The following is a 123,540-nucleotide window of genomic DNA, read 5'->3' on the forward strand; positions in this document are numbered from 1 at the left end:
TGGCAGAGGGGACACCGCGCCTCAGGGGGCGGCTGTGGGCACGGGGCCCTGCGGGGGCAGCAGCAGCCGGGGGCTCGCCTCGACAGCAGCCCCGGGACGGGGCGAGGAATCCCGGCCCCGCTTAGGCGCTGAGGAGGACGCGGGAGGGCAGGGCCGGTGCCCCGGGGCTGAGGGCAGCCCAGGCCGTGGCCGCGGGGTTAGGTCAGGTGGCGCCGCCCCTTCCCGGTGACGGCAGAAGCGGAGCCCCGAGAGGCGCCGCGGGAGCAGCGGGACGGCAGCGCTGGCACTGCCCCGGCACTGCCCCGCCGCCGCACGGAGCCCCGGCGCCGCGCAGGTGAGGGCGGCCCGGCGGAGCAGCAGCAGCAGCAGCAGCAGGTGCCGCGGGGCTGGGGCGGGGCGGCCCCGGCCAGAGGGAGACTCTGGGGAGGGCGGGCGGGGGATGCGCGGGGTCGGTGCAGCGGAGGGTGAGGGATGGTCGTGCCAGAGGGCGGCGGGCACTTGGGCTGGAGGGGACAAGGGAGTCTGGGGGCTCCCTGAGGTGGCCCTGCCGCCCTGCACCTTCTATCTGGCCGGGCCCCGCCGCAGCCCAGGCTGGCGGAGAAGAAGGAAGGAAAGCTTGGCAATGCCTGACAGCAGCCCAGCCGTGCGCGGCCCGGCCCGGGCTGAGGGCCCGGCTTGCCCGGGCAGGTGGGCACCGTCTTGCGGCCATTCCGCTCCCCTGCTCGCTCCGCCGGGCAGCAGCTGCATCGCAAGGGCCGTGCATCGATAGTTATTGATTGTTACTGCTGTGCTACTGCGCTGGTGTCACTGGTGCGGATCCATCTGGCGAGGTGATGTCCTCAATCCAAAGGCAGAGCTCCGGGCAGAGAATGCAACAAACTTTTTGCAATGCCCAGAGCACATGGGAAAATTTAGAAATTAACCAGAGACAAACTTTGGACTGCACTTCTTGGTTAACTTTCTGTGTCTGGAAAGCACCTGCTGTGTCATGTGGGTGAAATTATAACAGACTATGGATCCATCAGTGGTTATCTGAGCTATTCTTTGCTAGCTGGTGTGTTTACAGCTTGCCTTTTCTATTTTTTCCTCTCTGTGTTATCACAACGAGAGTTACGAGCTACATACCAATCTTCTGCTAAGAAGGGTTGGTTTGTTAAAGTCTGAAGTAAAACTAAGTGGACAGAATAGATTAAATAGAATTTGGATTTTTTTTTTAATGTCCATGTTCACTTGGTTACTTGCAGTGTGTCTTTTAGACTTTTTAGTCCAGATCAGTTAGTCTTTTCAATTAAAACCTATCAGAACAGGTCTTGCACAAACAGTAACCAAGTAACACAAACATATCCAAGTTTTGCATATTGTACAGGACACCTTCAAAATTAGCTCCTGTAATTCCTACAGTCAAAGGGAAAGAGTCGTGTCTGTGTCTAAGCTGGAGTTTGTGGCATGTTTTGATGATTATTAACTCGCTGAGTCCTAGAAGTGGTGCTGGATCTTTCTAACTGAGGCTTAAATAACTTTTCAGCAGAAGAACAGTTATGCTTCTGTTACACACAGCATCTTGTAGTTCACACTCTGCTGAGTTGGAGGCATGCAGGTAATGGGCTGATGAAGGTCATCACAGAATTCTACTGCATGAATGGGTAGAAAGATTGTTAATTCAAGTTGTGCAGTGGTGGGTGTCAGGAAGGCTGAGGGGCATCTGTGTAAGACAATTCCTGATATTTGAAGGTCTTATCAAAGGACTTCTGTTAGTTCTTTTACTTTTAGGCAGCTTTCTGTGATGTTACTCCTAAAGTGGAGCAGGTAGCTAGAACAGTCTAGGAGTGGTCAGTTAGGTTGATCAAATATTGCAATATTCTTTCCACCTTAAGTCAAAAGATTGGCTTGTGACTTAGGAGTTAAGTTAGATTAAATCCACTGTTCTCTCTGGTTTCAGGAGAAAGAGCTCCTTTAAAAGGGGAAGTACAGTATATTATATTCAACAGAAACTGTTTAAGAGGCCACCTCTGAGAGGCAGTTCTTTTGTACTAAGGGAGTTACCTCTCAAAAAACCTACTGCATTGCCCTTTATTAAATAGCTGTATTTAGAAACTTCTTTTCTTGTTTTCCTAATTGTATTTCATTTAACAACTATACCTTGTGCTGTAAAAGGCAGAGCTGATGTATGTTTTTTATCATCTCTTGAAAAACTATACTCATTTATTAGTTCAGGGTTTTTTTATTCACTGTAGTGTTGCTCAAATGCTTAATCCTTGTCCAGATCACAGCTTTTTTGTTTTATTATGATTCTTAATGAAAAGAGCAAAGTGAGAAGACAGGGTTTCTATTTTTCTATTAGGAAACAGACACTGTTCAAAGATTTTAATTTAATTGTTTATATTTCCCTCCTTTCATTTCTTATTTTAACAAATCATTGTAGCAAGATGACCATGGCTGTCTTTTTAGGTTGAGGGCTGTCATAATTTAAATGATTATTTGATTATCTTCAGGTAGTGTAAAAGGATCAGTTACATTATGGCTAAAAGAAAAGAATAAATCTGCTGTTGCTTACAGTATTTCAAAGTTGTTCACTCCCTCCCAGCTGTAGGATTGGGATACATAAATTTTTTCAGTAGTATAATGAAAGAATACTCCATTTTTTTATTAATGTAACAAGGCAATATAAACCACTAAATGATATCTGTGTTTTGCAAACCATGCTCTACATCCTGCTGTAGAGCACTTCAAGCTCACGGTTGGCAGTGTAAGGTAAGAAGGGACTCCTGTGGCTTCTCTGTTAACTTGCAAAAAAAAAAAAAAAAAAAAAAAAGTGTTTATTGAAGTGGTAGAATTCAAAAAGGGATGGAAAGATTGCACCGGGCAACTTCAAAGTCAGGGAGATGGCTCCTAAAGCAGCTGGTGACACGATGGTAAAAGGCAATTGAGTGCTGTTATTGAGAGGGAGCAGCAAAGAGCAGTCAGGAGACAGCGACACGGGGTGAGGGGGCGAGGGCTGGCAGAAGTCACGAAGGGGAAGCGAGAAGTGCCACGGTCGAATTAGCCATGAACACGGAAACTGAAACTGCTTGTGATGGAGAGCAGTGGCCTGAGCAGAGAGGAAGAGAAGCAGAGGAGAGCCGAGGCTGGTGGCTGCATGCACAGAGCTGCTTGAAACCTGTCCTGCTCGGGGATTGGGTTAAGGAGGATGGCTGGGAGCTGTGTGGCAGCGACCCCTGCGACTTGTGTGACAATGCTACTCGTTCATGGGTGACAGAGCAGCTTGCCGACCATCCTGTTTGTAAATAATCTCACTGAGGAGAAATCAGGGTTGTAATTAGCTGTTTGATGCAGTGATGTGGGAGACCAGAGAGCACAGCAACTTGCTAGTGTTTGTGAGATCTGCTCTGTACATGTCCCTCTTTTGGCTGTTCTGTGCCAAGATGTGTCCCAAGTATGTGCACACAAATATCTGCCACCCAACGTGTGGGTAAGAAAAGGCAGACTGTGTAGGAGAAACAGAGCCATGAAGTTTTAAAAGTGCAAAACCTGATGTTTAGATGTTTCCTGCACTTAGTGTTTGTATTACTCATGTTTTCCCTTCACTCCAGGACTCAAAAGGACAGTCACCTGCTTTACATTCTCATGTAGGTCTCATCTAATTCTTTTAGAGTGCAAGAATTGACACGTGGATGTTGGTGGAACTGCCCTCTGTGAGGGCTGTTTGTACCTCCTTTCAGGATAAACCAGCAACAGTTAATGTTGGCCATGTACCTGCCTTGCATTTGCATGGGCAGGAGTCTGTGTTAGGTATCTACATAAATGTGATCTTTAAAGAAATGAAAATGCTGTTTTAAATATTGAATTTTCTTCCTTATATTTTCTCTCTTCAGGACACTGAATACCATAAAAGTTTGATTAAAAAGAAAAAATGCCCAGAAAGACTATAGACTATGGAGTGATGCCTGAGTATGAGAAAAGCCAGATCAAAAGGACCTTGGAATTGGGAACTGTTATGACAATATTCAGTCTTAAGAAGAGCAGCCCAGAAAGGAGGACTGTTCAAGTCATAATGGAAACCAGGCAGGTAGCATGGAGCAAGACAGCTGACAAGATTGAAGGTTTCTGTGAGTATTTGCAATGTGCACCTGAACTTGGAGTTACTAATAAATTGATGTACTTGTCAAATATTAATTTAACAAGCCTTTTGTTAACATTTTGAAGATTTTGGCTGAAAGACTTTAGTAATTTGCTGACAATATTTTGAATTCTTTTAATGTAGACGAAGAATCTCCTGCAGCTCATTATTTAGGTATCTAACACTACTTAAATGTGATTAACATGCTTTTATCCTTAGCCTTGTTCTTAAAGTTTTCATCTTTGAATATGATGCTGTTTGTGTTCTCTGAATTGACAGACTGTTTTCCATTATTGTGTCTTATAAATTCAAGTGAGTAATTATTCTTTACCACTGCTTTAAAAAAAAAAAAAATAAGAACCAACCAAATGCCTTCAAATACAAGGAAACTGAATTCATTCACATTTTGGTATTCTTGGGCAATTTGCTGTCTCAGGATGGAAGTCATTATTTAGGACCACTATTGCATTATGGAAAGTACCAATGGCTTTGGAGGATGAAACTGTGAGACATGAGGTGGTTTCAAGGCCCTGAGCTGGTGTTGTCTCTTTAGTTGATATTGGAACTGACTAAACCCATTATTTATAACAAGGTCAGGAAATAGAAGGGGAGTGTAAGGCTAGATAGGGCTGCAAAAACTAGAATAGAAGAATAAAGTGAGACTAATCCTCAGTTCTTAAGACCACAACTGATGCTAAGAAAGCTCAGCCTGGGCTTTCTGTGATTTGTGCACCTCAGGGTGGTGTAATGTAATTACAGTGCTTGCCTAGGAATATATGGTAACTTTTTAAAATTATTGTGAGCGTGATTTTACTCTACAGCTGCTAAGTAGTATCTGTCCTCAATAAAAGGATTGAATAGTTTGTCTGAAATACCAGAATCATTTACTGGTCTGTTGAGGTGTGGGGTTTTAGAAGGTTTTGGATTTTGGTGAATACACAGTTGGTTAAAAATCCTTTGTCTGTAAGGTTGCAAAGACAGGCACTGAGAGTTTGCATGATTTTAGGATTGTCTGAGCAGTTTCTCTTGATGCTCCTGACTTAAAAGTATTAAATGTCTGCTACTGTTTCTATTGATTCCTGTCTCATTCCTTGTCGAGACTGGACCTGCAACTGGAAATGTGATGTAGTGGAAGTAAAAGACTGGCTGTCTGGGAGGATGTTTTTATAATTGGTGGTGAAAATATGGTCATATTCAGTATTCTGGGAAAAGCAAACAGGTCTGGACACCCAATTAACAGGTACTCTGGATCATAATCTTTCATTGCCCCAGTTTCTTACTTGACAAATGAGGGTAATTATCCTTTCTATAACGATGTGTCTGAATGCAAGTACAAGTGTATTGCTGGTACTGTGCCAAAAAAGTCCTGCGAGGGCATGTAGAATTCAGTTATGAGAGCAGTGCTTGAATATTGTTTAGCAAATAAAGCCTGGGGTTTACACACAGAACAATAAACACAGCAGAAAATGACCACTCAGTGAGGGAAGGAGACCTCAGAGTCCTCTGGCCAAACCAATTTCTGACCGTGTGTTGAAGTCTTGCTGTAGCCATTTGCACAGAGGGGGCAAATTTAAAACTGAACGGACTCTGCTTTCCAGATGTTGGGGTCAACTTTTTCAGTCCTGTCTTGTAATCCCCTTTTAGCAAAGCTTTCTGTGGCTGGTTTGTGTTTGTGTAATAATAAATAATAAATTAACTCGTTTGCTCTGTGCATGGATTTTAATGCTCTAAAAGAAGGTGAGTATTGTAATTTGACTCTTAAACCTAGGTGATCCAGCAGGGTAATGCCTTGCTTCCAGATCCAGGCTAGAACAGGGACTATTGCTCCTGATCTGTGACTTATCCAAAAGCCATCTGCCTCTCCACAAAAACTGTAGTGCTGTAGCAGTTTTTTAAATTGAGCAACACTTCAGTGACGTGTATAACGCTGGGAACTTTAGGTCTGAAAATATGTCCTAGTCTAAAGCATGGATATGCAAAATACTCTTTTATTGGCTTGAAAAGCAGTGAATCTGCCCCAACAAGCTGTATTTGTTAGGTATTGTTCCAGAATATGGTATGAACAGTTGTTCCAACTCACCATGAACTGTATCTGGTCTACTAGAAATGAAAGTCACTGCAGTTTGAGCTTGCTGACAGTGTTTTTGCTGAAGAGGAAGGAAGTATTTTATTTAGTTAGTTAGTTATTTGTATGTTGCTGTTGCTTTTTTGACTGAGACTCAGGCTTTCTTTTTGCTTGAAAAGTGGAAAAATGATGGATTTGAAGCTTTGCTATTTGAGAATTGAATGGAATAGCCTCTTGAATATGCATGTATATATGAATGAGCACAAATATATGCTGGTAGATTGTATTGACTTTGTGACAAATAAAACCCACATTTTTGTTTCTTGATTTTTTTTTCAAGTGGTTGAGGGCAGAGAATTATCATCTCAAGTAATATAATATATTTATATACTTACGCTGTACAAAATCTAATATTCATTATATGATCTTAATGGTTGCTGTTTGCATGTGTGTCACTCCAAAAACAATTAATATTCAGTATGAGTGGGAAAGTTAAGATGGTTTCCTGTTCTGTGTGTGCTATTTTAACTCAAGTTTGGCAACTGCTCTCTACAGAAGGCAGAAAACTCAATGTTAGCATCTGCTATGGGTTTGTGTTTCTAAATCTGAGAGTGAGGAGAGTTCTTTAACTTTGGGATACCAAAATAGGCTGCTAATAGATGGCAAAGACCGAGTCCAACTCCCCAACTGCCCTGTGTAGTGTTGTGAATTTTGGATGTCATAGTGCTGATTTTCTTGCTGATGGACTGTAAATGTTTGAAGAACACTCAAACTCCTCTAAGCCAGAGTTTGATTATAATTATTACAATGACCTTTTCCCAGTTTGGTTAATATTATTTTGGAAATGATCTAAGTTAAGTCTCACAATAACAAAAAGGCAGCTACTCTTATTCTGGAATAAATTGACCGGAGCAGGGGAGAGATGCAGGATTAGCTATGCTTATATAAATATTTACACAACCCCATGAGCCCAAAAGTGGCACTACTGTGTATTTTAAATTGCATTGCTCGTAAAAGGCTCCTTTTGTTGAAAACCTGCCAGTGTATCTGTTTAGAATAGAGTGAAAAAGTTGCTAAAATTAAGGCTGTTTCCTGCTCAGTGCACATGTGTGTCTCTGGATGAGAAACTTCAGAAAACTCTTCCTAGATCCAGGTCTTTGGTGTGGTAAGAAGTGAGGATTTACAAAGGCTAGGAACTCTGGTATAAACAATCCTAGTCTTGTGTGGTTCAGATCACAGAGTGTCCAAGTACTGGAGATTTTACATTGACCTTTTGAGAGGCTTGAGTTGCCATATACAAAAGGAATTTCTAACAGAAAGGAACTGGGGAGAAACCTGTGTTTTCCCCTAAATGAAAGAACAGAGGTTGGTTGTGTCCTATTTCAACAGTAGATCAAGAGGCACTGTATTTCTGACTGTGCACAACATAATTTTGAGGTGATGTTTTCACAGCCCAGTATTAAGCAGTTAAATTCCAAGTTAAATTCCATCACCTGTCTACCCAGATAGGTATTTGAGACAATAAATTATTTTTGCTTGAGAGAAGGACAGTTTGGTTTCCTTGTACAGAGGGATTTGATTTGCTTGTTTAATTTGTAATGGACCCTTTTCCAGCAAAACTAATCCCTGCATTCTGGGTGGGTAACTGTGAAGCTGCCAGCCTGGTCTATTGCAGCCTGTTGCCTCCTGATGGTTCTGCTGTGTGGTTTTATTGTGTGTTTAACCTTTACAACTGTGTGTGGGTCTGGATGAGTGCCCTGGGTCACACACACCTGGAGGTGGTTCTGCCCACCTCAGACTGTCCCAGGGGGTGTTGTGCACACTGGGACAGCAGTGACAGGCAGAGGGGAAGGGAGAGGTGGCCAAGGGAGGGCAGGGTTTGCCAGGACCCTGCTGAGACACTCGGCCGTGGGGCTGTCACCTGGGGTTTGCTGTCTGAGAGGACATTCCAGAACTCCCAAATTGTGGTGTAGCATTTATATGCACATGAATAAATTAAACCCCAAAGTTATGATATTTAAGCTTGTGGAGCAAGCAGGTGGTGAGGTGTAAATCTCACTACAGGAAGCTGATCTGTTATGGGTACTCCATTCTTTCTCAGATGCAAAGTGCTTTCAGGACAATTATTAAGGGAAAGCTCTCGGTGACTAGAGTTGGATTAGTCACTGGAAAATGTGTGAGTTTCTGCATATTCTTCCAAGAATCCCTTGAGTGAAGGGATGATTCACAGCCAGGAGAATTTATACTCTCAGAAATCTGTGGTGCCATCCTTGAATGTGCAGTGTGTGATTCTCTGTAATACAAGCATGCTCATTTCAAGTAAGATTCAATTTGAGGACAGAAGATGATTTCTTGGTTTTTGAATACCTAGGAATTTTTTTTTCATGTGAAGAGGTGACCTGCTTTTGTAAAATTATATAAACCATATTTTAATTCCTTATTTTTTAGAAAGGAAAGATCATCTTTTCGTGTTTGTTTTTCATATTCTTTATTTATTACAAAAGATTCCATAATAAAAATATCTAGTGACAATTTAGTTCTGTAAGCTCATAACAAGAAATAGGTTTAAAGCATCAGAGGGCCATATTTAGAAAAAGTTATATATCAGCTGTGAAACTGCTCTTTCTGTATGCAGAGAGAATGGTCAGGGTGTAGATAAGGTGGGAAGAGAAATGTTAGTATTATTTTATTCTGAAAACTTTCTCAGAGGATGAAGTACCTAGACTGGGGAGTGGCAGAGATGCAGACGTCATGTCAATATAATTGTAGAATTATGAAGCAGGGGAATAAGGGCTATACTTAAATTGAAGCTTTTGATGCTCGTGACACACCACAGTACAACAATAGCAGCCCTTTCTATTTTCTGCAGCCCAGACCTTTATTAATGCAATAGGACTATCTTGTTGTCTTTTTTTCAGTTATAACAAAAACCTGTGTTTGACAATGCATAACATGTTATTTTAGAATTTATGTGAACTGCTCATTTCACATTGTCTCACTGCTCTAGTTTCATGTGTAATAATATTTTCCCGGAGTTTGTATAAAAAAAAAGCCCATTTAAAAATAAATTTGCCATCTCAGTGTCATTTGGCATTACCAATTTTTCATTTAAACTACAGAAAAATGTTATCAAGTGTTAAGTTCACTTGAGATTTTCTTCCCTGCTGAAAAGGGGAGATTTTACAGAATTTGTCCTTTAGAACATGATTAAAAAACCCAGACATAAAATGAACTTGAATTTTCATGTTCCAGAGGTAAAGGGAGTGTGAAAAATCAGACTTAGTAAATTCATGTTAAAAGTAGAATTAGAACCTGTGGGAGCTGCTCTGCTTTTTCTCAGTCTGTAAGATTGTCCTGTGCTTTCAGACTTTGTTATGCTGCCAAGCAGGAATCACAAATTTCTGCCAAATATTGCACCTGGATATTTAATGATCAAAGCTCATTATAGGAGCTGTGCATCTGTAATAGAATCATGTAGATACCAGCACCAGGTCAGGCCACATTTAACTGACAGGGTGAGGGGAAAAGCAGGAATCTGGAGTTTAGTTTAATGGCAGCCTTCTGTGTGTTGCCACAGGCAGTGCTGTTCTACCTAACAAAGATTAGGGTTTTTTAATCTTTATTTTGTGAATTTTATCCAGCAGCATCTTTGCCTTGAAATTAAATTTTGATAATGTTGTTTTTAAAATCTTTGCTAAAATGACTGCCAAAGAGAGCAAATTTTTATGCTGTGCATTCTTTTGGCTGTCAGATACATCTGAGAACTTCAAAAACTAACACCTAAGAGAGTGTGCATGCATGTAGCTCTCATTCTTAAGCATTGATTTTTTTCTATGTGTTAATCAGCTGAGTCATTTGTTTAGTAGAATTTTTAATATCAATGTAAATTTCTTATGTGGTGGAAAACTTTTTTTTCCCCCATTGGAGAAGTTGTTATAGATATTTACAGATCTGTACCTCTTTGGGAGAAGGGATGAGCATCTATATATTCTGGTGAGGAGTATGAATGAGTGCCTAATTTGGCTGGAATACTGGACTTGATCTTGCTGATTTCTAGTAGGGACCTTTGTTTTCCTTACTCCTTGCAGAATTTTTTTCTGAATTTCCTTACTGTTTCAGACTTAAAATAATAAACTTAACTCAAATTGAAAATCCCGAGTCTCTATTTTGTCATTTGCTTTCTGTATTCTGAATACTGTTAAAGAACAACATGTCATTGCAGAGTGAATTCACTTCTTGCTCTTTTTGGAGTAGCTTCACAAAGGAACATTAAAATTTACCTTTTTTTGGTGTGTTTTGAAATGGCTGTGTTTCAGTTGTTAGCCAGGGGATCTTTGTGTAAGTCTTCAGCTGAGTACATGGAGCTTGGTTTCTGTGGTCAAATGAAAAAATGAACATGTGTAGCCTCTAGCTCCTTTCAAATAATGTCTTCCCTTTAGCAGCTCAGTTCTGCAATGTCTGATGCTAACTTACAACAACCAGACTTCCTGTCATAGCCAGCCAGCAAAATGGGGATGGAATGATCTGCACAGACCTCAGCCCCACTATGCTGCTTGATCAAAGTGAGTGTGAGATGTAGGTACTCCATCCTTTTCCCAGTCAGGTTTATATGCCAACATTTTTGTTTTGTTTTGTTGCATGGAGCAGAATGTAAACTTTTATGAGCACATATAAAAATTTTACCCTATTCTTATGCCATTTTGTGGAGATGCCCTTTAATTTTTAATAGGAAAACAGCAGGCAGGTGTACAGCCCCTTGAATTCAGAGCTCAAACTGGGAAGCACTGTAACATGGTGCTGTACTGTGAGAAGTTATGAATTTAGTAGTAATTTGTTGTTACTGTACATGCCAGCTCTGTGTGACCTGATTACGTGAAACACTGTGGGTTTAAAAGGTGCACTTCTCTAAACCTGATGTCAGTCACTCAGCTAAATCCCCAGAGGACCCCCTGGAAAGGTACTCACGGGTGCTTTCTCAAGGTGCACCACACTGTCTCTCTGGTTTCATCCTTGTAACTGTGTTTTCAGAAGTTTTGTGGCTGATCTCTAATGACTTCCTTGGGCTGCTGAATGTCTCAGTAAACGTCTCTCTTTCTGTGAGCTGAATTACTTTCCCTGCCACATCTGGGCTGCCATGCTGCAGGACATTTCTGCTTTCTTGTGACTTTGTCCTCCAAGAGAAGCCTCGCCTTGTTCCCTCTAGAGTCACAGACAATTTGTGTTTCATTGCTGCTCTGAAAAAAAGAAGCTGTTAAAGCACATCTTGGGTAGTTAATATTTAATTCTGCAGAAGTGAGAGCAGAGCCATTGCCCTCACTAACCACCATGAAGTACATTTGCAAAAGGCTACTAAAGGCTTTCTTCATTCACTGGGCACTCATTTGCACGCAGTCTTTGTTGCAGTGGGCAATTTCTCCCTTTCTAAAATGAAACCTACCTTGGAATGTTTTGTAATGCAAATTTTTGATAAAAAAAGATTTGGTTCTGAATGTGGAGTATTACTATACACATGAAAATGCAATTATATTCATAGAGAGAATGGCCAGCTCATGTCTTGGTGCACCCACCTTGGATGATTAGAGTCCCTTATTTTCTTCTTCAAAACATTGCCTGTAGTTTCCCTTAAGTCTTCTTGAGACTTACTGAAATAATGCTCACATCATGATTTCTGACTCTGTAAGCCTACTCTGAAACTCTCTGTAGGCTTTTCCTTTTCCTTCATTAAGTACATGGCTGAGTTTTGAGCTGAGCACCATTTGTGGCCACAGCCACTGAAGGACTCCTGAGGAATCTGAGCTTTGAATCAGGAATGTTATCTTGCAGAACTCTGTGGTCCATAATGGCAGATTCAGGTAAACTTTTACACTGTTAATGTAGACTTTTCTGTCAAGGGTACCTCGATGAGTTGACAGCCTCTAAAGTTTTTTGACCCATGCATTTATATGCAATCAGCCTGATGGTCCAGCCTAACATTAGCTGACTTGACCAAAGGCGTTCTTGCAAACTCACCTTCCTCCAGTGAACTTAGATGGACACCTCCAGCTCACAGAAGGTGCTCTGCTGGTGGCACTGGCTGGTTTTCAGCAGGGTCTGTTCCCCAACCCACCTGTCTGTTCAGGTGCTGGATGGTTGTGTTTCCACCCAGAGGTGGCTGGTGGGTGACCATTGTGGCAGACAGAGCCAGAACTTCTCTCTTTAAATAGCAGTGCAGCACAGTGATGTGGGTTTTTTTTTTCACAGTTCTCCTCTTGACATTGTTTTCTACCTTTGGATATCTTGTATCATGTCTTCCCCTCAGCTTGCACAGCACCTGCTGTAGAGAAATGCAGGTTCTGTTTTACCATCTACCTCCAAGTGTGACTGCAGGAAATATAACAGGAATTTGTACCTGCAAGTGTGCGACTGAACATCATTGCTGCTGCTGCTGGGTTATTTGCATGGAGATCAGTGGAGATGTTGAGGATCAAAAGTTTATTGTTAAGTTCATGGCAGTCAAGAGCTCTGTCAGGTGCCCTGGAAGGCACTGAGCAATTCATCTGTGCAGTATTGGGAAAGTGTCTATGTAGTAGTGTAAGGATCCATTGAATTCACTGATTTGCCAAACAACACAGCAGCAGGAGCTGAAGTTCAGCAGGCTCTGAACTGCCTCGATTGCACATCCAGATCAGGGCTGAGACAGTGTGGTAATTGAAGGTGCCTTGGAGTCTGGTCTCCTTAAAGAGCCTCTTGAGGGAGTTGTCAGAATCAATCCATGACTGGTGAGGCTGCTAAGGAGATACCTTCAACCTGGTAAAATAGTCACATAAAGAAATGGATGAACTAATTGTGGGTTTTAGAGTGGCACTAGACTTTTATAAACTGTTTGGCTGGGGGAGTGCTCTCCTTGTCTTGCTGGATGTGAGTCAGTTTCCCTACAGGGCATACTTTGATTCATGTTTCCTTAGGGAATGTTTTAATCTTCTTTCATCTTTCTTGAGGAAATTACACCTGCAAGTGTATTGGATTTGATTTGACTCTGCAAGGTGCATCTGTCCAGGTCTGTGCTTTTTTTGTGTGTATCAGGCCCCAGAAATGTGTGTCTGTGAAGCCAGGGCAGGATATGGCTCTGCAATTTGCATGTGGGATTGAGAAGGAGGAATGCTCCAGTACTTCAAGGCAGTACAAAGATAGAGTGTCTGAAGTGCTGTGCCTGCAGTTCTGGCATAGGTATGAAATTACATTTTAATTGTTCAGTGACAGATTGTGCTGTTAAAAAAGTTCACAGTAACTGCGTAACAACTACGTTGGTACAGTTGATTTACTAATCTCAGTCTGAAACATGTTGCAGCTTTTCCTGGCCTGCTCCTTTCTTGGTATAGTTGGAATCAGCCATTCTGGAGTTACTGGGCATCACGTGGAGGATGCAGAGCTTAGTGCAAGACCACAATTAATGTCTGGTGTTCATATTTCTCTTTTCTCCCTTTGATGCTCTACATTGGCTTTTCTTTCAATAATGTAGAGTAATACATCCTAACCAACACTATGAAATGTCATTAAAATTCATACAGGTAGTTTCTATTAAATTTTTTAAACTGTAATGTGCATTACATCTTTATTTCTGTAAAAATCTAAAGAATGTTTAATAAAACTTGTGTTTTGTACCTGTTTAATTTATTTTCTAAGGAAATCTTGCCCAAATTTTGTAGGATATATAGAATATGTTGCCTGAAAATAATAGCAATGTTAAATTTTGAATTTTAGTTTTTTAATATAAATATTTCTTTCTCTTCTCTTTCACCCTGTTCTCTTGCTGAACCATTCCTCTATTTACTGAATGTTTAAAAATTAGGGTATAGTGAAACCTTTTCTGAAAAAACAGTTGGAGAAGCAATAACATGTCTGTGCCTACAAAAAGCCTTGTGCCACTCTGTATATACACATAGGTTCATGCAGGAGAAGGGGATGGTGGGATTGAAAGGCTGTAGTGCAAGGAGAAGGACTGTAGTGAGTGTGTAACTGAGGGGTGACATTGGGTAAATTTGTGTGTTTATTTCAGAGGTCAGTGTGAGGTAAGAGCCCCTGGAAATGACAACAGCAGTGCAGGTTGTGAAATCTCTTTTATCACTGCTTCTAGTTTGTACTTGAAGAGGGCCTTTTGTTGTGTTTTTCATGTGTGTGGATTTAAAGGAGTCTGAAAGGAAAGGTATGATTCACTTTGAAGCTAAAACTGTGTTTTTCGGCAGGGATTTGTTGGGTGAAGGGAAAGCAGAAGAGGTGACAGGGCTTGCACTTGCCAATGATTGGAATGAGGCAGCCTGGTGTGCAGTCCTGTGCCATTTACTGCAGCCGTGCAACCTCCTCCCCTCTCCATCTGGGTATTTCTGGCTCTGCATTCTGATTCTTCTCTCTTGATATTAATGTAAATTCGAGGTGTAAGATCAGCTTTTTTAGATGGTGACATTTAGGAGGGTAATTTGGATACATCTTTAGGGATCCAAGTGAGACTCTGAATGGTAAGGGGATCAGAGTTATCATTAGGAGCTTTTGGTTCCTGATCATTTATAGGCACAGTGTGAATTATTTTGGAAACATATAAATTTAGGCATCTTCACCAATCAGATAGGCAGATCTTAGGAGATATTTTCGAACTGAGACATTAAAACCTCTACCTTGAATAATGATGCTTGGAAAAATTCATTTAAGAAAGATGATTGTATCCTATGATTAGTTCAGGTTAACCTTTGAGGTCTCATTTTCACAGTGTAAGTAATGACTGTGAGAAAGGAGGAAGAAGTTTGGCCTGGGATACTTTGCAGAGAATAAGAAGTTCCAAGATGAATTAATGTTTCATTATCAGGATTTTGTTGATGAACTTCCTTGCTTGTCTGTCCACGTTGGCATCATAGAAATGCAGCATTACACAGGTGGAAGCTTTGCTATTGTTCAGCTCACCTGTGTCTGGCAGCAGAGCTGCTGTTTCATCATGTTTTTAAAGGTCTTCTGTTACTGAAGAGGTGCTCATTTAAAACAGGGGGTTTATATTGTGCTGTTCTTAAATGCATGGACAGAAACCCTCAGCTGTTTTCCTTGGATCTTGCTAGGTCTGATAAACACATTTCGAGAGCAGCCATGAAATGTTTTTCCTCACACTTTGTCCTGTAGCTCATAAGTCAAGACTGTCCAGAAGTGGAAAGAGCTGTTTATTTCTCTGGTCCACAGGCAGAGCAAAACCACTTCCTCAGTTTTCTAATAAGTATCTTATCTTGAGAGCACACATATTTCTATTTCAGTGCTGTCTCCCTCCTGTTCTGCAGGCCCTGTAGCAAGGGTTTGAAAAGAGAGCTGACTTGGGAGAGAGTGTGCTCGTGCAGGGTTCCCATTCTGCTGTGCTCCAGTGCATACCTGTGCTCTCTGGAGAGCTGAGAGGTGAAAGTGATACAACAGGTTATGTTAAACAACACAGATCTCTCTGGAGCTGGCCATCAGAAAACTCACAAGCATTTTAATTATTAAGCTTGATTTTTTCTTTTATATTACTACTTCAAATATTTTTCTTGAAAGTACCAGTGACTGTACTAGCTGACAAGGTTAGCTGGCTATGTGGATGGTTTAGGTGGGTAAGGTAGAATTGTATTTTTTTCTTTTTTGTTGCTGAACAGTTTTCACGGCAATTGGAAAATTACTTGCTTAGAGTTAATGCCATTTATGAAATCACGTTTTCTGTGACCCAAAGGGCCATGTGTATGCACCTTGTCCATGGAAAATCAGTGATAGCAAAATAATAAAAATATGACAGGTTATTTTTCTTCTTCTGGTTCTTTTCTACTATTGTCTGTTACTATTTATTTGTGCATTTATGGATTAAAAGCTGGTACAATTTGCATTTCTTGTCCAATACAGATCTGCATTTTTATATATATAGCTGCTTGTATATGTGTGCATACTTTGAGTTATCCATCCTACCATTTCAGGCCCTGCAGTTGTACTGACTGAATGTTGTTTCCTTTTAGTGGATCTGATGGAAATAAAAGAAATTCGCCCAGGAAAGAATTCAAAGGACTTTGAACGTTGCAAAGCAAGGCACAGAGAAGAACATTGCTTTACTGTTTTTTATGGAACCCAGTTTGTCCTCAACACCTTAAGTTTAGCAGGTACTTTTATCTTTTTTCTTTCTTCTTTAGGGTTTTTGATTGAACAAGTCAAACGCATTGATGGAACAGGAATGCACAGAATACTGTGGTTTTAACTTCTGCAGTTCAGGAGTGCACCAGATGCTTAAAATCTGGAGCCAGACCTTTTACTCAGCCCTTCTGTCTGTGACCTGCTGCGTTTGGAATGTTTCACTTCCCAGTGGCGCGTTGTGCGAGTGTCGTTTCTCATTTTTCTAGCAAGGTAAAATAACTCCAGTAAGGTTTGCAGCACTGCAGAGCAGAGGTAACATTGCCCTCTTTAAGGACAGCTATTCAGTGTGGCCAGAATATTGTCCTAACACTTTTAGTCTGGCCAAAATGATTTTGGAAGTAATAGCCATAAAAGTTGCAGCTGTATCACAGAAATTTTCCTGTTGCCTATGAGCAATTGCAAACTAATTTGGAAAAATGAAGTTTTAGTTTGGGCTATTTGTATGCATGTCACCTGATAATATAAACCTCTTCTAAATAAGTACTAGGGGACCATAAATAAAATTGGAAAGTGATTAATTTAAAAGGAAGAGATCTGTATGAAACAAAGGGAATTTGTACCTTGTATCTATAGAAAGGGTTGGAATACTTTTTATTAAAGGCAAGATTATCCAGGGTCACAAACCCAAAGATTTTGAAATGAAAGAGATATAAGATTTTACAGTACAGGCTGAATACAGTTTCTAACTAGTGAAATTTACAAAGAGATTTCTTTTCGACAAAGTTTGTAATGGGTTGTTGTTTTAGAACCATACAGACAATTTATTGGGAGTTGTAATTCTCTCTGTCCTGAGCATGAACATGCTTACATATTTAAATCTTTAACTTAATTGCAAAATCTTAATGTGAGAAAAGGGAAATGCTTTGTAAGTATTTAAATACTGACAGCTTTTATTTATTATTATTATTTTTATTATTTTATTTTTTATTATGGGATTAATTTCTTATAGATTGCAGTATTAGAATACAAGTTTTTTGCAGTCAGATGCCTTTGAAATGAAAGACTAATCCTTTCTTAGAGGTTTTTAAATAAGTTTTACCATTGTTGACTGAAGCCTGTGAAAATTTTGAGTAAATGGCTGTGCTGACGTGCAGCTGTACCAGGGACTTCAGCTTGATTTCCTCTGACAGCCCCTCCAGTCCCTCCCCCATGGCAGTTCTCAAACCAGGCCTCTGCCAATGCTTTGAAATCACTTGGTACCATGAGCTGTTGCTGTAATGCTGAACTGCAGAACAACATGCTATAACTTTCAGCTCAGGGGGAAATCCTTTTCCTTGCTGAAGGGCTTTGTCGTGGTTCTTAAAACAATATAAAAGAATTGTTCCTTGAAGGGAATGGTAGCTGTCATAAGGGGCAGAATTGTCTTGGGAGAAGAATTGATTTGGCAGTGGTAGTGGGTGTTCTTTCCAAAATTGTAACTAATTGAAAAACATTTCAATGGGGAGCTGAGGCTGGGCTCCAGCTTCATCCTTGGGGGATAAAGCATTGTTTGAAAGTTTGTTTAAATAAAATGTAATCTTCACCTTTTGAGAAACTTGTTTGCTTTGAAGGCTGATAAAAGATTTCAGCTCCTGAGTGAAAATTATTTTTCAGAGCTGGTTTAATTGAAGAATGCCTTTGTGCAATTTCAGAGCCAGCCTGCTAAATCAAATGGACTTTGCCCAGCTGAGGCTGTAAAGATCACATCTCATGCAAGGTTATTGTAACTTAACTGGTATTTCCTAGGGAAAGCTGTGCCCAGCAAGCAGTTCCTCATCTTCTGTTGGGCTGAAGAATTCTCAAATGCAATCACGATAAATGGTGAAGACTCTTCTGGTTTGGGAAATGGAAAGGCAAACTAAATTTTAAACAAAACAAAGCAGTGGTATACTAATTTGCAGGGCAGGGAGGAAGATGTACCTGGCTTCTAGCTAGGCCACATAAGGAATTTTAGACCTTTTTTGACTTGTATTAAAATGTTTTATATATGCTACACCAATTTTGTACGTTGCTCCCTTTCTGTTTGCCTTGCCAAAATTTAGTCTGGGACAATCTGTTTTGAGAGGCGTGGCTAAGATAAATAGAAGGTGATGATGTCAAAAGCCAGTATATTGCAATTTTGTTGTAGGTTGCTGGGAATATAATGAACCAGCTTTATGCCATAGCAGCACTGAGTTCTTTTGCCTGTGTCCTTCAAGTTGCTCTGATCTGGGTCCTGGGCTTTTGCCACTTTGGAGACAGAAGATAAGAAAATGAATTTTGATTGTGTTACCACAGGAGCTCAGCAGTAGTTTTATAGTGTTTTTGCTGAAATATTGAAACTTTCCTACTCTGATAAAAGTCTTCTAAAAGCAGGTATTTTTTGTCAGAGCTTACCTATCCCCAAATGTATGCTGTTTTTATTAGCTTTATTAGTAGCAACATGAAGCGGTGCAATGAGATTTATCAAAGAAGAAGGTTATCAGCAGCTTTTTATACTACGGATTATCTAAACAAGTTATGTCTTGGTTTTGTGTTGGTTTTGTTTTGATGTTTACCATAGCATATTATTTTTTTCAGCTGACTCTAAAGATGATACTGATAAATGGTTGTGTGGCTTGAATATCTTGTATCAAGAGGTCATGAGTGCTCCCACGCCTGCAATCACAGAGAGGTACGTGGGCATATTTTCACTTTGTGAAACTGGGAATTGAAAGAGGAAAATCTGAAGGAAATTTTTAAAGTGCAACAAGTGGTGCTTGCCAATTACACTAAGAACACTTTCCAGTTAGTGTAGGACACTGAAACCTCATATGGAAATTCTCAATATCTGTTTTGCTACATAGGTGCTCTGGAGTCACCCTCTGCTTCATACACTAATGTGAACTTGCAATTCACCTTGTTCTGTGCACTCAAAACAAAATCTCTTCATGAGGTCACAAGAGCAGCTGGTGTTTGTGTGCTGGCTTCTTGGAAAATTCAAAAGTCAGCCATATGAAGGTGAAACTGCACCTTTGTCCTTTAGAGGATGTTGTGTATGAAGCTGCTCAGGCTCAGATTGCCAGTTCTGTGGACAAGGTTTCAGTATTTCAGTATTTTCAGTATGTCTCCTTACCCCATTGCTTTCTATCACTGCTGGCATTTTTGTTTGGGGCCAGTGCTGTTAGTGAGGATATGCTCTGCCCTCACTTGCTCCCTGATCAAATTGTGCCTTTGACACTGGTGTTGTCAAACAAGAGTAATTCCTGTTGAGGCTCTAGATCAGCTTAGAAGTGCATTCCTTTTTTAGATGAAAATTGTATATGTATTTATTTACTATTGGTGCAACTAGAAGTATTTTACTGTGCATCTAAAACTGACATGCACTGTAATGAGGATTTTCTTTAAAATTCCTTAAAACCCTCTCCCTTCCCTCTAGTTTTTAATTTTTATGCTTCCAACAGATATTTGAGCCAACAGCTCAAAGATAAATCTGGCAGAAATCATTGACTTTATGGAGTTACTCCAGTTTAGATTAGCTGAAGTTTTGGCTCACTTTATACTCTTACTTTTTTACAGCTTCTGGTTACTCATTTTTTCTGTCCTGCCCACCCTTCCCCTTCCTGTGTTGTTTATGTGACTTTGAAATACAGCAAAGTACATATTTACAAATGTGGTTAAAAAAACTGGCTGGATCATTGAATGCTGCACTGGTAATGTTTTTGCTTTGCTAAAAGAGATGAATCTTAAGACCTTTAAGTATTTCTATTGAGTTTTGTCTATAGATTTAGAAATTTCATTGGCTGCATATTCTTTATAATTCTTAGATTTATTTTTTTTCTCCCTCTTCTACAAGCTGGCTGAGAAAGCAGATCTATTCTGTTGATCAAACTAGAAAAAATAGGTAAGAAGTTCTATCTTTTTTCAGATTTTTGAGTGAATTTTTGTTGCAGATTCTAACATGGAATGAAAAGAAATAAAGAATTCATTGTCCAAAATGTGGAGCATGAGATCCCTGAAAATGGCATTTGCCCTTGCTTTAGCAACTTGAGTTTTGCCTTTTGCTAAATACAATGTGTTCATAGCATTCCCTCAGGTTTATATACATGGTATAATGAGGAAACAAATGATTGACAACTAAGTATTTTAAATTTTAACCTAGAATTACTTTGCCAGAATGAGCAAGATGTTATTTTAGAGATTGAGCTTGGCTGGCAACTGCCTGGCCATGGGCTTGTCTCTGCCTTGTATTTGAATAGACCAAAGCCAAAGATTCACCTCTGACCTGGTGCTTCTCATGTGAAAGAAGTCCCAGGGGTTCTAGCTCCCAGTGTGATGTGTGGCTTCATGTGTTTGGGTTTCAGTAGCTCCTTTCAGGTCCATGTGTGATGTGGCTTTGTAGCTTCTACACGCAAAGGAGACTTTTTAAAAAAATGAATTTAGCTGCACAGCTCTCCTTAGAGTTGCCAGAAATTGTTACACTGAGAAGAATGTTAACTTTTCCTCCCTTCTGTGTTATCATTTCACCATGATTTTTCTCTTTGTCTGGAACATGCATTTTATTATTAGGTACAAATCAGTGTAGAAAACTTATGCTTTTCCTGTTGTGTACACCTTTTCCCAAAAGCAAACTGCAGTGAGGTGTTTCACTGTGTGGCTGAGGCTGTGGTATTGCAGGAAATCACACCTTTGTGCAAGACAGCCTGTGGCACTGTGCAGGCTGAGCTGAGATCCCGTTTCAGAGCTGTGTTTCCCCAACTGGCCACAGTCCCATCCTGTACTGGACATTGTTTTGTACCCCCTGATGCATTTTCAGAACTAACTCTGCAATGGGGGTGTGGTGTTGGGGTTCACAAAGCAAAAGCAAATGTTATGATGGAGCAGCTGTGGCTGACAGTAGGTGACTGCTGAAGAGGTTTCGTTTGTTGCTTTAGGACTGTTTTATTGCTACAAGGCAGCTTGGTTGGGACCAAGGAGACTTGCACTGTGGAGAGGGCAGTTTTTCCTTCTCTTCCTAGATGATTCATGCTTTTAGAAAAATTCAGGATAGGAGTTAGGACTGAGGTCTGTTGTGTTCAGAGTTGTGTTTTTTAGGGAGGTTAATTGTAAAGGTTAGGCTACCAGGCAAGTCCTGTTCCACAGGTTGAATTTTTTTTCCAGTGGTAATGAAGTCCCAGCTCTTTGTTTTCTCTTGCCCTTGTTTGGCCAGAGGAAATTGCTTGTGCTTGGTGTTTAGTGTGCAAATGGAGTGCTCCTTCTTGCTCCTAATAGTGTTTTTTTCCAGAGGTCTGGCGACTAGGCGGAAAGCCAGGAATTTCCTGAGTTCTAATCTGGCTTGGGCATGGACTTTGGCTTAGTTCCTTCTTGCTTTGCCTCTTTCCCTCTTGCACAATGGAGATGAGAATATCTCACAGGGTAGCTGCTGGCATGGATAATGTAGAGTGGAAGTGTTACTTTCATCTACGTGCTGATTGGTTTTGTTGCTTTCAGGCAACTCTGTTCTGACCTTGTGTTTGCAGAGGTTTGATGGCTTCTGAGTTGTCCTGTAGGCCAAGGCAGAGTCCCTCAGTCTTGTTTTGTTGGGTGCTGTTGGTATTACTTTAATATTTTGTGGGCTTCAGCAATAGGACCCACAGGTCTTGTACCTGTGCTCCCTTGACTTGCTGCCTTGCTGTTATCTAGAAAACTTTGGTTTTTGAAGTGTTGCAAGGATATCATTGGGCATTCTGAAACTCTGAAAAGAATCAGCTGGTCTGTGTAAATGGAATTGGAAGAGAAGACTTGGTGGGGAGAGGAGAATGAGATCATGCTCAGATGTTGCAGAAGGGAAGAGTCTTGCTGCTGCAAGTCATCGTTACCAGACTGAATAACAGCCTAAGAAAAAATGGTATTGAGAACTGGGCCTTTTTATTTTCTGTTTGTGCTCATCTGTTCAGTACAGCCTTTGCATGATGTCTTCTGTGTCTGTAGTCCAGTTTCAGTGGAAGAAAGGCTGCAGTTCATCTGACCGTGTGTAAACATCTACATTTGAGCTGATTATCTAGATCTGATTATTGCTGAGAGAAATACATATCTATGCAACATGGTTATTTTAATTCCAAATTACTTGAAATGCCTGTTTCTCCATGTCCAGCTTGCTTCCATGTAGCTGTTAAGTTTATATAAGTTTACAGGTATGTGAGATGAACGCCACACAAAATGTTTCAATAGTCATATTTTTGTGTTGATAGAAAATATAAGTACCTGACTAGACACAATACATCTATTGTGATTTTGCTATCCTTTTTTTTCTCTTTTTTTCCCCTCAGTATCAGTCTTAGAGAGCTGAAAACTGTCCTTCCCCAAGTAAACTTCAAAGTGAGCAGCATGAAGTACTTGAAGGATAAATTTGCGGTAATTACCTGATTACTCAAATGTCTTTGGTATTATCTGATAAGTGTTGATGTTTCTTTTTAGGACACTTCCTTTTTTTTTGATTTGCATCATGTATGGTTAAATAAATGATACTGATTAATCTGTCAGCTTGACTTTGCCTATATCTGAGGGTATAGAAAATACAGACATAAATGTTCCTTCTTTTCACTGTGTGGGTGACCAAAGCCAACATTGGGTTTTGAGCTCCAGTACTGAGCAAGTACATACAAAAGTATTTTATCTTTCTTTTTCTTCTATATAAATTTCATCTTATATTTTTTCAATATGATCAAATAATAACCTCTCCAGCTAATGCCAATATTAATAACTTTTGAAGGTCATTCCATTCCTACAGGAACCTTGAATATCCCCACCCTTTCCTGCTTTCCACCTCTCCACCCTTAAAGCAGACATTCTTGCTTCTGCTGGCCCAGCTAACAATGACTAAATGATGCTCCACTTCTCTCTTGGTCATGGAAGTGGAGTGAGGGTGCAAAATGCAAGGCCAAAGATGGGGGCTAGGAGCACTATGTCATAAACCAACATCTGTTTTCTTGTTTATATTCTTAAAAGCATAAATAAATTTAAAAATCCAAGTGGGTTAAAAATAAATAAAGTTGGAATAGAACAGAATGTAAGAGAGAATGCCAACTGGAGTAAGAGTTACCCGTTCACTGCAAGGGCAGTTCAAGGAGTTCTAAATTCACTGTGTGCTACTTTGTGTTGTAGGAAATAGGTGCTCACAAGGAAGAGCTTACTTTTGAACAATTTCATTTGTTCTACAAGAAAATCATGTTTGAACAACAGAAATTGGTAAGCTTTTCATAAATTGTCTTCATACTGTTCAATCGCTGCATCAGAGTAGTCAGAGCTGGTTCTTTTTGTTTGTTACTGATTTTGTTTTTTCCTCATTCTTGTACCAGAAAAAGAGTGAGTGCTGTACTTGATGTGTAGATAACAGTCACTGTCAGCAATTGGCCTAAGGAGATGAACAAGTCATTCATGTTGCTTCTTGTGTGTTGGTAGTAGAGATAGGCGCAGACATTAGTGGGTTTTTTTGGAGGAGTTCTTTTTGTGAGTTTGTTCAGGATGCTGAATGTCTTTTCATTAGGTTTGGCTGGTATTTTTTACTGGTAGAAGCAATTCCATATTACCAGCAGCAAGTCCATTACAGGACATGCATGAGACAGTCCTTGGGAGGCATAAATGCTGTGGAATTACATTTTAGCTAATTTAAGTGGGCAACTGCCTGACTGTTTCTTTGTATTTGCTGTACAGATTCATGAAGCTGGTAGAGACTGCATACTTTTAGTGACTCTGAAAGTTAGGAACCCTTTAAAACTGTGTGAAAACACATAATTTGAAATTACTTGCATGAATATCTTTCTTCACTATGTGTTTATTGTGTATTCAATTTTAATTTTGCAGATGCTAAAGTAGAAGCTTGGATAATCAAAGTCAATGCTGATTTTCTGGCAATACAGCTTGTGCTGTTTAAAAGTGATGCTAAAATCATGGTGAAGTGATAAAAAACCTAGATTAACTGGCAGGATTTTAGTTTTGGCCATGAAAGTCCTGTTAATTAGCCTGAGCAGAAAGCTGAAGAGTAAAACACACAGCAAGGAGCCTCTCTGACTTCTTTAAGCTCCTGTTATTGCCCTGTGTGAATCACTGCAAAGAAATTTCTCAATTTGCTTACAAGTGCTTTGGGTCACTTGATAAGTTTCCTGCAATCTCTAACGATGCTGTGCCAAGTTAGAAACAATTTAGGTTTTATATTCACTTGAATAAATGTGATGGGTGATACTTAATTCCAGTTTTTCTGGGATATCAAACAGTAAAAGCTCCCCAGAAATTTGACTGCTTGTATAAGGTGCTTTATCAAAGCAAGTATTTTGTCTGAGAATTGTGTTCACATTGAAAGGCCTGAAGTGCAGCTGCCAGCCTTGGCAGTATGCTTTTTCTTATGCATTTAATTAAAAATGTGTCTTGCCAACTTGTGTGCAACTTCTCTAGAGCAGACAGGCATTTAGTTCCCCTTTCCAAACCAATGAATATTCTTAGATGGACTTAGATAGAAAATTGGATATTATTTTATTATTTATGCTTTTTTCCTTTTTATGTTTCTTTTTTGTTTGTTTGTTGTTTGTTTTAAGATTCTTGATGAATTCAAAAAGGATTCCTCTGTTTTCATTCTTGGGTGAGACTCTTCATTGGTATTATTTTTCTGAATTTTCATATGGTTGTAGTGTTGCAGGTTTGTTTTTATATTACTTCACTTTTTGAAAAAAAAAATTTTTTGTTCTAATTTTCTAGTAAGTGAAAAGAAATCATGACTATTTTTGCATTCAGAAAGGTGAACTTACATTGGGAGTAAGTCCTGGTGATTGCTTTTTGCTTTCTGACTATAAAAATTGTATGGACTGAAGTTGCCTGTCCTCTGATTTTATAAAGAGCTGAATAGAGCTATAGAAGGATAATTTGATGCAGAAATTTTTGCTTCAGTCTGGAGAGTGGTGTGGTACACAGGCTTTGCCTAGACCAGAGCTGAATGCTGATAGTAATGGTTTCTGCATCTTCCACTTGATGGACTTGAAAGTTTAAGTAAGATGTGTACAGCATGGAGAAAGTGCCAGGCGTTGCTAACCCACTGATTGTGGATTAAACTGGTTTATCTTAGTTTTGAATATGTCACTAACAGATTAAGGAAGTAACTGTGAAATTTGCTCTGAGTATACTGAGTATTTCCTTAGCTCTGGGTCATGTAATAATTAAACTGTGAGGCTGCTTAAAAGAACAGATTTGTGAGCACCTTCCTGGTACCAGATGCTGCTGTGGTTGTGACTTACAGAAGGCACATCAGTGATATTGCTTTTCCTTGGTGCCACTGCACCTTCCCCCTCCTTTTCATAAGATTTTGGTCTATCACAGTAGTTAATCAAAATATTACATAGAAGGAGTTACTTGTGAAGTGTAGCTCTGTGATAATTTAAAAGAAGCTTTTCTATGTGCCTCAACTAATCTTACCAAAACCCTGGTCAAGTTAATGCAGCTCATTTGCTACGAAGCAATGACTACAGATTTGGTGATTTTCTCAATGAATCCCTCTCAGAAGTACATCAGGAATCCAGGAGGCTCAAAATACAGTAATTGGATAATACAAGCCTACTCTAAATCCCATTGAAATTATAAAAAGTCTCTTGCTGGTGGCAGCACCTTTATACTGTAAATCCAAGATACAAACCCATGTCATCTTCTGCTGTAACATCTGATTAACCTCTCTTATTTCTTTAGCTTCACTTTCCCTTTCTTTTTTTAAAGAAATACTGACCGTCCAGATGCTTCAGCAGTTCACCTCCATGACTTCCAGAGATTCCTGCTACATGAGCAGCAGGTGGGAAGGTCACAGAAATACTGAACTCTTTTTCTTGGGGTTGTATCACAGAATTGTGTGCTCATTAAAAAGAAATGTGGAGAGTCATAGAATATGATTGCTGCCACTGCAATACTGGGCCTTGGAAAGATTTCTCCTTTGTTGCCATTGAAGTCCACAAGTACTATTATTTTTCATTTATATAAAGCTTCTGAAAGTGCACCAGAGGACAAGAGGGAGGACAAAGAAAATAAGATTTTAACAAGCCTCTACTTAGTCATGTAGATAAAGAGACAAGATTAGAAATAAATGCTGTGTGCAGTCAGAGATGAATTCCTGGTCTGGTCAGTGCTGTCACCAGAGGGGCACTGGGGTAATGCCTTGGCCATGGCCCCATTTTTGCAGCTCTCACATTGCTGCCTGCCTGCATTGCAGTCAGAGGTAATTTCCTGTTGAATGGAGCCAGTTAGATGTCCCGTGCCAGCAAGCAGATAAGGATGAAGGTGGGGATTGGAAATTTGTCTTCATGGATTTCTATAATGTTACTTAGCACAGACTCCATGTGAAAAAATGGTAGAGTATTTGCTGAGCTCCAGGTTTGCAAATGTGATTGAAAAGTGAGACTTACACTTCCTGTGTAAGTTTGCTACTTTCTTTTTCTCCCAATTTCACTGTTTTCAAAGGATGTTTTCTAGGGCACTTAGAAATTAGAGAGATTATAGTTAAGGCATGTCCAAGGAGGCCAGCTTTTTTTCCCTGTCAATGCACATATGTACTTACATAGAGTCTCTCTCTGTAGATCTCTCTGTTCCTTGTTTGGTTTTTGTATTGAATAACACCACTTATAAAGTTGTTTTTTTTTTACTGCATTGCAATTATCTGAAGGAATCTTGGGCACAGGATCTCAGTAAAGTCCGAGAACGAATGACAAAGTTTGTTGATGACACTATGAGAGAAACTGCTGAACCTTTCCTCTTTGTTGATGAGGTGAGATAATGGTGCTTTGTAGTAGTTCTCATAGACTTCTTTCACAGAATTTTCACTGGGTGGCAGGACCTCTAGTTGCCTCTTGCTGCATTGCTGGGTTTCTTTTATTCTCAGAGGGTAAAAATGTTTAAATTCAGTCTTTTTGTATTGTAGTTCCTCGCTTACCTATTTGCAAAAGAAAACAGTATTTGGGATGAGAAATATGATTCAATAGATGTGCAGGACATGAATAATCCTTTGTCCCACTACTGGATTTCCTCCTCTCATAACACGTAAGTTACCAAAAGTCCCATTGTCTATCCCAGTTCAAACAAATGTAGGAATGTGAGAGAGACAGTAAATTATGCCAGAAATGTGCTCTGTGGATGTGTGAAACATTCCTACAGTGTGGTCTAAATGTGACAAATGGAGTTTCTGTGACTCTTTTTTCCCCTTCTCATAAGATCTTAAAGCTTTTGAGATAGAACTCGGCTGCCAGAAAACCCAAGTCCTGGTAAAAAATAGAAAGTATTTTATTGGTAATATAAAGTAAAAAATATGAAGTATTGAGTTGAAACTGTTTTGAAAGCCTTTCTGCTTTCAAAAATTTAAGTTACCTGAAGGGGCTTCCTTTTTTTCCAAGCACCAACAGCCTCACTGAGCTCATGTCAGTCAGAATTCATTAACTGAACAAAGCATGTGATGATGAGTTTGAGCTGTCTTCAAATGAAGGGGATTTGCTTATCTGGCACTGTAGTGGAAAACAAGGTGTAAAGGGAGGGAGGAGAGATGAACAAATAAAATAATGCAGGGAATGCAATAAAGTGAATATGGATATAGTATACAGGTGTATTTTGAAGGGTGATATTACTCTAAATATCTTCCACATGCTCATGCATGAGCATAATGAGGTTTAGGTAGGTTTCAAAGCTCATGATTTGCTCTCTAGAAGGATGTCAGGTTGGTTGCTATTTAGATTGAGTCTTTTACCTCCTGTAATTTGGTCCATTCAAAAGCCTGATAGCATTAGGTTCAGCAAAGTCTGGTTCTTCCATCAGAATTTAAAAAACCAAAACAAACCAACAACAAAAAGACAACCAAAAAAGTCAACATACATTGTCCATAACAGGGGGCAAAATGTCACTTAGTGAGTGAGTTAGAACTGGTCGAAATTGGCTGCCTCTCTTTTTTAACATTTCCTTTTGCTCCTTAGATACCTGACAGGAGACCAGCTTCGCAGTGAATCTTCCACAGAAGCTTACATCAGGTGCCTCAGGATGGGGTGTCGATGTATTGAGTGTGAGTAAAGAGCTTGTGGAGTGGTTTGGAACATTTGGTCTGTACAAGTAGTTTCCCCTGTTTACCAAGAAAGAAAAAAGAACTGAAATCAAGAACTGTTTGCTTTCTGAATTTGAAGTTAGTCATATAAAAATCACTGATTCCTAAATTGTTTTTCTTATGTCTCACCAATGCCTCATTCACTTCCTCTGATTCTTGTTCCCAGGCAGTTTTAAGAGAGTCTTCCTAAATCTCCTCTCACTTTACACCAAAAATTCAATCCTGAATACTCCAGCTTAACTCCTAAGCTTTCATATGTATAGCATAGATAGTTTATTTACCTTCATTGTAATACAGACGAGCCTAAGGCACAGAGATTTTTCTGATGTTGTGCCTTTTGTCATCCTGTTTAACTTGCTTGTAAATCAGTTAATGTCTTTGTTCTCTAGCAATTGTGTATGTGTCTGCAGCTCTGTACTTGTGTTCCTTATTGAGAATTTTCACTTCAATTTCATGTTGTTTATTTGACTAATGCAAAATGTATCTCAAATTAGAGTTTCAGGGTTGAAATAAACAAAAGACAGAAGCTCTCAGCTTGTCGTTCGTTGGAGTGTATTTATCCCTGGAAAATTACTGTAAACTAGTAGATTGACACCATAGTTGCCTGAATCTCTTATTTCCAGATTCCCACACAATAATGCTTTGGGAACATTTTGTAATGTATTTTATTTTTCTTGCTCTTACTTAAGTAAACTCAGTTTCGTCTGTAAGAGAATAAATTCATCTGATGGAATGTTTTTTTAGAATATTGAGGTCTGTGAATCAGTTATAGAACACTGAAGTTTTGGATGTGTTCTTACCAGAGTCATTTAAGGAGCTACCTGGTCTCTTACTTTTCCCACTGCTTGTGTTTCCTAGTGGATTGCTGGGATGGTCCTGATGGGAAACCCATCATTTACCATGGATGGACACGGACAACAAAGATCAAATTCGATGACGTAGTGCAGGCAATCAAAGACCATGCCTTTGTTACATCTGAGTAAGCTTTATTTTCCTTCAGCCTGTTTCCATATGCTTAGACCTTTCTGAACTGAATTTCTCTGTAATTTAGAGCAAAAAGTAATCAGAGAAGTATGGATTCTAGTGGCCTTTACAATTGCCAAATGTGAGTGTTTAATAGGTGCTTTTTAGAGGAAGAGTCCCAGTGCATAACCATTTGTTGCTAAGGAAGATAGTGAATGCCCTAAAGTAGTTTCCAGCTCCACTTTTGAGTCTTCTTTTATTAAGTTGCAAGTGAAACTTCAAATGCTTAATAGTATGTCTTAAATCTTACAAAAAATTAACAAAATGGTACAATTGACAAATAATAGTCTGTCACGTGGTGTTTCTGTTGTAGGAAGGGTCTTAGCTGAGAAGACACACAACTCATAGCATGTCTCCTGAACTGGTAACATCAGTTCAGAGCTGCATCTCTGCCCTTCTTTAACTTGTGCTGAGATGTCCTTAACATGAAAAATATTACCCAATAATTGGGGAAGAAATCAAGCTGTCGGTGTCCTGTCTTGCCATGTTACCACTTGGACACAGAGAGGCAATATTTTCCTCTGTGGCTCAGTGTCTGCACAGGAACTTTGTGTTAGTGGCAACCATTACATAGGATGCATTATGGTTTCAGACTCTTCTCAGAGTACATGTGAAGGAAAACAGAATTATAATTTTGAGGAGAGGAGAAACAAATTTTCACATGATGATGCTTTAGTAGTGAAACTGTGCCCAAAGAGCTCGGAGGGAATCTTTGTCTTGCAGATATTCAAATCTTCGCTGGATAAAGTTCTGAACAACTTGATCTAATCTAGGAATTGGGCCTTCTCAAAGAAGGGGTTTGAATTAGATGGGCCTTCACAGGTTGCTTCTGACCTTGGCAACTCTGTGATTGCAGATCTGTTATTATTTGTTGTGTCTATATCTTCCTTTTGTTTTCTTGTTTCCTTTAAATATTTTTCTCTCATCTGGGGGCTGAGGGAGGGTGTTGTCTTCCTTGCCTTGCCAGCTGTAGCAATAAGAAATGATCTACATTGACCTTGGTTTTGTCCACCAAAGATACCCAGTGATTCTGTCAATTGAAGAGCACTGCAGTGTGGAGCAGCAGCGACACATGGCCAAAGTGTTCAAGGAGGTGTTTGGGGATCAGCTCTTGATGAAGCCTGTTGAAGCCAGTGCAGATCAGCTCCCATCACCAACCCAGCTGAAAGAAAAAATCATCATCAAGGTAGGCTTGCTTTGTGTGCTGGGAGATAAAGTAGGAAAACAGGAGCAGGAGCCTGACTTCACATATTAGTTTCAAGAAACCCCTTGCTTGAAGTGTTTACTGGTTACATTTGCCAGTAACGTACAGTGTTCTGTAAAACTCTGTATTAAAGTGCTTCCTCTTGGTTTCCTTTGCAGTAAGTGTTGGCAGTTCAAGTGCCAGATCAAACGTCAGCTCTTTTCTAAAGGTCTTCTACCTCCTGAAATGTCACTGCTAAATTTCAGCGAGGGTTCACTGCTGCAGATGTTCATCACAGACGTTTTACACCATGCGGCCTGCTTAAAAATGATAGAAGTATGTTCTTGAATAGGAAGATAGATCAGTATTACTATTTTTTTTTTCAAAGACTGCCCTTCATTCAAGTGAAACCCAAAGCTCTTGCGGCTGCACACTGAAGTTGTAAGGATTTCACAAATTGATGAGTGTTTAAGTCAGTGTGATTTAAATATGCAGTTTAGTGAGCCACTTGTGAAGCACAGAGGCACTGCTCTGACAAGGCTCCCTGTTAGTGTTGGACCTTGTGGGCAGTGCAGGTGTTTTATGAGCTCTGTTGTGCAACAACAAAACAACCAAAAGATTTCTCAGATTGAAACTGTGGTAGAACTTTTCGAACGGCAAAATTTGGTGAAGACTCTCAGGGCTGCTTGTGATCTCTGTAGTAAAATAATAATTACTTTTGTCTGTGCTTCTGTTTTCGTGCTCTTCTAACAGTGTTGCATCCTATGTGTTAGAAATCTGAATGGAAGAAATAAGGGTAGATGGGTATTAGAATATGCTCTTGAATGTAAGATTGGAAAAACCCCACTATAAGGCGGAAAACTTCTGTGCTTAAGTTTTTGGGTATTTTTTTGTTCTCTCCACACTGTCTGTTGTTTCCGTGCAGAGCAGAGAGGGGATTTGCAATAGGCACGTGATTAATAATAATGTGACAGATCTGGTTTAAAGGGAATTACAAACTATAACGGGTGTGCACAAGAGAACATCCATATCACTCTGTGCTGTCTAAAAGAGCAGTGACGAGTCTTTAAATAGATCAGCACCTGCCAGTGAGCCGATTGTGTTGTTTGGCTTTTGTTTGGAAAATGTTGTCAGTAAACAGTCAGAGGCAACACCTACTTCACTGGCCTGTGAGATTTTTCAGGTAGGCCTGTCAAAATGAAATCAGCCAAGAGTAGGCTGTGCAGAACTGAACGTGGTTGAGGTCTGATAGGAGGTGATTAATCCCATCATTAACTGCAGTTAGGTAATTGATGTTGCCTCTGGCCCCTTGAGACACTTTTGTGCACACTCTGAAGAAAGTAGAACTTGACCCCTTTTTTCATAAGGGATTTCCCCTGTACTCATTTTTCTTATAAAAGGGTGAATTCCTCATTCATTTTAATTCCTTATCTTTTCCTTTTGTTTTGAGTTTTGTTCCTTATGTGCTACTTTCTGCAGAAGGATTCCTGTTTATCCTTATTTCTTGGTAGGTGTCACTTCATGTTTTCTGTTCTCCAAAGAATAAGGAGATTGTATCAAACTACTTTTTTCCTCACTGTTTCAATGATACCTCTGCTAGTTTTTTTAACTTTTATTAATGGGATCTAAATTTTAAAGAACCAAATTCCAGCCCTGTTATTCCTTGTGGAACAGCTGCTGTTATGATAATGACAGAAGGTGGCTGTGCAATAGAGGGAGATACTTCCAGTAACTCTGAATGTGCTGAAAGACTATGACTGGTTTTATGTGTGATTATCTCTGAGTGTGTGAATGTTTATTTTTTTCTGGTTTTTAAGCACAAAAAACTGGGGCCAAAGGGAGACATTGATGTGAATTTGGAAGAAAAGAAAGAAGAAAAGAAGCAACAAGGAGAACTTTACATGTGGGACACAATAGAGCAGGTATTATTTCTATGACATCTGCTGCAGGTTGTTAATCAGTTCTGTAATACTGAAAATTTACATGAATTTCCTTAATATTTCTGCAAGTAATATTTTCAGCTGAACAGGTATGGATGAGGGGAAGAAATTATTTTTTTTTATTGTTGCAGCCTGTTTTGAGATTGTGGTTGAGAGTGTTTAGTGAGTTTCCCTTTGTAATGGTTTTAATATCTCCTACCTTTCAGAAATGGACTCGGCACTACTGTGCTATTGCTGATGAGAAGCTTTCATTCAGTGATGATATAGAACAGAGTGCTGATGAAGATTCATCCAAGGTGATGACTGTGTTTTATTGTTAAAGCATGTTCCTTTTATTATTTCAGATTATTTCAATGTCTACAGATGTGTATTTTTTATTTTTAGTTTTAGACAGTCTGTATTAGATAACAAGTGTGGGGATAAAAAAAAACTATAAAAGGGTCTTTGCCAAGGTCAACTCTAGTTAACCTTATTTTTAATAAAATAACTTTTTCCCTTGGTTAGTGGGGGACTTGCAAGGAGGAGTACAAGGACAGTGAAATATAACTTCAGTACTTCTGTGCTAATGCTGATGTGTGCACTAAGTCTTTAAAGTGTTACTGCTCTTCTCAAACTAAGCAGAATGGACTAATGTGTGTTGTGTCATTAACGGGTTACTTGGCTGATGTGGATGGTAAAGCAGGCTAATTATAATGGTGATTGGCTGGAGAGCTCAGGCCTAGGAAGAACTGAAATCCTGAAATAGTAGATATATATAACCAATAACAAGTACTTAGTTTCAAAGTCATAAAAATAGAAATGCGGTATAAAAAATTCTTATTTTCTGGTCTAGGAGGTGAAACGAACTGAACTGCACTTAAAAGAGAAATGGTTCCATGGGAAAATGAAAGGGGGGAGAGCAACTGCTGAGAAACTGCTGCAGGAATATTGTGCTGAAATGGGTGGCAAGGATGGGACATTCCTGGTTAGGGAAAGTGAAGCTTTCCCTGATGACTACACCTTATCATTCTGGTATGGTCACTGTCATACAATTGTAAATGGGGGATTTGTTTGTCTGGGTTTGGTGTTTTCTTTTTTTCTTCTGGTTGGAACATTATAAGGAATAGTGTCAGATGGATTTCTGAGCCAGAGAGCTATCAGACCAAATTTTGCAGAATAAGTTTATGCCAGATTTTAAGTGACTGTCAGTTGAAAATTACTGGTTTTGGTCCTGTAACCTCCCTTGTCAGAATGTTTGTTGTTTATTACTTTGGCTGTTTTATGAGGTGACACAGATTTCTTGCCTCTTCACAAGTTCCCCAAGTAATTGACCAGGAATGGGTGGGGAAATGTTTCAAAAAAAGAAAATCTGTTACAAGCCCTGTATTTCCCTTATGCCCCCTCTACTCCTTCAGGAGATCAGGCAGAGTCCAGCACTGCCGGATCCGTTCCACCAGCGATGGGGACACTGTGAAATACTACCTGACAGACAACCTCACCTTTGACAGCATCTATGATCTCATCCAACACTACAAGGAGGCCCACCTGCGATGTGCTGAGTTTGAGCTGCGCCTCACTGATGCTGTGCCCAACTCCAGCCCTCACGAGACCAAAGAGTGCGTATAGAATCCGAGCACTGCTCTCGTGTCAGTGTCCTAGCCTTGCTTTAGGTGGGTTTTTGCATAGAAGATTCCCTGGATTCAGGAGCACATTTCAGTGTTGCTTGTCTGTGGAAGTTTGAGGAATAGGCTTCCTGAAAGATGCTGAGGGAGAATGATGACTTTGTGAGAAACTGGTACAACAAAGAGTGGTGACTGGAAAGCAAATTTCCTAGCAGCAATGGGAAGATCAGTGAGAACTGTAGTGCTGTGGAAATGTGCCAATCCTTCTTTTGTCTGTGCTGTGTTTTACAACACCCAGTGGGTTGGGTTGGATGTTTAGTAGTTGGCTGTGGTTTGGCAACTAAGTGGTCATGGCCTGTGCCATCTGGAAGCTCTGTTCCTGGGGCAGTGAGCCCAAATAGCTACATTTGCTAACCCCACCCTCCACCTCGCCCTGTCAGAGCTGGTTAGGCTGACTTCACCCTGTGTGATAGGAACTAAGCATGGTGTTTATTTCCAGCTGGTAATTGTCTGCATAGATCCTGGGCAGAGCTTGCTCTTGTTTTTTGTGCAGAGCATTGTTATCGCTGTTATCGTTTTGTTTTCTTTGCAGCGGGCAAAAGTAAATCTTCACATGTAAAATACTAATCAGTGACTTTAAAATTCTTTTTTTTTTTTTTTTTTTGCCCCCCTGGGATCTGGGAGTCACTGACCACCCATAGATGACTTTAGAGGCCAGTGACATGGGAAGGAGAATTTAAGGGTTAGACTTTCTTGCCTTTCTGCATAAGCTGGAGATAGACTGCCACTCTAAGTGGCCACAGCTTCACTGAAGGCACATTGGATCCAAGACAGGTCCATCCCTATGGTGAAAGATAAAATCAAGGTTTGAATAAAAATACAAAACCCTGGTGTCTTTCTTTTGTCTGTCTTTATCTTAAATTACTCTGTCAAAATGGAATAAATACTGAAAACTGAATGGCAGACTAAAAGCAGGATGCAGTGCCTTTGTTTCAGGAACAAATGCAGATTTATGTTTTATGATTTCAGACAGACAAGGTGTTCTGATATATTCTTGATGCTTTCATCCAAAATAAACTGCTGTCTTACAATGTTTTGTAATAAACTGCTGTCATAGGTGCCAAGGTGGGGAAAATCTAATGCATAATTTTTCTTAGAATGTTTGAAACTCTGTTGTTAATAACGCTGTCTGTTATTTTCTAAAAACGACATTTGACAAGCCTTGTAATGTTTTGCCCATCCTGGTTTTTCATTGCTGCAGTTGGTACTATAACAACTTGAGTCGGGGTGAGGCAGAAGACATGCTCATGCGAATTCCTCGCGATGGAGCCTTTCTCATTAGAAAGAGAGATGAACCTGATTCTTTTGCCATGACTTTCAGGTAAGAAAAGACAGATAGGACTACCTTGCCTAGCAGCCCAACAATATTCTGTTTTTTCTTTTTAAAAAATTGATGGTCTTTTTAGAGTCATGCTTTTCTTGCTTTCAAACTTTGAATAATTAGCATGGTTGATTCATGCAGCGGGTCCAGAGTGTATGCAAGAGGTAATTTGTGACTGGCCTGAACCTTTGTGCTTTTATAAAGATTGTTTGTATAAATCCCATTCTTCCCTTAGAGAGCTATGGGTGACCCTTCTTTCATTCCCTGACACTCCTTGCTAGACAGTGTTATTTTGAAGTTTCCTTCAAAACTGCAGTGCAGGTGCGGGTTCATCAATGATTCTATGTCCTTATCCCCTAGAAATCCTGGCCTGTCATAAAACTGAAATGTCAAAGTGAAATTGTTGGCTCCTCTTGCCAGGGCAAATAGTTTTAAACAGTTTTGTGGTTCTTGTAAAAGCATTAATGAAATATATAGAACTGTGATGTTCTGCATCATGCCTTCAGATCAAACTGTGTTTCTCTGAAAATGTATAGTTTAGCAAAAGATAAAGTTTCTTACTTACCTGCCTTATTGTGTATTGAAGTTGTCCAAAATTCCCCAGTCTCCTGTATACTTCAGGGTGAAGTTTTCTGCTGTTACCAAGCTGGACATTGAAGTAACTGGAGCTGCAGCATCTCAATAAAACCATTTCACACCAGGAAAAACAAGAAGTACCAAAACTTCAGCAGCTTGAAAAGGGCGTAGGGGTCTTTTTGGATGGGATGATGGTCAATGGATGGTTTTACTGCATTTATCAATGCAAACTCAAACCTTGTGTTCAAGCACAAGTGATATTTATTTTTCTTTAAAAATTGATTTCTGTAACTACCTAAATAATTATAATAACCACAATAATTGAATAAAAGAGGCTTTGTTAGGGAAGTCATTTCACACGACGAAGATGCACAAAGCAGCTGTGGTGCAGTTCAGAGCCCTGGTGCTCTGTCTGTGAGCACTGACACTTTTCCCAGCTGTGCCCTTGTTCCACAGGGCAGAGGGGAAGGTGAAGCACTTACGAATCCAGCAGGAGGGGAGACACTTCGTGCTGGGCACCTCGGCCTACTTTGAGAGCTTGGTGGAGCTGGTGACCTACTACGAGAAGCACCCGCTGTACAGGAAGATGAAACTGCGCTACCCTGTGACAGAGGAGCTGCTGGAGCGCTACAGCATGGTGCTGGGATAGACTGGGATGGGCTGGGAGGGACTGGGATGGGCTGGGATGGGCTCTGGCTCTGGTACGGGATCTCTGGGAGAGGTGAAGCAGGTCATTTCTATGAAATTGAGATTGCTGTACTGACTTTTCTCACAAAGGTGTGAAGAACAGCTTCATCTTTGATTAAAAGCCAACTCTTGTCTTCCCCATGATTTTATTAGAGAAGCCTCACTGTGTACTAGGGGTCGTTGCACTACTAAAATGGGTTTTTGATAATAGCCTTGCCTACAGTTGGCCCTGTCTTCTATTGCTGAAGTGGGCATTGATCTTAAAATGTTCATGCAGATGCCAATTGCTAAGTGTTTCAGAAAAAATGAAATATTCTGCTGTGCCTCTCACTCTGGACATTTCAGGGACGGTGTCCCACTGCCTTCTGTGGTAAAAGGTACTTCTGAAAGCTTACTGTGAGATAAGCATGAGGAAATCTCCCCCGGAGACTTGTCTCTAGCCATTGACTAAACAAGGAGCCTGGATAATTAACTGAGGATAAAGGGCTATTTTCTGGATGGATGTGTTTCATTTTGAGGGAGCTTTGCTTTGGAAAGCCTGAGGTGCTGTCTTCACTTTTCAAGTATATGTCTTTTTGAAGCTGTAGGAAACTACATCTGGCAGATCTGCAGAAATCAAAACCTGGGGATTTTGTTTTTTTCTGAGGAGACTAAAAGAGACTAAAAAGATTTTAGACCTCAGGATTTTTTATAATGTTGCCTATAGCAAAGATTCTGTATCTTAGGACTGGGTTCAGATGAAATCACAAGGAGAGGATAAAATGAAAAAAATGACTCTGTATATTGTTGTAGAGTTATCTAATAATGAAACCAATACTGGTACTGAAGTACTGTAACACAGAAAGTTACAGAAGTGCAGTTATTTCTTTCCTGGTTGCACATAGAAGAGTACTCACAATCAAAAAACCTTTTGACTGATTAAGAGATTCCTTTATGAGGTATTGCTCTTTCACTGTTCATTAAACTGAGGCATAGACAGATTAAATAACACACTCATCTTCAGTTATGTTCAACTGCAGAAGTGAGCAAAACAGATGTGACTGGCTTCCCTCCTCTTCTGTTGGCCTGTGTGCTGTCAAAAAGGGGATTTCAGAAAGAAAGGCTCAATAAACATGAAGTTATTTTATAACTTCTCGATTCCTGAAACTTGATTATTTTTTCTTCCTTGTTTTTAGGAAAAAGATATTAATTCCCTCTATGAAGTCAAGATGTATGTGGAGCCCAGTGAAATCACCCCCACAGTGGTATGCTTTAAGAGTGATATTCACACTTACTGTAGACTTCTGAAAATTAGACTTGCTGGTTTCCTGTTGGCAGAAATAAAAAGAATTGAAAGCATCAGGCTGCTTGGTTTAGGGGGGACTGGACAAGAGAAATTTAAAGGGTGTGACTTTTTTCTAGCTTCTTATTAAAATTTGCACCTACACATTTTCTTGTGTGCAAATCCTGTAGTGATTCACTCAGACTGGGAATTTGGGCACTTTCTGCTCTTGGGTCTGTGGAGGTGATTTGGTTTGTAGGCCTCCAAATTAAATACCTGTGAGAAGATTTGAGAAGGCCAAATCTTCATGGAAAGAAAGGACAACATGAACATTTCTGTGTTTGTGGGTGTCTGTGCACTCTTGTTCCATTAGCAAAGATCTTCTGCATGCACAAATAAGTGCAGAGTTTATTCACATACTTTCTATAAAATTTTGGTGCTTTTGGTGTATTAATGAGTTATTAGAGTTTTTATCCTTTATATACTGTTTTAAAAACAGATGTCCCAACAAACATCACTTATCTGTAATTCTTGCTAGTGCTTGCCTACTTGTAAATTCTCGTGAAAATCACCTGCTTGTAAATTTTGTGACTAATTTTTTTAGTCTTTTTTGCCAGTGAATTTGCATTGCTGCTGAAGTATTTCAGTAGGGGTAAATTCAAGATGAAGGTTTAGCTCATCCTGCTGAAACTTCGTCTTCCTAAAGGAAGTGTGACCAGCAGGATTGCTGATGGGGTTTTGAAGTGGAGGTTTTGTAGGCACCTAAGCCTGAAAACTCCAACGTGTTATAAAAATAGCAGATTTATATTTCTCTTTGGTTTTTAAAAAAATTTTGGGTTTATGTTTTCTACCTTAATTATGTTGCAGCACCCAAGAAAGATTTTTTTTTTTTTTTCTTTTTCTTTTTTTTCCAAGTAGCATCACTTACTTCCACCAATAGATGTCACTCAGGAACTTCAGTATTTTGTTTTCTAAGCTTCATAACAACAGCGAAAAAATCCAATCTGCCCTATTGTTTTTGTTTTAAGATTGCATTATTGATTATTTTATGACCTGTCCCCTCAGATGACCCCTTTGCTCTGTTTCTCTTAAAGCCTCAGAGAACAGTGAAAGCCTTGTATGACTACAGAGCCAAAAGGAGTGATGAATTGAGCTTCTCTCGAGGAGCTTTAATTCATAATGTCACAAAGGAAACTGGAGGCTGGTAAGGACAGAGATTCTTCCTGGGAGGACTTCTGGTGGCTTACTAGGTGGAGGAAAAAATGAGCTTTGAGTAATAGTTTTTAAAAACTGCCTGTTTGATTGCTGTTTATTAACTGTGCCCTTATAAATCTTTATGCCAGTGTATTAAAAAAAAAACAAAACCCAAACACAAAATCCCCTCATCTTCAATTCTCCTTTCATTTCTTTTTCATTTTTCTATCCCACAGCAATAAACTCAGCCTGCAGAACCTCCATAGTCTGGTATAACCCTATTTTTCCCATAACACATCCATCCTTCCTGAACATTTGTGTGTTCTGGGAAGTCATTGCAATCATTGCTCTTCTTCTGTCCTTGCTCTGCTAAGCATTTCTCAGGAATCAAACCCACCTTTTTTAGTGCTCTGTACAGTCTCCTTTCATAACAGGTTTTCTTTTTTAGCTGGCTTGTAAATTGCTTGGAAAGCTTGGGAATCTAATGTTTCCCTGTAGTTTCTACAGGGTAATCAACCACATAATAGTATTTTTAGTACTGGAGGGGGAAAAAGCCTCTTAAGTCATTAATTGCAGTTTACAGTAACTGTAATCCCTCTGAAATCATCTGTTACTACAGTTAATGATTGCTTTGTTAGGGCTCTTAGCTACTTCATCATTTATATTTTTGGTGGTAGGCAGCTAGACAATCTAGTATGGGGTATTAATGACCAATTTCTTAGGGATTATTGCTTCATTAATGGCCTTTTGAAGCACTTTAACTTTTTTTTTCATTCTCTCTACTTGTCTGTTTAAATTCAGGTGGAAGGGGGATTATGGAGAAAAAGTCCAACATTATTTTCCCTCTAATTATGTTGAAGATCTGTCATCTGATAACTCTGCTGTGCTTGAAAATCAGGTGAGGGTTATGGTTTGCTGCATTTCCTTGGCTACCTACCGAAGTGGAAGTCTGGTTTATACACTCACAATTCCATGTGCTGTGTTTGAGGGAGCACAACAGAGGGATAAATGCATTCTTCATTGTTCTCTGCTGCTGAATATTTTTGTCGGGACATCTCTTGCTGAAAGCTATTTAAGGAGATAGAATATCTTGAGTTGGAAGGGACTCCCACATATCTATGGTCTTATGATAGCTGAATTGGTGAGGCCTTAGGGGATTCTGGTGGTTTCCTGCTAATAAAAATCATGAACAGTTTAATTTTTTCATAGGTTGGCTAAACAATAAGATTTAAAAGGTGAAACTTAACTAGTTTTCCTTTATAATCACTGTCTTAATATTTACAAATAAGAAAATTATATGTCCTAACACACCTTGAGTGATTTTACTCTCCATTATCAAGTTTTTATGCATAATCCAATCCTGTTTGTCAAAAGAATCTCGAAAATCTGGTCCCCTGTCTTGGACAAAGAGCTCTTGAACAAAAGAAAACAGAACTGAACAGTAATAAGTTTTGACATCTTTGAATTTCAAAAATAAAACATTGAATTCTTATGCTCTTCTGAAGCACTGCAAATGATTTTCCAGAGGTCTTTGGAGAAAACCACAAGTGTTACATTTTCTCCCCCCTGGTTATTGTAACCTTAAGCAGAGTTGAAAAAGGAGCAGTTATGTCAGGACAGAAGCTACTACAAAGTAGTCTTGTTTTGTCTTCTCTCACTGAAGAGACTCTTGTGTGTTTTTTAGCTATGAAAACAAGCTTTCAAACATTACAGTGAGCATGCTGTCAGTAAAGCTGAGATTAGATTTAATGGTGCACATTTATTATTTGTTAATGTCCTGTGTGAGTTCACCCAAGAGATTTAGGGTCAGATTTTACTCATGTTTTTCAGATCATTGAGGACAACCCGCTGGGCTCTCTGTGTCGTGGCATCCTGGTGCTCAATACATACAACGTTGGTGTGTATTTTCTCATGCTTATATATGGACTCCTGACCTTTCTCTATTGAGTAGACTCTTTTATCTTAAGCAGGAGAGATTTTAGAAAAACCAAACTCCTCAAACACCTACTTGTATTAATATAGCCAGCAGAATTAATATGTTGAAACTTGATAATAGTAAATGCTGCAATAAATCAACCATGACAACTTAGAAAAAGAGCTGTTGGATTTCAGTATAAATTTCTTATAAATTTCTTGCTATGGTATTACCTAACAGTGAAAATGCCACAAGGAAAACACAAAAAGCCTTTTGTCTTCATTCTGGAACCTAAGAATCCAGAAGATCCATGTGTTGAGTTTGCAACTGATAAAGTAGAAGAACTCTTTGAATGGTACCAAAGTATCCGGGAGATCACCTGGAAAACAGCAGAAGAGGTATTGCTGCAAAATTTATCTGTTGTTGTTTTAATAATGTACTGCTGTAAATTTACAATAGCTTTTGTCTTTAGCTGCCCTGTAGTGCTAAATGCTGCTCTCACATGGTCCTTCACCCTCTTGTATATTGCTGTTGTCTGCTCATTTTATTGATGCTGTGCATCTTGTTCCATAACCTCTCTGGGGAATAGTATATGAATTAGCATTTGATGTAAATTGATGTTCACAGGAGTTTTCCAGCAGAGTACTGTCAGTATTGCACCCTGCCCCTCAGTGAAGTGTGCTTGCTAGGCCAGAGTGGATACCACTACAATTTTCCATCTGGTCACACTGGTTCATCCCAGTGTTGAGCAGAAGCTCTGCTCTTTTCAGAGCTGTGAATCCACCAGTGAGGGTGTGTGAAATCTGTGCTGCCATTCCCTAAACTCTTCTTATCCTCTTTGCTAACTCTGTTTTCCAGTGAATGCAGTGGCACTGATAGAGGATTGCTTGGCTAATACTTTATTTGTAACTAATTACCACATTCTGGATTTCCCAGTTCTTCTAATTTCTAGGCAAGTATTTCCAAATACTTGCCTAGAGATTCAAGGATTCTGCCTAAGTTAGCTTCTATGTCCTTCTACTGCCACTTAAAGATATTCTCTAGGACTTGCTGTTCCTGTTCTGATGTACTAATTTACCTCCTTGTAATCTTCTCTAGTATTTAAGAAGTCTCTCTCTTGACCAAAAAGTCCTTACTTTGCCTGTGCTTAAGGATACTCTTTTTTTTTTTTTTTTGTTGCTTTTATTCATCTTTTATTAAGTAGGTGATATGGTTGATAGAAAAAATGTTTCAGTGTTTCAGGCTCGTGGTGTTTATCTGTCATATGGAGTGGAAGTGCTCTGAGGGTTGTCCTGGTCCTATTTATAGCAGACAAGTTGATATCTCAAGCAGAGGACTGTAAATACAGCAAGGGGAGAAGCAACAAGAGCTGTTGACCTATTGTTGGGGGAGGAGAGATGCAGTTCTTGTGCCAGGCTTTAATTTAAAAGTTAAAATGAGAAAAAGAGAGACACGACCTAAAAGAAGTGCCTCCAAATTGAATGTTTTTTATGCTACAACAATGGCTCTTCAGGAGCCTGGCAGCTTTTTCTCTCTCGTACAGTTGGAGCAGTCTGTGTTCAAAGATGCTTTAAAACTCATTTCTGTCAGCTGGGAGACTTTTCTCACAGCGTGGCCTCTACAAAGTTCACATGACAGACTGACTGCTGCAAGGGGAGGGGATGAAGATGAGGAAAGGCCCTTGTTGCCAGTATAGTTAAGAGGCTGAATTTTGGGGACGGAAAAAGCACAGTGAGTTAAGACTGTGCTGCAATGTGATACAGGGGGAATTTTAAATGAGTTTGGTTTTGGACACTGTCTGTTATGCATAAAAAATAAAACTAAGCTTCATGTCTCTTGTAATCCTTGCTCAGTACTGACACTTGCCATGCTCCCTGGGGTGGCTGTTCCTTGCTCTCCTACTTGGTTATATCCAGGGGGTTCTGGCTAGAAATGAGCCCATGGCACCAAAAAGTGACCTTTTGCTGCTCAGAGCTCTGAGAGCTCTGGTTACTGTTGAGCAATATCTGGGAACTGTGGTGGATCACCAAGTACACTGAGGTTTGTACAGCTTTCCCCAAGGTTATTTCCAAGTCTAAACATTGTATTCCTATTTGTTTTTTTCGACTTCAACGTATAATCTCTGGTTCAGTGAGATATCCTGGAAACCTGTGGCTCCCTGGTTCTGATTTTCATTCTTTTTATGTTTGCCGTGTTGAGGGAATTCTTTTGGAAGGCTTCCTGATTGCTGCTGCCTCGTGATCTTTTGTGCCAAAACTAATCACTGTTCAGTATGGGACTCTAACATGTTTTATCCTGTAGCTGCTTCTTATGCCTGAAAAGCCTCCAGCTCAAATGTCTCCACTCAGGACATGTCTTGCTGCTTTTTAGCAGTTCCCAGTCTCTGCTGGCAGGGAACACTGCTCAGCTCCCACAGAGCAGGTGCTTGCAAACGTGGAAGTAGAGAGAGCAGGTTTGGTACTGGGGATTTAACAAGCTTCACATGATTTTCCATACAGAACATGATGGGTTTGGTGCACAAATAGAAAACGACATAGGAATGATGCTCAGAGGGTTTGGATTTCACTGTTTGGGAGTTACTAACAAGACTCAAGTTCTGCCAAGGATTATAAATAGATACAGAAACACTTTACTACCCTTTGCATTTTTTCTGCATACATTTGCATTTATATGAGGTATAGGGTTAAGAATGTAACTAAAATTGAGTTGCATAGAGCCACATTAAAAGAAAAAACATGTTGCCAGGATTCCAAACATGACTGATCAGAGAAGGACTGAAACCCTTGCTTACAAAACGGCCCCTTTGTCCCCACCAAAAAAAACCCCTGTAAGTACACCCCAACTAAACCTCAGCATTTGGTTATTACCTGTTCTCTGAGCTGGGTCTGAAAGTGCATTACATCTGTGCAAGTGTCTAAGGTATCAGATAGGAATCTGGGCACCAAAGAAGGCATTCATTAGAGTGCACCCTGGAGCTACTGTGCCATAATACTTAGTGTTCCTAGAATCTAAAACTTTGTTATGTTTTCCAGGAGAACAGGAGGAAATACTGGGAAAAGAATCAGTTAATTGCTATTGAATTATCTGATCTAGTAATCTACTGCAAGCCAACAAGCAAAACCAAGGATAATTTAGGTATTGCCTTTAATATTACATTTGATTTTCACCCTTTCTTCTATCTTTACAGATGTTAGTTGGAATTTTAGGTCTGAGGATAAAATCTGTCCTACTGGAAAACAAAGCTCTGCTTCACCCAGGCAGTTTTCAATAGCACTTTGAAATTGTACACCAGGGAACTTGGTGCTGTTCATCTATCACAAAAAAGCTGTCACAAATTTTAATTAGTTAACTAGAGACACCCTCTCAGATGTATATTCCATGGGGAAGCTAACTAGTTATGTGTCAATTGACTTTTTTGAGATTAAAAACTCTGGCTGAACACTTGTGATTTGTTTGTAAAAAACCTTCATAAATAGGTTTACTGTGCATTTTTTAATTTTACTGTAAGAACATGTTTGCCAGGACTAAGCTGTTGAAATGATGTATGGCTTCATAACATAACTGGGCCTGTGTAAGTGCAGCTGTGGATTCTGACACTGAAATATGTACTTTTAATTCCAGCTTTTTGTCATTGATGCTGGAGAAGCCAGTAAATGTGTCCTTTTTCTTTTAGTTTCTTTGTAGATGTTTTTAATAAGCTGTCACTGCATTTAAGACATTATAATTATAGTCATTTTTTGAGGGATTGGCTAACCCTGGCTCACCCTTTCTTCTCCCTGTTTAGACCCAGGAAAAGAGGTCTCATTTAAATCTGTGTTATAGTGATCAGAAGTACATTATTAGCAATGATGAGATGAGAACATGACTGCAGGCTCTTATCTGTCCTTCTGTAAAGCATGTGGCAGGAAGGCAATTTTAACTTTCAGGCTTGATTTTCAATCACTTTGCCGTGACTGCCTGAAAACAGTGCCAATTATTGCATTAAAGGAAAAGGCAAAACAAAGTAAAACAAAGTCTTGGTGAAAATACAGTATAAATGTCAGCTTCTTTCTTCCTTTGCTAACCACTTTTCTTCCTCTTACCCCTGTGTAGACAATCCTGATTTCAGAGAAATCCGTTCTTTTGTGGAAACCAAGGCAGAGAGCATCGTTAAGCAAAAGCCACTGGAGTTGTTGAAGTACAACCTGAAGGGCCTGACTCGTGTCTACCCCAAAGGACAGAGGGTTGACTCATCCAACTATGACCCATTTCGCCTCTGGCTTTGTGGTTCCCAGATGGTGGCTCTGAACTTCCAAACTCCAGGTAATTTTCGCTTTGAAAAAGAATCTAATCCACCTTCTGTTTCACTGTAAATGAGCCCCTTTATGGCCCTTCTGCCCTTCTAATCACCATCCTAATTATTTGAAATTCTCTGCAAGAAGTGGTGTTGGAAGTTTGTTTTTTCATGTGTGAGTTGCCATCCAGAGCTGGGCCCCAGAAATAGGTCTCCAAAAGCCCTGTCTCTGAGCCTAACTGCCCCCAAGCCCTAAAAGATTTATTTCACTTTCCTCTCTTGGTAGGAAGCAAGCAGATATATTTAAAGTGAGTTTCAGATGGATGGATACAGCCACAGGGAAGGCTGTATTCCACTTCATGGTGAGGGCCAGCTAGTTTGTGGTACACTGATAGGAAGCTAACTGGGGATGGAGATGGGTGTTTTTGGGATTAGAATTGGTGGAAAATGGCCTGTCAGATTCAGTTACTGAAGGAACCGAGTCTCCCACCTTTCCAGCTCATTCTGATAAAGTGGTGACCAGAAAGAATTGTAGAGAGGAGCCATTAATCTGGTATTTCCTTAGCTTTATTCCAGGGGATCTTGTGCTGTGACTGTTTAACTCTCTCCCCAGATAAATACATGCAATTGAACCATGCCTTGTTTTCCCTGAATGGACGCACTGGCTACGTGCTGCAGCCAGAGAGCATGAGAAATGAGGAGTATGACCCAATGCCAAATGACTCCAAGAGGAAATTGCAGATGATTATGACAGTTAGGGTAAATCTCTTTTGTAAATGATGTTTTTTTACAAGTCATAAATCTCTATAAAACTAAAAATAAAGCTATTATGTTTCAGAGCAAGATCTGACAGATTGTCAAAATACTGTTTTTAAATGTCAGTGTGTGTGAGAATAAAACTAACTTCACTGGTTTCTGAAAAGAAATACATGTCTTTATCATGCTAATGAAGAACATGCTATAGGACTGAAAACACAGTCCTGGGATGATTTTGTGTAATTGCTAATAAATACATCAAAGGAACTAACTTGAATTTCCAATCAAATGAATTCTTAGTAGAAGAGTCCTGTTGGAGATTGATTAGCAGCAGACTAACTAGTTCAGGGATTTTGAGTGTGAAAGAAAGATAGTTATAATGAAATATAGAAACTGAACCTAATAAGCTGATCCCCCACTTTGTATTTAATACACTATGACTTAAGCTGAATGTCATCCTCATTTTTCTTCAAGAGATGAGTTTATCATTGGAAAATGTTGCCATCTTGACTTGGTGCCAAACAGGGTTGAACTTGTTTCTATTCTCAGTTGCTATGCAGTAAGACAGGTTCTTCAAAAGTATGTTTTCTGAGAAAGAAGAAACGCATTAATTACTCTTCACTACAGTTTAAAGGTGAGGTAAACAGGGCCTGTGAAAGCAAAGCAGAAATGTCTTGAAATGGGTATGTAATCAACACAGAAGAAAGATAACAAAACTTGTGCTCCAGGCCTGGCCTTGGGCTGCACACTGTGTAATGAATGTCAGCTACATTGTCTTTTTTTTGGTTTTTTCCTTACAATGAAAATCATTGACTTACCCAGACTACTGGAGGTATTGTTATTGTTGGCACAGATAATAAATGCAAACATATTCAAGAGAGAGAATGTGTGCTTTTCCATGTTCTGGATTTCCCCCCCCTCTAGTTCTGTAGGCTACCTTCTGTTAGCAAAATGATGCCAAGTTTCCTTGGGAGGTGGTTCTAATTTACAGTTGCTTTTTGCAGGTTTTAGGTGCTCGTCATCTCCCTAAACTTGGTAGAAGCATTGCCTGTCCCTTTGTAGAGGTTGAAATTTGTGGGGCTGAATATGACAGCAGCAAATTCAAGACAACAGTTGTGAGTGAGTATCTGTGAGTTTCTGTGTTGCTGGGATATGGTTCTACTTCTAGGGTACTTAAATAAAGTGAGCAGAAGATGAACATTATAGGGGGATTAAGTTAACTGTAGCTCTAGACTGATGAGTCACAAACTCTTGTTCTTTTGCTTGTCTCGGGGTCTGTTAATTTGAGAAACTTCAATGTATATCAGATTTAGAAAAAAACAGTACTATTGCAGTTTGGGGAAAAAAGGCCCATTCTATTATGTTGTTGCCCATGCATAAGTTTGTGTATTTGCATATTTTAAAAAATTACTGTCTTGAGAGTGCCTCCAACAGTGCTAGTCAGCTCCCAAAAGTCTGGCCCAAATGGGGAGTTACTGCTGTGAGCTCCAGACTGTGTTTATTTAAACTGAGGTTCGAAGACTGGCATCCCCTTGGAGGCAGCTTGGGCTGTAAAATGGTTTAACTGGAAATGCATTAGAAGTTTGATCAAAGCTTAGTCCTGGGGAGTTCTGGATAAGGAATGGTAAAAAACAAGCTTTGGTTCTGATTATCCAAACCAGTGATACCAGTGGAAAATAAATACAGCATCAGGAGCAGAATGTGCATTGTGGCTCCTCAGTACTTCAGAGAAGATGATTATGATTTAAACTTTCTGTGGGAAGTGACCAAGACTTTAGAGAGCAAACTTCCTGGCTGTGTCACATAGACCAAATCTTGGTGTTCTGTACATAACTACAAAAATTGGACCAAGGTACATGAGTCTTCCTAGATCTTTTCCTGCTTTCTCTTGGATATGGAACATGAGGCTTATGAGTGTGAGAAATTAATTAGCTTTTTCTCTTATTTATACATACATGTCCTAGGAGGTTTTATATGTTTGAATACAAATAATAAGTTTTCTTCATGGATTTTCATCCCTGCCAAGTTTTCTCCCACTTCCACCACCAAGTAAACAAATACAAACTTTCTGAAGCAAGGTTACAACATGAGACAGATGGCAAATAGGAATTTTGGGCTTCTGTATCCCTAGAAAATTTCCTGGGATATATACTCATATGTGAATGAAGTGAAATTATTGCTTCATACTGCAAGTGTTTCCTTTTCATTACAGATGACAATGGCCTTAATCCAATTTGGGCACCTTATGCAGAGCAAGTGAGATTTGAAATTTATGACCCAAATCTGGCATTCCTGCGCTTTGTTGTTTATGAGGAGGATATGTTCAGTGATCCCAACTTCTTAGCACATGCCACTTTTCCCATCAAAGGAATCAAATCAGGTGAGATCAGCAGCTATAATGAGGTGCTGTTGAGCATTACTGAGCTGTGCCTTCCTCTCTGATGCAAGACTCCATCCTGCCTCAATGAAGCTCCTTCCTCTGGCTTTACTTTTCAAGAGCATGTGAAATCAGGTGTTTCTCAATTTTGCCAGTCTTGCCTTTTGCTCCTCTGCAATTGCCATAGTAGAGCCTGCTCTCAGCAGAGGAGCATTTGAGCACTGAAGAATGTTGAAAGTATGCACCATGTCTGTGACTGCAAATTCTCCCTTGATGGATTCTATAATTCTCCTTTGTTTTCCTTCCCCCTGCCTCAGGTTTTAGGTCAGTTCCCCTCAAGAATGGCTACAGTGAAGATATAGAGCTGGCCTCGCTGCTGGTGCACTGTGAGATGCAGCAAGTTCTGGTGAGAAGCACTGGGTTTGTTGTGTGCACTTAGGGTGTCTGTTACCAGTTCTTTGTGGGAACCATGAACTGAGGATTCAGTTTCCTGTTCTGTGTCTGATGTGCTGTTGTCAGGCATTCCTTCTGCAGGTACTGGGGAAGACAAATAGCACAAATTGAGTTACTCTCCCTCTGGGTGGACAGATTACACGGTTGTTAAAAGAAATAAGGCACAAACAAAGCCTCATTACCTCCAATAGTTTTTGCTGTAACAGCATGGTCGTTGTCTTTCCTTGTTAACTGACTGATGCCATGCAAAGCTAGCTAAAAACAGCTTTGGCTTCATAGATTAATCTTTTTTTTAAGGTCTTACATAAAAAGAAATCACTTCAGCAATAGAAGATAGTAATTTCTCCCAGTATTTCATTAAAATAAACAACCCATCAAGTAGAAGAGATATCTGGTTCTTAAAGAACTGCTAATCTCCTTCTTTTAAGCCTCTTTAAACACCTACTTGAAATAGTAGTATTTTAAAACACATAGGGGAAAAATAATGATGCTCATGAATTCAGGCATTAAAGCAGCTGATCTGTGAACAGTATTTGTTGGTGTTCCAAGGGTGCTGCTGTATTTGTTGATTTGTAGAATGTTTCTCAGACTCTTTCTCAATAATATATTACATAATTTAAATACACTTGTGATATGATGAAAGTTTAAAGCTGCTGCTGGGAAGGGGCTATTTCAGGGTGCTTTCCAACACCCTTCTGATTCAGGGAAAAAGAAATTTCCAGTTCTTATTTTTAGTCTGTCAAACCATTCAGGCCCACGCTGCACTTCACACTAGTGACATTATTTTCCTGATTGAAACATCAGCTTCTGTGAACTCTAAGTCATTATGTCTCTGGAGGGATTTGTGCCTACAGTTGCATACACTGAACTGGAAATTTCTGAATTCAGTCACATTGTTCTTCCCAAAGAAGGGGAAGCCTTTTTCAAACATCCTTTGTGGAGGTTTTTATGAAGCCACCTTATAGCACCTGATGTAAAATGACAGTGTGTGCAATGACAGTGTTTGAAAGCTGTGGTAGGTTCCTCTGGCTGTGGGCCAGCCAAGGGTTCTGAGAGCAGGAGAGGATCAGAAGCTGAGACCAGGGATGTGTGTGTGAAGAGGAGACCTGTATCCTTTCAAGATGATACTTAAATTGCTCATATTTCATGGACTCAAGTCTCATAGGGAGGCCTGATAAACTGCTGGTTCTGGGCTTGCTCCCTTAGAGAAAACTGACAAAGTCACCATTGCCTAATGCTGAGCATGGCCATCACTTGTGGATGCATTGCAAACCCCTCCTGCCGTGGTTTCTCTTCAGGAATCCAGATCATTATTGCCTGGGGCAGGAGCAGCTCTCAAATGTTGTTCATAGCAGCAGTCTGTCCCCCAATCTGTCAGCACTGACTCCTTTGACAGTAGCACATTTCACACTCTAGAATCCCCTTCTGCTTGTCAAGCCAAATGAAGATGCAGCTCAACTCGGTGTTTTTACAATGCCTGGTGGCAATGCAGTGCAGGACAACTTCCAAAAACTTCCTTTTGTTTGGCAGCCTGCAACAAACCCAGACTCATCACAGTTGTCAACTCTAGAACTTTTGCCAGGTCATTCAAGAAGCATCAGAAAAGATCAGGGCTGCCTCTGTTCCTCTGCTTCTTTTTAAAAAAAGTGGCCTTCCATAAAATAATGCCATTTAATAACAGGTCTGTTTATATACAGAGCCCATCTGCGTGTGCTTGGAGATGAAATACAAAATTGTGATGAGGAATTAGAGATGGCTGTGGAGTTTATCAGGAATAGTAAAGTGACAACATTGTAGACACAAGCATACACATTTGTGAATTATTATGTGAGGCCTTGGTAGTTCCTGTACAGCTTGAACAGGTTTTTTGATATTGTAGGAATCATATTATACTGAGGTGGTTGTTGCACCTAAAGGCATGTCTTATTTGCTTGAAAATTGATTTACTTCCTTCAGAAAGTGCATGTATTTCTTCAGCATTTTCTGACTACAGTCAGCCTCAATGCTGTATATGTTCTTGACTTAAAGATTGAAGTGGACATCTTAAAATGCAGTTTAAGCTGTATCTTTGTGGATACATTTATTTCTAAGAACTAACAGTGTACATATGCATCTTGATGATTACACCTGCAAATTGGTAATTAGCAACCTGTATTTCTTTTGTGATTTGGGAATACAAAGCTTCCTACCCCTTTACAAACAAAAATTAAATAAATTACTCTTAAAGTCTTAATCAGCAATATAGCAGTGAGGCTGTTTCAATTGTTCCAGCCCATGCCTGCATAGGAATGTGTTTCAGGAGGAAAAAAGGGTTTAGGAAAGGATTTGTTGCTATAACTGAAACCTCTTGGGTATGTTGCTAAGCTATCAATTTTCCTGGATCTGGACTGAATGCAGAAAGAGGCATTCTTATTAGTATGCTGCCTCTGAAAATGTTTGGATTTATTACATTTATTGATTGCATGTCATTTCTTGTAGAAGGAGTATCTTGTTTTGCTGCTGATGTGAAAATTAAGACTTCAGTCCTGCCAGTTCTATTCCCCACTAGTAACTCTATAAAGAGGCAGCTTTTGCATCCAAAGTTTTGAAGTATTGAAATAATTTGAAGTCCTAAAGGGAATCATGATGATTGCTTATGATTGTGGAATATTTTGAGACCTTCTTCTGTGAGCCACAATTGAAACTCAGACCTACTCAGTTCCTTTACTGAATTGCCATAGTTACATAGAAATACAGGATCTGTCCTTCTTTCTTGGTACATCTGACTATTTGCTGCTGTATGGGGTCCTATTTACCAGTCAGTATTTTGACCTTTAGTCTACATTTAAATAGAAAATCCCCAGGATTGTCACTTTGTCACACTATACACAAATATGATGGAAGAGCCAAAACCTAAACATTTAAAATATGTATTTTTAATATTATTATAATCTGATAAGTGTATCATAATCATGATACACTGTCTTCTGTTCTTTCCTCAACAGACTAGCATGGTCTGTTAGGGAAAAATATTCCAATAGAAATGTTTAGATACACAATATTTGCAGCTTGTGCTAGAATGTCCCTGATGCCCGTCAGAGGGTGTGGTGGTCTGTGGGGCTGAGGATTTTTTGTTTAGTGCTTTCTAAGTTAGTTTGTTTTCAGAAACATTCCAGAAACATCCTATCAAACTAATTTTATAAAATGCTCTCTGCAGTTATTAAAATGTGGTTAGGAAAACAGACTCCTCCCCCAAACTCTGCTGATTCTGTGTCATTTTGGGAACGTGTTTTACAACATCACCTTGATTTCCAATATCCCTTTGAAGGCAAGTGAAGAGGAGCTTTATTCCTCCTGTCGGCAACTTCGGAAACGCCAGGAGGAGCTGAACACGCAGCTGTTCCTCTATGACAGCCACATGAACCTGAGGAATCCCAACAGGGATGCTATCCTGAAAGAATTCAACGTCAATGAGCACAAACTACAGATTTATCAAGAGACTTGCAGCCGCAGGTGGGTTGATGATCATTCTCCCTTCCAAGGCAGCTCTGTCTAGACAGGATTTATGGTAAAGAGACCTCAGCCATATCAAAGGGAGCATCTAAAGAGTGGTGAGGGTAGAATGAGCTCATCTGGAACGAGGAAGGGCTGTAGAGAAGCCAGGCTGGGCCTCAAGCCACTAGAGGCCAGCAGAAGCTGAGGAATGTGTGCAGTGGAATCTCAGTCGCAGCGATCACAGTGACACTTGTAATCCTGTCAGGTTTTATATCCCTCTCTGCTGCTCTCTGGGAGGAAAGCCTGGAACTATATACAGACAAATAAATAAACCTCTTCACTCTTGCTACACTATCAGAGTTATGTCCCTGGAAATGTCATGCACATATGAGATATGTGGGAACAGATACACAAACCACAAAAGATAAAACCAGGATTGAGTTGTAACACCACAGCATTGTCAGTTCAGTGTCAGTGCATTATCCAGAGCTTAGGGGAAGGTTCCTTCTCCTTTGCTGCCACCTTTGGGCTGGGTGTGAGGGAGATAGAGGGAGGGTTCATGTACCAAGAGGAAGTTTTGAGTAGATCTCAAGACTTTAAATATTATTCCTCTTTTTTGTGGGTGCTGAACAGCTGTGTGAATCACTTGTTTGCTCCCATTATTGGAGAAAATATTGCAGGGCTCATTGCTGATACATTACTTGCCACTGGTATCCAAGTACATTGAATTTGGTAGACTGTTTTCCTCTGAGAAAGTCCTATTAGGCTTGACTTTTTCCTTTTCTTTTCCCTTAAGATTAAAGGAGAAGAAAGTCAGTAACAGCAAATTCTACTCTTAGAGCCCATCATTCTTTGATGTGTGCTTTATGGTGCAATTCAGGAAGAGATGAATTAATCCTGATCATCCAACTCAGTGACGGTCCCATCCGACAGAATGACTGGAAGAAGAGAAGGAAGAGGAAATATGAATTTCCTTTATAATTTTTCTTCTAAGAAAAACTGTTTTAATACCTAATAATTTATATTCTGTACAAAGCATACCCTCTGTGTAGGCCAGAACTTCTGTGTGTTCAAGATTTTTAAAACCTGAGGATGTGTAGTTGGATGGACCTCACGTCTCATTATCAATACCTGAAGTACAAATCATCTCCTCTGTGTGTGTACACAGATAAGACAGTCACAACAATTTGCATGCATGGAATCACACCACTTTAACAACCTGGCTCCTCAAGACTAACTAGCAGTGAGTTTTTAATTTATTAAATGCTGTAAAAGCACTTCTACACGAGCATTGTCATGTCATGTATGTTACAGTCCTCAAGACAGCAGATTGTGCTGCTGATACTGTATAAAATATTTTGGGCAGCTATTGTCTCTTATTAAAAAATTTCTGTTACATTTTCAAGAGCAAGATAATATGTTAATTTTGTTGAAGGCAAATATCCTCTGTTACTGTAGCTGTGTTTTTCCTGTTGAACTCTCTTTAAAGGTTCAAGAAAGGAGCAATGTGTGAACCTCTATTCATAGCCCCTGTGAACTTCTGTTCACAGCCTCGAGGCACTGGAAGGAAAAGTTTTAAGATATGCAGTAAGAGATATCTGTTTCTTTGCAGAAAGGGAAGGTATTTAAGATTCTGAGGAGCACTTACTTTTGTACAGTATCATTTCTGCAAATCCTTTCAGCAGCTAATGTGCTTAGAAATGAATTTTTAAATGAACTGTCAATTTTTAATCTTGCAATCCTACATAGACGATAGTCAAATGATAGTGTTCTGTAAATGTAGACTGTTTTCCCAAAATGTAACTAATCCAAGAATGATAGTGTGCACAAATATAGAGGTACATCCTTCTAGTGCCTTTAATCAAATCAAGAACATGAAGCTGCAGATGAGAATACTGGTTAGATTAGCAAGTGTATTTTCCTGCCAGAGCAGAACTAAAGGCCTTCAATGGAATATTTAACAGCAGTTGTCATCATTTGTGTATGTGTTGTTCCTTTGTGCTAGTGCTGTATTGTTACCATCAAATTCCTGGTTGTTGTATCTTGACATGGGATGAGTTTTGCTCTCTATATTCCCAATTTCAGTGTTCAAATGTGTGCAGAGGAGTTTAGTTTTGGAGTGACTGCCTGAGGCATAAAATGCTGCTTCCACAGAGCTGTACTTCTGATCACAGAGGACTTGCATGGATTTGGGATTCATGGCCTGATGCAGCTGCCTCAGCAATTTTCAATTTCTCTTGCTCCCCACGCTGTGAGTTCTGTTGTTTCAAGAGGCATGTAATTGATGCCATTGTGCATTCACAGATGATGGTTTGAGGAACCCCCTTGAGGTTTTAGCTATTCTGTAAAGATAGTCTTGTCTCAGAGATGAAAGCGTTATAATAGTGTATCCCACAATGGGGTGGCTTCTGTAAATTTTTTATTATAAAGAAATTAATTACTAATCACCCAACTGAAAACAGAGAAAAGTTAAAGACAATTCTCTCCTTTTCATCCTCCTTCCTGAATCTCTTCAGTACCCAGCTGTGATTGACCTGTTCAAGGATTAGATGGGTCTAAACCCTGCTCAAACATAGAAAAAGAAAATCACATCAACTGTGGATTTGGGAGGTGGAGCTGTAAACTAGACTGCTGTATAGAGCTGGTTTTATCTTCATTATCCAGGTGTGGATTGTTCTGCCCGTCAGAATTCTTTTTAAGCTCAGTTCTAGAGCAGACCCAACCAAACTGTCCATTTGTCCTGGCTTCCTCCACTGGTGTGTGTATTCCTGACACAGCACAGCCACTGTGTGATGGACACAGGAGCGAGTCCCTCGTGCTGCTCTTGTGCAAATATTTAAGAATTAGCTCATTTTGTAGTCCTTTGAAAAGTGCTGTGCACATTCTCCTCTCATGCATAATGTCAGGGGTTATAAGAGGCACTCCATCAGTATTTATGCAAATGCATTTTGTTTTACAGTAAAACTTTTTCCCAGAATGTGGTGTTACACTGTGTGCAGAATGAAAATACTGCAGTGACTCTTCTGCTGACGTGCAAGTGGTGGGCAAAGCTATTTTCTGTCTTTTGGTTCTTGCATTCTGTTTTATCTCCAAGACCTCACCTCTCAGTTCTTCCTTGGGGCAGGCTCTGTAGCAACTTTATCACAGTTGCAGCTCTTTGAGTATGAAAGTAGGTTTGAATGTGTGTGTGCTAATTTTTTTAATCCAGGAGGGAAAACATTTATACATTTTTGAAGTTAACAATGGTTAAATTGTTATATTCTTATAGAAATGGTTTTAAATCATTGAAATAACTTATTTTAATAAATAATTGTTGATATCTCACATTGATGAGAATGATGCCAGGTGCTTTTTTGTTTAAGCATTCTTTGTTGAATTTCATGACTTTTGCCAGTCATTTGAAGCAGTGAGTTCTTACTGAGAAGTGATCTGCTGGTGTGGTATGGTGTGCTCTGCTAGAGGTTGGAAGAAGGGCATTTCTGTGTTTTTAAGATGAACTGACTTAAAGATTGTTTCAGTAGACATGGTTATCATTGCACTTCCTCTGGCTCCAAACACACGAGGCAGGAGGAAAAGGTCAAAGATCGAGTTTAACTTGTGACTCCAAACCAACCTTTTTCAGTGAGAGGCAGATACAAACTCCAGCTCTAGTGAGAGTCAGATTTTTATGAGCTTGAACAATAAAATCTGAGCAAGGCAAAGATTAAATTTGTGGTAATCTGGAAGGACAGTAATATTGATGTTTACCAAAAAATTTTATCAGAACATTTTCTGCCTGTGAGGTTGCAGGGAGAACTGCTGCTGGATGGGTGCACTCTGTCTTTATGTGGTGATTTTTTAAATTGTTGGGAGTCTTGGGAACAGATTTTATCTCATCTTTTGATCAGAATTACATGCTTATTGAACATGAATCCGTATGAGGTGTCTGCAGCCTAATTCTTCTGGAAGGTCATTAAATCTGACAAAGAATCTTTATCACCTTAGTGAGTATTGGTATGCATAAGTTCTGGAGTCCAAAACATTACTACATTTAGGTGTTTTGTTGCATGTATTTTCACTTTTTTTCCACCCCAACAGATCTGTTGAAAGCGTTTTGTTAGTTTTGCATTCTTTAACCTCAGAGATGGTGAGAAGGGGTGAGCTGTGTACCAGCCATTATCTTTGAATTCTGCAAACCAGTTGGAAAAATCTGAATGTGGTGTGGAAGCTGAATTGCAGTGGTTGAGGTCTGCTACAGTCATGTGTCAGCATTTTTAACTGCAGTCCAACAAGCTGGCTTTGTTCCAGACTGAAATTCCCTTTATAGCATGAGAAATAGAAGTTAAATATAATGAAAATTAACTTTCAGAATCAGTTCAGAGATGAATTTATCTTCTGATCCATAGCAATATTTATAAACATGCTATTAGTTTTAAAAGAATTTAAATTAAATTAAAAGCAGTTGAATTCATTGCTAGTCTACATTTTTAGCTGTTACTCCAGCAAAACAGGGAATTGTGAGCTTGACAAAAGTAAAGCAGTAGTTCCCCCAACACTTTTGTACTCCTGAATTACAGTTCAATCCCCACATTCTTTACAATATGTGTAAATTATCAGCCTTCAGGACCCTTTTCTCTGAAGAGCACATAGTAATTATTACACATGCCACTATACTTTGTAAAGTTTGTGGAAATCAGTAATAAATGGAAACAAAGGAACATTTTGGTTGGGTCCCTTAGGAGAAGGACCTAGAAAAATCTGGTTTGATTAAGCATCTAAAATAAATATATTTAAATATATGTGAGAAGTATAAGTTTTCATGTATATCTTGCAAATTTGTACCTTGAAATGCTGTGTCTGAGGTTAAGTAGCTGACCAAGTATTCTTAAACAATTCACTTTAAACATCAGCATCATCCTTTATAGTGAGGCACCTATCAGTTGTTCAGTAATTTTGAGGACTAGGAAAAATTGAATCTGAGCTGTATTTTCATTCTGCTCTTCCAATTTTCAAGTGCATTTCTGGTAATTCAGTTTCAGGAAAACAGGTAAGATGAAAATTTGAAAAGGGACGCAACACTTGAATTAATTACCCTAATTTACCCATCTATTCTTGTACGAGGAGTAATGACAAAAAAAAAAAACAGGAAAAGGGAGAGAGAATTCTCATTGTAAAATACTTCAAATAAAGCAGCTGTGACTGTCTTTACAGGGATGGAATTTTCAAGCAATTTTTGAGTATCTCTTTAAGCCACAGACTGCCTGTTTTCCTTTTGGAAAGAGTAAGTGCATCCTTCACCTCTGCTGTGGTCAGCACTTTGGTTTTTTTAATAGATGGAGCTAATTGATGGGGAATTAATCAGTGCACTGGTGATGGCTCTGGGGTGTGTCCCCACATTAATCCTGTGTGCTGGAGCACACTCTTGGACCATTAGGACAAAACAATTCCTCCTGCTCTGTTATCAGAGAGTTCTGGCCTTGACTCCAGGCAGATGAAAAGCTTCACGTGTTGAGCTCAGCTCCTTCAGGACTTCTGGTATTTGGGGTTTTGTGGGGCTATTTTTGTCTTGTCAAGAGCTGCTGCTGCCATACCTCAAACCTGACCAGGGCCTGAACCTCAGCTGGTATTGACAGTGTGGATTTAGGATTCTTTGCTTAAGGACCCTTCCATAGGTGATTTCCATAACCCCACCACTGAGATAAATAGCAGTAGCTGAGTTTTGCTAAAAGATTACAAATAGCAGAGAAAATTCCTCTGGGGCACAGGAGTTCAGTTCCCTACATTAAAAACAATTTTTTTACAAGACTTGGCATGAAATACCAATGCTGTTTCCGTGCGACAGGCTTGTGCAATTTCTTCTCCATTTTGGTTTTGTCTTCTGCTGGCATTAGAATTTTGTAATCTATTTCTGATAACATTGTGTCAAAGCCAGAGAACTTAAAGGGGAAAAGAACAAAGTGGTTTCCACTTGAAAAAACAGAGCTGTTGGAAAGAGAGCATCAGCCCAGTGCTTTCATGAGGTCATGGATGTCTTTTTTCTGTTTTATTAAAAAGATTTCTTCTTTCTGCAGATGATGTTGTATATTAATGACTCCTGGAGAGTGGCCCTTGTGCCATCAGTGCTCAGTTGGAGACACATAAGCTCTTTATAAGAGAGTGCAACACTCCTGCTACAGAAACAGCTTATTTGCTATCAGAGAGGGGAAAAAAATGACTTCTCTCTTGAGCTGTCCCTCAAGCTAAATATTAAATTTAGTTTCTTTCATGGTGTACTTACTGGTAGGGGACTGAGGGAGAAAAGTCAGATTTGAAGCATAAAAATACAAAAAGTTATCAATAGTGTGGGCTGGTTTTTTTTTTTTTTTTAAGGTAAACTTATCAGGAAGAGAACAGTCAAAAAATAATGCTATCTTTAGTCACCATGAGCTGTAAAAATCTGAATCTTCTAAGCAGGGGTGGCTGTGGATTTCTAGCTTGGTTCCTCTCTTTAGGCCTCTTGTTCTCTGAGGATCCTTTAACAGTGCAATGGAACTGCTCTGCTTCTTATTCTTTACTTCCCCATTTCAGTTGCAGCAGAGTGGAACAGAAGTATCTGGAAGCTACTATTAATCTAAGATCAGTGTAGCTTCAGCCATTAAAATGGAAAGACTAAAGTTTAAAGAGAAGTTTTAAATTCCTGAAGGATTCTGCCTTTATCAAGGGGTACAGAAGCTGCAATGCTGATGAGTTAAGGGAAAAAAAACTTTCTGTTTAAAATTTGAGGTGAAGTTTCTCAGTTTATGTATTAGATTGACAGATGGAATTGCATGGGACAGCTGTGACCTGTATTTTTAGTCTTATCTTCTAATCCTAAAATTCCACAAAATTATGAGTTTCCTTGTAGCAAGTGTTTATCTTCCTATCACAAAGCTGAAATTCTATTTAGATGGTGTCAGGTGTTAAAGAAATATTATTAAAGGCTAAAAGTGTTTTATAAATAGTGGAACGTGAATGCAATCACTCACCAAATGTCTTTGATGAATTATTTGTTTAACCATTCAATAATGCTGGAAAAAAATCATAGGTTTTATTTATAAATGCACTTTCAGCTGGCTCATTCATTTTAAACAGGCATATTTTACTGTTAGAAAAATCTACAAATCTGTGGTGCTTCAAGCACTTTGCTGTAATTTAGATTAAGCATGGTGCATGTTCCAGAAATAGATAGATTGTCATTAGATATCAGAGTTAACTCAGGAAAGCATACCAGAATGTATTCATGTAAAAACCTCATTTATTTATTGTCTAGAAGTTTATCAGTTAATCTTGGTTAGGCATATAGACATCCAAGCTGGGAAGCAGAACTGGGGTTTGGAATGTGATCAAAGAATAAATTTATTCTCCTCTGGATCATGTAACACAAACTCTTTAGGAATAAAGGGCAGGGATCAGGAGTAAAATCCCATCAGGGAGGAAGAGTCAGCCTAAGGACATTTGTTCCATTCACTGTATTGTGCTGTTGTACCTGAGAATAAAATGCTGTTTGCAGTAATACTGAGCTTCATCTTGTTAGTGATCTGATCAATTTTATTTTGAAGAGAATGAATATATAAAAAATTGCACCTTTTTACTCAGCAGTTCCGTTCCTTGGGGATAAAGCTGTTATTTACCTCAATCACACAAGAATGTATTTTTAAAAAAATCTTTTATTAACTGTCTCTCAAAACCAAGAGTAAGCAGAGAATGTAACTAAATTCTGTCCTCAGCATTTCATCTTTCAGAGTGAAAATGTCACCACAGATGGAAACCAGGAGACCAGCACAGCAATCAGCAGCACAAGCAGGCCTCCATCCCTAACCAGGTGCATGATGGTGTAATTTCTTGGCTTTGGTCCACATCCTTGGGATCTAAACCACTCCACCACTTCATCCAGGCTGTACTGCTGGGGCTCATAGCCCAGCTCCTTCCTGGCCTTCCCCATGCTGAAGTAGTGTGTGACACCAGTTTTGTAAACTTCCGTGCGAGTGAGGAGGGGCTGGAAGTTATAAATGTGCCCCACAAGAAAATGAACTATTTCAGTAAGGAATGCAAAAAAATAGACAAGGGAGAGGGGAAGGCGCAGGGTTGGGAACTTGTAACCCAAACCTTCCACTAGCGGTCGAAAAAATTCAAAGTTGTTGACGGGCCTGCCATCAGAAATAAAATAGGCCTGGCCTGCAGCAATGTGCTGCTTGCTGGCTCTGAGAGCCTCGGAGGCAAGGACATGGGCCTGGACCAGGTTGTCCACGTGTACAAACTCTACCAGACTCAGAGGGTCTCCATAGACAAATTTAAACAGTCCCCTTTCAATGTAGCTGACTATTCTTGGCAGGTGTCTCTGCTCCCCAGGCCCGTAGATCCCTGCTGGCCGGAGAGCACAGGTCCTCAGCACACCTCTCCCATTTCCCAGCTCGGCACCGTTTGCCTCCAGCACCTTCATTTCGGCTAAAGATTTCGTTCTGGAGTAGTGATCAGGGTGAAGGTGCAGAGGTAGGTAAGGCAGAGACTCGTCCCCATTTTCTATAATCTGGCCTCCAAATATCACGTTGTAGGTACTTGTATAAACCAGGCTGGACACTCCCCTGCTCTTGCAGGCCTGGATGACATTTTCTGTTCCCTTCACGTTAACATCTTCTATAAGTTTTCGGTTCAGCTGCTCCCTGCCAGACATTCCATAGGAAGCGATATGGAACACGCAGATTACATCTCTGAGAGCTTCTTCCACTTCAGACAGGCAACAGATATCCCCCTGCAGGAACTTTATTCCCTCTGGCATGGTTTGAAGTGGCTTCACCACATCAAAGAGGATCACATCGACTCCCTTTTGATATATGGCACAACCTAAACTGAAATGTGACAGAAACCATGAGTTAGGATACGGCACCATGGTGCATGACACATCTCACCTGGAAGGGAGAGAAGACTATTAACTGTTTTTATGCTGATTATTTTTCTGATGGGAGTCTTTTAAATGCTCAGCCCTCCACTATAGGGAAGATTCAGCTGTGATAGTTTAGGTACTGAACTGATTTCTCACATTCCATCAACACTTGGAGAAAAAAATAAAAGAAAAAAGAGGCAGAACTACTATAAATGAAAATTCTGAAGAGAAATAACTGAAGTTCTGTCCCCTTCAGATCAGCAACAGCAATTTTCAGACGTGCAACTATTGTCAAATATTTTTTCTTTAAAAAAGCTTTACTTGTTTTATCTTACTGCTTTTGTGCCATCCCACTTCTGGCAAAACAACAGGTTGGTCTTCACCATTGTGTTCGAAATTTGTGGAGGAGTGGGAGAGATGTTTCTAAGCTGCTATGAATGCTTTGCCACATGTCTACATTTTACTGCAAGTGACAGGTATTGACACAAAGTGTAACTCTGGTGTTTCTCTTCCCCTTTCTTACATTTTTGTATGTCTATTGTGCTTTAAGGGCATGAGAATGGAGGGAAAAGCCAAGCAGAAGTCAGATAGGCATCTCCTGAGATTTTTTTTCCTTCCCCTGACTTGAAATTTACTTTACTTTCTGGTCCTGACTGTGATCTCTCTCTCCTATGGGAGCAGTTATTGTCTAGGGCTCAAAATAGGATTTTTTCTTTACATGGCCTGCAGAGCTAGCTACAGCAAGGGAAAATGGATTCCACCTTATTAACAACCCTAATCTTAAACCATCACTGGTTTAAGAAAATAATATATTCTTAAGAGTTCAGCTGGAGCTGTTAACCTATAGAGCTAAGCATACGTGTAACTATTTGCAGGTCAAAAGAAAACAAGTGTAGGCTTGTCCTTCAGAGCGGGCTGACGATGGTGATCCCACCCCTCTACAGAGGTGAGCACACAGGTAAATGTCTGACATCTGGAAACGGGATAACAGCGTTACTGAGGCTGTAACAGAGGCTATAGCCTCTGGAAACAGAGTAACCGAGGTTGTTTAATACAGACCCCAGGCGAACCAGAAGATGGGAACACCTGGATCAGGTGTCTCAGGCCCACAGGTCTCCCTGCTACAGATGGATTTTGCTGCCTCCCCAGTAGCAACCTCTTACATTCACTCCTGTATGTAATAACTATTTAATGCACTAACCGGAAGCCAAAATAACCCCCTCCTCCCGTAATGAGGACTCTTTCCTTGGCAGAGTTTCCTTCTTCCATCCTCTTTCCTTCCACGCCGTGTGCTGGAACTGACCTAGAAAACACGCCGCAAACACACCCCTTAAAACCAGTCCGCGTTTTACCATGGCCGCACCCTCCCGTCCTTATTCCCTGCTCTCTCTACGCCTTAATTCCGGCCCTTCACTTCCCCGGCCGCCGGGGAGCAGGAGGCGATGCAGGGCCGGGGTGGCTCCAAAGGGAGGGAAGCTGTTCCCGATGAGGGAGCGCTGCGCTGGGGCCGTGCCAGCCCCGAGCCCCCGTACCTGCGGCGCTGCCGGCCCGGCCCGGCCCTGCGGATTCCCGGGGCGGTGCCGATCCCGGGAAATGGAGCCGGGCGGGGCGGGGGCGGCCCGAGATGGCGGCGGGAGCTGGGCCTGTGCCCGTGCTGGTGTGGATTTCTGTGCCGGGCCGGAGAGGCTGCTGCCCTGCCCGCGCAGCCTGAGGCGCTCTGGGATGGGGGCTCGCGGCTCGGGGCTGAAATCGGAGCCTGTCCCGGCCCGGTGTTTGTACCGCAGCTCCCGGGATCGATCCGGGTCGGGGCAGCCCCCGGCATCGATCCGGGCTGGAGCAGCCGTGGGAGAAGAGCTCGGGGATGTTGGTGGCTGGGAGCTGGACCTGCCCCGGCCCTGATCCCCCATTCCCTGGGCTGAACCCCCGTGCCCTGGCCCTGATCCGCCGTGCAGATTCCCCAGCATGGGCAGCAGGGAAGGGGGGAATTGTACCCCACCTGCAGAGCTGCCTCCAGCTGGGAGAACTGGGATTGTTCATCCTGCAAAAGAGAAGGCTCCAGAGTGATCGAGTTGTGGTCTTCCAGTAGCTGAAGGGAGCCCAAAGGAAGGATGGGGCAAGACTGTTTGCAATACATGTAGTGACAGGACAAGGAGGAATGGCTTCAGACTGAAAGAGGAGGGTTAGATCAGATGTTAGGAAGAAATTCTTCCCTCTGAGGGTGGTGAGGTCCTGGCATAGCGTGCCCAGAGAAGCTGTGCCTGCCCCAACCCTGGCCTTGGAGCAACCGGGTCTAGTGGAAGGTGTCCCTACCCATGGCAGGGGGCTGGAGCTATGTGATCCCCTTCCAACCCAAACCATCCTGTGATTCCCTCAGGAGGTGCCTGCAAGTGTCATCCCAGGGTGTGAAGCTCTGCAGAGGTCTGGGACACTTAAGAGGGGTTGAGGTGCCCTTGACTCTGGGTAATTTGGGTGGACACAGGAGTTTCTGGACTTGCTGCTGAACATTTCTTTAGGGGAAGGGTTGTCAGGCATTGGAATGGGCTGCCCAGGGAAGTGCTGGAGTCACCAGCCCTGGAGGTGTTCCAGAAAGCACTGGACATGGCAGTGCTGTGGTTTAGTTGTTGAGGTGGTGTTGGGTCAAAGGTTGGACTTGATGATCCTGGAGGTCATTTCCAGCCTTAATAAGTCTGTGATTCCCTGGTGCTGTGGAGGTACCACAGCTGAATGTCCCACCATTCCCTCACAGCATCTCCCTGGATCAAAGTGGCTGTCCCACATCCTTCTGCGTTTGTCGTGAGCCTGAGCCATGGAGCACACCCACAGGACTCTGCTGTGCCCTGTGCAGAGGCTGAGATGTTTTTGGCAGTGGGGAGACCCTGCACAGCACTGCCTGGCTGCAGCAGAACTGCTTCTGAGTTCACATCAGCAGTCCCAGCTGTCTGTGAGAGAGAGCTGTAATAGGAAAACAATGAAGAATTACGCGATCAAAGTCTGGCTTGTGGTGTATTCCATTTTTCATTTGCAGAACTGAGCCACTTGGGGAATGCCAGAGAGTGGATTCAGTGTCAAAGCTACTTAAAACTCTGCAAAACTCCTTTATGTTTTGCAAAACCTTGACAGAAGTAGATGCAGTAGGCTCTGTTGTATTTTTGATGGATGGCTGGCAAGAGTTAGAACTAAGCAGATTCTAAGAATTCTGCAAGTACTAAATATTTTTTTCTTTAGCAATGATTTCTTGGTGGTGAACCTTTGGGACTCTTAAATAGAAATTTCAAGATGGAGCTGGTGCTGTACCTGGTTATACAGAGCTGCTGCACCTGTGGAGGAGATGTGCAGAGTGTCTGGTGTGGAGGGCATCCCTCAGTCACAGCTATTTCCCTGTCTCCTGTCTATAGCAGGAGAGTGGGTTTGAAACAGCCTTGAGGCATCCCCTAAGATACCATCCAGACACATAATCAATGGTGTCTTCACAGAAGTATAACAATTCTAGCTCACAAGCAGAAAAATCCCTTACTTATTCCTAAATACTAAATAGAAGGATTCTGTATGGCTGCACATGCCTTCAAGATTTATGCATAATCTTGATGAGGGTTTTGAGAATATTTTCTCAAGTGTTTAAGCACCTGCAAAGTCCAAAAGAGTCCTGAACTTTCCCCGAGATCTGTGAACACAATGGGTTTTTTACCTTTGAGGAGTTTTACTGAGATTAGGGCACTTGATGCCTTTCTTTTGATCAAAGAAATTGTGTTTGAATGGAATACTGAAGGATCACAGAATATCTGAGGCTGGAAGGATATTGCCCTGTTGAACCCCTGCACAAAGCAGGTCCAGCCAGAGGGGTTCCATGGGTTTGTGTTGGCATTGAATATCTCCAAGGATGGAAAGTCCATGTTCAGCCACTTCCTCCTCATAAGTCCCAGAGCTTTGTGCTCTCTGAGCAGTGGCCTCACCCTCTGTGTTTGTGAGTAAATCCCTCTGTTTGAACAGGCAGCTGTTCACCTCAGGATGACGTCTGTCCCTGGACTTTGTGGTGTGTCCATCCAGGACAGTTTGCAGGACTGAGACCCCTCTGTACTTTCTCTCTGTATGTCATCTACAGAGAGTGAATTGAGACAGGTTATCTCAGAATTATGGATATTGTGACTATAATAAGGCTGGGGTTTAGATACTGTAATGATGTTGTTCTTAAGCCACTATCAGTTATATTTCTTATTGTAGTGAGCTGTCCTTTTTTGGCTTCAGAGACTAGTGAGGAAGATTCATTCCTTCAAAGTGGTGATGTCTGTGAAAGCTGTGGGTAAATATTGTCCTCCTTTGACATTGACAGATCTGGTGTTAAGACATGACACTCTCAGATCTCAGTTCTGCACAACCCATTTGTTACTGGTTTTTCATTTCCTGTGAGACTCTGCTTTTCCTAAGGTTTTATGGACTTTCTGAACGTATCATAAGTTCTGTTTTACCATCAAATGAACAGACTTCCAGTTTTATTTTATACATAATAGAATGTTAGGCCTGAGATTGGGTCCTTCTTTAAAAAAAACTTGTAAACCCTACTTTCCCCTTTAAAGATCCAGGCTTTTGGAGCATGCCTTGCATGTATCTCAGCATGCAGGGAATGAGACTACTTGAAGAGATTGCATTGATACTTTGAATTGCAGGTTAGGGCAAGATGTGTCAGGATAGAAGGATTTGCAGTGTAACTGGGAATTATCTGCACTGAACCTGAAATGGGCTGCAAAGGAATCCTTAAATCAGCTAAATAAGCACCTGCTGTAAACAGTGCAAGTTAGAAATAATAAGCAATGAAATAATTAATTATTCTTTCATAGTTCATCTGGTTCCCTCTGCAATTTAAAATACTTTGCTAGTAAAATTATTTTTGTCATCAAAATACAAAGCGTACCAACAGTACTATTTCAGGAAGCAGGGCAATATTTCATCTGGGGAAATAAACCTTAGCTTACTGTTTTCTTACTATTTGATTGATTTCTTTTAGGTATTACTTAATTGTGATTTTTTTTTTTTTTAATTGAACAATGCAATGAGAGAAGAGAACAAGATTTAAAACTAGCTAGAACCAGCCAAGTTTATGGCCTTATTTAAACATATAAAACCAATTGGTTAAAATAGTACTGAAGGGGTGAAAGAGGTGAAAACAAAACATACATTGTGAGGGAAATTAGAATTGTAATGTTCAAAATTAGAGTCAAACATTCAGTCGAGATGAGACTGGAATATGTTTCAAGGGGGAAAGTGTTATGGGTAAAAATGCTAGTCTGAGTTTTCATCTTGGCTCTGGCAGAGGTTTCCTCAGTGACCTTCACAGTATTGATTTGTGTTCTGTGACAAAGGTGTCACTGAACTTTCTCTCTGCCTGAGGTTATGGTTGTGCTGGTTTCGTTTGTGTTTCTGATGCTCTGGTGGGAGCTGCTGTAAAAATAAACCAGGAAATCAGATTTATGGAGCTCAGAGAGCTCAGAGAAGTGTGCAAGTTACACCCTTTGAAAATGTTAGCACTGACTTCTTGGGGCAGCTGTTGACTGTACAGTGTTGCTTGTGGAAGTGTCATACATCTGGTGATGTGGGGATGACCATCCAAAGTGTTTCTAGTTGATTTTACCTGTGAGTTCTAGGAATGGAAAAACTATTTTTTCCACACTGAGAAAGGAAAAAGATTTCAGGATTAATTGTATTTTCTGCTTAGTGAACACCATTCACTGAATTGCTCATCCAAGCAGTTGCTTTATATCATTTTCCTAATTAATTCTGCTGTGGTCTCTCACTTTAGGAGATATGACTTCATAAACATTTTAGTCCTGACTAGAAGGAGGTGCAGGGAGTAGTAGATTCCTTATCAAAGTGGGAATTCACAAAATGGAAAGAATCCTCTACTCGACAGTCTTGGAAAGGGTCAGACTGTTTGCAGAGTATTTTGAGGTCCTTGGATGAAGGAAGACTTTTATGTTTGTTATGTAATTCTTTCCAGACTGTCAAAAAATAAACAACCATTTTATTGGAGTTTTGGGATCATCTTGAGTGTGGATGTGGATTTTGGGGTGAATGTTCACCTTTAGCTAACAAGTTCCTCTTCATACATGTCCAGAAGCAAGATTCAGTGAAGAACCGTGGAGGGAGGAGGATGTGATGCTGTCCCTGCTCTCAGGGTTCTGTCCCTGCTCATTTGCTTAAAGCAGCTCTGCTCAAGGCTGTGCAGGAGGGAACCTTCCCTCCCGCCCTTGCCCAGGAGCAGCTGGGAGTGGGGGTGTAGGAGGGTGCAGTCAACTTTCAGAAGGGACAAACTGCTGACTTCAGCTTCTTCACCCCAAAAGAGCAGGTTGGGCAGAAATACCAGTCAAACCAACTACTTTAAGTGTCTGGATGCTTCCTCCTGCAGTTCCATACTCAGATAACACCCGTGCCCTGGGAGAGGGTGCTGTGGTAGCACTGACAGCATTAATGTCACTGTTGTTGATGTCAGGGCTTAGTTCCAGTGAGGTATTTCCCACAAGACATGTGCACTGTGTGGTGTAAGCAACAGGATGGCACAGGGCAGCCTTCCTTCACAGGGCACCACAGTTTAGGCTCAGTAGTCACACCTTGGCTAACTTGGATTTTTGGGTAGGTTGCACTGTGGTTATCCTCACTGAGTTAGTTATGAAAAAGTCATTATTATAAAAGACACTGAAAATGCTTTGAATTCTCTTGGTGAAGATTCTTAGGGAACAAGCTTGATCCTGAAGTGTCCATTCAAGGGATGCATACATTCTGTGGAGCCATGAGAAATTAACTTCTTTTCCATTCTGTAATTCTTAAAAAAATGTAGATTATCCCATTTCCAAAAGTAGCAATTATTTATCCCAAAGGGAAGGGAAGAAAGCTTGCATATTTTGGGATAAGTGAATGGCTGAGCATAGGATTGTGTTCTCCCTTTTCACTTGGATGACAAGTTTCTGTTTGTGGTCTCTGTCTCTCTTTGAGTACCCTGCAGGGCCCATCAATAACCCAGTTCTTAGAATGACTATATATTAATCTTCATAACCTCCATGGAGCTGAACAGACTCTGCAGGGACTCACCCACTGCTGAGCACTTCAGTCCAGGTGTCTGAAGTCAGTGTTTCCTCCTGTGATATTGATCTTAAGCTCCCTTAAGCCTCATGTGTTTTTTTAAGTGGTAATTTGACCTGATGTGTTACCTGATGTCCTGAGGTGTTGATATCTGTTTGTATAACATGTTGCACTCATATTAGTCCTTTGCAGTACAAGGTGATGCTATCCAATGTAATTGCAGCACCTTGGAAGTAAAAGACAAATTTTTAGCTCATCCTGTACCCTCATTAATAATTTCAATATTGCACACAGGACTGCAAGGGCTCAAGGGTTGAGCTTCTTTGTACCTGAAAGGACTACATACTTTAAAAGTTAGTATGTTAAGAAATGTCTTATGGAAAGACTAGTAAAATATTATTGCAAATACTCTCGCAGATGTTTTTGCTCCCAGAGTAGGGGAGGACAGGTTTTGGAATGCAGTGCTGAATGTCTTTGATTCTGTTACTTAAAGCAAGTCTTCTATATTCTCAATAGGAGGCTATTTCAGAAGGTAATTATACACTTACATTTCAGTAATTGTCTGATTCAGTTTCAGGTGTGATTGATGTGCATCCAGATGCCCTTATTTACCACACTAATAACAAGGAAAGGCTTCTTGTTGAAGTGATTTATAATTTAATTCAGCTATCCGTGGCTTTACAGAAATCTCACCCTCCAGCAAAAGCAAGATGAGGTCAGTCTGTTATGAATCATTGACACTAATAATTGAACAACCAGCTGATGGTACTGCTTTGATCTTTTGGAAGGATCTAAGGCATCTTTCAGCTTCACAGGCAGCTAATCATGTGCTGTAGATACCATATGTAGAACAAACTCAAGGCAAAATGTGTTCATTATTCCGAATCTTGTACTGTGCTCATTTTCTGTGTGTGTGTAGGAAGTCTGCAGACCCTGGTGGTGAGGATGAGATGTGTCAGCAGGAGCACAGGGCCTGAATTTGTTGTAGCATTTCTGTGGGTTTCTCAGTGGAAAATGCACTTGATGAGGGGGAAAGGAAGTGTATTTGCTGAAGAAATATTTTCTGTCTTCACACTCCTGGTGCTTTCGTATTCTTGGTTTTGTGTTCAAGGTCTAGGCAGTGGTCTCCCATTTCCAGGCACTTGGAGCTGCATGAAATCAGGACACTGACTTAAAAAATGTTACTGCCATTTAGTTCTGTGATGACCCTGAAAACATTCCAAAAATTGCATAATTTTGCAGATGAAAGATTAGGTAAGAGTAGGGTAACTAGGGGAAAACAAACTCAAGAGAAGACAAAATCTCTTGCTTCAGCTGTGCTTGAGCAAGATAACCTCCATAAGGCTTCCTTAATGGCATCTTGGTGTTTGCAAGAGCACCACACTCTTGTGTATCTTTGATACTGATTTATTCTGTTCCACAAAACAAATGATTGCAGAGTTCAGAAGCATTTTATCATGGCCTGATGTGTGACTCTATTCTGAGCTATTTCAAGATAAGAGATTCTGACACAAGCCTGAGTTTTCCTTTAAAAGGGATTTGTTCAGAACCAAAAATTTTGAAGGTTCAAAGCACTTAGTCAAAACAAAATAAATCCAATAACTCTAAAATGGGGAAAAATTACTGATGTTACAAAGATGAGATAGTTATAACATGCATTTTTCTTCTGTTCAAAACCCTTATTTGGACATGTTTTATCCTGGAATGATAACACAAAGAAGGTGGGATCTATTCTACTGGAAGTGTGCTGTAATTTACAGTAATTTACTGCAAGTTATTCTTGCTCCTAATTTTCACTCCTTGTGGCAGAAATTGTGGGTGCAGCATCTGGTTATAACTAATTTTGATTTTTTTGCATCTTTTGAAGGAGAAGCAAGATCTGAATAACGAGGGAATTGAAATATCTGATATTTTCTTTGATTCTTATGGTAAAACAGTTCTGAAGGAGCTTTGCATTTGAAGTGCTGCTTCAATGTCTTTCAGAGAGTATCCAGCCCATAGAAACAGAATTTGTGCCAGTGGAAAACACTGGATTAATTCCAGTCATACATCAGCTTAATTCTTCATTCATCATAGGATCATGGAAGAATCAAACATCAAACACATTATGGACGAACTGCATGAGCTGAAATGTTCTTCTAGATGACTGAGAGGAACAACATGTTCTAGTAATTGGCTTTCTTGTATAATGAAGGTTTCTCAAGTTGAATATGTAATCTTCAAGTTACCAAAAAAGAATAATAAAAAAAAAAAGGAGCAAAGAAGGCCTGGTTTAGCAGTCGTTGTTTTAACACTTTCCAAGAGAAAACATCTAGTGCAGTTCTTTCCCCAGGTGTTTGACTTTACATTGCCTGAGCTCCTTTGCCCTTCTAAAGATTGCTCTGGGAAAGCCTGTGAAAGCAGTTTGAGTGGCCACTGAGAATCCCTTCAGTGCCACATTGTTAGTGGCAAAGCCAGCAGGTTTCACCATTTGTGTTTTCTGTGTAGTTTTGGTCCTGGCTCCTTTCCCTTCTGCTATAAATAAAGGTGATCTGTGCTAGGAACAGGCATCAACTCAAGCAGGCATCACCTCAACAGCATGCACATTATTAGCTTATCAGGCAGAACCAGCCCACCTCCCATCATGTTTTATCTGTTTATGAAGAAAATGCCTTCCATAATTGTAAAGCCAAAATGACTCAGAGTTTGGAGGTGTCAGTAAGAATACACTGTGCAGCCAAACTCCCTGTGTCTTGTGTGCAAATTCTTTTGCCATGTCAGCAAGGGTTTTGTTCATGATGGGCTTCCCCTGGTGTCCTGAAGTTTATTAGCTTGATGAGAATTTCAAATGTGGGATGTCCCTAGTGAGAACAGTCATTCTTCCCATTTTGGAAACTCCCTCATTATCTCTGGTACCAAAAGAAGCAGTCCAAGCAGGCCTGAAGGAGGAGGCAGGGCTCCATCTCCTGTGGATTACACCTTAAAAAGGGGTCTCAGTTAACATCTGCTGCCACCAAATCCAGTTTCCCCAGGTAGTCTTGGTGCAATATTTCATCATTATTGAGTTCCATATTTCAGACCTCTTCGAGTTAGAATTATTAGATTATTTGGGTTACTGAATTTCTTGAACAAGTTGACTGCCTGGTACTTCTGGCCATAACAGCTGAATTGATTATCAGCACTGGCATCTTGGGGTGAAGTGCTGTATGTTACAAACTTTTAATTTACTTTCTTCCTTTATGGAATAAAATAGAGAAATATTTAGTGTATAAATTAAGGCTAAATTAAACATGTATGTGAGTACTACAGAGCATAGTTCACATGAAGTAGCTGGAGCTTGTTTTGTGCTTCATGATGAAGGCTTCACAAGAGCACTCTAAGAAAAGTTGTCAGAGTAATTTTTCCCCCTTTGGTGCCTATGTTCTGTGGCTGCATCTGCAGCCTTTGAGTTATGACTGTTGTATGTCAGCAGCACTCTCTGAAGTCTCTGGGTGATGGAGCTGTCCAATTTTGACTCTTTTAGTAGTTGAACTGTTCTCTTGCAGGTGAGGTATCAAATGTAAACCTTTAACACCATTCATCTAAGTCTTCAAGATCCTTTACTGTAAATACTGATTTTATAAAAGCTTTCTGTGCTCTCTGGCATTTTAGAGATTTTAGAGATTACAAAAAGACATATCTATAGCAGCACAAACCCAAGTATGTGATGGCATTCAGAAGAATGGATGAAAATAATTGTTGCCACTTCTCCCCTTTTCATTAGAAGTCTTTGTATTTCCCTCTTTATTTTTTGTCTTGCATTACTGTAAATGGAACTTTTCCATTCATGGATAATTTGTTGAATGCATTCCTGTTTGTGCAGGTGTGTACAAGGCTGGATTGTGCTTTAGCCTTGTGAGGTTGCAGTAGCTGCTCAACATGCTCACAAGATTTCACAGAGTGTAAAATTCCAGTTTTAAAGGCTCCAGTGTTACCAATTTCTGTCATGAATCCAATGATCCTAGGGGGTCTTTTCCAACCTAAATGATTCTATGGTTCTTAGCCCTTAAAAATACTCATCTGAGTATTTCTGAGACTCAGGTTTGTACTTTTTCCATCTGTGAAGTATCTCCACTCTGACCTCTGTTGGTTAAATCCAGAGTTTTTTATGGAACTTCTGTTCTCAGAAGGGACAAGTGGGTGGCTCCTTCCAGCTAGACTTGGAGCAAGGAAGATGTGTGAAAGATGATAGAAGAGGTAAGAGTGGGGTACAAAGAATCCTCCCAGAATTGAGAAACCCAGGCAGTGTTCAGGACAGAACCTGTAGCAATTCTGCAGAACAGCACTCTGCAGGAGCCTTGCCTGGATTAGCATCTCACTGCTGCTTTGTCCATAAATTCCAGCTCAATGTGCCTCTGCTGCAATGCAGGTACAGTTTGTGCCTCACTGAAGATCTTGGATTTGACACTTGTTTTGTTGGCAAGTTGGTTCAAGTTTGAACGATCTGTGCCTTCAAAAGAGTAGGAAGAGCCTCACCTTCAGCATTTTAAAACTCCTGTCATTTTTAAAATTTAGTTTATTTATCTTCAGTAATTGTACTTGGATTTATCAATGCTGAAATTTTGTTTCTGATAATAGACATGAACAGACAGTGAAGATGATAACATCAGTTAAGAAGATAGAAGAGGATTATCTTGTGTGTAAGAAACCCTTTGTGAGTTACAACACTGAGGCCAGGTGTGTCATAGTTACAATTGGCCATAGGCAAAATCTTCATACAATAACATTTTTATTCGTGCTTTTGGCATGATTCCCATGGATTAATAATGTTTTCTTTCCTTGTCTTTCTGTGTAAAAGCACCTTTATCTGCCCATTTACATATGTACATATGTAGACATTTCTTCCACTTCTCTCTGATTCAGAGAGATGCTGACACCTTTGTGATGAGCCCTTCCAGTCTCCACTGCCCACTGGATTTTCTCAGCTGGCCATCTTCTTACTTTTTCTCGTTCTCCAGAAAAATTCTGTATCAGCATCTCCAACACAACTGTCAGCTGACCTTTGTTGTGATGTCTGTGAAGTGTTTTTTGATGGGGTGCAGCCTGTGTGTGCTCCAAGAGCCCTTCCCATCAGGATGATCCCTGAGGGTTTGAGCACAGCACTGAGAGCCACGATCCAGGAGTTCTCAGCTGGGATTTTTCACTAAAAATCAGATGATCTCTCTGCTTCAGTTCATTGATGTGTTCTGTGGGAATGGTATTCACATCTTGGAGCATTTATGACAGCTACGTGGTTAAATATTCTAGTGGAAAGAAGCGCCATTGAAAGAGAGATTGTGCCAGCAGAGTTTTGCTTCAAAATACTTCTTTCTTCTCTGTTTCCTGCTGTAGAGTCTGGTATCTAGAGGTACTTCATTCTCTCCCACTTTTCCACATGTAGTTGGGTGCCTCATTTCCATTTGCCGTGTTCAATGTAAGTGTGGGGACAGAAGACTGAGGATGAATCAGTTATCAGCAGCTGAACATGTGAAGGGAAAATTATACTCCTAAGGATACAAACATACTCCATATAAATGTTTTGATTTAGTTTGAATTTTACTAGTTAAGTTTGATCAATATGTACTGGTTTGCCTCAGTACTTCCTGTGGTGCAGTTTTAATGGCTGCTTGGAAAACCTCCCCACCTGGCTCTGCTTCAGTCATTGAGTGGCTTTCTCTGGGGCCATCTCTCAATATTTGGCACATCTCATTTTCAAGCTGCATTATTTTATCAAATGTAATGGTCACTGGTTCTTTGTGACCAGTTATAATGGTAAGAACTTTGAAACTTTGAACCTTTAAATGACATTGAAATTCTTATTTTATCAGCACAAAGATGTGTTTGATGGGATCTTTTACTTTCTTAAAAAATCCAGTTTGAAGGAAGCAAAAATTACTCCTAGGGTCTTTTAAATCCTAGCTTCAGTCCATAAATTTGACTGTAGACTTAAATTGAAAAAACATAATATTTAACAGGTAACATAAAATCCTTAAGAATTGGATATGTTCTCTGCTTTAAAATATTAGAACTCAGAAAAAGGGAATGAAACCCACATAAGAGCTCATTGTTAAAAGTAATTGAAGAGCTCATTGTTAAAAGTAATTGAGAACTAAAAGCCTCCTTGGATATTTGTGTGTATCCTTTTAAAGTTGATAGAAATTGTCTGAGAACTTTCCTGAAAGCACGTGCCTGGAATAGCTCTTAGACATGAGCTATTTAATGCTATACCAGCCTGTTAGAATGGAACTGCTGTAAGCTGGAACACCTTTATGTTGTTTCAGAACACTCTCAATGTGTTTACAGAATTTTTTGCCCCTCAGTTAAAAGTGTGGTGCAGTGGTGAGCAAAAGTATTTCCCTTCTGGTGCCCATTTGCATCCCATGTTTCAGCTCAGTTCCTGGAGACATTTGCTCACCTATCCTGACTTGCATCCCTAACAGAGAGAGGAAAACTCTACCACATTATAGAGAATGGGTTAAGAATTATAAAGAGTTATTAATTTTAATAACTGTGTTCTGAATCTGCCCATATATTTAGATATAAATATAAAAATCCCAGAAATCCCAGGGACAAGACACAGAACCTGTCTGCCATCTGACATTTTTGACAAGCTCTCCAGAATTAATCTGTCTAGGAGCTACAATGCTCAACTTAATTATGGAAAGGCTGCATCTGTGTTCAAAGCTGTTGAGAGAGAAAGAAGAAAGTAAAAATGTCCACTAGGTTTGATTTACTGCTTTCAGCCTGATGAATAAAGACAGATGGTTACTAGTTATTTTTCCTTAATGGATTTTGGAGCTCCATTTGGTGGGTGAATTAATGTTATAGGTCCCAAATCTGCCTTTGAAGCTACGCCTGCCTAACCCTTAGTGATTCCAGCAGAGTCTGCATGCCTCCAAGAGAGACGTTTGCCCTCAGGCTGTCGTATATATTGTTAAAAACAGTTTTGAAATTAAAAAATAAAAGTGAAGCGATAATTTACACTATTAATAAAACAAGTTACGAGCTCTGCACAGCTCAGGCAGGGATCTCTTACAAGAGCTGATCATTTTGAAGGGTCTGTGCAGATTTATCCCCGTTGAATCTGTGCCTGTTTGGGAATGACCTCCACCTGGAGCCTGACAATATTTTAATACCAACTTTAAAAGTTGGAGAAGGTAATTTTAAAGTTGCACTTGCTAGTTGTGTCATCTGGAAAGTAGAAATAAATAGTTTTATGGTGTAGGTTCATTTGCATGAATTGGTTATCATATCTCAAATCCAGGTGGGGAAGGTTTTTTAAGCAGGCTCTAATTCTGCAGGTGTGCATGTTTAAAAACATAGCTGTGAATATTTCTGTCTTTGCTTGTGTGTAAATATCTGTGTTGATTTTTAAGAATGTGCATAAGTGTCTGTGAGTTTGGGCTCTTGGGGGACATTTAGGCCTAATGAGTCTCAGGACTGTCATTCAGCAACCTGTTAAATCATTTGTATAGTTTTATGAGTGGATAGTCATGGTGATTTTAATGGGATTAAATTTGCTTACATCTGAATAGTTTTTGAGTCAGGGTAAAGGTTACTGCATGATAAAAAAAGTTTAAGATGGACAATATAATAAAGGGAAGCAAGCCAACAAAAAATTACATTGAATATACAGATTTCCCATAGTCAGTGGATTGCCCAGAGGAAAAACACCATTTAACTAAAATGCTGCCTGCCACAGAACCATCAACCCCCCCAGATCCTGAAAGGGACCTTGAAGGGTCCTTGCTCCTCTTGCTCCATGGCAGGATCATCTGTCACCGAGTCATTCCTGACAACGTTTGAACAAAATTGCAGCACAAAACTGGCTGAAAAACGCCAGGAATGGGAACGTCCTTCAGATCTCAGCACTGAAGGGAAAATCAGGGACATGCAGTACATAGCATTCAATCACAGCAATATTGTGAGCCATTGCTTACACACAGAGTGAGGTCACCATTCCTCAACAGGAAAAATACATGGCTGCAGCCTTTGGAAGTGAGGGGCTTGTCCTTCAAGTGACAGCAAACAGAGAGCGCTGGGGGCCGGTGACACTTTGTCATGGCTGATTGCTTAATGCTTTTTGAATCATGGCTCGTTTTTCATTTCAAAGGCTGGCTGATGTAACTCTGAGGAAAATCTAAAAATAAGCAAATTCCACTGCTGAGAGGAGGAGATGTTTTTAAGAGTTTGCAGGTGGAGGGAAGACACGTGGCAGATGTGCTGAGTTAATAACCCCAACAACAACGGGGAGATGCTGCCACCCATTTTCTTTCATCCCTTTTGCAGAGTCAAAGCTCAGATATGTTCTGGGTCTCTCAGTTGTGTGTGATTCATTTTAAATGTTGTCACTATCTACAGTGAATGACAAGTTATGCTGGTGATGTTGTAAATCCCCCCCACTTCAAAAGGACTCTTTGAGAGAGTGTCTCTGTTTGTCCACACCTGATTTGATCAGACTTTTGATTACCATGCTTGCTTGATTTTCTGGGTTTACCTCTATATTTACATTGCTATTTATGTATTTAACTGCACCAAAATTATGTGACTTTTGCATAGATAATACCTAAATGTTTGAACACATTTTGTGGTCTGATATTAAGATGTAATGGAAAGGGCTGGATGTAAACCAGATGTGTCTCCAACCTGCCAAGGTTTGAAGGCATGCAGGAGGAGCAGTTACAGAAAGATGATGCAAAGTGTGGTTTGTATCTGATGTAGATATGGTTGGTATGACTCGTGGTTAGGGCAGAGCATCAGAAGTAAGGCAGGCAAAACTGCATTTGCTTTTCAGGAAGCACCTGCAAAGAAATGATCAGGCTGTGGGCTGTGAAAATGTGGAAATCCTTTGTGTTCTAAGCACAGAGATGCTGAGATGCTGCCATTACCTTCAGAGAGGCAAGGCTGCAGAGAAGGGAAGGGAATAGGCAGATATAATGAAAATCTAGCTGGAAAACCAAACTAAACTTCCTGTTGAGAGTACAGCTTATGTCTTTATTTCTCATTTCTTGAGGCAGCACTGTGCTGTGCTTTGTCCTAGGCAGGGCTGGGATGTTCCTCTGAATATACCAGAGAAGATTTTAGGGAGCAGTCTGTGCTGTCAGAGAAGTGCACTACAGTAAAGTGGTATCTTTTCTTCTCTCACTGCTGGTTTTCTGAAAATGGTTTCATGTTACTGGATGACAGAAAAAAGGCAAGCAAGTGTAATTTCTCATGAGGATAACCTGGAGATGATTCTTGGCTAACATCCTAAAGAGTGCCTAATTGCCTTTAGGTTTTCTGATTCTGTCCTCTTCTTGGAAAATATTCACAATTGGGTTGATAAAAATGACTTATTTTGGAAAGAGTGCAATCCCCTTTTAGCTCTTCCTGAAAGCCCAGAGATACAGGGATGTCTGGAGAGTTCAGGGGGAAAACCTCCCTTGCAAATACAAACGAGTGCTCATAATTTTAATGATTTCTCTGATGTTTTGTCTATTGCAGGAAATTAACAAAGGGTGATTAGAGTTCTTGTAAATACTGAGGCAGAACTTACAGCCCTTGGCTTAATATACAGGTCCAAATTTGCCATCAGTACAGACATTCCTCACTCTGAGGTTCTTTTTTCCATTTGAGAAAATAATGGGAGTTTTAGCTGAGGAAATTGTTGTTACTGTTGCTGTTGTTATTATTATTGTCTTTTGTTGGTATTGAATTTTGAGGAATGATGTGCTGCAGTTTTTTGTTCACTGCCAAGGGATGATCTTCAGGATCTATTGTCTATCTCTGAATTTACAATATTTACCATTATTATATTTCTAAAAACAAAATCTCCCAGCAGCTTAGAGGTAAAAGATATTTCTTACTTTTCTTTAATAGGTACACACTTTATTTGACAGGAATTATTTTCCCTAAGGGTCTATTAAATAAACAGTTTGAAGACAAAGGAGAGGTTGCACAGCTTTATTTTCACTTGCACGTAATCCTTTTTTGCTTTAATTCAGTTTATGCCTGTGAGTTCAGACGTCTTAATTCACCAAGGTACTTGGCTGCATTTCTAGCTTTAGGCAGAGTAATGGTTTTGTTGTCTTTACTGGGACAATTCTCGTGCTTCAAGTTGAGTGCATGAAGAGAGAACAGGCTGAAAGAAGAGGATTATCTTGACCTTTGTACAGGAGCTCTGCAGAATTCATAAGAGGAAAATCTGTTTGCCCAAATGAATATTGTTTAAGGAGGTTCAACACTTTCTGCACCCACAAGTGTTCATGTAACCATTAAGTCCACCAAAATCCAAATGTATGAATGTGTTTATGTTCTCTCAGAAGCTGCAGCAATAAAAGTATTTTTTTCTCTACAGGTCCTATATGTGCTTAATCACTAGAATACTCTTTCTGTCTTGCTTAATGACTCATTTGTTGAAACAGATTCCAACCTGTTTTATGCTGAAATTATTTTCCAGGAAAAACCTCGTACACCAGAACCTCCCTACAGAACCTGAAACACAGAGCCCTGACCCAAGCCACAAAAGAACAAGAAGCACAGGGAGCAGGAGCTCTCAGGAGCCACAGCTGAAAAAGCCTGAATCAGCAGGCTAAACAAAACAGTAAATTGAAGAGTTCTGTGGGAAATTATAACCTGAAATGAAAAACAAATCTGTGACCAGCAGAGAAAGCTGGAACAGAGATTGGAAGCGTAGAAAAAGTGCTTCATGCTTCTAGACAGTGAAATTGATGTTCCACTTGGGACAGAAGAATATCACTTGTATCCAGTTGGGACAGCAGCTATTGGATGTGACACATGGGGCTTCTGGCTGAAGGGAAGTGCTGAAAGGAAAAAATACTGACTAGTAAATTACTGGAAAGTGCAAAGAAAGCCCATGGGAAAAGTGCCAAAGAATTGAAAAACAATGCAGGATGAGGTAACAGAGACATGCCTGAAAACCTCGTGGTTGAACTGGAAAGTCAGAGAGGCTTGAAAAAATTATAAACATCAGGAAAATCACTGAACTCAAAAGGGAGCCATGAAAAGCAATGACAAAAGAGATCTCATTACCAAGGAAAAGCCAAGAAAGAGCTTGGTGGAGTATTTCAAAGAAGTTGTGACCAGGCTCAGCTTCACCACATTTCAAAGGAACTGGGGAACCTGAACCTTTCTTCTGCCCTTTTCTTTTGTGTTAAAAAAGCAATCAAAAGCACAGGCTGCATCTGTCATGCTGAAAAACATAAAGCCAGCACATTATGAGAGGACAAAAGCTTCAAGAAATGGGGAGGATGTAAGTGAATGTCTGTGAAGAAGTGATTTAGCCTCCAGAATGGGAGTGTGGAGTCAACAATTTGATGTCTGTGATAAAGATCCCACACAGTGGAGGGGTGTCCTTGCTGTGTCCTGGGGACTGTGTTCTGCAGGGATACTGCAGCAGGTGGAAGGTGCTGTCAGTGTAGGGTTTGAAGGAAGGCAAGCTGAATTTTTAGAGACTGGCTGTTCATGTTGCTGATTACCATGGAGTGATTGCTCTCCAGGAAAGCCATCTTCTTTTGCCATTGAATAATTGATTGTCCAGAGTCACCACGGACCATGAAGAGATTTAGATGGCAGGGCACATGTGACTTCTGCAAAGTCCCCAGGAGAAACATCAGGGGCAGAGTGCTCAGTGAGGGCCAGCAATGGCCCAGCTGCCAGGAGGATGCTCAGGATATTTCTCTGCTGCTGTCTGCCACTGGCATGGACTGACTCTGGAATCTGGGTCCAGGCTTTAGTGCAGACTCTGTGCTTGCCCTGGAATAAAAGGACAGAGCACTGAGTTATTGTGAGGTGGCTCTGAAAAGCCATCCTTCTTCTCCTGGAAGAAAGAACTGTCCTGGCAAGGGTAGGGTGAGCTTAGCCCCACATCAATTAACTTAAATCCCTTCTTGTTGGAACACAGATGTCATGGTGATGCAAAATCCTGACAATTTGGAGGAGCCTTCCTTTTTTCAGGAAGCTATAAGAAGGTGAGATAATGGTGTATATTCATAGCATGAGTAAGCATGGCAGAGAGAAATAGGAAATAATGCAAACTCAAGGGCAGTCCTGGATTACTGTACAGCTTTTAGAGCTGGAGACATCTCAAAAGTGTAATGAGAAAAGTAGGTGTTTTTTCAAGATGAGTAGTTGGCACAGGATGATAAAAGTTACCTTGTGGCAAAATTGTGCTGAAAAATCCTCAAGCAGCAATCTGTCATTGCTGGTGTCAGAGAAGTGCAGAGGCTTTGTGAAGTGGGTACTCCATGCTAGCATTTTTCAGCCAGTTTTAGATCATAACCTCCTTTCTGCTGTGTATGATCTACACATTGACATGGAATTTCATTCACCCACCTGGGTGAACACATGGTCACCTTCTCATTAAAGGAAGCCTTCAGTGGTTGTGTTTATTTCAAAATGATAAACTGAGCATTGATTCAGACACAATCAGTCCTGCCAAACCAGCTGTTCTGCAGAGGTGTGGGTGCAGACAGGTGTGTCCATGCACCACAGTGGCTGGGTGTATAAGGAATGCATGTGGCACCCTCAGCTTTCCAAATATTCCCCACCCTGCCAGCTGGCTCTGAGGGAGGGGCTGTGCACAGCACAAACCACATTTCAGTGGGGGCTGTGGCAGGGGAGACTGGAGCAGAGGGGGAATCTGATGGAGCTTGCTCTGCAGCTACCAGGCATGGTGGCCACCCCAGCGTGGCCCCTTGCCCAGCTCTGCCTCATCCCCTGCAGGCTGAGGGGAGCCAGGGCAAACATCAGGCTGGAGGTGATCACTTCTGCCCCTCATCACACTATGGAAAAGCTCCATCCCTCTGCACCCTCAAGTGTGAGAGCTCATGCTCTGAATGCCAGCATGTTTGTGATCATCTAAATCTTGTGACAATGACCAATAATGGAGAGAGCAAAATTCTCCAGGAAAATATTTAAGAAGATTCCTTAATGGATAGCAAGGTATAGCTGACCTCAAGAGCAGCATGCTAATAAAAGCAGAAGCAAATGGCAAAGAGAAGTGGAAATATTTTTCCTTTTGTGCACTGGTGGGAGGATGGGTGGATGAGTGTTCACAAGAGCAATGAATGATGGCCAGACCTTGAGGGTGATGTTCCTTTAAGAAAGTGACTACATCTCTGATGTAAACTACCTGCAGAGGTATGTAAACATTTTCACTGGCTGGAAAAGTGTATATTCAACAGACTTGTAATCCCTTAAAGCCCCAAAGGCATGATGGAATGGGAATGTGCTCTGTTTCATGTCAGGTTTGCACCAGGCACTTCAATTTTTTGTGTCTGAAATCAGATAGATCAGCACCACATTGTCTTAGCAAACCAGCTACATCATGTTAGCTGGGTCTGTGGAAGGCTTGTCTCTCAAATCACTCACCAGGGATTTTTAAACAAGATTAAATATGCTAATATGTTTAATTGATTACTTCCCCCCCCACAACTTGCTGTGGCTATCAAGCCAGTGATTCCTGCCAAAACCAAGGTGAATGTCATCACTGGAGATTAGCAGAAGACTCAGTCTCAGTCTGAGACTACATTTGTTCACCTAATAAAGTGCCCTCATGGCACACCAGCAGTCATCTGCTCCCAGCACCCCCTGAATGTCAATTCACTGTAGGTATTTGCTGAATTGGAGTAGGTAAATAGGCAAAGGTGGGCACTGAAGCAGAGAAGGTAATTTGGGGCTTTTTGTTGAAAGAGGAGGGTTATCCATACGTGATAAAGCCCAAGACAGTTTGTGTTCCAGACATTAAATAACCCTGGCCTGACTCATTTTTGTCACTGCCCATCAAAAACCAGTTCCACTGAAACTACACCCGAAGTTTTTTAAGCAGGAAAGCCCAGCTATTCCTTGTAAAAGAAACTGCTCCTTTTCTCACTGTCGAGGAAAGTGTACTTTAAAGATATAAAAAAAAGAAATAGCAGTTAATCTTTTCCTGGAGCCAGTGCTTGCTACATCATGTCCATTCCTGGTGTTGTCAATCATTATCCAGCCAGCACATTGTTCAGAAGGTGGAGCTGTCAGGCAGAAAGAATGAAAGGTAAGGAAAGGAAGGCTCCTGCTCCTTGCTGATGCCAAGGGTAAGTGAGATTATGTCAAACCTTTAAACAGAGTCCCCTTTCTCTGCCCCACCCCCTGCTCCTATATAACACACACTGCATTTAGCAATACCTGCTTCCACCCAGCCAGCAGTGGGGTGAGTGCTGCCTGCTCCCCCCTGCTGATGGATGCTGCAGCCAGCAGCCCCCTTGGGTGGCTCTGTGCAGGTGCCACCAGGCTTTTTGGGGTCACCATGGCCCAGAGGAGCCTGCTGGACAAAGCAAAGGTGCTGCTCTGCAGCCTCCTGCCTGCCTTGCTGTGTGTGGCCACGCTGGGGGCTGGCCAGGGGCTGGGGGTGTTTGTGGCCATGTGCCTGGTGTGCTCCGTGTGCCTGGGGGACAGGGACCTGCTGCCCGTGGCTGACAGAGCCGTGCTCATCACAGGTAAGGTGCTGCCAGGGCACAGAAATGAACAAAACCTGCCTTTTCTCACAAGTGGGCTGGAAAACTTCTTGTCCTCGGGTTAGTGCATGCTTGTGAGAGCTCCTTTTGTCTTTTTATCTTTCTCTGCTTGTTTTATTTGCTTCGGCAGAGATGGTTTTTTCCAGGTAAATAAGTGCTCTGAAATTAAGTAGGAAAGCATCTTAATAGATGCTATTATTTTTTAGTGTCTCATTTAATCTTTACAAGTAGCTTTTTAGACATACTTGTGAAATTAACTGGTGCAAGAAGCAGAAGAATACTTATGATGGTTTAATTTTTTAGGAGAGACAGTAATTCCTGGGAGCCCTCAGAACACTACAGTCATTCATTGCTTTTGTTTACTTGAATTAATTGTGCTGGTTCTGGATGTGCAGTTTCTTTTGGGGGTGTGTGTGTACATCCTGCACACTGTGTCTGTCATGCACATATTTCAATGCTGTGGTTTGGTGCCATCTCTTTGAAACCCTCTGTGAAATCGTTTAGGAGGGAGTAATTCACTAGCAGAGAAAGTTCAGAGCTAATTAATTCAGTCTCTATCACCTCTCTGATCTACTCAAAACCCACTTTTATTTTGCAGGGATGGCATTTTTGTAGTTTTATGGCTTTTCTCCTGTTTCCTCTAAAACTTTAGGTGCTGTTTGTTTAGATGTTGCTTATTTGTGTTAATCAAACCTTAAAACTGGAGTGCCTGCTGACTGCTTTTTGCACTCTTAATTTGCTGGGGTTTGTTTTATTTTCTGTGTTTTTTCCCCCTCTGGAATGCTGAAATCACTTGCTTTGGTTTATATGTAGCAATTTCTAGCAGAATTTCATTTTGTTTTATAGGGACACCTGGAAATAATTTAGATTTGCCTAGCAAGCTTTAAGGATTAGATATAAAAGTTGAGAGAGGACAAGATCAGCAGCAAGTGCTCCCCTTGCAGTTCATCTGCCAGCTGGGTTTCTCCCTGCAGGTGTGTCAGATGAGGATGGATACTGGTGTGGGCAATAGGGAGCAATCCTTTCCCACCCCTGCAAACTCTGGGGATGTGCTTGCACTTGGGCATCTCCTTGCTCTTTGTAAGACTGTAAATCTTCAGGAAAAAGCACTCTCTGGGAGCTTATCTGCTCAGGAATCTGAATTAGGGCAGTAGAAGGGAGTTAGGAAGATTTGGGTATAGTCCAGTCAGGGAATGTGCTTTCCTTGTACCTGTGCTGCAACAGTCCTGAAGAAACGCAAGTCTGGACATCTCTGACAGCTGATTAATTTGAGGAGACTCTTCTTTGTCTTTATTGGAGTCCTATGCAGTCCATCAAACCCTCCATCAACTGAAAGAGAAGTTTTACTCCACCTGTATTTTGGTTAAATTGCTCTGATTGCTCCGTACCAACTACAGGATGTGTGTCCCTGTTCATTTGCAGGTGCAAGGTGCCTCTAAGTAGATTTTGGTGTCATTTTCTCCAGTTTAGACAAGACCTCAGGCAGGCACTTGGTGCAAAGTGGTGATTTTGATTATTATTCTTTTTCCCCTCTGCCTTTCAGCCCCACAGAAATGTGGCTGTGTCCTGAGCAGCTGCCAGGTATTCTTGAGAGCCTTTGGCCAGGGGCTGGAGCAAGCTCTGCTGCTCTCCCTGGATCCTGTCACGTGCTGTTCTGCTCCTCTTTGGATGTTCCTTGTACCACTGCTGCTCTGCATTATTGCTTTAAGCCAGCAGTTCACTGGAATACCAGGATGAGGGAAAAACTGTCCCCAGTGTCCAAAAGGCTTTTTCCCATGGATGACTGTGGGCATGTGAGCAGGCTCAAACCATTGCTGCAGCTCTGCTGTGGACCCTCTTGCTGGGAGCAGGAGCTCCAGTACCCTTAAACAGAAGCCCCTGGCATGCAAACACTTTAGTGGTAAATGCAACAGCCACCTTCCCTAAAAATTAAATTATTTCCAAGATCTGAAGTAACAGGAGCTGTGAAATTCTGTCCCTGGTTAGTCTGTGTGTGTTGGGATGAGTTTCTCCAGTTAATTTGGTCTTTCCATTCTTGGGGTGTGATTTGGTGTGTGTTCAGCATGAGATAATTGTCAATTCTCAGTAAAGGGTCAGTCACAGTCAGTAGTGACTGCTTGCCTTAAAATAAGGCTTTTCATAACCCACAAATTATTTTTGGCATAGAAGCAAGAGTGTGATTAGGAGGGAATTATCTTTTTTTTTTTTTTTTCCCTATGGAGACTCTGAATTCTAGGAGTTGGAAGAGTAAAGCTTCTCTGGACTTCAATAAAAGGTCTGAAACCTGAATCATATTTGTTTTGGAATATGAAAACAGGAACAAACCCAGCATTAGGCAATGATCAAAACAACTTTTATTGCTTTCTTGGAATTGCTGTGCCCATCCCAAGTTCAAGTTGCATTTTATTCTGCCCATTTTCAAGTTAAAGCTGCATCATAAAACTTAGGAAAGATGTAGCTGTGGCTGTGTACTCTCTGGGAATGGTGAAAGAGGAAGGATTTGATCTAAAAGTGGGGTTTTTCACTAAAAGAAAAAGAAGGAAAGTGACCCCACCCCCAAACTTAGAAATCTGTCGTGTCTGGGATATTTGCAGGCTTCTTCATGTCTCTCCAGGGAATTCAAAGAATGCAGGTTTATTCAGTCAGGTCAGGACTGGAGAAGCTTTGTGTCATATTTGTAGTGTTCTGGTGCATCTTCAGCAAGTTTCAGACTTCAAAAATGCCAAAAAAGCTGATTTTTTTCTTCCTAGGAATTAAGTAGAGCATGAGTAATTATTTTCTATGTTTTCGAGATGCACTGATTTATCCAGACATTTAGGTACTTGTTTTCTTCGAGCCACCTGGAATTAATATTTTTCACCAGTCAGGACTAAAGCCCCAGTTAGAAGACAAAAATCCAGAAAAGAGGCTCTAGCATGCTTATGATGAGTCTCTTTGGCAGTCTAATGCTATTGACAACATATTTTGAATGCAGGAGCAGAGCTGTGAATAACTCTGACATTGTTCTTGGTGTGCCAAAATGACAGACTAACTTTCAGAAGTTTATAGTAGGGTTAAGTAAAGGAGTCTTGCAGCTCTTCCAGAAACAAGAAAATAGTAAAATATCTGGCAGGAATTCCAGTCCTTTGTCTCACATTCAGATTTCCAGGGTTTGGGAACTGAACATTGATGTAGTAAATTGTTCTGGCAGGAGATGCTGGATCCCAGTGCACAGCAGCACCCAGGAGCTTTCTCTGCTGCAGTTACAGTGGGGGATCTGGTGCAGTGTTGTGGAACAGGCTGATGCTTTACACTGTAAAAACTGTATTAATTTATTAAACTCCTAATTTTCCTCCTAATCTTGTCCTCTGCAAAGCTCCTGAAGCACAGCCCCTCTGAGCTCCTTCCCTGTCACTGCCTGTGTCACTTCACTGGGGGGCTTGGTGGGGACATGGCTGATGTGTTTCTTTCCTTATGGAGTAAGTGCACTACAGGTGGGAAGAATGGAAATCAGAATTTTTAAAAATGGAGAGAAAACATTTAAAATTAACTGATAATACTTGGGGGTGTTGGTTGATGAGATGCTGAATGTGACCCAGCACTGTGTCAGCCCAAACATCCAACTGTGTCCTGGGCTCCTTCCAAAAACCTGTGGGCAGCAGGGGGAGGGGGGGTTCTGACATGGACCTGCTGAAGTGAGTCCAGACAAGGCTACAGAAATGATCAGAGGACTTGGAACACCTCTCCTGGGAGTACAGATGTAGAGAGCTGGGATGGCTCTGGGGAGACCCTGGGGGCCCTTGCAGTGCCTAAAGGGTCTCCAAGAGAGCTGGTGACAAGGGCAGGAAGTGACAGGACAAGGGGGGATGGCTCCAAACTGAAAGACCAGGTTTGGATCAGATACTAGGAAGAAATTCTTCCCTGTGAGGGTGGGCAGGCCCTGGCACAGGGTGCCCAAAGAAGCTGTGGCTGCCCCTGGATCCCTGGAAATGTCCAAGGCCAGGTGGGATGGGGCTTGGAGCACCCTGGGATAGTGGAAGGTGTCCCTGCCCATGGCAGGGAGTTGGAATGAGATGATCTTCCAGGTCCTTTCCAGCCCAAACCATTCTGTCTTTTATTCTATAGCAGCAGCAAAATACTCATGTCACAGGGAGAGACTCATGAATCAAATTATGTGTTAAATATCCCTCACTGGTACTTGATGGGAAGAACTACACAATTGTGATCCCAAAGGCCATTGTTTGTTTGCTCTAACAGTGCTTCCTGCAGCTGCTAGGTCATTCCTTTATATAGACAAAGTTTGGGAATAAGTTTGGAGGAGGATAGAGAGGATAAGAGAAACTCTGATGCAAGTTTGCATGAATTCAATAGCTGACTTAGCAAGAAATGTAATTTGGAAGCTTTCTTAGGTTCTGAAAGCATTGGAATGCTTTGCAGGGAAAGCAACAGTTGCTTAGTTTTGGCTTGGTTACAGTCTGCAATAAAAAGTGCTTATCTGAGGGATCTTCTGTGGTAGATGTGTGACTGAAATAATGCTACTTTTTGGAAGGTAGAAATAGAATCCAAGAATTTGAGTCTGAAAGCCCTGTGATTGCTTTGCCTATTGGAGATTTCAAATTAAAACATTAGTGTGGTGGGTTTTTTGCTGTTTGTTTTTTTCTCTTACACACTTTTGGTATCAGGTTTCAGCGGTCTGAATATTTCTATAGAAACAAAGTAGGGCTTTATTTCTTCTCTATGTATTAAGTCAGAGAATCTGTCCGTGGTTGAGGGTGAGCTGAGTCCACCAGCTCTGAGTCAGGAGAACATGGCCTGTCAATTTCTGAGGAACATTTAAAGGTCCAGCTCCTCAAACTTCAGATCTGAACCTTTCTTTGTACTGACATATGTATTTCAGGGACTTTGTCATCATATTTCTGTTTATATTTGCATGGCTTTCCAATGTGTGTATTTATTTTATTTATTTATTTTTTTAAGGATGGTGTAGGACAGATGTACTTTCCAAGTTTTTTTGATGCTTTCAGGAAGTGACACTGGGATTGGACATGCCCTGGCTAAACACCTGGACAGCCTGGGTTTTGTTGTGTTTGCTGGGGTTTTGAACAAGGATGGCCCTGGAGCGGAGGAGCTGCGGCGCTCCTGTTCCCAGAGACTCTCTGTCCTGCAGCTGGATATCACCAACACCTCTCAGGTCAAGGAGGCCTATCTGACAGTCTCAGGGAAGGTGCAAAATGCAGGTACAGCTGTTTTCTCCTCCCTTTACAATGGAAGCCCTGATGTAGCAGCTTAGCAGGTGCATCTCTTCGCCGTTGGCTGCACCACGGCTTACGTGTATGGGACATTTCCAGGGTGAAGTCTGGGGCAGTCAGGGCATTTCCATCATGATTTCTGTTTGCTGGGATATGGGAAGATGGTAGTGAATGGCCAAGGAGTGGGGAATGTGCCTCTGCAGCTGCAGATCATCTCTGTTTTGGCCTGGAGTCACCATCCAGCTCTCTGGTGTAATCCTTATGGAGTTCTTTTCCTGGTGTGCTGCAGCCTTGTGCTTTCTCCTCTTCCCAGGACTCTGGGGTGTCGTGAACAACGCAGGAATCCTGGGCTTCCCTGCTGATGGGGAGCTGCTCCCCATGAGCACCTACAGGCACTGCATGGAGGTGAATTTCTTTGGGGCTGTGGAGGTGTCCAAGACCTTCTTGCCGTTGCTGCGGAAATCGCAGGGGAGGCTGGTGAACATGTCCAGCATGGCAGGTGAGGGGGCTAAAGCACCAAATAAAGTCCTGGAGCACATGCCAGGGAAGGTGTCTGTCAGTCAGAGTTGTCAGTACACACAGGGAATAAATGTTAAGGTGATAAATCCAGAGTTTTCTTTAGTTTGGGACACTACTCTCTGAAAACAGCCTTTAAAGAAGAGCTTAATGTGGCTAAAAATAAGCGGTGACAAAAAAAAAAAAACCACAACCCAGTAAAATTCAGATCTTGTGCTCTAGATGCCATGAGAGATACCTTTGTGAGCTTCCATAAAGATGACTGGTACATCACAGGAATTTCTATAACATGTTCAGGCAGAAGTTTGTGACCACCTTAGTTTGTGATATCTGCTGATAACTGGGGAGCTTTGTGTCTATATTTCTCTAAAAATATTTTGGATGTCTTAGAAATACTTAGGCCTAACTTATTAGCAAAGTGGTATTTTGCCATGAAAAAAAATTTAAAAACATTTTGGATTTTAACATATGCTTTTCATTTCTTTCCCCATAAACTTATATATATAGATTTATATATGTGCATGTTTTTATAACATGACCTTCTATTCCAGGAGAACAGCTGAGATGCTAAGATGTAGGAACTAATGTAATCCAGTAATGCAGTATCTGGTAGCCAACAGCTGAGAAACAAGAATGCTCCTTTGAAAATGAGACCTGCTAGAAGCAGGAGGTCATGCTGCTGGAAAGTATTTTGGACTAAGAGCTCCTAGGGATTTGCTGGGTCATGTGCTCCCCACATTTTCCTGTGCCCTTCTGCATAGCTGGAGTCCCCCTGCATCCTGCTGCATTGCTGGGGTGACTTGTGTAGGTGTTACCTGTGTTCCCCCATGCAGAGGATGTGGCTGCAGTCTGGCTCTGGAGCTGTTTTCTCTCTGTAATCCCAGATATGCTCTGTATTTGCATGTCTGTGTTCATGGTTTATTGATGACACTGAGAAGTCAGGACTGAGTTATCAGAACCTTTCTGCTGCTGCTCTGAGGCCAGAGCCCAGTTTCCCCTGTGCACCAAGGGAAGCTCTCACTGTGGGTGTTTTGGGGCAGGTGCCTTAATTCCTTGTGAGAATCCCTGAAGTGCCCTGAAGGAATAAATGCATTTATCCCTGTGCTGAGTAGTGTGCTCTTACAGGAGCTGATAGTGACCCTGCCTAAACTCCAGCTGTCTGCAGAGATGTTGCTGCACTCAGGCTGGTTTGGGTGAAGAGTTTCCTCTCAGCTCAGGGTCTGGGGGTCCTTTGGTAAAACATTAGTGGAGGAGTTAGTGAGGTCTCATTGTGCTGGATCTATTCCTGTCTGTGTAGGGCTCATTTAACTGGGCTCAGGTTAGCCTGACCTCAGAGGGAAAAGTATGTGATTCAATTGGCTCAAACCAATCCAGCTTGTTCAGATGCATACAGAAGAATAATTAACATCTAATTGGCCTGATTTCTTCAAGGGAATGGCTCTGTGTAAACAGCTCCTGTCATACCTTGGTCAGCCCAGTACAAACCCAATAGCACCAGTGGCTTACCTGAAAATCCCCCTGTATCTGAGGTATTTTCCTTTAGATCCTCAGGCCCATTGAGATGAGTGTGTAGCACGTGAGACAGGGGCAGGATGTGCCCAGCTGCCCATGCAGGCAGGAGAAGAAGGGATGTGCCTCAAGGAAAGGATTGCCCATTCTGTTCCCTCCTCCCTGCTCTCAGCACAGCCTGTGGTGATCCTAAACCTGTGTGGTGCTAACACCAGCCTTGTGGGGGAAGTGGGAGGGCTGAAGAAGATGCTCAAATCAAAGCATGTTTGTATTTTTCTAGCATGGAAGAAGTGACAACCTGCCAGTTTTTGGGACAGAGGAAATCTCTACATTTGGAAGATACTGTTTCCTGGAAGCTTGTTTTTGTAAATGTACTGGATGTTCTCTTAGCTTTCCCATCTGCACAAATGTTTCTGGAATTAAAAAAGATGGGTGTAACTACAGGCAGGGGATCTGCTTCTCTGCTGGGAACTCTCAGGGAGTCCAGTCACTCATGGGGTGTGATTCCAGCTTTAGGTTTTCCTCACTCTTGCATTATTATTTCTCTGGCCTTTCTGGAAAGAACAGGAAAGAAAGTTGGCTTTATGAAGCTAGAATTAAGATTACTTACCCTGTTCTGACTGTGGTTTATTGTAGGGGCTTGAAATTTGTGTTACAGTGACAAGAACAGGAGTACAAAACTACTACTTCACTATTTATATGAACTAAATCATTGTGTTTCTCAAATCAACAGTCATAACTTTCAACAGTTTTTACCCTTAAATGCAGTCCAATTTATTTTTCCTGCCCTACAAGGTGTCTTACCAGGTGTTACTGAGCATAACTGCTGTAAGCAACTGTTCATTTACAACTTTCACTCTTTTTTAACCTCTAGCAAGAAGTGATTCCCTCACTGGCTTGTCTTTAACCTCAGGGACAGAGGCATAATTTTGGTTGTGCTATAATCTCCCTTCTAAATCATGAAAATAAAGGCTGGGAAGAGCCACTGTCGAGGTTTATCAGGTTTCTATTGCTCCTGCAGGAGGCATTCCACTACCGAGGTATGCTGCATATGGGGCATCCAAAGCAGCTCTGTCCATGTTTTCTGGAGTAATGAGGCAAGAGCTTTCCAAATGGGGCATTAAAGTCATGGCAATTCATCCATCAGGCTTCAGAACAGGTTGGTGCTTGACATTTCGGGTTGTTCCTTCTGCCTCTCCTCTTTCCCTGTAGTTCAGCAGCCTCAAACAGAGCCCTGAGTGATTCTCAGGGGTTGGGTGTTTTTTCCCATTCTTTCTGTGGGTTATGGAAATAAGTTCAGTGGTTTTTGTGATAGATGTTCCCTCCAGCTCTGCACACTGCCTGCCTCCCCTCTCCTAGGCTGAGCTGTCTTTGCTTTGAGACTGGGCAGCACTCAGGCAGTTGGTGCCTTCCCTTTGCCCCAGCTTTGCTGGAGCTGATGAATGGAGCAGCACTGTGTGCCCAGTTTGAGGGTTATGGCTCCCTTGTCCTGCTTGGGAGCTCCAGGTCCCCCATCACTCCTCCCTTCCTCAATAGCAGAACTCTCTTTATTGGGTTGCTCTCTCTTGCATGGCACCATCTGCAGCTAGACCTGTCATTCTGCTTGCTTGCTGTCAATATCCTCTGGCCTTTCCTCTCCACTCCTTCCCCATGTGCTCCTGCTCTTTCTGTTCCAAATTCTCCTCCTCCCTCAACTGAGCACTTTTTGCAGAGCCTGTCCAGGTTCCAGACTCATTTCCTATTGCACATGCCCTCACTGCACCCCATGCCTGCCCAGAGCATTTTTTATGTCAGTGTAAATCAAGTTGGTCTTTTCCATAAAATGCTACTTCCCTGCATGCTTCCCCCCCTGGGAAGGGGCCCTGGGGGGCTCTGGGCTCTGACAGCTTTGTGTGGTCAGTGGAACCTGCCTGAGCCTTCACCTTCAGGGCCCTGCTTAGCTGTTCTGAGGTTTATGGGTAAAATTGAGTCCTGGGATTTGAGATTTAAATATTTTTTTAAGATTTTTCTTTATTTGCAATGCTTAATTTTTTGTAGTTAGGCAATAATTGCATTGGAGAAGCCCCTGCTTTCATTCCTACATTATGCAGATGGGGTGGACAAATAGATTAAATTACGGTTCCAAATCTGTCCTAATAGAATGCTAATCCTTCAGGAAACTAGTTATTGAAATACTAATGTCTCCTGTGAAAGGGCAGCTGAGCACTTGGCCAACCCAAGTGAATCCTGTTCATCTTAGTTTGCCTGTCCTCAGTTGTTCATGATAAATGCTGATTGGAAACCTCCACAAAATGAATCGGGACAGAATGGCAAAGTGGGAGGAGGGGGAAAGAAAAACTGCTGATTTGGCTGTGAGAGAGCATTTTTAGGTAGAGCAGGAGCCAAATGGGGCATGAACTTTGTGCTTTTTGTGTAGCACAAAGCACTCGTGCTGTTCCTCCTCTTCCAGCTAAAAGCGCTGGCAGCTGACCAGCTGTGGTGTTTGTTCTTCACTGCCCCAGTTCAGATCAACTCTGACTGTTAATTAGAGATTTATTTCTTTAAATCCAGCCCCAAACCCACTTGCTGCCCTGTGATGTTGCCACTGCAGGTATCGAAGGCACAGCAGAGCAGTGGGACAAGCAGGAGAAGGAGCTGCTGGAGAACCTCCCTGCAGACACCAGGCAGGCCTATGGCGAGGAATATCTCCTGGGGCTGAGGAATTACCTCCTCCACCTGCCCTCCCACTGTGCCCCCGACCTGTCCCCAGTGCTGGGCTCTGTCCTGCATGCTCTGCTGGCCAGGAGACCCCAGGGCCTCTACACCCCTGGCAAGGGGGCCTATGTGCCCCTCTGCATCTTCTGCTGCTTCCCCCTCTGGTTCTACGACTTCTTCATCAGCAAGGTGCTGAGTGCTGGCTCTGTTCCAAGGCAGCTGAGAGCATCAGGGGATGAAGGCAAGAACCTCTGAGGTGTCCCTGGTATCTCCCTGGATGAGGTAGCTGGGAAGAGCTCTGGGCAGACACTGCTGCTTATTGTGCTGTCTTTGTTAAGTTGCATTAACATTAAATCTTTGTGTTAAGAGTCGTGTTTGGGAAAAGCAGTGGAAGAGCATAAATAGAAAGCTATTCCCAGGTGGGGCATTTTTTTGAGGAATTTCAGTGTTTTCTTGTTGTCTTTGTATCCTGCTTTCTGTGTAAGGTACCTCATGAAATGATATCATTCCTGTCTGCTTCTAAGGGCATCACCAACATGCAGAGAGATGCAGAACATGTTTTGTTAAAGCAAAACCAAATCCCCTACAGAATCATCAACCTTAAATCTTGTAAAAAGTTAAATATATTCCTGTTGTTGAAGAGACTTAGAACTGTGTAATGCAAGTCTTTTTCTCTGCAGCTTCAGCCTGATATGTTTGGGGTCTGATGTTTTCATTCTGTTGCTGTTGAACCTGAGAAATGATTGTCCTTTTCCCCCCCAGGTTCTGTAATGTATACATTCAGTTTCAATGCACAGTGTATAGTTTTAAAGTTTGTAACGTGATCTCTTTGCTAGAAAAAGCAACAGATGTTGGTTGGGGGGGTAAGGAATGCAAACAGATCAAGATCTTTATAAAGAGATAAACAATTTCCTTCCTACAGTACTAAGAATAGTCATGGTGGGTGTATCAGCTGCTAATTTGATCTGTCTGGGTCATTCTGTGCATTGCCTGTATATGCCTGTGCTTATCTAATTGTTAGTAAACTCTGATGTCACTTCTGCTTTTTGTACAATTCCTTACTCAAGTCTGGGTTTACAGAGAATTCACTGTTCTGCTCACTTCTCCTGATACCTTCTTGTGTCTCCTGCTTTGGGGGAGTTTGTGCTCACTCCTCCAGGACCAGTCAATCTTCATGTGGCTTTGCTGGAGTCCAGTGTCCCAACTTTTGATAGCTTGGGGTCACTCCTCTTCCCTAATTTCATCCCAGGAGCACCAGGTGCCCTCCCTCCACTCACCCATGGCAAGTGGTTGGGCAACTCACCTGCATTTTTCCTGCCTTATTCCCTTTTTGCATTGTCTGTCCCATCCTTGGGCTTTGAAAGGCCGTGATATTTTGAAAGAAATCCTCATTCTCCTGACTCCCATGGTTTGGCCACGTGTCTTTGAAAAGATGCATTTCTTTTCCAGTGATGAAAAATGGAGAGTGATCACATTCTGAGCTTTAAATGTAGCCTCACTTTTTTCCTTTCCTTCTGACTCTTGTGTCATAACCCTACTTGTGCCATGTGCTCTTGCACCCACCTGGACAAAATCACTATTTCATTTGCAGCTATGGTATTTATTCCATCACTGTCCTGTGTCTGTCACATCAGTGCCAGACTCCTGGAGATGCACAGAGGATGCCCAGAGGGCTGGGGCCACAGTTTGAATCTGTGCTCCAGTGGGGGCCCCTCCTGTCCTGTACCCTTTGTCACAATAGCTGCTTTTGCTCCTGAGCTTTATCACTGGTGAGTTTGTATCTGTGCCCTGGTTGCAGACTTTGGCTTTCCTTGGAGGAAGTGTATTCAATGTTTTGAACTCAGGAAATCTGAGACTATTTCTCTCTCTTTCTCTCTCCCCCCCCAATTTCTTCCTTTATCTATTTCCCTCATTTTTTTTACATGTCAACAAAAATGTGTAATAAAACAATATAATATTTAGTAACCAGATGGCTACTGTGACTCTTTGTCTCATCTCACCTTTTGTGCTTTCTGGGGCTCAGTGCCCCATCCCCTGCCTTGTTCCCACAGCAGGAGAGCACTGAGGGGGAAGGGGTGGGGAGCTTTTCCAGGGAAAGGTGACAAATGGCAGCTGATGCCCTGGTGTGGGCAGGATGTGATCCCAGCTGGCTCAGAGGCAGCTTGTGAGCAGGAAGGAGAGGTGAGTGTGGAGCTGGGGGAGTGCTGGGTGCCAGCCTGGGAGTTTTGGCTGCCCCAGGCTGAGGAGCTGGCTGCCAGGGATCCTATCTCCATCTCCATCGTGGATGCAGGTGGCTGTTTTTCCCTTCACGCCCAATTTGGGTGTAAATTCTGTGGGCTGGAATTTTGCCCTTAGGCACACTATACAACTGAAATTTGTCTTAGCAGTCAGCTCCTTTGCCTAGCAATCTCCATAACAATCTTTAATTGTTGCTTTGTTATTTGGCTGTGGTTATAAAATGTAATTTTTTTTTCTCCCATTGACTTTCCTAATAGGAATATTATCTTGCACATTGCAGACATATTAAATTAGCCCTTTACTTGGAAGTTTTGACTTCATTTTAATTTTTTAAACTTTTATTTCCCAGGAAATTTCTGTTCTAAATAGTCATTTTATGTTTCTTCACCTAACTACAAAGATATTTTAGCAGGTCTCTAATAATTGCGATATCAAAGATAGCTGTTGTTTTGTTCCTGCAGGGACCTTACTTTGTGTTTTAAAGATAATTCTGTTGTAACACATTATTGAATTATGTGTCACTTAATGGGCTGTAGTATTAGAAGTAAATTTCTTTTGCTAATGGCTTGCATTGCAAATAATCCCCATTGTGAGAGTGGCAGAACTGCAGAATAAATTGTGTTTTGTGGCCAGCAAGCCCAGGTGGGTGTTAGTGCTGCCACTGGCTCATGATCTCAGGGACAAATGTCTGGGTGTGATGGTGCTTTGCTTACCAGCCATAGAGGCTGATCTGGCACAAAGATATCTGGGGAGTGGGAAGAGAGGATGTTGAGTTCTAGCAGTGGAAACTCTTGCATTAAAAACCCCAAATGAATTCTTGTGATTTGGGCCTATTCAAAGATAAGATTTTTTTAAAGAAAAAGAGGCCTATTTTGGGCTTCTTTCAAAGATAAGATTAAAAAAAAAAACCAAAAAAAACATGGTGTGAGGAAAAGCAGCTGAGAAACTGAAGAAAATGGCTGTGGCCCTAAAAAAGGATGATGAATAAAAGTCTGAAACATCAAGTAATGCCCCACAGTAATCAAGTGTGAATGTATTACAAACACCTGGGTACAGAGTAAAAAGGGGTTATAAACTATGGAAATCATGGTTAAAGAGCAGGCTTTATACACACCCCTCTGATCCAGCCTCTGGAATGAAGTTTGTGACCCAGAAGTAAAAGCTGTTGGATGCTTTTTACAAAGGAATTCCCTGGCTGGAGTCCTGGGGGTCCCACTCTCCTGCTCTGCATTCATTCCTGCATTCCTCTGAGGAGCTGATGTGAGGATGTGCAGCTTTGGGGACACAGCAGGTGAGTTACAAAGCAATTTGTTTTTATAAATTCTTTTATTCTGGCTCCATTTCCCCTCTTGGTGGGAACCCTGCTTATATTGTGCCTTTTTGTGGTTGTGCCACTGACTGGCTGTGGTGGGGACGTTTTGGGGGCCACTTGCCAAAGGAGCAGCCCTGCATTTCATGGAGTGTTAGTGAGTGGGGCTGCCCACGTGGCTGGAGGGGAGGAAAAGGGCTGAGAAAATTGAAAGTGTTCTCAAATGAGAGCTCTGACTGGGGGTTTGGGTTGGATAGAAAGGTGGTGTAGGAGAATGGGGAGCTCCAGGCCACTGAGGGTTATGGACTCATGCAGGGACAAGGATTAATCTTAAAACTGCTTTCAAGCTCTGTAGGAGGTTGGTCAGACCCATTTTTCACGAGGAGGGGCCAAAAACAGCAATGGGGAGAAAGGTAATAGTCACTTTGTCTAATTTAATGAGCATGAACAGAAATGTAATTATTTCTAAATGAAAGTATTTCAGATTTTGCCAGTTTGAGTCCCTGCTATCTTCAGACAAGAGGGAATAACTTCCATGTTCCTCTGGCATGTGTGAGGTTTTTTTCTTGTTTATAGTTGCACAGGAGAAGTTTTTAGAATTTCTGTATGCATTCTTTGTTTCAAGAGAATGCTTCCAGGGAGCTTTCAGGTCTCAGTGGTTTTGCTGTAAATTTACTCACCTGGGCACAGCATTGCAGAGGTGCAACCAAAATGGGTCACCTTTCTTTTGCTTGAAGCCAAGAGTCCACGTGTAGCCAGCAGCACCCATCTGGGCACCAATCATATTTGCAGCATGTTTGGGACAAATGTGTGAATTTGGATATTTTTCCTAAAGAGACTGATTCTGGAATCTTTTCTGGGTCACAGTGTTGTCTGTTTTACCCTGTTCATTCTGTGTTTTGAAAGTCAACTGGATTCCTAAAATGATGCAACCCCTGAGGGCATTGTGCATCAGAGAGTCATCACATTTCTAGGAACTCTCAGAGAAATTAATTTGAAATCCAGTTCATGCAGACTTCAAAAGAAAGGGTTCAGACAAAAAATCTTGGCACTTGTGAGGAAATTGGGTGCAGATTTGTTTTTTTTTTTCCTCCCAAAAGTCTGAGGATACATAAATGGAAATTATTTCCACTGCAGGGAAACCCTGCACAGATGCAGCCTGGGGTGCAATTGCTCCTGACAGAGTCTGCCAGCTGCTGCAGGGCTCCCTGGAATGCAGACACCTTCCTGGCAGGATTTCTCTAGCCAATGCTTTTGTCAGTCAGGCTGAACATCAGAGCTGTTGCTGCTCAGTTCTAGATGAATTCTGGTGACCTTGAGGCAGTGGGCTTTTACCATAGCAAGAGAGGTAATTGCTTTTACTTTTAAAGCATGACCAAACCGTAAATCAAGGATCACTGACATCTCATGAAAGGAGGAGAGTTTTAAATCCCTTTAATAGGATAAATGGGTTTTAAGCATGTTGTGTAGGTCATTGTAACCTAAGCTAATGAATCTGACTTTAGCAACCTGTATGAAAGTAATTACAGAGATATGAACAGTCTCCACAGGTTCCATGCCTGGAATATGTAGGTTAAACGATCCAAGTTTATATCCCTGTTCATGTTGTTGCCTGTGGCCCTGGGAAGAGCTCTGAACAAACTGGGAACTAATCCTGGGAGCTAAGAATCTGGATCTCAGCATCTGCCATGAGTGAGAAAAGGGGGGACAGCTCAGTGGTCAAAGGATGGCTCTCAGATCTTGGTGGAGCCAGCGTGGCCTTCACTACCCTACTTTGGTCTGCTAAATCAGGAGAGGTCTGGAGGTGCAGAGTGTGTTGCTCTTTCCACAGAGCCTTTCAGAAATGACCTGCTATTGGACTGTTCTCCTCTGTGAGTTGTACATTCTGGCCATGTTTCCCTGATTTGGGACTTTTCCCTTGAGGTATTGAAGGACACATTTCAAAATAAGAGCCAGAATATGGAGCAAAGGTCAAGGGGTGTGAGCATGAAAGATATAAAGAACACAAAATTCTAGGGACTGGTACAAAGGGAGGGAAGGAAGGAAGCAAGAGGGATGATTCTCAGGAAATGGGCTTGGGCAGATTCAGCTCCAGTGACATGTCACACTTGGGTCAGGCTGACCTACTCACTCTCTTCCACTGCCTCCTTCAACACCTGACTTTCTAAAGTGCCATTTAACAGGCTGTGGCCTGTGATAAATTTACTTACTCTGAAGTCTTAAATTTCTTGGTCTTGTAGCATTCCAGCCCATGGAGAAAGAGGACATGGGGTGTTGTGGTGAGGACAGGGGTGGATGTTCCTGCTTTGGGTGGTGATGGGAGACACAAGTCTTATATTTCCCCATCCCTGTGAAAGGGGAGATGTTGGTGAAGCATTGCTCCCACACCCAGCCCACACAAGCCTGGCAGTGCTGACTTCTCTGCTCTCTTTCTTTGGGGGAGAGAATATCACGGTGTACTTGGTTTCATAATGGAAAACCAGGATTTTTGGCCTTTAGCCATGGTAATTAACATGCCAGCAATCTGTGAGAGAAGGCACTGTTCTCTGTCTGTCTGTCTGGGCTTCCTGTGGGCTTGCAGGCAGTGCTGACACCCATCCACTGGTGTGTGTGGAAATCTCTGGTGCTTGCCTGACACAGCCAGCAAAGCCCTCAGGATGAAGATGATGTGTCAGGGGATGGCCCGAGGGTGATTTATTCCCCTGCTGGGTGGGCAAGCCCTGTCTTCTTAGACAAAGGGTTAGGAATCAGTGTTATGGCTTCTATGTGTCTCAGAAAGCATCTTTTTGCCTTTAGTTTCTCAGAAGAACTCAATTCATGGAATCACAGAAATCACAGAATGGTTTGGGTCAGAGAGGACCTTTAGAGCTCATCTCATTCCACCCCTGCCACGAGCAGGGACAGCTCCCACTAAACCAGGTTCCTCAGAGCCCCATCCAGGAATGGGCACCCACATTTTCTCTGGACAACCTGCTCCATTCACTGCCTGAAGAGCAAAATCCTAAAGGAGTAATTTAACTAAAAGGATGAACTGGGGAAAGCAGAGCAAACAGTCTTAATTAACAGTGCTCTAATGTACAGGCTGCAGTGTAATCATGTTGTGTGCTTGGCATAGATGAATTAAGGGAGTGAAAAAGTTATCATTTTTGAAGATAATGTAGAAATGTGCTAGAAGTTCATGTTGGGAGCTGGCTGTTTCGTAGTGTGATTTGAATTGCATCTTCATGGAATAGTACCGTGTGGTTTATATCCCTTTTTCCCAAATATTGCCACTATGGTTGCAAATGTTTTGCCTCAGAGCAGGAAGCAGTGCTCTAAAAGATTAAGAAACCCCAGCCATTCAACCAAAACCCCACAAAAACATCCCCAAAACAGGTTCCAGTCACCAGCAGTGACCCCAACCCATGACTTTGGGCCTTGCCATTGCTCCCTCTGTATTTTGCAAGTGTCCTTAAGGGTAGGAAAAGGCTAACTGCAATATTAAACCAGACTGATGTTAAAAACAAGAAGATAAATGATTGTGCTCAGCCTCCAGGTTTAACATATGGTGTGGAGAAGCAAATGGGACATGGTGACAGCCCCACGTGCTCTGTAATGGATGGTGGTGTCCAAGGGGAGCTGCACACAGCCCAGCTCCACTGGAGTCAGCTGCATTTGGGCACCAGGGAGGAAAGGGTGCCTCAGCTTGGATGAGGGCAACGTGGTGGATGTGCCATGGACCAGTCAGAGCTTCAAGCTGAAATCTCTCAAGGTGGTTTTGTGCAAAGCAGACACAGGAGCTCCTGCTCTGGGAGAGGTTGTGTCCTTGCTGGTGCTGAGGTGCAAAGGCAGGGGCTGAGTGAAGTGGATTTTTTGTTTTGTTTGTGTTGTTAGTTGCTTTAAAGCCTCTTGAAAGCATTTTTAAGTATCACAGACTTACTGTGTGAGGAAGGAAGGAATTATGGGCTTTCACCCTAATGCTGCCTGAGACTTTTAGCTGTAGGATGTGATGCTTGCACACCACTGTCTGTCTTTTAGGGGATTAATGGCTGAAGATGTGAATCTTTGTGGTTGGAAGGAAAAGCTCTGGGTTTCCTGACTCTGTGAGTTGAGAGGCAGCTCTTGAAACCTTTTGCATACCTTACTCCAAAGAAATATCCAGTGCCCAGAGAAAATAGTCCCAAACATTTTGAGGGAATTGGCTTAGAAAACCACAGTTCCTCTGAAAGGGTTAACCTTCCCCACGGAGTTTGCACAACCTCCTGGTCTCCCCTGGGTGTAGGCCTGGTTTTGGTTTTCTCCTGTTACTCCATGGTGCTTGCTCAGCCTGGAGGACTCTGTTCTGGCACTCGTGTGCCTGGATGAGGAGGGGAAACAGGGCTGATGAGAAAGGGTTTGCCCATCTGTTAGTGGCTGATGGTCTCATGTTCCTCAGGTCACTTTTGCCACCATGGCTCCCCAAAGCTGCTGCTGGCTCTTGATTTGGGCTGGTCTTGAAGAATCCTTGCTCCTGTGCTGTTCAGCAGCTGTGCCTCTCGTTGGAGCAGGATTACGATGGAGAACATGGGGGGACAGCCACTGTGAGGCTGATCCTGCTGCACCCCAGCTGGGGCAGCACTGGGGGGCCTGGCAGGATCCCACCTGGATGTGTGAAACACCTTCAGAGGCCTTTCTCTTTCCAGGGTGACACCAGTGCTGCTTGCACAGGCAGGGCAGCGTTTGCACGTCAGAGCTGGGTCAGTTCCATCTCAGTGTGTTCATTGCTGGCAGTGGGGCCACTGGGGATGGAGACAAAGGCTGGCTTTCCTCTGGGGAATGGGCAGTTATTTCACATCCATTAGCTTGCTCCTGGCACAGCTTGGCAGGAATGCTGCCAGGGCACCAGTCAAGCCTGCAGGATGGCCAGGGCAGCATCCCAGGCTGCTGTTGCAGGAGGGCCTGGACATAAAGCAAATGCTGCCACAGAGAACTGGAAGCTCTTCAGGCTTGGTTTCCTTCACCTTTTGAAGCCCACTTGTAGCTTGGGTTGTTCCTGGTTCTTAATGGATGTTTCTACATCTAACAAATTCCTGGTGCAGTAATTAGTTTTTCAATACCAAAGCATTTAAGTGTCTTAAGTTTTACACTAATGAGCTGGGATTCCCCACGGGTTGTCTCACAAGCTGTTTCAGCATCACAGAATTTCTCTGTGCCAAATATCACTGGTATCTTCTGGGAAGAAGGAGTTTCTGTGACCCCTCTGTGCCATTAAGCTGGTTGCTCTCTGCCTGTGTCAAGGGTGACTTTGCCAATCCAATTTATTCCAGACAGCAGAGCTGCTCACTGATCTTTCCCATGAGCAGATTTCTACTCACTTCCAACCTCAACCAGCTGAAGCTGCTCCTTCTCCTTGGTCTGATTTATTCAGCAGTTTCAGTGTGACTTGGGACCAGCAATAAAAGCAGGTGTTGCTGGGGCACAACCCATCTCTGGTGTGCAATATGTGGAGGAATGTTGCTGGCACCTCTGTGCCAGGGCTCACAGGGACCTGGGGGTAGCATTCATTGGTAAAATCCCCCTTTCCCCAAAGTCCAGACAGCAGGATGTGCTGCTGCCTGCTTGGCTGCAACCACCCCAAAACTGCTCAGGCAGCAGTCAGAGGCTGTGGCTCTCTGCCAGCATCTTGACGAGACAATTGACTACACTTTGCTAAATATTTACAGCATATTTACACCTGAATTTGAGCAATGAATCCTCTCACCCACAGAGATGCTGTGGGCTGTGAGGAATGATGCAACATACTGAAACAAAATAATCCCAAGAGCTCCTAAAAGTCGTGCCAGTTTTACCCAACAAGCACAGCTCCTCTGCTGTTGAGCTGTGGTCTCCTGAACTCCAACAATGCAACTGCTCTAAGATTTACCAGGGAGACAAGCAGGTGATTTGGCTGTTTTTCTGTGGGAGATGAAGAGGAAAACAAGGCTGGAGTGGAGTGGAGGTAGCACCTGGAGAATCTGAAGGAAAGCAGGGATTTCCATGGCTGAGCAGCACCTGCTGAGATGGGATTTTTGAGGAGGTTTCATTCTGGTGTGCGCTGCCAAGAGGGACAGGTGGAACGGCGCCCGTGCCTGAATGACAGAGGTGAAAATGATGAGGAGCAAGGCAATGGTGTGCTGTGAGGTGCCATCAGGAGCAGGGAATGAGGCATCCTGAGTGCCAGGAACAGGAAATTTGGAGTTGGCTGCAGGACACCTCCCATCAAACCCAACGCTGCCTTCCTGGGCTGTCAGGTCTGCTGAGCACAGCCCACGGAGCCAGGGGGGTACCAAAGGCTTCTCCTGGCAGCACTGCACTGCACCCAGCCCAGACTCTTCTTACTGCTGCAGCAATCTCAGCTCTAGAGCACAGGAAGGACTCTGGGTCTAGCTTTGAGATTGTGTGTTTTGTAGAAAGTTTTTGCTGCTTTTATAAAAACATTTTTGCCCTCACAGACATTTTTGGACTGAACACGTGGCCAGTTCTGTTGTTACAGTGATGGACCTGCAGCAGGTAATTCTCACTGTTTGCAATGAACAAGTCTGGGCTGCATTTTCTTGTTAAAAAAAATTGTGTTTGTGCACTCCATGAACATAAACCTAATGATAAAAACAGTGGGAACCAATCTGAATGTACTAAGGAGGTAGTTTGCAATAAAGAGCACAGTACACACTGTCCCAGCCTAGAGCCTTAATTACTTTGAACAGCAACTAACTGCAAATTTTCCTCCCAGGTTGAGGAAAGAGAAGTGCCAACCATTTCAGCTCCTTGCAGACACACAGTGTCCCCTTCTTTAGCTAAATGCACTAAACTGAGGAATCTGATATTCTCATCCTGAGTAAGTGCTTGCTGCCAATAATATGCAGCGTGAGATTCACAGGATGTTCTCATTAAAATCTAGATCCTTGTAAACAGCAAAAGCCAAGGGGAAAAAAAATATAGGTCTTGAATTTACAAATGAAATAATGTTTCATGCATAATTAAGAAGAAATTGTGAAATCTTCCCAGGCATGGGAAGCACTGCAGTTTGCTGCAGATGCAGCTGGCTGTCCAGGGCCTTGCCAGGCCTCCCAGCTTGTTTATCCCAAGCAAAAAGCATTGCAAGGGGAGGAGGCCAAGCCCCAGCACCAGCAGTCTTTTCTTGTGGTCCTCTGTGTTGAGTTGGAAAGCATGAAAGCCCATCAGCCCCTTACCAGGAGTTAGGTCTTTTTTGGTAATGTCTGAATAAGTAACACAGGTAGGAATTAAACAAAACCAAAATGAAACATGAAGAAATGAGAAAAACTCTCTCAGCTTTCTGCACTAAAACAAAACTGAAGAGAACTCTCTCCTTCTCACCTATCCTTTCCTGGCAGTGGGCTCTGTTTCTTTCTGTTCCCCTGGTGCCCCTCAGGCTGTATCTGGTAGAGGTTCCCACCAGACAGCATTAATTAAAGTGCACCTCTCTCTCCAGAGCCCTTACACTCCTCTCTTGGGTCCATCTAGGCAGATTCAATTTTTTCACCTTGAAACTTCTTTTTCTTCTTCTTAATCCATGTGACTGCCTGGCTGTGCTCCTTAATTAAATGAGTTTTATTCTTTTAAATCTTATCCAGAAATACAATTTTATCAATTCTGCAGAGGTTCAGAGAACTATGAACGACAGCTTCTTGCTATTCCATGATTTCCCAGCAGCTGCCACCAAGGGCTTGTGCAGTGCTGGAGTTTATGAAGCCAGGAGGGAAAGCTGTTCTGCAGTTAAACAGGAGATGCTGGAGTTGTGTCACAATCTGCCATCTGTCATGAAGATACAGCTGAGAAAGCAGCAAGGGTGGAACTTGGAGCATGGTTTCAGCCTTGCAGCACCTGCTGTGCTCTGTGTCCTGCAGAAACACTCCCTGGCCTCAGTGAGGTGAGGCTGGGGCTGGCCAGCAGTGGTGGATGAATGTGACAGTGGCCACGGGGTGCTCAGTGAGGGGTGTTGGCCACCTGTGGGCTAAGGAATGCTATGGGATTCCTTAAGGTAACTTCTTAACTCCCCCTGAGGGTCCTGCCCATGGCAGCAGGAGAGGCTCAGCCTTGCTGTGCCCAGCTGTGGATGATCCTGCCATGGATCAGCTGGGCTGGCTGCGGAGGGAAAGCTGAAGAGAGCACTGAGATAACCCTGTCAGAGAGAGCAACTCCTGCTTAGCCACTGGTGCCAGGAGGTGTCTTGGATTTCAGAGCAAAGCCATCTTTGCTTTGTCTCATGCAGAGACCCTCAGCTGGAACAGGGGTGTCAATTTTGGGTGTCAATGGACACTCCTGAAACACCTGCTCAGAAAAACCAGACCCAGGAAAGCTCCCAGAAGTGCTGTCAGAGCCAAGCTGTGCCTCCTATCCTGAATGTGGGATTCAGAAAAGTGAATCTCAGCTCCAGTGTTTCCCTTGCAAGGTTTCAGCTGTGGGATTTGTTTCCTTTCTGGGACTTCCCACAGACACTGAGGCTCCCTGAGGTGCCCTGATTGCACTGGGACACTCTGGGCTCTCTGCACCTGATCTTCTGAAGTGCTCCTCTCATTAAATTTAAGTTTAAATTATTTAAAAGGTCTGTACATGCCAAACGTTTGGTATTAATGTGACTTGGGAGCCTGCAATTCAGCACTTTAGCACAGCCAATGCCCATGAGTCCTGTGGCTGCTGATCTGCATCAGCAGTGGCTGCCTCTAGAAATGTGTCTGTACCTGCCATCCCTGGGCTCACTCCTCTTCCTGTCGTGGAAGATGGAACTGGCTGTCTCTCCAAATCCCATCTAATGTCCCTACTGTTCTCACCTCCAGCTCAGCAGCAATGCTGCTTTTAGCAGTCAGATTGGCTGTTTTCAAGCACGGAGCCAGAAGGAAGCTGGAGAATGCAGTTAATTTAAATGACTAGCTCACTTAGAAAATCCTTTGCTAATTCCTGCTGTTTTCCAAGCTGCTAAAAATTTAAGAAGACAATAATGTATGTCACTGTAGACAAGTAAAATAGCACAATTACTTGTGTTTTAATTTTTTTAACCTCCTTTGTCTTGCAAACTTGCTAGAAGGTTGAAAACTAGGAAGTTAAAGAGAATAATTAAGACTCATAAGAGGTAGGATTTGTATCAGAACAGTTTTAGAGTGGGATAAATCCAATATCTGCATGTAGGAACATGCAGACCACTTAGTTTTTCCTTTCTAGGACCAGCCTGAGCCTCTGTTGTCCCCCTGAGCCTTCACCTCCAGGTACAGCACTGTGGCAGTACCTGTCTTTTGTACAAGCCAGCTCCAGCTGGGATGTGGAGGCAAAAGGAAAATATTGTTTCACCTGGCTTCTCCAGTTAATCTGTCTCCTCGATGTGACTGGAAATCTGATGATGCCCTTCAATTATTCAGCTAATTGGGAGATGAGCTAATTTTTGTGTCAAGCTGTGCAAATAAGTCAATGGGTTTAAAATCCTCCCAGCCCAATACCAGTCTTTTTGACATGCCTCTGAAAACCTTTTCCTTTTTGTGCTTTCCTCTACACTAAAAGAGAGGTTAATATTATTTATTATTTTTTCCAGAAAGAAAAAAAAAACAATATCAAGTGTTTTGAAAGCTGTGACCTGGAGGCTTTCATTGTGCTGTGCAGTCAAGGGCAAGGCTCATATTCAGAATTGCAGAGAGACAGACAACAACATGGATCAACATTATTAAAGTTATTCAGCTGAAAGGAAAAAAAAAAAAACCTACACCAATACCCCAGACATCAAATATTTACTGGTAAGTGCAGTGAAACAGGTATAAAGAGGTGGTTGTGTTCAGAGTTTTAAAGACCAAATTACCTTCCCAGCAAAAGGGCTGCTGAGTGAGGTTTCCATCCCACCAGCAGCTGTGGCTTTTCTGTGAAATAATGGGGCAATTATGCCTCATTGACCTCAGGAGTGTTTGTGGGGAACAAGAGGAGAAGCAGGAGCTGGTCAGGGCACACTGGCACAGCAGAGCATCACCCATCAGCAGCAGCTCCAGACTGTCTCTGGGACAGGAAAGATGAATTTTAGTTTGTTTTCTTTTTTTCTTGCAAGTAATGCCCCAGGCTGCTGTGACTCTGGCTGCTGGAGCAGGTTCAGTCCCACACATCAGCTCTGCCTGTGCCCAGAGGGTGGGTGGGTGCTCAGGCTGAGCAGGGGACAGGGAGGAGCTGATGTCCCTGGGCTGAGGAGCTGGGTGCTGCCAAATCTCCCTTTCCCAGCTCAAAGGGCAGCCTGAGGTGGGAGCACTGCAGCAGCACAGATGGGCTGAGCTGCAGAAGGGAACAGAGCACTTTCCCAAATTTTCCCTCCAGTGCCTGAGCTTCTGAGGCTAATGAAGCTTTAAGGGATAATGTGAATTGCTGCATAAATTGATATCCTTTGCTAATTGCATCAGCGTTTTGCTTTGATGAAATTCTAGTGTAAGGTGCCAAGAAACTAATAACACACAACACCAGTAGCTGTTTTACAAAAAACAGAAGTTGATGATTGACTGATTGACTGATTGATTGATTGAACATCTGATGATTCATGGAGCCATGAGTCAGGTCACCAGGAAAGGTTTTTAAAAGTTCAGTGGAAAAGTATTTCAACACAGTAAAGGATCATCACTTCAAAAAAATCAGCCCCCAAACATTGTCAGAACATGATTCAGGCCACTCAGAGGAAGGTCACCTTGTTCTGCTTGCTGAGATGAGACTTATCACCACCCACAAGTTGCTTCAATCCTCTCTTGCTTTTCCCCCTCCTTGACTGCCAGCCAGTCATCTTGGCCCAGCTGCAGGAAATCAGGTGGCCAGATCACTGCTGAAGGTCTTCAGAGCCAAATGAGTCTCAGGCCAGTGAAAGCCTCACCAGCATTTTCATGGCCAAATTGGACAGAGGCACACTGACTCTCTTTAGCTCGGGGTCTGACAGAAGGAGAAGCCCTGGTATTCCTGCACTCTGCTGCCTCTGTGTCAGATGGTTGATAGCAAACAAATTGTTATTACCTGGCAGTTGGTTGGAAAGAGAAACTCATTCACTCCAGCTTTTTAGGGACATAAAAAAGCTCATTGAAGTGGTGCCATTCCCTGAGAGCCAGGGGCTGTGTCCTGCATGGCTGTGACCTCATTGCTGCTCTTGGCCAGCCTGTTTATCCTTATTTTGGACACTTCTCCCTCAACCTTGTGGCAACCTCCTCTCACTGCTGTGGTGTTGACAAATGCATCTCATGTCTCCACCTTCTGTGCTCCAGGGAGGCCCCTCCCCATCTCCACTGTGTGAACCAGAGGTGTTTGCAGGGGCAGCAGGGTCACACAGGGTCACAACGGTGACACCAAAGCCAAGAGCTGAGTTTGCTGTCCTGCTGAAGGCAAGGATTCCTTTATTTAAGGCTTCCAAGGATACCTTTATTTTCTTGGGTGTAATTTGTGATGGAAACTGTTTATGCTGGCTGTGAGGAAGGGGCTGGCTGGCTGTCCACTGGTGTGGGAGGTGGGTGCTCAGCCAGCAGGACAGGAACAACCCCAAATATCCTGACAGACCCTGGGAACACACAACTCCTGTAAACCATGGACAAAAGCACTGCTGCCTCCTGAAAAGATATAAAGTTTGAATGAGAAGAGAGTAGAGGTGAGCCCAAAGGTGCAGGCCATGGGATGGTGTTTTGGGCATGTGCACACACCCACCTCCTTGTCAGGAGTTAAAACACGTCTCAGTGGTCGACAAAAATCCTCCAAGTTGCATAAAAGCATTGCTAATTTCCAAATGAAGGAAGAACTGAAGAATTCCATTGGAACCACCTGGGTTATCCACCAGGATTTCCTCCCTTTTCAGCTCCTGCCCCTCTGCTTCACCTGCATGACTTTTATTCCCATGGATTCCTTTCTTCATTGACACCAAGCATGTCACTGGAAAGTCTTATTGAATAATACAGAAATGTCTACAGGAAAATACATTGCTAAAGAGATTTTCTGCAAGCAAATAATTTCAAGCCAATCTAATTTATTTCTGAGATGGAGCTACACATGCACAGATCTGTGTTTATCCTCACAGGACTTTAGATGTTGTGCCTGTGCCATTCCTTTAAACCAGTGGAGGAAATGCAGGCTAAAAAAAATGTACAACAAAGTGGATGTATTAAACTGGGAAGGATGAGAAGAACTCTCGTGATCTCAGCTCTGCATCCCTGAAAGCTATCCAGGGAAAACATGGATGTTTTGTCCAGGTGCTCAGGCTGATTGTACTGGAAGGAGTCAGCCCTCACTTGGATAAAGGATAAGATGATGAAACTAAGGATAAAATGATTAAGTGTATTTGAAGTTTCTGTGGTCATGGGCAGCAGTGTCTAAATCACACCAACAATTGCTATTAAGTCCTGCCAACATGAAGAATTTCTTGTTTAATCTGATCCCACTTTTCACATTATTTTAGCTAAATGGATGCAAGTCACAGTGTATTGAGAGAGTGGCTTACTTTAATTAATCTTAAAGCAGTTCCAGATCAAATGCAATAACTAAGAAGAAGTCACTAAAACTGAAATAAGTGTGTCTGTATAGGGATTTCCCTGTTTAATTAAATGGGGTTTAAGTCTTGCTTTTATATAAAACGATGCAACTTTCATGTGCAAAGGTTTGGATCAGTTAATCAACCTTACAATTTAACTCTAAAAAGTTACAAATTAATAAAATAATCAGAGATGCCAGCAGGAAAAACATATGAGAGAGATCTAGGACATAATTCTCATTATTCTGTTGGTTTAGTCATTGAATTTCCCTGCAAGCTGTGGCACTGTGCAGCTGCATGAGGTAGGTGTGAAGCAGCTGAAATCTGGTCTTCAGCTTCTCCTTTTCTCCACATTCCTGACACATAATGAATTTCTCCTGTTTTTTCAGCAGTGTGATGAAAGCAGTGGCACTGCAGGCACTTGGGTTTGGTCCAGCTGGGGGACGAGGCTGAGGTGAGTGTGGAGCACTGATGGAGCATTTGCTGATTCAGGATGGGTGCTTTGTGCCACAAGGGTGCAATTCCCAAATGAGTGGATCCCAGACCTTGTTCCCCCACAGCCAATTATGCAGCTCTTATCAATTTTATGCTTTGTTGGGCTTTTTTAAACCAGCCCAAAGGAACTGTGCACGTATGGAAAATAATTGCTAACAGCACCGTTCATAACTCTTCCTCTGCTCCCAGTTTATGCCTCCACACTTGATGTTACCCATTATGCAGAGATCAATGTGTCAGAATGAGGTAGATTTACAGTGAAGATAATTCTGCTTCTGAGTTTGAAAAAAAAAGAGTGTGATATTTTCACTGAGTTAATCAAAGGAATTCAAAGGGGGTTTAAATCTTTCAATTTTCCATGGCTCATGGAGGAGATGAAAAGGGTTTGACCTCTAGTAAACCAGCTGAATTCATGTGGTGGCTCTGTAGATAAATAAAACGTCCACCCAGACAGAATATTGATTACTCAGGTGCCATTTGCTGAATCCCAAACAGGACCATCAAACACAACGGCAAGGAGGTATCATAAAATACATCAGGGCATCCAAAGTGTTGGGCTTAATGCAAAAAGACAAGTTAAATGAGTGGTATTAAACTAACAGGGCTGAGAAGTGGCAAGCTGCATTGTTCCAGTGCATCATTCATGTCAGTGGCAGTCCCCTGCACCAGCCCCACTCACACTGGCACTTGCTTTAGGGGGCAGCTTGTGAAAGGCACTGAGGTTGTCATGGCAAATTTGGCCTCCAAATGCTCTCCCCTGGCACTGAGACAGGAGGCTCTGGCCAGGTGATTTACCACAGAAGGAATTACCCCTCTGTGCCATTTGCAGCTGCATTTTTTTAAAGTGTTGGTTGTGGATCAGAGCTCACAGACTGCTGAGGTGACCAAGTCCTGGGGCTTCTGGGGACACTGGAAGTGTCACTGCTTGGGACAGTGGCCACTCTCACACAATGGTGGCATCAACTCACAGGGAGGATCCATCACCTTCATTAGGAATGAAAGAGTTGGGTTTTTTCACCTCCTAAGAGACTGTAGCACTGGATGGATATATCAGCCTGGTTTAAATAAAAAACAAAACAAACAAACCCACCAAAACACAAAACAAACAAACAAACAAACAAAACCCCAAAAAAAACCCCAAAAAATCCAAACCCCAAAACCCAAAAAATTAAAAAAAAAACCAAAAAAACCCCCACAAAACAAAAACACTAAGCCAAAACCAAACAAGCAAACAAAAAAAGGCAAATCTGGGGAGTTTGAGTAGTGTCTGATTTCTGAGCAGAGACCTTGTGGCTCTGATCCTGTGAGGGATTATCACAAGTGGGCAGAGGGTACAGAATCACCTTCCCCACCTGTCAGGGGGATCCCTTCTGTGCTGAGCAGGGTGGTGTGGGAAGCAAGAGAAGAGGATCATGGAAAATGTGGCATGAAAGATACACTTCTCTTTGCCTTCCTTATGGAAGTGAGCTCTGGTCTGTCCTTCTGGGTATCACATAGGTTTTACCATCAGAAAGAATTGATCCAGCAGCAGGGTACAAGGAGACAAAGTTACAGATATTCTCACATGAAAGAAATGAAAATAAGTAACTTTCGCTCTTTTATATATTTGTGCAAGAAGTCACCATGAGATGCATATTCTGTTTCACCTTCTTTCTACAGAAAATACAAAACCTGCAATTAATTCCAAGTGTAGCAGCACTGCTGGAAGAAGTGCTCACAAACCAAACCTCAGACTAACAATCTGGTTAGCAATATTTCCAAGCTGAGATAATTTTGGACTTGTCATCTTTGGCCGAAGTTCCAAGCCAGGCATATTTTCTTTTGTATTAAATGTTTTATGTGTCATGAGGCAAAAATGAAAATAAACCTGGACTTATTTCATAGAGCTGTCTTCAGATAGAGCTGTAAAGACTGTTTTTTGGCTTTTCTTGCATGACAGTGGACTTCAGATTGAAAGAATATGTGCTGTGGGAGGCCCAGAGTAATCCTTTCAGCAGATGTGGGTGACTCCAGTAATTCTTGTAGCAGGGTATAAACCTCTGGATCTGAGCAGAGAGATGGGGTGGATCTGGGTCTGGTGGGGGTATGGACACTTTCACCCTGCTATGGAAATCTTGAAGGGAATGAATTCAGAGAGAGAGCCCTCTTTGCAGCAATTCATGCTTTTCAGGGCTTATGCAAAGCCAGTCTCCCAGGGATCTGCTGAATTACTGCATGAGCTGAGGTCAGTACCTCAGCTCCTTCTGAGGGGCTTTTCTGTTGCTGGGGTTTGGTGTAAGTGAGGGGGATGGACTTGCACAAACATCTTCTTGGACCCCAGGAAGCAGAACAACAGGACAAGGATGAGCTGGACTGAGACTCTACCAGCCAAGGAGGAACCTGCAGGTGTTATGGTTTGGGCTAGTATTTGGTCATTGGGGGAGGATTATGAAAAAATCTGTGTTAAAAAAACCCCAGCAGTTGAAGACCAGGTTTTTTGAGAAAAAAAAACCAAAAGAATTCAGTTCAATTCAGTATCTAGATATCTTAGAAGTCAGACTGTAGGTTCTATGTCTGATGGGCAGACTCCTGAACTAGCACCAGCTCCTTGGTGTTAATGAGGGAGAGAGCCCCCAAAAGCCAAGAGGGGTTTTCATGCTTTGGCATGGGCTGTGCTGCTGCTGTGGGAGACTTCAGGAGGGACCTGGTAGGGTTTGCACACACCCCTTGCTCTGTGCATCCTGTGTTTGAGCACATATCTGGGGAGCTTCCCTGCATTTTAACTGGCACAGGTTTGGAATTTGGGACACTGGAAGAGGCTCCAGTGCCCGCTGAGCTGGTGCTGGATTGCCAAAATCCCACCTCTGCCTGGGGCTGACTTTATGTGATTTTGTGCCTGTGAGGTGAGAGATAAAGTGGATTTTCCTGGGGTTATGAGCACAGTATCTAATCTCTATCCCCTGGATTTTGAATGGTGTGATTTCAGGTTAATAATTAACAGTTCAGGTTAATGGAAATGAATGTGTCAGCTGCACTGATTGCTGGGGCCCTTTGTTTTCTTATGGCTGCACACATTTTGGAAATGGAGGAACTCCAAGCTTTGCTGATTTGTTTGTACCTGGAGCCATTTGGTCCATCTCACCCCAGATCTCCCCTTGTCCACTTTACTGCCCTGGTGGTGCTGCTCTCCCTCAGCTGCTTCTTTCCAGGCAGGAATACCCAACAGGGGGGATGTAATTTTACAGATAAAAAGGTTGGATAAAGCTTCTATAAGTGCATTAAGGTTTAGCCTGATGCCTGGTTGGAGAAACTTGATTTTTAAGATACCAAACTATCCTCCTGCCATAAAAACCAAAAGTCATATCCATCCCAGAGATGGGAGATACAAAAGCAGGATTCTGTGTCACTTCTCCCTTCTCTGAGCTTGGTGTTCCTTGTAACAGGGGGATTTTTTTTATTATTAATGATTACTTATTTTCCTCTTCTTTTCTTATGGTCCCGGCTGGGCACAGACTAGCAAGGAAGTAAAATCCTGGTGACATCTAGTGGCTGCTGGGGCTTCTCTGAGGCATTAGAGGTGAGTGTGCCTCTGCTCTGGGCATTTCAGCAGGCTGTGCACAGAACAGCCATGGAAATTAACCTTTCAAGACCAACAGACTCGCACAACCTGAATTTAGAGACCTCCCCATCTTGCTCAAGGACAATATTGCTGGAATTGCTTTGATTTGTGCAGCAGCCTAAGCAGTCCTGTCCCACCTTCCTGAGATGTTTTGGAGACACCAGCAATGGGTGATGTCACCAAAGTGGCCTTTTGTACCATAAATCCTGCTTCCCTTTAGAACAGTCCCTGATGTCCCACTGCCTGGCTGTGTGCTCAAATGTATCACAGGAAGACTGGTTTGCAGATGCCTGGTGAGAGAAGTTTGGGCCAATTACAGAAATATTTTGAAAAGCCAATTTGCAAGGAACATAATGTGGCACTACATGTTAATTAGCAAACCCAAAAGGAAATAGTGAGTGAAGCTGGGAGATTTGGGGTGGGTGGTAGAACACAGGCTGCTTTCATGCCAAGTAAAGCTGGTGCTTAGACAAGGAACATTGATGTGATTTGAGTTTGGACACGAAGTTTGGGCAGCCTGCAAGAACAGGCTACTGCCAGTGTGCATCAGCAATTGGAGGTAAGTGTGGCTGAGGAGAGGCTTGAAAAACAACTGCAGAAAGGAAGCAACACCTGTGTGCTGCAGGGCTCCTGGCAGCTGTTTCCCCCAGGGCAGCCTCGGGGAAGGGTTACCCTCATTAAGGCTGAGCACAGATGCCAGCTTGGTCTTTTCCCATTGCTCTGTGCCTGGAATGGGGAAACAGGCTTTGATTTTGTGATGAATGAGTGAAATTGTATTTGGGTTGTGCTTGAACAAATCAGCAGTAATTTCAGAGTGCCTGAGCCAGGGACAAGGCTGGCACGTGGGGCAGCACTGTGTTTCTGCTGTTTCTGTGTGTTTCTGCTCTCTCAGGCAGCCACAGCCTGGCATGAGCTGGGCACTGCCTCACCCAGCCAGGACTCCTCAGATCCAAACACAGAATCAGCACACACACACACACACAGACCCAGTTTCAATGAAATAAAACATACCAGAGGGGTACAGCCATGCAGTTCATCCCCTCCCACTCACCATCTGTGCCCCTGCAGTCCCTCATCTCCCCTGGTCATCCAGCTGGCCTGGCTGGTGCTGCGGGCAGCTGGGCAGAAACTTGCACGTGTCCTGCACTCATGGCTTGCTGGGGAAGTTTGAAAGAGAGAAATTTTAAGGGAAACTGAGGCTCTTGATGGTGCAGTTGACAGGTTTCAGCATGGCCAGGCAACACAGCACGTGTCCAGCTAGGAATGGGGGTGGCCCATCATGTATAATTCATCAGGAAATGAGAGCTGCAATTATGATGTGTTTGCACAGCAATATGCCTGTAATTACTGGATATATTTACACCCATTACAGCTCAGTACAGAGAGAAATGAACCCCTTCCCCTTTTGTGCTGCAGTGCTTCCAAGCACAGCACGAATCCTCAGAGTAGTCAGGGCTCAGACCACCAGCATCCTTCTAGAAGGAAAAAGCAAGCAGTGTCCTTTTTGACAAGGAGCCAGGTTAAAAATGATGATTGGGTACCATTCAGGCAGCAGGTGAGCTACGTGGGAATACAAGAATCCTACAAATAGAGAGGCAGAAAGAAAACCCCTGGAGGGAGCAGGCTGCAGAGGTGGGAATGCAGCACATCCCAGGCTCCAGATGTGGCTGGAGAAGGCTCTCGCCTGCCTTCCCCTGGCTCTGTGCTGCAGGGCAGGAGTGGCACCTCCCATGGGAACCTCTTTCCTCTGCTGCTCACCAGGTGAGAGCTGAACCCAGTGCAGGTGAGCCTGGGCTGCACAGAGCACTTCAGAGAGTCAGATCTGTTAGTGGGGACTCTTACTTCACTCAAGGCCCCGTGCATAAAGTGCCAGTCAGAGTGAATTGTGGAGGCAAGGTCTGACCATGAATAGATGTTTCAAGACTGGGGATTCACTTTTGTTTATAAACACCTGATGCTATTTTTGCATTCAAGTCTGATTTTCAAAATGGAGTTGAGAGCAGGGCTCCCTGGAAGCCCTAACCTCAGGGCTTGTCTGCAGGAGGAACTCTACCTCCATTTCTCCTGTAGTCAAAATGTAAGTGAATTAAAATAAATCCAGTTACGGCCACGGTGTCTCTGATGGAGCACATCCACACAGGCTCACCATCTGCTTTAACTAATCTCTGCTATGAATTCATAACCCTGTGTTGTTCAAGTTAGTCTTCTGGGGCATTTTTGGGTAAACAAAGAATAAATCTGTTCAAAAATATGATTTACAGCAGTGTTTATGTAAGGGTGTTCTACATAACTTCAGTCTTGTTTTGAACTGTTTTCCATGCAATATTAATCTGTTTTCCAACTGATGAAATGAAATGTGTGCTAACTCTTAAGATGCAATCCCTCACCTTGGACTGACAATGGTTTATGCTGGCTTTTGTTGAAAGGGTTCCTGATTGAGCTGAATTATGTTGAAGCAAGTCAATGACCTGAAGAGACATTCTATGTTTTGGGAGTTGCCTGTATTTAAATGGGGCTTAAAGCTGTCACACCTGTAACTGAATTGTTTCAATGCATTTTATGTATGCACAATCAGGTTCCAGGTAATCTGTGGTCCTTCAAGGCAGGTAAGAAAGTGCATGCAATTCCTTAAAAGGAGCCTGTGTATGCATGAAAGCAGATTCATGATGTTATTTTCATTACTTACTTGCTTTGGACCTTTGTTTTCTCTTTCCCCCTTACATTTTTTACCAGTTATCTCCAGGAAAGACCTTCCAGTGCTGTTCCTGGCAGAGGGATACCATGAGAGCTGGCATGATTTCATGTGCCCACCACAGACATGGACCCTCAGGACCCTGAGTGTGACAAGAGTTGTGTGCAAAGCCCAGGTGCTGCATCCAACATACCCCAAACCCACTCCTCCTGGCCCAGGTAAACCACCAGTGGCTCTATATCAGCTTTTTCCCAGGGCTAATGAGTCTCCAATTAACAATTTCTTCTGTCTGTTGGGCACTAATCTAACAGAGATGTGGTTGTAATGATGTAACAAGACTCCAAGTCATGTTGATAAGTGAGATCTGTTTATGGGTACTATGATTTCATTCAAGGACTCTTGCATAAAGTGCCAGTCAGAATTAATTAAGCAGCAAGATCCTAATGTTTGCCTAAATTCAGTGGCAAAACTTTTAATAGTCTCTTTACCTTTGAATTTGTCTGTTGCTGTTACTCATCAAAATGTGGTTGTGTGCTGTTGAGTGAAGGAGAGTTTCTAAAGAGAGGACTGTGTCACTTCAACTAATTAACAGAATGCAAAGGAAATTTAGGACTTGTTTGGCTGTGGCTGACACAGAAGACAAAAGATGTTTGACAAATCTCCTCTGGTGGCTCCAGAAAAAAAGAAAATGCTGGTCCAGAAGCATTATTGCTCATTTAGGCTTTCTTTAATGAGTCCTGAATGGCTCATCCAAACTGAGGTGGTGCTGGTACCAGGGGTACCAGAGCAGCCAGGATGCTGGGGTTACTGGAGGTGGGCAGGCCATGGAATTTGGGTGAATGTATCAAGCCAGAAGGTGCCTTTATCTGTGGCATTTCCCCCTGCCCAGGCAGCCCACCCCTGGCTGGCAGAAGTGGCAGCACCCAGGAGCCTTTAAAATCCTGTTGTCACCCTGGCAGAAGGTGACAAAGCCAACGTGGATGGGTTCAAAGGGTGAGAAGTTGTTTCAGAAATCTCAGCTGGTTTGTACCCAGCCCACATCCCCCAGCAGCTCTCACACCATCCTGACTCCCAGGAAAATTCATTTTCCTGGCTCTGAAGCTCTCCTGGAGGTGTCCAGGCCCCACCACTCTGTCCCATGCCCTGCAGGGACACGGACACCCCCGAGGCCCCTGGTCCTTTCTCCCTGCTCACCAAAAGGTGCCAGCAAAGAGCTTTGCTTCCTTGGGCTCAGCTGCCAGTGCTGCACACCCGGGAGCTGATCTTCCTTGAAAGGTCTGATTTTGGCACATTCCCCAGTGGGACTGGAGTGCAGAGTGAAGCCTTATTCTGCTGATCTGGATAATGTCATCAGATGGAGAAAAATGATTTTTAAGCAGGCATTTTCACTAATTTTAATGGTGGATTTTTTCCAATTAAAGAAAAAAAAATACTGAATCCCATGTGTGCCCATGCAGGAGTGTGGTCTGTAATATTTAAATTGCCATATCCCAAGGGCTGAGTACAATGGAGAAATCAACAATTCAGGAAATAGGGAGTGTGGATTTGCATTGGCCTTGAAGAAATGTATTCTGTAACATCTTTTAAGATAAGGGAAGGAGGCAAGATGCTTCTATAAAGTTTTCTGAGTTCTAAAACCTGTGGTTTTAACAGAAGTTGCAGTAGGAATGGGATGATTGGGTAGAAAAAAAGGAAATAGGAGTGCTTAAATGATGGTGAGGGAACCTGGGCTATGTGTTTGAGTGATTATTAAGGGAAAACAACAAAATTTTAAGGGCATTTGGTCATTAAAGCTAGAGGGAATTCTGCAGAAGAGCCTTACAAATGTCCCAGCCCCACACACAGCCAGAGCTCTGCAGGGCTGCACACACCTGAGGGATGCAATAACTCACACAAAATTAACAGGAATTTCAGGTGTGGAGCAGAAAGTGTGAGTGCAGCCACACATGACACATGCACCCACACGTGTGTGAGTGTTTAGCCCCAAAGTTGCCTGGTTTTGCATTATTCACACACCAGAGGCAACACAAACCTCAAAAAACTGCCCCAAAAACTCAGCCAAAGCTGGTTCACCCCTCCCAGCCCAGGAAACTCTCTGTCAGGACAGCAGCTGGGTAATTTTCTGATCACTAAAAAATTCTCCAGAAGCATTTTAAAGCAAGCTCTCTAGAGCCCAGGGATCATAAAGGTTCAGTAGGGCTGGACTTGAGACAGAATAAAATCACAGTGACATCTAGTGATCACTAATGTTTCACAAAGGGGTTACCAGTGGAAACAATAAACATTCATTACAAAACAATCAGCATTTTAAGCATTAAGCACAAAAAATCAGAAGCAAGAAAGAGGTGGGCTAGAAGTGAGGGTAGATTATGTGCATTAGAGTGCTGCAGGGCTGACAGAGAGCACAGTGCCACAGCTGTGGAAGGGCTGGGGGATGATTTCTGCAGGGATCTTTCCTGGGTTTGCATTTCTCCCTGTTTCAGCAGAGTTTGCTGATGGTACTAAATTGCAGCACATTCATATAAAAGAAACTTGACGTTTTGGAGACTGGGAATAGAACTAATAAAATGATGTGCTGCTTTGGAAGTGTGAGCAGGTCCCCAGGGAGGGGAGAGCAAAATGAACCCTGTTCTGTGGTTGGAATATGTGGTGTGGCAGCAGCTCTGCCTCAGTGCCAGACAGACACAGGGAAAAGGCAAATAAAGAGGGAATGCCAGCTGGGCAGCTGAGCTACAATTCAAGTTTGCATCTTGAACCAAAGAAGGATTTGGGTTTGTGCTTGGCAGCAGGAGGAACTAACTGGTTTTGTGACGTTGATTATTTTCCACTGCAGGTTACTGATTGACTGATGGCAGTTTAAGAAAAAAAAAGGTTTTTCTTTTGGTTGTATCAGCCAGGCAATCTGGGCACAGCCATGGCCACTTGGCCAGGCTGGATTCCAGCTCTGCTGTCCTGCCCAAGCACCCTGCTGGGCTGAACCCCATCAATGGTGCTTTAATGAGCAAAGGATTAAGAGAAGCTCTTTCTCCGAGGAGGATGGGGCAGGAGGACATTGCCTGTTTATGTCTGCATTGTGCAGAGTGATGAAAGCCCAATCAGATAGGTTAGCTGGAGTTACAGTGGGCATGGAGAACTGATGCAGTGGGTGAATTGATTTTGCAGCTTTAACCCAGGAATCTTTGTGGCCACATAAATATGCAGGCAAATTTTCATATGATGAAACATTCAGGAGCTGCTTTGACAAAAGTTGAGAAGGAAGCTCTCAGCCAATTTCCAAACCCTTCCCTTGAGTCCCCAGCAGCCAGGCAGGTTTAGTCTCTCAATTATTAGCTGAAAGCAGAATATACATTCTCAGTGTCTGATTGTGGATGCCACTGGAGGATATCCCTCAGATAGATGCATAAGGGGAGAGAGATTCAGGCACATCAGATGCTGTGGCTGCCTCTGACTGTTGTGAGCAATAGCCACAGAATGGGAGTTTATTAAAAATGGTAGCACAAATTAACTGGGTTTCTATGATTAGGTATGAGATTTTTCTAGGAGGAAGAAATGTGTAGTGGGACTTCAGGTGCTGAATTTCAGTAAAGATTTTGATACAATTCTGTCTGGAAAGTCATTAGCTATGCTGACATAGACAGGAATTGGAGGAATAATTGCAAATTGGGTAAGGACCTGGCAAAAGACAGATGATTTGGTGAGGTTGCTTAGTGCTTTCATGGGGATGAAGGGGAAGGGTTTCACTTGCTGAAGAATTTACAGACCTGCTCACCCCATCTTCCCTGCAGAGCTGGGGAGCCCCTGGTGCTACTGATGGAAGCTGGAAAATGAGGAAAAAGAACATTGCAGCTGCTTTGCTGGCCTGGCTGGCTGCTGCATCTTGGAAATTTCCCAAAGGGTTTGCACAGCTCGGGTATTTTAGCAGAAAGCTATCCTGACTTGGAGGCACTTTATTCCATCACCACCCTGGGTTCAGGGTCTCAGCCTCCAGCCCCAGAGCCAACAATGGATTTGTCAACATCATGTTTGAGTCTGTTTGTGTGGCCCAGGGGATGGCAGGGGCAGCACTGCAGCACAAGGTGCAGCGCCTGGCGCTGGGCAGGTCCCAGCACAACTGCTGAGAAAGCAATTAAAAATAGCATTAGTGTGAATTGACAAATCTAGGGCTTGGTTTGGTCTCAGGGGGATGTGGCTGAACCACAGGCTTTTCTCCATGACAGCTCTATTTATTTTAAACAGAGGAGCAGAAGAGATGTGCCTCCAGATGCTTAAAAAGCAGGTGGTTACTTTTCAAGGACTGTTTGACCAGAAGTTCACAGCACAGCTCCCATTAAATAAGGGTTTGGGAGGGGGATGACAATCTTCCATCATGACAGAATCCTCAGTATCTGCCTGTGAGGACACACTGCCCTGGGTGTAGCATCAATTTGCAATGGTGTGATGAGGAAAAGGAAATACTGTGACCAGTGCAAGGAAATTAGCTGCCTTTACCTTATGGGATGGAAATGCCCAGGGATGATGTCAAATTAATCAGGTTCATCATCTCACAGCAAAGGCCTTCAGTAATTTGTATGATCAAGGATCAAATCGCTCCTTGCTAAAAAAAAAGTAGTATTATTATGGGTAATGTGTGGGTCATCACAGCAGGTGTGGAGCTTTTTTTTGGGAAAGGGATGATTCTTGGCATAGCTGGATTCCTGGATGCTGGATTTCTGACTACAGTCAGCAACCTGAATTTTTTTTTTACAGGATTCACTCACCTCCCAGGGCAGAAGTGGATGTGATTATGTGATTTTAAATCCCACCAGCTATGAAAATTTACATGGAATTTCTTTTCTCGCTCTGCACTCCAGAATATGACTCCCTGCACTGACCACATCTAAAATCTGCTTCCCATCTTTCAGCCCCTCCCAATCTCCTGGAGGACCCATTCCTCCTCCCATTCCTGCTCAGGTACATCACTGCAGGGTGACAGTCAGCAAATCCATGGGCAATTCATCCCTAGCTGGGAGTGATGCCTTGAGTTTTAACTTTCATATTTTTCAGATTCTGTACTGCCATAGTGTGTGGCACTGAACTTCATACAAACTGTAAGTAAGTTCTCTTCACAGTTTAGTCACACAAAACAGTCCTTTTCCAGCCTGAGAACCAAGGACACCATTGAAGCTTCAGACCCAAAAAGTATAAAAAACAGAGAATTGAGGAGAGCAAACTGGGAGGATGGGACTTCATAACCTGAAGGTGTAATTGGACAATTGACCCCAATATGCAAATGGACCAAACTTATAACAGTGTGAAAACTCATGAACCATCATCCATCTTGGGTCCATCTTGGGCAGAGCCATGGCCAGGCTCTTGTGCTGCCCAAGGTGTATCCTTTGAAGGCCTTTTAATAAATACCTATTTTATTCCTTTAACTCTGTCTAGCCTCTGCTCCAGGTCAGCCTCTTTAAGCATCAGGAAGAATTTGCTCTCCTCCTGCTCCAGGTGTGAAAATGTCACCTCTCTTCTGTCCCAAGCATGGTGCACATGGCTTTGTGCTCTCCATACCAGCTACAAACATACAGGGCAGGCAGAAAAAAACCTGTGAAAAGGGCATGGAAGTGTGCACCAGTCCCTGCAGTGCCACTTGGGACCAGTGTGTCCCCCCGAGCACATTGCAGGGCAGAAAACCAATAAAATCCCACTAAAGGCAAGTCTGGGAGAGCATTTTTAATCCAGAGCATCTCTCCTTTCTTTTCCTTACTTGTATACCAAATTCAGCAGTGGAGTGATGGGAATACTTTGTCATCACAAACATATATTATTTCTGTGATGTGTGTTAGTACATTGTAATGAAAATGTGTTTTCCAAAGGCACAGTTGCTTTTTTCCCCCCTTTGCTGTCACTATAACACTCTTTGCCAAGATAAAAGGTTTCCTTCCCACCTACCTCAAAAAAAAAAAAAAAAAAATACAAAGCCTGAGTAATGGAAATGACAGAACTTGTGTAATTGTTCCTGCTTTGCATGCTTCCAGGCTGATTGCCTGAACTGTGACTGATCCAGATTCCCACTGAAATCCAGGAGGGTTTTTGCAGCAGTTTGGTTTTAGAGGAGCTTTTTTTGAGGAGCAGACCCAAAGCCAGGGAGTGGAAGCAGCAGTGCCACATGGCTGTGGTGGAATGAGGACAATTTAACCCTGCTGAGGATGAGGCTTGGTAGTTTCATGGCTCATAAAGGGTGACTGTTGCTGCATTTAGGCATATTTATGCCCAAAACTATTTTTCTTTAGAGGTTAAAAAAAAAAAAATCTATGTCTATATTTATCTATAGATCTATATCTATATATATCTATATCAATAATATATGATATTATATATTATATGATATATAATATAATATAATATAATATAATATAATATAATATAATATAATATAATATAATATAATATAATATAATATAATATAATATAATATAATATAATATAATATAATATAATATAATATAATATAATATAATATAATATAACCTTCATTTCTTATACAGTGTGCCAGAGAGCTGAATATAGAAGGGAGCAGACACTTGGCTTTTACCTCAAATAGGGCACCCAATGCTTTTATTTCCCCAAGCAAATATTGCAGCATAGAATGCTCCATTAAAGCAGGGAGGGAGGGATATTTGATGAGGCCTCTCAGGAGAGTTAGGATGAGAGAAAGATTTCAGTATTAAATTTAATGCTGTCAGCAGTTTAAATTTATATAAAAGTGAGTGCAATTACATTGAGGAACTTCTGGAATGATCTCAGTCAGCTCCAGCTCCTGCCAAGGTTGGGAAATGGCATTTCAGTGTCCAGGTGGACAGCAGTGTCCTTTCCAAGGACATTCCTGGGGTCGTGTTCCCCATCCCAGCTGGCCCAAGCTGGGCTCTGCCCTTTGTGGCTCTCGGGGGCAGGTGAGAGCACCTTGTGGCCATTGCCCACAGCTGTGACTGCAGTTTATTGCCCCACCTGGAATTAGCCCTGCTGATCTGGCATGGCACTGAGCAGACTCCAGCAAGGCTTGGGGCTCAAGATCAGCCTTTCCTTATCTTCAGCACTCCCTGACTGAGCTTTGCCCTGTGCTGGCCTTGGGCCTACCTGGGGAGGGTGGGAGCTCGTGGTTTCAATGGCTTGGCTGTAAAATGTGCCTGAAGAAAAAGGAGAGGGATTCTGGAGCTGCAGGCTCATCCTTTTGCTGGTGGGATGGACAACACCCAAGTGCACAAGGTGGATGTTGAGGATACAAATCCAGAAAGACACGTAGCCACAGCTTTGATAGCTGGAATCACATAAGGAAGACAATGAATGTAGTGAGCTGGGATGAGAATTTGAAAGACATGGAAGAAAAACTCAATAGTAGAAAGGTTTTAGGGAGAGGAGCTGAGAAAATCTGAGTATCAAAGTATCAGGGAAAATGGGTTTTGCTCTTTCTGAGTTGGAAAACAACTGTATTTAAAAAGGGACCCCACATTTCCCTGGAACTGACCCTGAGCCAGTTCACATAAGGGAATGTGGCAAGGGTTCAGTTCTGGCACCCTTTTGGTCCCAATAACTCTGGACAAAGAGCATGGAGGGGTCTCATCACATGTTATGCAGACATGGGTCTATGGAATTTCAGGATGCTTTCTATCAGGACTGGGATCTGCCTGCTTGACTTCTGGCTTCTCCCTGTCAAAATGAGGGTCTGTGGGAAGAGAAGATCAGCAAGATCCAGACAGGAGTATGAGCTTTTTCTTAGTACTGGTTTGGATCTGCCCAGATGAGCCAGATGAGGGCAGGTTCTCCTTTCCCTTCAGCATCTTGTGCCTTGGGCATGGGTTCTGTCTTGTGGGGTCACAGACAGGCCACTGATGGGATGATAAAGAGCCAAA

At 42.1% G+C, this 123,540-nt stretch overlaps 3 protein-coding genes across 6 annotated transcripts; 2 read left to right on the forward strand and 1 right to left on the reverse strand.

Moving 5' to 3' along the window:
- Positions 1–229: 229 nt before the first annotated feature.
- PLCG2 (phospholipase C gamma 2) lies at positions 230–53,748 on the forward strand. Of its 3 annotated transcripts, none has more exons than XM_059857417.1 (33): positions 230–334; positions 3,873–4,106; positions 16,172–16,312; positions 18,882–18,975; positions 20,137–20,184; positions 22,589–22,673; positions 23,424–23,507; positions 24,851–24,894; positions 26,016–26,088; positions 26,953–27,054; positions 27,208–27,326; positions 28,247–28,332; positions 29,230–29,350; positions 30,412–30,580; positions 32,395–32,499; positions 32,724–32,813; positions 33,350–33,528; positions 33,912–34,112; positions 35,380–35,499; positions 36,532–36,712; positions 37,938–38,006; positions 39,118–39,227; positions 40,019–40,115; positions 41,048–41,114; positions 41,373–41,530; positions 44,165–44,267; positions 45,225–45,434; positions 46,019–46,164; positions 47,166–47,280; positions 48,374–48,541; positions 48,856–48,944; positions 52,299–52,483; positions 53,262–53,748. In XM_059857417.1, the coding sequence occupies exons 2-33, from the start codon at positions 3,911–3,913 to the stop codon at positions 53,302–53,304; spliced, it is 3,798 nt and encodes a 1,265-aa protein (XP_059713400.1). In that variant the 5' UTR covers positions 230–334; positions 3,873–3,910; the 3' UTR covers positions 53,305–53,748. The 3 variants fall into 3 exon arrangements, 2 of the variants coding, with proteins under 2 accessions (XP_059713400.1, XP_059713399.1); XM_059857416.1 differs by having other exon boundaries at positions 238–375; XR_009487986.1 differs by lacking the exons at positions 46,019–46,164; positions 48,856–48,944; positions 52,299–52,483; positions 53,262–53,748 and having other exon boundaries at positions 239–375; positions 48,374–48,514.
- Positions 53,749–60,111: 6,363 nt separating this feature from the next.
- SDR42E1 (short chain dehydrogenase/reductase family 42E, member 1) lies at positions 60,112–62,986 on the reverse strand. Of its 2 annotated transcripts, XM_059857420.1 has the most exons (3): positions 62,876–62,986; positions 62,545–62,646; positions 60,112–61,308 (listed from the first exon to the last, which is right to left on the reverse strand). In XM_059857420.1, exons 2-3 carry the CDS (start codon positions 62,610–62,612, stop codon positions 60,201–60,203), a joined length of 1,176 nt encoding a protein of 391 aa, XP_059713403.1. In that variant the 5' UTR covers positions 62,613–62,646; positions 62,876–62,986; the 3' UTR covers positions 60,112–60,200. The 2 variants fall into 2 exon arrangements, with proteins under 2 accessions (XP_059713403.1, XP_059713402.1); XM_059857419.1 differs by lacking the exon at positions 62,876–62,986 and having other exon boundaries at positions 60,112–61,303; positions 62,545–62,869.
- A 19,579-nt stretch (positions 62,987–82,565) lies between these two features.
- Positions 82,566–94,815, forward strand: HSD17B2 (hydroxysteroid 17-beta dehydrogenase 2). Its single transcript, XM_059857421.1, has 5 exons — positions 82,566–82,885; positions 87,907–88,119; positions 88,445–88,630; positions 91,178–91,315; positions 92,747–94,815. Exons 1-5 carry the CDS (start codon positions 82,627–82,629, stop codon positions 93,103–93,105), a joined length of 1,155 nt encoding a protein of 384 aa, XP_059713404.1. The 5' UTR covers positions 82,566–82,626; the 3' UTR covers positions 93,106–94,815.
- Positions 94,816–123,540: the final 28,725 nt, after the last annotated feature.

The sequence above is a fragment of the Haemorhous mexicanus genome, chromosome 12 (assembly GCF_027477595.1).
Source record: "Haemorhous mexicanus isolate bHaeMex1 chromosome 12, bHaeMex1.pri, whole genome shotgun sequence".
Classification (NCBI taxonomy): domain Eukaryota; kingdom Metazoa; phylum Chordata; class Aves; order Passeriformes; family Fringillidae; genus Haemorhous; species Haemorhous mexicanus.

Excerpts from the sequence above, each read along its gene's own strand:
- PLCG2 (XM_059857417.1), top strand. The coding sequence starts at position 3,911 with ATGCCCAGAAAGACTATAGACTATGGAGTGATGCCTGAGTATGAGAAA. Across the intron at positions 41,115-41,372 it reads GCTCAATACATACAACGTTG|TGAAAATGCCACAAGGAAAA; the intron begins GTGTGTATTTTC and ends ATTACCTAACAG. Across the intron at positions 46,165-47,165 it reads AGATGATTATGACAGTTAGG|GTTTTAGGTGCTCGTCATCT; the intron begins GTAAATCTCTTT and ends TGCTTTTTGCAG.
- HSD17B2 (XM_059857421.1), top strand. The coding sequence starts at position 82,627 with ATGGATGCTGCAGCCAGCAGCCCCCTTGGGTGGCTCTGTGCAGGTGCC. Across the intron at positions 88,120-88,444 it reads AGGGAAGGTGCAAAATGCAG|GACTCTGGGGTGTCGTGAAC; the intron begins GTACAGCTGTTT and ends TCCTCTTCCCAG. Across the intron at positions 91,316-92,746 it reads TCCATCAGGCTTCAGAACAG|GTATCGAAGGCACAGCAGAG; the intron begins GTTGGTGCTTGA and ends TTGCCACTGCAG.
- SDR42E1 (XM_059857419.1), bottom strand. The coding sequence starts at position 62,698 with ATGGTAAAACGCGGACTGGTTTTAAGGGGTGTGTTTGCGGCGTGTTTT. Across the intron at positions 61,304-62,544 it reads GGGGGTTATTTTGGCTTCCG|GTTGTGCCATATATCAAAAG; the intron begins GTTAGTGCATTA and ends ATTTCAGTTTAG.